The 144,179-nt window shown below is 38.9% G+C and overlaps 1 protein-coding gene across 1 annotated transcript; it reads right to left on the reverse strand.

The window, feature by feature from the left end:
- Positions 1-8,602: 8,602 nt before the first annotated feature.
- Positions 8,603-112,925, reverse strand: LOC150085844 (Na(+)/citrate cotransporter-like). The gene is made up of 13 exons (XM_090373521.1): positions 112,801-112,925; positions 67,383-67,532; positions 54,533-54,648; positions 51,380-51,528; positions 42,680-42,788; positions 35,433-35,564; positions 26,683-26,802; positions 19,418-19,498; positions 17,263-17,370; positions 14,535-14,715; positions 11,216-11,377; positions 10,378-10,515; positions 8,603-8,951 (listed from the first exon to the last, which is right to left on the reverse strand). The coding sequence occupies exons 1-13, from the start codon at positions 112,909-112,911 to the stop codon at positions 8,811-8,813; spliced, it is 1,698 nt and encodes a 565-aa protein (XP_090229647.1). The 5' UTR covers positions 112,912-112,925; the 3' UTR covers positions 8,603-8,810.
- Positions 112,926-144,179: the final 31,254 nt, after the last annotated feature.

Below are 144,179 nucleotides of genomic sequence, written 5' to 3' on the forward strand. Positions count from 1 at the left end.
CTGGTGGGGTGTTCGGGAGCCGCCGTAGTTAAAGTGAATCTGGACTGGCGTCATAATGGTCAAACAACGATCCGACGGCAAAACTGCAAAGGTCAGCGAAAGGTTGATGTTAGAGGTGAGCGCTGGGTCCGACGACTCGCACAGGCGAAGCGCTGTTGAACAGTTGACTACCCAATACAACATGGGCCAGCCCAGAACAATATCTGGCACAACCATGCATTGCACGCTCGCGCGTATGGGCTATACCAGCAGACGACTCCTACGGCATCCTCTCCTAACCAAGGTTCATCGGCGTTAAAGACTCGCCTGGTGCAAGGAGTATGCAAGTTGGACGTTAGAAGACTGGAAGGTGTGCTGGTCGGATGAGTCACGTTATTTACTTCACAACAACATGAGGCGCTTGATCCATTATGCATGGTATCAAAAGTGCAGGCCGGTGGAGGCGGTTGTATGGTATGAGGCATGTTTCACTGGCAGGAACGTGAACCCCTGGTGTATATGGAACAACTTATCAGTGGTCTCCGCTTTCGTCAACTGCTTGCTGATTGTGTACACCCCGCTATGTTACACTTAATCCCGAATGGCGAAGATGTCTTTCAAGATGACAATGCGCCGAGCCATCGGGCACTTGATGTGCAGGAATGGGTTGAGAAACACAGTTCTGACTTCCAGCATATCGATTGGTCTCCAAACTTCCCCCTCCCCCCTCTCCCCCCCGATATCAATCCCATAGGGTACTTGTGGGACACTATGGAAAGGCGTATCAAGCGTCTGGATATACCAATCACCTCCTTACTGGAACAAACTTTCATCTGTCGTTGTAGAAGTTGATAGCTTAATAGATTCAAGGCAGAACTTGACAAACATTTGGAGCGATGGGATGGGTGAAATAAGAGTTTTTTTTTTTTTTTTTGGGCTGGTGCTATATAAGCTTGCTTTCTTGCAGTGCCCTTGCTAATTCTAGCCGCATTACACACAGCTTGGTTGGCCATACCTCCCGAATGCTTCCGACATCTTGTTGAATCAATGCCACGTCGGATAGATGCTGTACTGAAGGTAAAAGGAGGACCTACGAGGTATTAGGTAGGTGGTCATAATTCAGTGTATACTATCATGTACAATACTGTCTAATGCTAGGAGTATAGTAAATAAATTTGATCAATTTGAAGGGCTAGACAAGACATTGAAGGCTGATATTGTTGGGATATCAGAGACGTTGTGTCACACAGATACAGTATAAGGAGCGCAGAATTGGAATTTACGGACTATGTGTACAGAAAGGTTAGGAAGGGAGGAGGGGTTATTCTGTTAATTAAGAAACACAGAAAATTTTAGGCCATCCAGTTTACATGGATAGACAGTGCAACGTTAATAATTTTGTTGTGACATAAGCATGGGAAATGAAAAATGAGAGTACGAGTATGTTATAGGCCTAATGACTCTGATGATTACAATGAACGACTGTCAGAGAAATAGCATGGGCCAGTAAATCAGAATGTCTTATAATGGGAATTTTAGCTTCAGAGATATGTACTGGAACTTGTGGGTTGTCACTCCCACAATAACAAGATTTTTTTGGATTTATTGGACGATTTTTTCTACACCAGCATGTTTGTGAGGCAACCAGAAAGTAATACTCTGAATTTGATTAACACCCGTGATTATTCATGCATTAAGTATCCGCAGATAAATGAACCACAGGTGGTAGTGACCCCTCCTTTTACCCCTCACTACCATGATGGGTCGAGGGAGGGGTCTTGGCTTTCGTAAAGTTGACTAGGCTGGTCTCAATTTTAAAGTACTATACAGTGGGACAAACTGATGACATTACCAACAGCAAATTCTAAATGGGAAGCAATCAAGGAATTAATCGTGGAATCTACTTGGTTTTTCATACCAACTGAGAAATGCTGTTCAGGGTTTAGGCACAAATGGATGTCGGATAAACTAATGACACTCGTGACAGAGAAGTGAATGCATGGGTTGCATATAAATTATCAGGCGACACAGAAGCCCATGGTATATATAAGCTAATCGGTAAAAAAAAAGTCACAAAGGAAGTTAGGCAGAGCGAAGGCCGATTACGAGAAATATTTGGCAAAGGATGCAAAAAAAAAAGCAGAAAAAATTTATTTACTTACGTAAACTCTAGAAGGAAGGGGATGAATCAGATTGGTTCACTTGATATCGGTGGGTCGACTGTTGATGATCCTGCTCAGGTAGCTGACAAACTGAATGAGTATTTTGCATCTACAGTCACGCATGAGGAGTTATTTAAGAAAGGAACCTGGGATATCAATTTATATTAAGGTATGCTTCAAATGAACTAAGCAAACCCTTAGCCATAATCATGAGACCATCCTTAGATTTAGGGAAGATCCGCACGGACTGGAGAAGTCCAAATGCATCCTCAATTCACGAAGGGGGATCAAAGGGCGACACTAGTAATTACAGATCTGTTAGTTTAACTTCTATTCCGGGGAAAGTAATGGAGTCACTAGTTAAAGATGAAATGTAAGATAATCTAGACAAGACTGCAGCTATAGTTTAGACACAGCGCGGGTTTGTTAAGGGGAATTCTCGCCTGATCAATTTGATTGTATACTACGATGGTGTCACAAAGGAATTGGATGCAAAAACTAATTTTGCATCTTGGATTTCAGAAAGCTTTTGATACTGTTGCGCATAGAAGGCTGCTGTAAAAATTGGAGCAGTATGGCATTAAGGGAAATTTGCTGCTACCGATAAAGGGATGGTTGAGCGGGAGACACAAAGAGTAGTAATCAATGTACACTGCTCGTTGTGGACTAATGTTATTAGTGGTATCCTCCAGGATTCGGTATTGGAACCATTGTTGTTTTCAATATTTATCAAAGATATTGATGAAGGTATAACAGGCTTAATGTTCAAGTTTGCAGATGTTACCAAGATTGCTAGTGTTGTCAATGACAGTAACAATGGTATGTTGCTGCAACAGATTCTAGAAATGTTGGGCAGATGGGCTGAGAGGTGGCAACTGAAGTTTAACATTGACAAATGCAAAGCACTGTATATGGGTAGCAATAACCCCAGTGTAACGTACCAACACTGTGATTCTACACTGAGGGTAGTGGAAAATGAAAAAGATCTGGACGTAATTGTGCCATCAGATATAAGTTTTCAGAACAGTGCAGAGAGGTTGCTAGAACAGTTCATGAGATCTTGGCACTGATATACAGGAACTTTGCTAGCAGATATAAGAGGTGATTATCCACTTTTATAAAGCAATGGTCAGGCCATACTTTGAGCACTGCATACAGGTCTGGAGACCTCATTTTAGGAAGGATATAGACCTGCTGGAACGAGTACAGGAAAGGCATCAAGAATTTTTCAGGGTAAAAAAGGGGTGCTCTTACCAAGAAAGGCTTAAGTTCTGCATATTACAGCATCTGGAGTCTATGCACCTGCAATGTTATCCGATTGAGATGTATAATTTTTTAAATGGTTTGAGTAAACTCAATGCTGATGAGATTCTGCCTCTTGCTCAGATTACTCATTTAATGGGGCATAAATTGAAATTGAAGAAAGACAATTGTGGGATAAATGTGCGAAAATTTGCCTTTAGCCAGCGAGTGGTTTATTGCTGGAACAAACTTCCATCTGTCGTTGTGGAAGTTGAAAGCTTAAATAAATTCAAGGAAACACTGGACAAACCCGATTGAGAGGTGAATGTGTAGTGGAGTGTTTTTTTTTTTTTTTTTTTTTTTTTTTTGCTGCATACGCTTGCTTTCTTGCATGATATGCCACTACTAATGCTACCAAATCCGTTTTTGCACCAGTACTGGCCTTATCTCAACAAGTGACTGATGAGTTGCTGTCGGCGTGCAATGCGACGCTGAAGGGCATCCCACACATGTTCAATCAGATTTAAGTTGGGTGATCGTGCTGGTCACGGCCACATTGTGCATGAAAAGAAAATCTGGCCAAACCACACCCTTAAAAAGTCGCACATGGGGTTCGAGGATCTGTTCTTGGTAACTCTGCACAATTACAGTACCTCCATGAAAATCCACATGAGAACACGCTTCCAAGTGTCCCTTTCTCTGATGTTGAAGGGATGGCACCGGATTCCTTGTTGTTCCCAATTGAAATAACATGTAGAATCTCTTTGTAGGCTAAAAAGGGACTCATCAGAGAACAGAACTGCACCCCATTTATCAGAGCTCCAAGTCACACGTTCATGGTACCAGTATGAGGTATATTTAGGGTCTAGCGGCTCCTGGGATTTCTCCCATCTCCGCGAATGTTCTATGTATCGGTGACAGTACCCTGTCAAAGCCAGAGATTTAGAAGTGTGTGGGTCATGAGTAGTGTTATATGTTGTGCCCATTGTTTATCCGGCTTATTGGCCGCCAGGCCCCTAATGGGACCAGACGTTGTCCATACCTCGCCACGTGGAGGCTAGCCGGGTGTTACCATTGAGTCAATTGTACTCTGGCTGGTCCTGCCACTTACTTTCCTGGGATTTTAGTGGCTAGGACCTAAAATAAAATTGGAACGACCGCGGTTGATTTTAAATCACTTACATTAAAGCACTAATATGGGGTTGACGCTGAAAGCCTGTTTCTGAAGTGCCTAAAAGGTTGGGCGAAATTTTTTGGTGTATTTAAATTTGGACGTGTAGGGCTATACGCTGTGCAAGAAAAAGTGCTGGGAGGGGAGAATGAAGGCTGGTGGGTGAAATAGGAAGAAGAGGGTCGATAGGGTAGGTGACCCCCAATTTTTCAGTGAGGCATGCCCATGCCCCACCAGAGGGAAGAAATGGTGTGGCAGGGAAGAGAGGGGCATCAAGCCGTCACCTCCCACCCCTGCCGGGTGTGGGAGTAAAAGAATTGCACTGCACAAGAGAGTGCAGAGCATAGAGCCAATATGGCTCCGTTGAGGCAGCAACTTGGAGTTCTCTATCTTCGTTGGTCTTCTCTGTCATTGGTAGCCATATTTTTCCTCAGCTATGAACACTGGTCAGGTCCATTGTTGGTCTGTTAGCTATGGCTGTGGTTCTCTTCATCATGGGAAGTTCCGCAGCTCCATGGGGTTATTCTTGCGATCGCTGGTTTTAGATGATTAGTAGTAAGCAGGTTCCTGGGCGAGGTTCTCCTTGAGTCCTCTCCACGCATGTTCTGTGTTTTTTTTTTTTTTTTTTATCTTCTTCTGTAGATGGCTATCAATGTTTTACGCCTACCAAATAGTTTTTGGGCATATTCCTTTAGCTCCCTGTATTCCTCAAGTGAGTCCAATAGATGTGATTCCAAGTTCTTGGGGAGGTAGTGTATTGCAGTGATCAGTCTGCACCTGAGGTCCTCATAATGGGTGCAATCATACATAATGTGCTCCCAGCACTCAAGCTCCCCACAGGCACATCTCGGATCCACCTCAATCCCCAGCGCTGCCAGCTTGGCTGTAAAGGCCCCGTGACCAGCCAATAAATAGGTGGTGTATAAGCCAGGTTGAAACCAAGTTGGGGGACTGGGGTACATCCTGTCGATGTTCGGAATGAATTTCCTGGCGATATTTCCCTTATTTGAGTTGGCCCAGCGCTCCTGCCAAACTTGCATCAGGTGTTTCGACGAGCCAGTTTCGACGAGCTCCGTAGTGGTTTGGGGTTAATGGAATTTATTTTACTTTTATACTTTGTTGCGGCCTACAGGATTTCCCCTATACGCCAAAAGGGTTAATGGGATACAGACCACTGGATTGTTTGACTAGAATCCACTTGAATTGGACCTTCTTAATATTGTTCATTTGGAAATGTTTTCGCCTGTAGCCGCAGCATCTTCAAGAGACAATTGATGACAGAACATAGTAGTGTTCCGTCTTGCTGTTAGAACCAGATAGTGGACTGTTCTGGTTCACGTAGCCCTCGGCCAGCTGTTCTTGTAATGGTTCACGACTCCCGAAACTGCTTCCGTAGTGGCATAGTATTTAGGTTCAAGCGCCATCGGTGGTTTCCCACATCTACGTGGTATGTACTCTGATGGAATGCATAACTACTGCAAAAGCCAGAAAAAGTGTCGTGTCTGGTTTATGTAGTATTGTGTTTTATTCTGTTATGTCTTTGGCTGCATGGCCTTACATTGCCGTCACCACCGCTGGGAAATAAGCCAGGCTGCCCATCATACGCTGGCTGGTCTGTACCAGGGTCACCTGAGCTTCTTAACAGAGACCAAAAATTAAAAAATAAATAAATAAAAAAATATAAAATGAAAAAAAAAATAAATAAATAAACAACAAGTCGTCCAACGGCCAGCCATTTCAAAGAATAATCTAAACGACGATTACTTGCATTCCTGATTATGCAGATATGGCTATCCCACTGAGAAAGCCAAAAAACGGGAGCGTGATGTGGTCGCAACCCATGTTTTTATAGGCATGAATAATTTACATAATGTGCGACTCTATAAAGTGGTAGGATCGATTTCTATTGAATACTCGAAATTTGCATGGCAGGATGCTTATATCAAATATTCTTATTTGTTATTATTATATCTTATTATATCAAATATCTTATTGTGAAACATTTTATTCTGTTAATTTTGTCGAGCAGTGTGCAAGAATAACGACTGGGAGCAAACCATTTTTTAACATCCTTTTTCATTGTAAATGTGGCATTGGTTATACTGTATAAAGCCGTACAGTTCCTGTATGGTCACTGTCCCATCCTATCAGTTCCAGTAACGAATCTTTATGCTTTATCTGAACTTCAGTATTTGTTGCGTCATTTACAAAATATCTTGTATATTATGCACTGAGATTATTACATTTCAATAAACAATTTATGAAAACTCATACGTCGTAAAAGAATATTTCATTTGACTTTGTTTCAAACCATATATCTTGTCCCCCCCCCTCACTTCAGAATTAATTTAAGAGGAACAGTTTGGGTGAATGATGACGACAGTTGGAAATGTCGCATTGATTGGTTTCAAAAATGCTACCACTTGTAGGGAACCAGAACGATACCAATTATGTTATTTAATAGGATGTATGAAGATGAGTTTTAATATTAATATTTTTGCTCTCCCATACTTTTCTGAAAAACCTTGTTTCGTCAGCAAGTCAAGAGATAAACGATTCCTCCAAGATAAAAAGTAGATGAAAGGTATCAGGGAATGTGACACTCGACCACGATGGCAGATTACTGCTAGTCTTTGAAAAAGCATAGTAAGAGAAAATTAGAAAAGAAAAAAAAAAAGAGAAAATCTAGCATAGTAAGAGAAAATTACCCATCTATCACCCATCTTAAATTTGAAGAGATTTCTTTGAATTTAGTCGAAGAAATCTCTTGAATCTGCATAACCGTTAATCTTTGATATATTTTCTTCACCGAGTTTTATTCTGCGAAAAAATATATCAAAAAATTTTTGTGCGATTTTATTACAAAAAAAAAAAAAAGCACAAAAATTTTATTTGGAAAAAATAAATACAATTATGAAGTTTTCTTTTTCTAAATTTTTGGAAAATTCTTATTTAATACAAACCAAAGTCGATGTCAGCTTTATAATCAGAATTGAAGAGGTCACAAAAAATAGAAATCCCATTGTACTAGTTTCAGTTTTCAGCCAGTGCTATTAGCATTCACTTTCAGCTTATACCGAAAACAGCCACTACACAAAACATGAATATTTAATAGCCCCCTGTATTTATTCATGATTCTGAAAATACATTATGTACAAATGGTATTTTTGGTGATGTTAACAATAACATGCCGCGGACTCATTTCATAACAATCTTCTAAATAATATCGATGTAAATATACCATAGTTTACCCATAAGTTTAACTACATACGTAGTGTAATGGAATCATTTAGATTTTATCTCATAGTGTGGCTACCTTCACAACGAGATACCAGGTATTGCACTACTTCAAATAAATAGTAGAGAAGACTACTGTTATTTATTCTCAGTGGGCACCACCATCCAGACGCGTTTCAGAGCTTGTTAATTAACTTCGCAACCGTGAGGGCATGTCTGCATTATCAGGGTACCTGCCCGCCCACTGATGAGTGAGCCAACAAGCTCCGAAACGCGTCTGGGTGGTTGTGGTGAACACTGAGAATAAAACACAGTAATAGTCTCCTCTACTAGAGAAGCGTTATTTATTCGAAGTAGTGCAATACCTGGTATCTCGTTGTGAAGTAGCCACAATATGAGACAAAATCAAACGATGTCGTTACACTACTTATGTAGTTAAACTTATGGGAAAGTATGGTGTATTTACACCGATATTATATAGTTAATTTCTATCCATAACATTATGCCTTGTGCATTTAGTCTTCAACATAACAATCTTCGTATAAACATAAATGCCTTTAATTACAGTTAGATAAACCACATCGTTCTAAAATTCACATTAAAAACAACCATGAAACGGTAAAAAATTTTAATCAAGTGGACCTCAACGTTTATGCTTGAAAGGACTCAAATTCCTGTGACACCTTGTTAGGCACAAAATGCCTTTCAATTTTTTCACGAGATAAAGAAACGGAACGGATAAAATACATTTTGAAAGGCACTTTTTTTACGTTGTTTGTAAAAGGCAAATACGATGAGGACATATCGCGGCATTCTTCATGCAGCACTAGATGAACTGTAGTTCTATTTTTGGTTCTCTAATTAATTTAAGTTCCAGTATATAAAATTCGTTATCCTGTCACGCCTTAAACCATCCAAAAGTGTGCTAAAGTCACCATGCTCCATTACTGGCTTACACATTGCCGCTTCACTTATAGAAGCAATGAGTTTCTTTTTGAACAATATTCAAACAAACGAAACTATGTGGTCACATTTCGCACTACAGTTATGTTGGCCCATTCTGGAAAAGTTTTGAAATCGAATACCACATTTCCCAGAGTGTTTATTAAAAGGATCTCCATTCCACAACAGAGGACGTTCATAAAGATTCCTGGCAGTACCTATAAATAAAAGAAAATGAATAAAACTTCAAATAAAATGAATAAAACTTCAAAGAAACATAATTCAAGTAAAAGACAATTACTGCAACAACAACTTTAGACTATTCTGAACCATAAAGGATACTTCTCTCTCTCCAGTCACAAAGGTATTTGAGGGGAGGGAGAGAAGTAATTGAAAGGATGGGTTCATTCATGGTAGGATTTATCGAGACAGTGGCGCAGTTGCTCCAGGGACCAGCAAGATTTATTTTAGAGCATCTAAAAATATGTGCATCAGGGCCCCAGAGTACCTAAATGACGCATTCCCGTCATTATTACCTCCCGACCATCCTCTGAGTTAGATAATAAGAGTATTTTGCTTGAAAGAGAAAGGCTATGTGGTTATTCGATGTACGATTAAGATGAAGGAACGCTATTTACAACGCCTTAATATTAACCTTTTTTTTTTTTTGTAAACGTTTAAGAAGGGAATATAAAACTAACCGCTATACTATTAGTACTAACAATACACAAGGCAGCATTTCAAGATTCTTCTAAATCTCAATTATTTTCCTATTTAGAACTGATGACGAGATTCAGCAGAATCTTGAAATTTTGGCAAATGTGGTGTAAGTACTAATAATGTTGCTTTATAACCGTTTACAATAAAATTATAGCAGGAGGTAAAATAACTTTGGTTCATCATAATTCATCCGTAACGGCATTAAAGTAGCTCCTTTCGTTAAATAAATTTTCTTATAGAGAGGATACGAAAACATTGTATTTAGCAATCATGTAGACCTGAATCACAATTAACTCCAACGTGCGTACACATGTACTTTCGCGTTTGACCACTCAGCTGCTGCCACTATTGGAGTATACGTGTGTGTGTGTGTGAGAGAGAGAGAGAGAGATCATAAAACATGTCCATTATTAAGCAGTACATCTTTATTGTTCTTCGAAATCACTTCTGTCGTTTGGCAGAATAGCTGCATATCGTAGATTGATTTGGCCCATCATGGCCTACGTTGCCAAATGCACCATAAAAAAAATAAAAACCAACAGCATATACCTCAATAATTTGCATTCTTAGCCAGTCCGGACACAATACTTTGGGCACCACTGGCAGAGTATCAAACGATCTGATTTTTAGACCACACTAGTGACAGGCTAGAATGCGAATCATAAACAAAGAAAGAAACTGAACCTCTTATGGCGAGTAAGGCGGGGTACTGGTTTTTATTACCTGAAAAGAGGATCACCGAGAGATCCTCTTTTCAGGTAATAAAAGGCTGAGGAAAAATTGCTCAGTAATCAAAATTACGAGTATTAAGTGTTCCTATTATCGCATTACCTTTTTAAAAAATTAGAAGATCAAGCTTTAATAACAAAATTGGATCTGATAGCCTCTACACACGCATGCGCAAATATTGTGTAAAGCACTTACCATGTTCATTGTAGACATTGATGAAGCATCGAAGACTATAGCATTTGGAGGAGTGGCGACAGGAAGCATAAAGGCAAAAGAACAGGCTATGGTCACTGGAAGCATGAGGTATAATGGATTTACCTGAAGAACCACCGCCTAAAGTATAAGATATTATTATAACAAGCAATGCATTTGTTTTAAGGGTTTAAAATAAGATAAATATGAAAAATTAAAAAGTTTTATATAAAATACCACTCCCCAGAGACCAAAGACGTTTACTTAATCCGACATTGTTCAGTAATAACGTTATTACTAAAATTAATGTAATTAATCATCTTACGAAAGTAAACTTTGAAACAGTTTCTGATGTTTACTTTATTTGAAATTAATATTAATTTTTCGGCTAAATACAATAGGTAAACGAACATTTTTGTACCAGAATTTGTAACCTGTAATACGTTTATATTCGTCTGTAAACCTCTCCAGATTATTGTGTGAGGTATTGCCTATTATTTGTTGTTTAATAGCAATGAAAAAGTTCAAGGGTGTACTGACACATAACGGCATTGGAAATTATTTATTCACCATAATAAACTAAAAACGTTCTCACAATATTATAATGATGTTGCTTTGACAATATTATAAAAAAAAATAAAACACAACACAACACGAAATAGGAACAATGGCCTAAATTAATCAGGGACATTATATGGGGGAGTTAACCGAGGACCGAGAATAGAATTAAAGTAAACTGAACTGAACCAAAATTTGTTTCCTTCTCTTGGACGCGCACGTACATAATTCTGATAATGACACCCTAAGAATAAAACAGACGGTGAAAAAAACTTCAACCTACCAACTGACCCACAACTGGTAAAACAATGTTTGCTGTGGCCACGTTGCTGGTGAATTCCGTGAGAACTGCCGTCATGAGACACAAAATGGCCCCCACCATTACTGGAGAGCTGATGTTAAGTCCTGCTAATCGATCACTCGCCCATAGTGTCAGCCCGGATGCCTAGAAAAATATTGAAGAATTCATAATTTGTAAAATCGAACTAATGGCAATTGTGTGATTGAGAATGTTTATTAGTACACTAATGAAATACAGTTAAATTGTTACCATTTAAATTTGCTTGCATAACACAGAAGTAGAAAGCTGAGACTTCAGTGTAGTTAGTTTAGGAACTGTTTAGAAATTAATGTAAGACTACACAGATTAAGTAAAAAATTGCACAGTGCAAATTTATTTTTTAGGACTGTATTTAATCGACTTTGCAAAGATTGAAACAATTAAATACAGGCCCACAGTTTCTACTTTATATAGTATTATTTATTCAGGGAATATTATTTACTGATTTTCAAGTCAGCCAAATCAATCGATTTTCATATCAGTCAAAGAATCACCATAAAAAAAAAATAAAGTATTTTATAAAATTCCAGTGCGCAAATTAATTTGTCTAAACCTTTGACTAATATTTTGTTGTTGTTGTTGCAACTAAACAGCTTTTAAACAGCCTGAACAGCTTTATGGCTGTTCGAGAATAAGAAAAGGATCACAAGAGTAATTTCCAGTTGACTTGCAGGCTGTTCAACTAAGATCTTTAGGGTGGTAAAGAACTACTTCACACACTGTACAGTGACTGTTAAGTCGTTGACTGGTTCCATTGTACGAGAGGTGACCAGGGATTGCCCACAAGGATTGGTTTTTTTTTGGACCACTAATATGGAACCTAGTTTTGGAGGACTGGTTGCATAGGGACTTCGAGCATAGAGAGGTTGTGGCCTGTGCAGATGACATTGTGCTGCTTATTGAAGGAAATTCACAGAAGGAACTAGAAACCAGGTCACAGCGGGTTTTGCTTGAACTTAATAACTGGTGTAGGTTGCATAAACTGACTGTATCAAGAACCAAAAAACGGACACTTGTCTTCAAGGGCTATTTTTCGGGTATAAAACCCCAGTTGTGAGAATGAATGGGTCGAGCTTAAAATCGGCAAGGCAATTAAAATATCTGTCAGGGCGAGGAAATTTATTGGGATGATTACTCGAATCACTAGGGTTGATTGGGAATAAAAGATAAAAGGTAAAGATAAATAAAACTTGCTATATGAATGTGTATTTATCCACATGGTAAACGTATAGTGCACCAATTTTGGTTTGAGCGTGCAAGTGGAAAAGTATTTATTGGAAAGCTCAGTTCCATTCAAAGAGTAATGCTCCTTAGGATGTACATGACATGCAGAATTGTGTCGACCCCAGCTTTTCAGGTTGTGAATGGAAAATTGCCTATCGATCATTGTATTGTGCATCTGCGTACTCCGTCTTTTCTGAATATAGAGGTGGACATCTTGGCAGATCCCAAGAAGAAAAAGGCGAGAATCCGGAACGCTCTGGAAAACGTCTGGCAGGAGAGTTGGCATGTTTGTGATAAGTCGGATTACTCAATTTTTTCTCAGATATAAGAAATGCAGCCTCGATAAAGTTTAAAGTGGTTTGCATCAAACTTACAAGCTATGTTCTTATTGACTGGTCATGGTTCGATTAATGCAAAGTTGCACGATTTAAGACACACTGAAAGATCTAGTGACATTGTGGCGAAAGGGAATCATGGGAACATTATGTACAATTGTGAGGAGTACAGCGATCTACGAATTAAATTAGTATCTCGGATGAGTAATCTCAATCTTATGGCAGAAGGAGGTAATACGATTCTACTTGATAAACAGGAGAACTTCTTGGCTTTTCAGGTCTTTGCAATTGCTATATTTGTAAGGCGGAGAGCTCTTCTGCATCTGGAAGCATTGTATTGGTAATGCTGTATGGTGTAGTGCCGGATTACCTAAAGTTCTGTGGAATCGTTCTGAAAGGCTTTACTTTGGTGGAGGCATGAGTCTGCTTTATCCACTGCAACTCCAGCTCCTTGTGCTGCCATTTCTGTCCTCTGCAGCTTCTTGTGCTGCTGACTTTCCAACAGACTGAACAGATGTAGCTCTTTGCGATGAAGTTTAGACTGTCTGATATTTATATTTATTTTTAATGTAATTTTATTATTCTCAATTTTTTCATATTTATCTGTTTTGGTCGTGGCTGTTTTTCCCTTCCTGTACTTGGGCAAACAGGAGAGGCAGTATATTAGAGTACTGCTAAATTATGTAAAACTGATAACGAGGTTGCCATAGGTTGGCTGGAACCGCTTTAATTAATAAATAAAAAATATATTTCCAATCAAATATCATATACGCAGTATATCCCAAGACATAAACGCTTAATTTTCAATTGAATTTTCAGCCTTTTATTATTATTTACTTATTTGTCAAAATAGAGTGAAATAAACGCATCAACCACCTGGTAATAGTATGGTATTACAGAAGATAATAACAATAATCATTAAACATTGCACAGAACGAAAATAAGAGGACGTAACGCAGCAAAAGAAACTGTAAATTAATGACTTAGCACGCAGCGTAAATCAGAATGCAGGCCGGTAACATAGATACAGTACAGTTAAAAAAAAAAAAAAAGTTGCCGAGAGAAGGGGTAGGATATGCTTACTGCTTGGTAATTTTGCTGAATGAACAATTGCTCTAACCATGAAGAATTATCCGTACTGGAATGCGACCAAAACGCAAAAAAATAGTAGAATGCACGTACATATATAGCTTGGAATACACGTACGCACATAGTTCAGAACGTAACTAAGGCCACAAGGAAATTTCTTTTATTACGGAGATCATCAACAGTATATACGAAATTTTCGACAAACAAAAAAATTACTGCATTCCACCATTTGACAGATGATAAACATTGCTGAATGCGTTTCATTTTTATTATTCATATTTTATTAGTTTTATATATTTTTATTTAATAATTAAACTGTAATGAAATTCAGTATAAATATCAATAAACAAATTGAATGGAAAAAGGAATTTTAATACTCCCTTAATTTAAATCTTTCGATTTCCAGTCAATTGAAGACTTTCTACACTATTCCGATCCCCTTCTACTACATATCATTTAACCATAAAGTAAAGGTTTCTTTATGAGAATCAAAATTTTGAAATAATTTATCCAAATAAGCTTTTTGTTTTTCATGTGTAGTTACTATTTAAATAATAATAATCACGTTCAATAAAGAAATTAGGGAAAGATTCGAAAAATACTTTATTGACTACCTTAGATCCTTCAGCCAAAGAAAATCCTCCTCCAAGAAGGAGAATAATACCCCAGGGCAGCTTACGTTGTGCCGTTTTCCAGTCTAGAAGAGGTGGACTTCTACCAATTCTCCATGGTTCTGCTGGTATCATAAATAACAGTATGGGTATTCCAATTGCAGCTGTGGCATCCTTGATCTTTCTATAATCAAATACAAAAGGAAACGTCACTGAAATACGTATAGATTATAGTAAAATATTTATCTTTTATACTTCTCAGAACAGTCACGAATAACAAGTGGTCCATTAACTATGCCTTGATATATCGGCTGTCATAAAAAGTTACAATGAAGTTAAACTCCACTTGCTTCTCAATGGGTGCACCGGATATAAAAGGCAGCAAAACAGAAATAGAGTTTAATGACATCGATAGTAACAACAAGATTTACGTTTCTAATCAAGTTATGAATTACAATGCGTTTTTTTTTTTTTTTTTTGTACAGAATTTCAGTATTATTACCCTTCTAACTGATAATGCATATGGAAATACCGTTCCTGTTCGTCATACTCATTGTCACGTACGCGTTAACTGCCCTCGACCAGCGCCACGTAGATATAAAAAGGCTTAACTGGTTTGTGACTTCAACAGCTGTAGGCCATACGACGAAGAGATTTTGGTTTATTTAATTTTATAAATACGATATCGAAGAAAAAATATTCGATATTGTTAAAATTATTTTTGAATCATTTATTAAGTGTGTTACGCTATGGCGATGAAAATACGTCGATAATGGCGGTAAAAATGTTAATACATTAATGTTTATAAATGAACATGCTTAGAAATACTTCGACAATGGTTTTTTTTTTTTTTTTTTTTTAATTATTCTTTCTATGACGAATTATTTGCTATTTCAGTTCGAGGTATAAAATCTTTTCCCAGTTAGCAAAATGATAGCAAGATCGAAAAGAGGTCTAGTTTTAAAAGAAACAAAAAAATTTTCTTGAACGTTAATTATTACAGACATAGATGCATTATTATATACGTGATTTATGAAGCTAAAAATAATCCTTTACCACTTGCTTTTTAATCTGATGACACACACAAGGAAGATAAATTTGATACAACAGGTGAGTACTAATTTGCCAGTAATCACTCTTGAGTTCCATGTAAAGATGTTTAATTTGAGTTGGATTGACATCCAATCGATTGCGTAGTAGTTTCTTTACTTGTAAAATTTAAACATCCACTAGATGTTTATAAATAAATATAATCTTTATTTTATCCTCCCCTACAGACTTTTTGGGAGGGTTATCTAAGGAACAACTGTGTGTTGTTGTAAACCTAGGACAATAGACAAGCTAATAAAAATTGGTACTATTTTGAGCATTAGTCACACTAAGCTTTAATTATAATATTAAAATACATCATGCATCCAACTGGGTTTGTTGTTTGGTCGTTATAAAGTGTCAGAGTACTCGTAGGCAATTGTGCACGCACACACACACACACACACACACACACAGTAATTTTGGTGAATGCGTTACATATGGAAATCAAGAATGGTACTGCGTGGTCATTAGATAAACTAGATAAACATAGCGCGTGACCACGCTTAAACGTGGCTTGTTTTACCACAGAAAAACAAGCTTCTGTTACTTATTACCATGTAACCTGCATCTCCATCTCCCATTTCTGAATAAATATCGTTAGGATATTTAACGATATTTATTTGCTGACGATATTTATTTGCTGAATAAATATCGTTAGGAGGAAAATTATTTTAATGTATAGAAAGAGAGAGAGATATTGACTCAGCATCAAGTCCGAGTACGGAAAAGGCCTGAACTCGAATTCCGTTACGATAGAAGTTCCTCCAACAGGAGGAACCTCTATCAACTTTTCTCACAAACTGTTCGAATTAGTCGGTCTCCAGTTGCACAACAATATCTCCGGAACCCAGATTTTTGCGTCTAGCAAACCCAAAAAGAATATTTTGAATACTGTGTTATTTGATACCCATTCTTCTCGTCAGCAACAAAATGTGTTGATGCTTGTAAAATGGGTGAGAAAAAGCTCGGCAGCACTTCAATTCTTTATTGAAATACTGTTCGGTTAAAAAATAATCGATTGGTTTTGAAGAATCTGAAGGGTCGTGTAGCTACAACCCACGTTAACACAAAGGATCCAGAAATTTTATTTGGGAAAAGAGGGGGCTCGTATATAACACACCAATAGATTATACAAGCATCAACACAATGTTCTTGGGGGCTTTATGTAAGTTTTTGAGAAAAAGTTTACAGTTTACTAGTACAAACATTAATTCTGTGTATTATGCCGATTGCAAATATTTACTGTACGTCATAATTTTATTATATTATTTATGGCCGTAACTGACCAACTCGGCAACGAGGTGAAAAAACAGCCCATAAAATTCCTACCATTTCGTCGTCGAGTTAGTCAGTCACGGAGTTTAAGCTGACAGCGCCTTGGCATTTTTCCTAGTTTCAACAATATCATGAAGTATATAATTTTAAGTGAAGATACCACTCCTTACGAATATGCGCATTCCCTGTTGATTCATTGTATTAAGCAACGTTCTCATAATTAAACATGGAATGAGTGAAAACATAAGTGAGGGTAAAAATAGAATTTTCAGTCTCCTATTTCTCCATTCATTATACTTAAATTTTAAAATAAGTTTGCATTTGAGAAGAAAATATAAAAATAACAACAAAAAAAACAACTTACATATCCTTCGAGAAGTAAGCACCCCAGCCAGTAATAAATTGGGGCTCACGGAACAGCCACAAACAGACCAGAATGATGAACAGAAGAAGTGTGCAGGTTTCGTGGAATCTGTGGGAAGATTATGAAGGAATTAGAAAACAAGGATGGGTTATGTTATGTTATGTTATTAAGTGGGCTCCTCTTACAAGCACTCGGCTTATAAAAATATAGGCTGTATTTGATGCTGTGAATGTCCCTTCTCTTTTGTAACTTTTAAAATCATACTATAACATCAAGGGAGACATGCTATGCTTTCTATCTGCTCTCCTTAGCAAGAGGCAGTTGCAACTTGACACTGGAGGAAGATGCTATTGGAGGGCTGTTACCGCTGGAGTACCACAGGACGGGGAGGTATCTGCTCTGAATTGTTGTTCACAGCAATTATTGCCCCACTGGTGTGGAATAACCAAAAAAATCGTCTCCTGCGCAGATGACCTTAAGATTCTTACCCCAATCGGACCCAGTCCTAACTTATCACGACTACCACATTAATAATAGTCTTTTTGAAATCACATCCTTTCTACAGCACTTTGGTCTGCCGATCAATCCCGGGAAGACCAAGATAATGATATTCTCTCTGAAGACCAATCCTTCTATGATTACTCCCACTTTTGGAAACACCCAAATCCCTGTTGCTACCTCACATTCTGACTTAGGTGTAATCATTGACCATACACTCCGTTTAAATACGCAGCTAGATAAACTCGCCTCACGGCTGTCTTCGTTGGATAATAAAACAAAATCTGTTGCACATTAATGATCCCAAAATAATCAGGAAATACATGAGAACGGTTATCTACCCACCTGTACGCATCTGAAGTCTGGGTCTCAGCCACCCAAACGACAAAAAAGCCTCTCATCGCATCTGAATATTGGCTACTCAAATGGGCCAATTGAAAAATCAATCTGCTGCCACAAACTAGAACAACAGCATTAGTAAATACAATGGGGATTCCCCGTCTCTCCGAGCTTATTAATTCCCGCAGGTTGGTCATCACAGTGAAAATGGTTGCGGGGCTTATCTCCGAACCATACATTTGGGATACATGCTGGAGAATCCCTATCTCTGCCTTACGGACTGCTTCTAGACTAGACGCCCGGAATTCGAGACTCTTCCTGACAGATCTATTCCTTCCTTTTCAGATGCTCTCCAAGGTATACAAACTTTATGCTGATCTCAACAAATTCGCATGTGATAAGAAATATAGAAAGAAGGTGCTTTCCATACAATGATATCAGTTGGACTAAGTTTTTTTTTTTTCACTTCACTTTGTATGTCTTGGCATCGTTAACCTCTGGCCTGCGTGCCGTGACGGTCGGTTGCAACATTAAATTCTCTGTAACCATCTTTTTCTTTTCTTAAGTTGCAATAAAGATTTGCCTGCATCATTTGGAAATGTTAAAGAATTCTAACAATACAGTACTCTGCAACCGCATATACTGTGGGACGAAAACAGGTACTACGACTGGCACAGCACTCTTCAGCAAAATGATACAGTTCTTGTGCTTATAAACCTTTACTGTACCGCAAAGTACAGTGCCAAATGAGTTCCGTGTGTTCCTTGAGCGTGGTTAATCAAGTCGAGAAATCGCGGTGTTTAGCACACGTTGCTGCTTCAACCTTCACAATTTTACCATTCTGTGGTTGAGCGTTCTGGCGAGTATGAGAAATCGGCATATTGTATACACGTAAATAAAATAAGTATGTTATTATACAATATACGTTTTAGCCGGAAACTACGATTTAGTGTCTGTGTGTACCGAAATGGCAAAGTCGAAGCAGGTGAAAACTTATAAAATGCAAACTGTTTCAAAAGTAATAAGGGTGGAATAGCTTGCACATGCAATGTTTTTATAACTTGGGGGAAAATATCCGAAATCGTAAATATATAATATTTAACATAAAAGTGAACGTGATTAGATGTTTCGCAACTTGCTGTTGCACAAGGTTTTTCACAAGGTTTGCAAGTATCCGAACCGATCGTGTTATTAGGAACAGTTGACGATGCCGATATCGTAATAAGCCGCAAACAGATGTAAAAGCATTTGAAATCCTATCATGGGCTATAACTAAAAAAAGAAAAAAAAAGAGAGAAAAGAAAATATCCCTACTCACGATATGCTTCCCAGTTCTTCATATTTCTTCGTGATTATATCCCGGAAAGTTTTTCGGAAATTCTTGTCCACGGATACAGATCTAAAATAATAAAAAAAAAAAAACTATTATATGAAATGTAGTTATTAATTGCTGCTGAACTGGAATGAGCGTATGGTTAAGAACTTCCATTTTACCACCATTTAGTGTTATGTAATTATACAAAATTAAAAACCTTAATTCAACGAATATTTTCTTCTTCCAACTAAAATCTTATTATAAAATAAACATAAGTAATGAAATTCAGGTTTTGACTATTTTAAATGTTTTTTCAAGCAATGAAGCTTCCACTCATAGACATCTCTCACAGATGAAAAAACGAACACTCTAGAACGGGTGTAGGACAAAACCCCTGGAACAAATAATAATACAATATTTTTAAACCATAATATTTATTCTTATTATTTGTAGTTTATGAACACTTCTCTGAGATGTAAAATATTACATTCATTATAATTATTATTATGATATAATAATTATAATGGAAAGCAAGATTCCAACTCTTGCATAGGTTGTCGGTGCGATCTTCCTCATCAATGGTTGCCTGATGGACATTCCATAAACTGTGGTAGAAACAGGGGAGGAATCATTCTCATGCGTACTGGAGGAAGCATTCCGCCAGGAAGAGCTGGTGGCTGGATGCGACGACAAGTGCTGAACATATAGGTGCTATTGAAATAGTCCATTAGGCCTTCCAGTCCTTCAACATCAGGTGTATTCTCCATCAGATAATTCATCCCATTGGCCGCTTCGTCTATAGGTAGAAAAGCCAGTCTATCCAACATTCCACAAAAATGTTTCACTCGATCATCACTCCTGTATGCAGCAGTCATCGGTCCTAAACTTTCCACCTTTCTCTATGTACTTTGGGTCAGATGGTAAAAACAGCCACGAGATGACACATGTGGTCCCAGGACTGTAGAAATAGCATTGATCATTTCACGTCCAAAATCGGTCATCACAGTGGTGGGATCTGGATTGAATCCCAGATGATCACATTTATCCAACCTTGCCGGAGAAGTCCTACATAGGTTGATTGAGACTTTGCAGACAGAAAGGTGTATACACATGTTACAACAGATAGCCCAAGAGGAGCTCGGATGATGTTTAATTGCTGGAACAGTCTTGGAGCTGTTGCAAAAGTCCTATCCATAAACCATGTGGTACTACGGGCCAAAATGTTCAAGTACCTAGTTGGTTGCAAACATTATAATTCTCTCTCTCTCTCTCTCTCTCTCTCTCTCTCTATCGAATAAGCTCGTAATAAATGAGAAAAACGTCATAAATGAAGAAATTCCGGTATTCTGGAGCCACTGATATACTCCAATTATGGTAGGGATGTTGGATTCTTTGGCAATGCTCCTTTCTGTGGACGTCGAATAGTTTCAAGGGGTCAATAGTCCAATGGCACAACGGACTTCAAATGGTTGTTGATATATGGCGTCTGCAACAATATGCGCAGGTCTGAGCCTATTAAAGCAACCAAAGTAATCAATCCTGTTACTTTTATTGCTTTAACCTTTGTTAGGATCTGGGTGCATTCTTCTGAGAACATACCCAACGTATTCGTGTACTGTGTGAGCTGTTCTTGGTGTATAAGAAGCCTTCTGCACACAGTTTAGAACCTCCTTTATTGTTCTTGATGATCTCCATAGTGGTTGAAGATGGGCCGATTTTTCGGGTCACTCAGAGAGTAATGACAAAGCTCACAACATTAAATCTCGAAATCAGGAATTTATTCCTTAAAATATTAACGATTAAGATTCAAGATTAATTGCACATGAAATACTATATACCTAACCTAAATATGTATAGTAGACACAGTACATATAAAATTTAAATTAAAAGTCTGAAAACAGAAAAAAAAAAATATATATTTTTTTAATAACTAAGTACTGAAAAAAAAAAATGGAACAACCATGAAGGCTGGCTATGGGCCGCAAGAATCCTTACCTTTAATTATGTATTTTTCAAAATAGGATATGTAATTTTTGTTGATTAACATTTATAGTTTTTCACACTTAAATTAAATGCGAAAATCCACGACTATTATTAATATCACTAACTTGCTAATTACGTGATTGTAATAATATTGTTAATTACTGAAGGAGATATATAAAATATCTGAAACAAGCAAGGCAGAAAAATGGAATATTAAAAAGAACGAATAGTTTCGAAAGTGAGTGTGAAACTATACATATCTTGGGGCATGCATATTTTAAGTTTGGGGAGATGGGGCGTGACACTTAGAGCTGCCCAACTGTGGGGAGATGCTTGAGATGTACGTACTGCTTTTCGACTTTTCCGTATCGTTTCCATGCCCCCATAAGAAATGTTTTCGGGATTTTTTTTAAATAACCGAGACTATCTCCCCTCCCCTTTTCATTCATATAAGGAAATTTCTCGACTGCTTTTATCTTTTCGTTTGCGTTCTGTAAACTCGTGTTAAGTTAGATAAGAGAAAAAACAAAACAAAGAAAACGAACCTCACAATATGAAGAACAATTCTTAGTAATAGACGTAATAAAGAAATAATTAGAAGCATGAACCTGTTAAGGCTTACAGGAAAAGCTTCTGTGCTAGGAGTTTACTGGCATAAACCACTGGAACTTTATCCATCAAAAAATAAAAATCATTAAGCGAGCATGTCTGGAATCAATGATGATAATTCTTTACAAGAAATATGTCGTAAGGCATATTTCAGCGTCCTTGAAACTCTACCAAACAAAAGTCGTTTTGTAGCTGATGAAATTCTGATTACCCAGAAGAGATTTAGTGAGGTATGACATTTAACCATTTTTCAGGGTTGCTACGTTTGTTTATTAAATTGATAAAAATTAATTCCACTTTTCACAATGTGTGGCGTACGATAACTTAATCATACTCTAGTGCAGCGATTTCTGACCTTGTTAGGAAGAGCCCCATTTTCATATTTCACCAATATTCATGACCCAATAAGATTCTTACTAGCGTCATAGAAATATGAATATCCTAGAATATTTACCAAAAATACTGGTTTTTATTGCTTTTGTTAACCCTTATTACGAATGTGTAGGTGTCCCAAGTTTGGGTAGGGAAACACTACTCGAAAACGAGGGATCCTTGGCGAGTCCCTAGTTTCGATTCATTTTCGGGTAGGAAGTGCTTAGTAAATTGTCAGGTGACGCACTGCAGATTCAGGTCTCAGGGAAAACTTGATAAACGCAGACTGCTCTGGTTCGAAAGGATGTAGTTATTGGGTTACTACTGTAAGGGAAACGGATTGTATGCTTTTTTTTTTTTTTTTTTTTTTGTAATATAGATAGGTGAACTAGAACTACGCTATGCATGCCTGGAGCGAAAACTGATGACGTAAAAATGCCGGTTTTCAAAAGGGTCTGAACAGAACATGTGGCAACTAATAACATTAATCTCAACGAACCCAGGTAGATAAACATAGGGGATATACAGAAAAAAAAAAAAAATAAAAAAATCCACGAAACCCTTATGGGTTAATTCAAGACCTTAGGGACTGCAAGGATTTTGGGAGATATCAGCATAGAGCGTTTCCCTGTTAACCTGGGAAAGATAACTTTCCCAGGTTAACAGGGTTAAACCTATGTGAAAATAACGATTAATGAAGATACTTAAGAGATACACTAATATCAAATTTAAATAAAATTCATAATTTATATAAATCCTCATAAATATGAAATCCCATATTTTTTCGGGGAAATTTGAAAATACCGAAAACTTCTTTAAGGCTTACTCTAACAAAACGTTTTTGTTAGATTGGTGAACAACACAAAAATACTTATATTGAAAAATGTTTATAGCATTGTTAGAAGTGCTGCTAGTAACCCTTGATTAGGAAAACTAATGTTGCCATAACAGGGCTAACAGAAATTTTATCACTCTGAAATAAAGGATGGCGAGGATAACTTTGGCATACTTGTCAAAAAAAAAAAAAAACAGCTGTTACAGTCTAACTGTTCCTCCCCAGAAGACAAAGAGGAAGAATACAACTGAATTTCGAAATTAATTTAAAGTCGTCATCACGTAGTTGTAGTACGGTTTTAGGAGCATCAGCAACTAAGGCCATATTGCTCCGTATATATTTTCTGTATCGCCATCATGGAAGCCAAGAATATACACATGTCATTATGCAAATTTAGCACAAGGAAGACGCGATATGGATGAATAAGGAGCTGGATAGTTTAATAAAGAAGAAAATAGAATGGGGCAGTTATAGAACTCTGAAGCAATTTACAAGTTAGTGCATTTGCATCATTTCTGTACATAGCCAACTACATAAGTAATTATGACTTGTCATCATTAAGTATATCTCATATTGCGAATACCGTCACAACGAGTTGCCATGATATTTCACTACCTCGAATATGTAACGCTTCACCATAGGAGAAGACTATGTTACTTATTCTCAGCGGATGCCATCACCAATACGGCACCGTTTCGGAGCTTATTGGCTGCTCATCAGTGGGTGGGCAGGTACCCTGGTGTTGCATTGATGATAACCCGGTTGCGAAGTATAAATCCACAATATGAGAGATGCCTGATGGAGTAATTTAGATTACGGTAGTTTAGGGCTAAAGCCTCAGGCTACGTAAATAGTTTAACTAATGTAGAAGTTAGTGCATTTGCATCATTTCTGTACATAGCCAACTACATAAGTAATTATGAATTGGCATCATTAATATCTCATATTATGAATACCTTCACAACGAGTTGCCATGATATTTCCAGAGGAAATATCATGGCAACCTCATCAGTACCCTGGTGCCGCCTCCGTAGCCAGGTGGGAAGGAGCAGCAGTGCGTAGCACACGCTTCTTGATCAGACCGGGGTTCGTGCCCGTTACCACCAAATACGGAGGATGCGGAAAGGTCAGGGAATAACCACCGCATATTCACGGAGCAATATGGCCTTAGTTGCTAATGCTCCTAAAAACCAAACAACCAAACATCATCAGTACCACCTGCCCACCCACTGATGAGGAGCCAATAAGCTCCGAAACGGTACCGTATGGGTGATGGTATCCGCTGAGAATAAGTAACAATAGTCTTCTCCTATGGTGAAGCGTTACATATTTGAGGTAGTGAAATATCACGGCAACTCGTTGTGAAGGTATTCACAATATGAGATATACTTAATGATGCCAATTCATAATTACTTATGTAGTTGGGTATGTATCGAAATGATGCAAATGCACTAAGTTGTACATTAGTTAAACTATTTACGTAACCTGAGAACTCTGAAGCATAACTTATAATCTGGTATGCAATAGTATCAAAGAAAAGTTTTTGGTGGAAACTGCTGAGTATAGAAAATAACTGGACGCGAGCAATGAAAGGGAACAAGGAGTTGCCCAGACTGAATACACTGACTGGCTGCTTTATTCAGTTCACCTACCTGATAGCAAGTAGCTTCTCCCCACCTTAGCCCCTCTCAGAACAACCTAGATTCGTCGCAGTCAACTCAACGAGGTGTCGAAAGCGTGCTACAAGAAGCAGCATTCACGTTCCCTCAATTGCTTCCCACAGTTATTGAAAATTTGATAGTTGCAGTTCCATTCCGAAAAGCTAGATCCACCTCATCTCACATACGTTCATTGGAATGAGATCTGGTGACTGGCGAGTTTACTACGGTAGTTTAAATTCATTCTCATATTCCTGAAACCAATTCAGTACAATTCTAGCGTTGTGACACGGTGTATTATCCTGTTGGTAGATAGATAGATAACACACTACAACCATCAAGGGATGCGCCTAGTTGGAAACTATTTCCAGATTACCTGTTGTGGCCAAATGTTGGGCCACTGGTATCAAGGGCCCAATATGCACCATGAAAACATTCCTTACATCATTACACTGCACCATCAACTTGCAATATCGACACCTGGCAGGATGGATCCATGGACTCATGTTGTTTTCGCCATATCCTTTCTTCTAATCAGCGTAAAACAGCAGGAAGTGGATCTGTTAGACCGGTAACGTTTTTTCAATCTTCCATTGTCTAGCGTTGGTGTTCCTGAGTCAAATATAACTGTACCTTCTCGTTTTTTGCTGACCGGAGTGAAATCTCGCTTCCGACCATAGGATCGCCGTATGGTGCAAGGAAGCCTGAGGCTCATGCTGCAGCAGCCAAAAAAATTAGCAGAAAGCTTTTAATTAGCAGAAAGCTCTACGGCTAACCGATTTTAAGCCACAAATAACATATGCAATAGAAAAAAGCTTAATCTGGCCAAGAACGACAGCAATGAAATCTTACAAGCAAACTGAATCTCTATTTGTTACAATTTCAGAATAAATCCTTAAAATAAATAAATAAATAAAAATCACAGGTTAACCAAACTTGGAAGATCTAAAATACAAGACGGCAGATTATGACCCGTAATATGTCAATCTTCGTTACATTACGGGTCATAATTTTACCCCTAATGCACCACAAGTTATGGATTCAACTAAATTTATGAATATGCATTAACGTACACTGTGCTAATTGAAAGTAATACTATTTATTATGTGAAAACTAACTTGAGCTTTGTTTCTTATAAGTTCATTTTATACGATTTCTTACTCTGTATTGTTTAAAACTCCTATGTAGAACTACAAGTATAACGACTGCTTGATTGTGTATTCCGCAATACAATAAATATATATACAAACAAACAAATAAACACACTGTCCTACCAAGATATCAGAAATCAAACTTTGTAAGATCTCCACGTGCACGAATTCCAAAAAAAAAAAAAAAAGTCAAAATTATTTCCTGCATCTAGCTCATAAGTGACAAGGTCAAAATAGCTAACCAGCTTTGTTAAATGATTTGCAGACAGTATACACGGAACACTATGGCCTTAGTTGCTGATGCTTCTAAAACCCTACTACAACAACCTACCGATGAAGTCAGACTAAACGGTCTGAAGTTACCCACTTCACGCTTAGAACCAGTCTAATGCATTTGTGATACATTGCACTTCTCAATCCAAAAGATTTGATAAGATAAGTGCCGATGTATCACAAATTGGCACTACTCAATCCGAGTCCAGTGATGTCCTCATACAATTGACCTTAATGATTTTATGCACTATTTCGCCTCCTTCAAAATTACTGGCATATACCAGTAATTCTGAAGACGGAGAACAAATATGATATGAAATTTTTCCTTTATAGTCTAAGAACGTGTAGTAGAACTGATAGACAGGTGTAGTGAGGAAAAATACTTACGCCCTCCTGAGATAGACAAGGAATAAGAACATCCAGGCCAGTATTACGCACACGAACATCACCGGGGTATTGTACATCATCCACTTGTCGAATGAAAGGACAGTATTTTTTGGAAACATCCTGTACATAAAAAAAAAACAGATAATAGAAACACTTTCAATATAAAGTAAAATTTAAGTAAAATCAGAGCTATTGGCCACAAATTACAAATAATAAACCAAGAGCTACAATAAATAATAAATCGACAAAATTAATAGAATGATTTTCATGAATACTTTATAGTGAACAATGTTGGCAAAGGTGAATATTTGATATAATAGGCATCCTGGCATGCAAATTCCGAGTATCTAATAGAAATCAATCATGCCAATAAAAACACAGGTTGCAACTACATCACTTCTTTCCCTTTTTTGTTTTGGCTTGCTCAGTGTGATAGCCACACCTCTAATACTCCGGATGGCAAGTCATCATCGTTTAGATGATTCTTTGAGATGGCAGGCCATTGCCGACTTGAAGCCGGGCACTCGCAGGCAGAGGTGGCACGTTGGCTTAATGTGTCACGCAGTATCATCTCAGCACTATGGAAACAGTTTCAGGATCCATGAACCATTACAAGATGAGCTGGCCAAGGTCGCCAGAGGGCAGCGTCAACCAGAACAGACCGCTATTTGACTCTAACAGCAAGACGGACCCTACAATATCTTGTCATTAACTGTCTCTTGAGGTTGCTGCGGCCACAGGTGAAAACATTTCCAACCGAACTGCGGTAAGAAGGCTCAATTCAAGTGGACTGTAGGCAAGGAGGTCAGTGGTTTGTATCCCACTAATCCCATTGGGATAACAAGTTTTCTTATTATTCCCATAAGTCTTTACCTGTTTGTGGTCCCTGGTACGCCTCTACATGACATGGGATGGGAGTCAGGGGGCAGCGGACCAGGTGTTCACTGCCCTCTGGCTGCGAAGTTGCCAGGCGCCGGCACTCAACATAACACACACACAATCTTTACACACCAACACTTATTCACACTTGCCGGCTTTGGCATGTTTGCTTTTCAGACGCTACTGTGGAACATAGGGGAAACCCTGGAGTACTGTGGGATACTGTGGCACATAGGGGAAACCCTCATAAAACAAGAATACCTTAAATCCCACAAATCCCAAACTACCGCAATGCTCATCGAAACTAGTGTCATGACAAATGGCGTACAGTTCTGTTCTCTGATGAGTTCCGTTTTACCCTACGTTATTTCATCTGGAGACAAAGAGAAATGGGGTACCATCCCTCCAACATCAGAGAAAGGGACACTTCGGTGGAAGCGATGTTCTCGTGTGGGGGGGGGGAGAATAACGATCAATGGCTGCAACCCTCTTCTTTTCAGGCTAAACAACGCCATTGCACATAGAGCTCAAGTGGTGGAGGAACATCTTGAAACTGAAGGTCTCCGACGACTGTCGTGGCCAGCACGGTCATCAGACTTAAATCCGAATCCTATCGAACTTGTGTGCTCTTAGGCGTTGCATTGCATGCCTACAGCCAACTCCTCGTTCACTGGGTGAACTACTTTCTTAGCTCACCAAGAGTTTATAAAATGTCTGTAAGATGTATACTACATCTTATAGACACTTTTATATCGAATATGTTTTACCGCTATCAGACCTTTTCAGCCCTTAGAGTGCATCATACTCTGCACTGATGTCATGTGACCATATTTTCGATATATTGACTTCTGTAATGTCACCTTTTTGGTAATCGTTACAGAACCCCAAAGTTTCTCGCTCTCTCCTCATTTCCTCGTTATTCTATGGTACATCACCATACCAAGCTGCACGAATTGCACCAAGTTTTCTACGTGTTCTGTTAATTTTGTCGAGCTGTGTATAAGTCTCAAATTACAAATAATACAGAACCTTGCATCTTGTCATTCGTTGATTTACTTATTCGCGAAAAGTTTCTGAGACCCTGATTTATGGATGTCAGACGAATTCTTGGGCAGGATGATGAGGCTATCGATGACGGGAGCATAGAGTTTACCCGAAACGAGCTTAGAGATGGTAGTTATGTTGCGAGTGGTGATAATCTGCTTCCAAGGGGTCAATTCCATGCTAGGAACCAATAATCACACATCACATACACAAACAATACCGATATTATTGAAAGCGAGTACTGTATAATATAAAAATTACATTTTTAAATAACGTCTTATGTTCGATATCAAACGAAACAAACATACACATTGAGAATGAAGTTACGCTCTACTTCTAGCAATTTTCAAGTCGATTTGCGCAAGCCCTCTTGGAGTGACGATAATGTGGGTAAGACGGCGATAGACTCGTTGATAGAAATGCAGAAAAGACACGGATGATATTATTATTATTTAGACTATTTGAGCGTGGCGTCGTGTTCGACAGAATCGTTTGAACATGCTCGTGGCCGGCCCTGATTCCGAACAATCTACGATAAGTTAATGGTTGCTCCACTTATTCAACACCAGGCGGTCTAAATATTGTTCAGTTCCCTAGTCATTCTGAGTATTTATAGGATAGAAGGGAAAATACTAGTATCACTAGGAAGAAAAAAAGTTGAAAATATGTTCTTGAAACATGTGATTTCATAAAAGAGGTTTTCTATGCATGGGTATGGCACTTCCATCATTTCTACTACCCAGGTAGTATGAATGCATCGTTTTTTCATATCTCATATTGTGAACACCTTCACAACGAGTTGCATAGGTATTGCACTACTTCGAATAAGTAACACTTCTCTGGTAGAGAAGACTACTGTTACTTATTCTCAGACGGGCACCACCACCACCCAGGCGGCACCGTTTCGCTACCAGAGAAGTGTTACTTATTCGTAGTGCGATACCTAAGCAACTCGTTGTGAAGGTGTTCACAATATGTGATATGAAAAAACGATGCATTCATACTACCTGGGTAGTAGAAATGATGGAAGTGCCATACCCATGCATAAACAACCTCTTTCATATTCTTAGACATTCAGTCAAGAAATAGTTTTCCATTTAGAAAAAAAAAAATTTCTAAATAATACAGTATATAAAAATTATTATTCGAAATTTTTCGATAGAAATTATTCGAATTAAAAAGAAATACATTAAAGGACAAATTTTGCATGAGAATTATATGCCACCTTAAGATTGGGAGAAACGTTAAAAACACAATTCATTTACTTTAAAAATGTCTTTAAGCTGCTGCGCTTTTTGCGAAGGATGTTAGAATACAATCAGTTATTTTTATTATTTGCATCCTTCCGTTTTGTTCGTTACTAGGTGGCGCCACTTCTTTCAAGAAATTGAACAAAGATGCAACTGCTGCCGGTTTCTAATCATGAAGCTCCATTTTTTTTTTTTTTTTTTTGAAGAATTTATTTTGGATGAACAGAACTGTATCATTTGCAAATAGATAGGTCTATTTTTAAAAAAATAATTCCTATAATCGCACCTACTTTCTGAAAATCAGGTCGGAAGCATTTCCTGTGTTTGGTTGAATTTATTCATTGTCCATGAGAACACTACATTGCAAAGGTCTTGCAGCTGTTTCTACTTGGCACTGGAAACTAATTACGATATACAGATCAGTATCATATTTATTTAGCAATTTGTATTTTATCTATCCGTACTCCGACCGTATTTGTAATTTCGTTTAATGGAAACTGTCATTTTCTTTATAAACGACCCGTAATAAAATAATAATAAAACGAGATCTGTTTTATAAAATATAAATTTGAAAACCAGACTATAATATAGAATTCTGTGTGACAGACGCTTTTGAAAAATTAAACTTTAGCCATAAAGAATGCCAGAATAATTTATTCTTAAGCTTTAGTACAATTTGTTTGTTCTTTACGCCATTAATTAGCAATGAAATGGCAAACTGTGTAAAGAATTTCCGTTCTCTTTCTTTCTTTCCTATATAGAGGCGCACTCACCTTTATATTTGTAAGACTAAACTTTGGTCTTATTCTCAAATAGATAAGAGGTAGAGCATGATAGCTGAAACAGATCAAATTCTACGTTGCGTCGGCAGTATTAGAATCTATAAATGGTACTTGTATAAACGGTGCCTTTTTCTGCGAAAATATTTTATTCTTTAAATTAAATTTCAGCAGCACCACCCATGCAAGCATTCCTCTCAGGCTTAAGATTACTTCCTATAATAATATTAATATTATTATTATAGGAAGTAATCGTAAGCCTGAGAGGAATCAGTCATTGTCCTTTTTGGAGCTAATACAGAGTATTCAAGACTATCTCTAGAGATCAAAACGATTTTTCTGAAAATACAACTATCGCACAGCAAAAGTCTTCGTAAAACATTATAACATTTGAACAGTTTAAGTTCAGTTGCCTCAGTAGCATTTGAAGATATTCAATGCAGCAAATGGAGGATTTAAATTTTTAAAAAATGTACCGGTTTACTGGCTTTTTCCAGTAAAGTTAAGAAAACATCATGGGAAAGGGTATAATTCGGTGATCCATTTCCCAATCAAACTTTTTCCGTGCGCATAACTTACTGTACAATGGTATTTTCAGATGGCAGTTTCCTTCTATGATTCATTAGTATCGTTCTGCAAATACTGGCAAGGATATATTTGTGACTATTTTCGAATAGAAGGGGCGTGACTTTCGTAAGAAACGAATTATCTTTACGTTGAAATGAAATCGGGTGTGAAACCTCATGATTCACTAGGTTTTACCGTTTCCATTTTTATACGTAAGCACATAATGAGCACCAGTACGTATAGTAATACCAAAAATAGTTAAAGGATATGTGGTATTTTCATATATCTACTGTAGGCCGAAGATACAAGAGGGCGATGTCCATAAATGTGAGAAACAAATTTTATTCATTCCATCTTTACAAATTGTGAAATTTGTAAAACAGAAAAAAAGGAGAAATTTTAAAAGTTCGTTTAATTTCAATGTCAGAGTATGACTATCGAATATTGCATAGAAAACTAACTAAAAATTAAAGATCGAATAAAATTAATATAAACAGTAAATTTAATTTAATATAAATCCAGAACAAACATCAATATAGAGGGTTAAAATTAACATTAAGCATTTCATTAGAAATAGGCAGTTAAAATCCCAAAAGAAGAGACTCATAATGGAAACCGATGAATTTGTAAACTGAATGAATTGTGACTTTTAACCAGTTTTAAGTAACTCGACTAACCTTCACCGGTGAGGTAAGCGTTTCCAGAACCAGTTATGCGCAATAATTATTAGGGAACTCAAATAATATAGGCCTATAGCTTTGAAATAGGCATTAAAAAGTTTCACTGATACATTCATTGAGCTATTGAGATCTTAGCTTAAGTTGTAGATTTATTCTTATCGGATAATTCCAAGTTTCCTTGGCTCATGTAAATCCTTCCTCAAGATTTAATAACGTTCAAGGTGTTATTAAGATTTCACCTTGGTAATACAGTTAATTTAGTCAATGTGAATGATTGTAACCATACTAAAAGAAACCTCCACACTCTTTCTAACTGTAGCCGGGTGACTGACCAACCAGATTTAAGGAAATCTGTATTATCACATTACTAATAATCTACTTGAATTTTAAGGTAGCGGTATGCAAACTGTAGTTGGCGAAAAAAAAATGTGATAACGCAGTTGTAAATAAAATGTCAAGGATGGGGAAAGAAAATATGGAGCAACGCATCGTAAAAACTTTGAGAACAGAATGGCTCAAGTATTTGAACCTTCAATGTTCATATTAAATGAAAAGTTTCATGTTATCTACATATGTTAACATCTAGGTAAGATGAATAACAAAGCTTTTCTTATTTTTCTATTCAATTTTGTTATTTAGAAATGACTACATTATATTATACTTAATCATATTTAACATAGATTATAAATATAATATAAGTACAAATCAGTACTAACCAAACATTCACGCTCAAATAAAAATAACATCACGCTCGGTCGCGACAAATATCCTAGTTCATTTTTTTTTTTTTTTTTGGGTCACGATAAATATGCTTATTAATTTTGGGTCGTGGCATTGCTTCAGGATATTGCGTCCTTCTGGTTTATAGTGTCTTTCTGTAATTTGAATGAAAATGCTTTAGTTTTTTTTTTACATACAAGGAGTGTGGCAATAGTGTTCTCGGGATGGTGCAATAAAAAGAACACAAAGTGAAGAAACTCAAAAATTAATTTATTTTTATTGAAAGTAATCACCACCTGATTGAATGCACTTATTACCCCGTTCTAGAAGTTTTTGAAAAGAGTCAGCGAAGGCGTTCAAAGAGATGACGTTAGTTCAGCGGTTACGTTTATCGTTACGTCCTCAATATCCTGAAAATTTTCTTTGACGGCAGTTTTCACCTTGGGAATGAGGAAAAAATCCGCTGGAGCTAGATCAGGAGAGTAGGATGGACAGTTGATCTCTAAAATGCCATGTTTCGTCAGAAATGTCTTCACAAGTGTGGAATAGGCGGGGAAATTGTAGCACAAGGTCCAGCTGCATTTCTCTCGAAATTGCGGCCTCACCTGGAAAATGCGCTTCAATAGGCTTTGAAACCTGATTATCTAGAACACAACACTGATTATCTCTCCTTCAGGTACAAATTCCTTGTGAATCACACCTTTTTGTCAAAAAACATAATCAGCATCGCCTTGACCCTGGACATCTGTAAACGAAAAACTTTTTGGGCCTCGCTAACGATTTTGAAGCGCATTGCATGCTCTGATGCTTCGTCTCTGGGTCATTTTGAAACACCAAACACTCATATCCAGTGACAATACTGTCGAGGAAATCAGGACCGTCTTGACAAGTCTGGATGAAGGCTTCGCATGATGACACTCTTCGTTGCTTTTGCTAATCCGTGAGGCTGTGTGGCACAAATTTTGCAGAGCGCTTCCTTTTCTCTAAATCTCCATGCAGAATTTGATGAATCGTCTTATTCAAGTCCAACTCATCAGCCATCATTCTGATGTCAAATAACGATTTCTTGCCACAATTTCCCGAACTTTTGTAATTCTGGCATCCTCACATCCGTCTTTGAACTGCTTATACCATTAAAAACACATTAGTACGAACTTATGTTTCGTCACCATAAACAGGTTTTAACATTTCGTACGTTTCTGTTGCAGATTTTCCAAGTTTAAAGCAAAATTTGACAGTTAATCTCTGTACCACCACCTGTTGGAAGAACTTTAAACTACAACATACTTCTTCCGTTTATTTTCAAACTCATCCAACATGACCTCAACAGCACCAGTCCGGAAAGTTTACTGCCACACCTCCTAGATGATAGCTAACTGACTGCCTAATCAGCTATCGTCACCGTATTCAAATGGATAATTTTCCGCAACGTTCACCATTAAAGTGTTCCACCCATTTTTACATCTTTTCCCGTGCAAAGTTAGAAAATCAACGCACAATAAAAGCGAAAATATCATTTACATCAGTAGCGGCCATTGGGTAATTTGAACTGGTAGTGCCAAAATAAAAATTATATTTTTAATTTTATTATTTTTAAGTCATTGCTTTTCCACGATATTCAAATCAATTAAAGATCATCCTTATCATTTAATTTCACGTTTATCGGTGTACCACAGCGAAGAAAACATTATTTTTCTTTTCTATTTTTTTAAAATAAATTACTTTTCTTATTCATTGCGAATAAACACTAACAAAGCCCACGAGACTAGTATCTAGTGACAATCTTTCCGTGGCAAAATTTAGCCATTTAGCCATCCTTCGGCAGTTAGAAGATCATCGATGCATATCTACATCTGCCTGCGTGAGTTGTTTGCTGTTAGTAATAATGAGAGCCAGTAGAACAACGCATTATTTCTTCTGTGTTGATTTACAGATACGACTACATTATATGATACTCAATTTATAATATCGATTATAAATACTGTACAATATAAGTACAAATCAGTACTAAACAAAAGAAATATAAATTAAAAACAAAAAGGTATTTACTTTTATTTTTTGTACTGTTATTGCGGTAGTGCCCATGGCTCAATGACAGTTTATAGCCACCTGTCACTGATAAATGACAATAAAAATTCCGATACTAAAACCCAAATTTTTATAAAATAAAAATAAGTATAGTAACATAAAACGTTGCATAACAACTACCATTTTATATGATATAATTTTCCGTGGATTTGATTGGCCATATATATATATATATACACACACACACACATATATATACACTGTATGTGTGGGGCAATTTGCATATTGTGCGGCTGAAAAAACAAAAAAACCTCTACTCCTTCGACTGAGATTGGCTAACTATCGTCTCAGTCAAAGTTTAAGAACTCCAAGCTCTGACGGGATTTACACCCAGACTTAAATGATCTGTCGGTCCTCCAAAGGTGTGACGAATCTACCATACTGTTATGGAGGACTGTATCCTTTGAAATTGAAAGATAAATAACACTCCCGTCACTTTAAATTTACTCGAGAGTATGTCCCACAGAACAGTTTATTTTCCTCTCTTCTCCATTTTCTTTATCTTAAAACGAAACTGAAATTGCAGAGAAGAAAGACTATCAAAACTAGATTACAAATATGAGACAAATCAGTTAATCAATTTTAATCACATTGCCAAGTTCGGCAATGTGATTAAAAATTTCTTCATGGTGAAGAAATTGAATTAAAAAGTTTTAAAATGAAATGTTACATTTAAAATGTTGCTAATGATTAACTCCATTTTTTTATTTATATTTAAAAATGTTGCTTATGTGCATACTCACTCATCCATGATGCCCTTCAAGACCAGATTAGGACCCGTTCCTGTTATAGTTCCAGTCCCACCTATATTAGTAGAATAAGCAACACTAAGAAACATCGACTTTCTTAGTAGGACTTTTTTGCTATTGTTCTTCCTGTAAATAGAGATAAGAGTAAAGTTTAGTTTGATGTATTAGTAAATCATCTAGTCTATGGTTACACATAGCTCCATTAATCAAACAACCAGTTTTCTTCGTCACCATAACTATACTGGCTCCCAAAATTAAAAAAAAAAAAAATGTTCTTGTTTATACTCCGGCACGAGTATAGTCAGTGGAGTTTACAATAAATCAATCAATCAATACAAATGTTAATGGTATTTAGCAGCCACTGGTTTTTGAACCCAGGTCCTCTCAAGGAACGCGTGCTATGCATTCTCACTCTTGACCACTCGGCTACGTCAGGCCTTAAGCTACAAATATAAAATCTGAGCCCTCAAAAATATATGTAGTCGACATATATTCGTTTGTGTAATTCCACAAAACACTTTGTGGAAAAGTATTATAATGAGGTTCAGTTATATTAAGTTCGAAAATAAATGACTATTTTTATGAATCACTGTCATGACTGTCCAAAAGTGAGAGGATTGGTTCTGCACAATTAAGATCCTATTAAATACTGATAAGATGTCAGACTGCGCTCTTGTGGATATCAAACGTACTATATACTGATACAAATAGAAACACGATGCTCAGTTGCAATATATTTAGTGTCTCCTGTAGCTGTGGCTTTTTAACACGTCGGCTTCACTTTCGGATTGTCTCATTGGCGAGCAACGTGCAGCGATTTGAATTTTGTGGTAAGTGAAACTCTCCACAAACGAGGTTAGTTCTGTACGGGCAGATCTGTTGTTCACTAAGAGTGAATGCAGGTTTTCAACTGAATGAAGCCGCTAGGAATACGATGTACAGGTCGGCGAGATCGGAGTAGTTTGTTTATTCCATTTTTCGCTTAGTTTTCTGATTTCAGGTTACCAATTTTAAATAAAAGTCTAATTAAAAAAAAAAAAAAAAAGGGTCAGGTTATGTTATGCCACTATTCGGGAGGAAAAACGAGAATTAAATGTCTTTGTTATTATTATTTTTTTTATAATCGTGTTGAAAGTTATATCCTCCTATTTAAGGAATCACAAGTGTCTGCATTTATTTTCTCCTAGTTTTTAATTGTTTGTGGGAAAAGTATTTAATCTCATTCACGAATCTTATGTACTATTATTAATATTAAAGAAAAACCCTTGTTGATAAGGTCAGATATTCTTAACAAGTTATACTGATGCATAAGTATCGGAAGATTAATAAAATTGTATTTGTATTATTACATCACTTTATTCAGATAAACCTTTCAAATGAAATATGCGATGGAATACTTTTCGTTCTTTATGAACAGGTATGCACTTGGCTTTACAAGCAACCGAATATGTCCTTCGTCGGTGGCATCAGGAAGATGGCAGAGAGATGAAGGGTGTGTTTGTAAAGCAAGGAGATTACATTGCATTCCATTTGTAGTTTATTTAAAACAAACTGTTTTCGTAATTATTGTTTGGTTTCTGTAACGTATGGATTTATTACATTAATAAATTGTAATTATCTGCTGTAGTTTTAGCCAGGAGTTGAAATGGCACAAAATTTTACAAAACAGAACGCTCGTCAATAAAATTAATGACAAACAGGAATGGCGTTTCGATGCATTCCGAGCCAAGTGGCAACAAATACAAAAATACAAGTACTGCTAATATAAAAATCAAATTCAAACACCAAGACAGTAAATCGAGGACGTGCTATTAATAACAGTGATTAACTGATATCGTTCAGGACTAGATGCGCTGCTGAGAAACTCTATTCCACACCAACTCGCTTTTGCTTTAATGTCACGGAATACACTGTATTTCGCTCCACCATTTCATGCCTGACTGAAGCCACCTTTCTCTTGATGTTCCCAGGTCGACATCACTTTTGTTTCTGTTTAAGAGACGTTGTTTGTTCTGGTTAAAGCAGCTTCCGCAAAACTCGCTCTAATAATTAAACGTTTTTTTTTTTTTTTTTTTTTCCCCAAGTTTGCTTCGTATTCTTCTGTAACCACACTGATTTGTGGCTGTGGGATACGTGGCAGCCTACTCTGCCTACAGCCGCTTGGCACGATCCACAAATTTTCCTTTCTATTCATTTTATCCGAAAGCAGCACTCAATAAGGGCTATTTAAATGAATAACCTCGCTGATTTCGAAAGGACCTAACGATCATCACCCAGCACTGCTCAGAATTCATATAGCATATTTAGGAACGTACAAGCACTATAAGCAGTGTATAGTGGCTGTTCACACACACGTCAGATGTAAAGTATAAATGAGACATTAAGTGCTGCAATTCACGTATTTTTTATTTAATTTCAGACGATCTTCTCACCAGGGCCGGATTTAAACTTGTTATGATCCTGAGCTATAACATGTATGAGGCCCTTCTCTCCCTGCGGTTCACCTGTGACAATATTAAAAAAAAAAGATTTAAGATGGAGCGAGGTCCCTTGTAATGTAAGCTTGATTAGCTTATATGTAAATTCGGCCCTGCGTCTCACCCTGAACAGCAAGGAGCTATTGGGATATACATAAATTACAGGCCAATGAGTTACAATAATGAATTTATGTATAAATATAATAAAATAAGACATTTGGTATGAAGTTACAAAAATTGAAAATAAATAATAATAAAAGCATATTAAGAACTAATTATTATTATAAACATTTATTATCAGAGGAAGAAGCCGTATTGAATAGTTTACATTGACAAATGTAAAGTACTGCATATGGGAAGCAGTAATCCCAGAGTAAGATATTAACTGTGTGGTACTACACTGACATTGATAGAGAATGGAAAGGACCTGGGGGTAATTGTGCAGGTAGATATGAAGTTTTCTGATCAGTGCAGACGGTCTGCAAGAGTAGCTCATGGTGTCTTGTCAATGATATACAGGAATTTTTCTAGCAGGGATAAGGAGATTATCCCCTTGTATAAGGCAATGATCAGGCCACACTTTGAGTACTGTATAAGGTCTGGAGGCCTCATATTAAGAAGGATATAGGGCTGCTGGAAGGAGTACAGAGAAGGACAACAAGATTAGTGAATGGAATAAAGTGTTGCTCTTACGAAGAAAGGCTTAAGTTTTGCAAATTACAGCGTCTGGAGACTAGGCACTTGCGAAGCGATCTGATTGAGGTGTATAATACCTTGAATGGTTTGAGCATGCTCATTGCCGATGGAATTCTTCCTCTTGTTCAGATAATCGCCTGAGAGGGCATAAATTCAAACTGAGGAAAGACAGTTGTAGGAGTTTGTTTGTTATTTGGTTTTTAGGAGCATTAGCAACTAAGGCCATATTGCTCCGGGAGATGCGGTGGTCATTCCCTGACCTTTCCGCATCCTCCGTATTTGGCAGTTGTGCGGAATGTGCGGAAGTTTGCCTTTAGCTGGTGGGTGGTTGATTGCTGGAACAAACTTCCATCTGTCTTTGTAGAAGTTGATAGCTTAAATAGATTCAAGGCAGAACTTGACAAACGTTTGGAGCGAGTGGATGGGTGAAATGAGGTTTTTTTTTTTTTTTTTTTATGTGCTTTTACTAATGCTAATTCACTGTGAAATCCATCGCAGGAAGTGACCATGGCAAATCCCCACGAAATATTAATTAGGCTCTGATGGCTACGGAAATTGGGGTTCTTTCCTTGTGGCAATTAGGTCGGTTTCTGGAGATTCCTTTTGTGTTAGAAATGAATTATCAAGAAGGAATCAACCAAGATTTGTTTTTCCATAACATATTTCACTTAAGCTATTTATAGGTTGTTTCAAAAATTTATGGTGTTAGAGGGAAATGTGTAAGATGCATGTTAGGTTTTGAAGTACACTTCAAAATCTAACCTGTTCCTACTTCTGTAAATGGTCGTATTGTGATTTCTTCTTTTCCTACTGCATGCGATGATGTCAACGTCGGGGGAATTCCAAATGCGTATAAACAGTTGTCAAATAGTTATAAATATTCCGTGTAATGATGAGTTGTTTTCATGGTGCCATGGTTAGTTTGGAGAATAGTACCATCTTGGACATCGTGAAGGAGTTCCTTGTGGTTCAACCCTAACAGGTACCAGTATTCTTAACCAAGATGGCGATTCAGATGCGAGGGCGGGACAGATGACCAAATCACCGATGCATGCATGATGGCCGGACGATAACATCTCTGAACGTACTGAACGACCAGACTCCGATTACAAAGGCCGCCCATCTCTTGCCTAATGGCTCACATGGCAAAATATTTATTTCTGTAGTATTTGAAGTGAGAGAGGAAAGTCTGGTCCACACGTACACTCGCGATGAGAAATCAATTTCGCATCGACTGATGAAGAGAGGAATACCTATTATACTTATTTAATTTTTTTATGAAAGTGACTCGTGCTGAAGTGTATTTATTTCTAAACTAATAGAATCAGGTAGTTTTCAAGGAGTGCGAGTTTCTGTGTTACTTCTTCGCGATTAACTGGGTGGAGTCTGGATCTCGTGAAGTAATGAAGTTTCAAATCATCGGCGTAGTGTCATCAGTTCATATGACATCCATATATGTCTAAACCTTGATCAATATTTCTTAGTTGGTATAAAAAGCTTAGTAGCCTTTACGACTACTTTCCATCTTGCTCTTTGCATTTGTTAACATCAGTTGGTCCCACTAAAAAGGATTTAAAATTTGTCCAAAACCACTGTCGTCACACTGCTTAAGCAAAATCTCTTTCCTTTACCCTTGACAGAAAATTCCACATCAATATACAGATATAATCTGTTATTGTGAGAGTGACCTATCCCAAGTTTCATTCAGTATCTGGAAAGTTTAAATCCTTCATGATTTAATTTCCCTTCTATTTGTACGTATAGTTGTTCATTACGTTCATAACGATTTGGCCTAAACAGACTCACTCTCATTTTTGTTGTCCAAGCTGTCACAAACTGACTGAACATTATACTGGCAACCTATGTCAATTGGGTATGCTATCTTAAATTCTATGCGCTTCTTAACCGTCCTGTCCCTGTTTGTCCTTTCTGTACATGTTGTATTCACAGTAATCAAATTCTGCATCTCCTATTTTAAAGTGGCACGATGTTTCTGATATCACTGCAATCTCTGCATTTGACGACTTAACCAATATTTAACATCCGTCAAACTTATTTATTATGTTCCTAGTATTAGCGTACAAAGGGTACTAGGAAAGTTTTGCAATACAGCTTTGTTTATTTAATTTTTTTAAAGTAATTTCCTCTACATTCAATACACCTCTCCATCCTCCGAAAACAATCTTTAAACCAGTTCTGCCAAGTTTCACTAGGGAGTAAAGCACACTCGTTGTCCCAAGCCCGTAGAAGGTCCTCATCACTGGAAAACCGCGGCCCTTTTAGCTTCATTTTCACATGCGGGAACAGTGCAAAGTCGCAGGGAGCAAGGTCTGGCTGGACTGTAAGGGAGGGTGCTCGAGAAGTTTCAGTCCTGTCGTGGTCAAATATTCGGTGCAGGCTTTGGCGCGGTGAGCTGCAGCATTATCGTGATGGAGGTACCAGGTGTCCATTCTTGACTTTGGCCGCTGGTTCTTCATAGATCCAATGACTTTAGGCAGGCATTGTTCAGTATACCACTTAGCTGTGACTGTCTTCTGCGTGTCCAAAACGACACGTTCCACAATTCCACTCGATTTGAAAAATACAGCTATCATTTTCTTCTTTACAGATCGGGATTTTCTGACAATTACGGGTGTGTCGTCATCATCAAAGACCCAAACTTTGTTTTGAGCCTTGGTCGGCAGATCGTAATAGTACAGCCAAGTCTCGTCACCTGTCACGATGTTGTTCACATACCGAGATTGTCCCTTATCAAACTTTAACATCTCCCGGCACCAAGTCACACGTCGTGTCATCTGCTCTTCAGTCAGTTGATGCGGCACCCAGAGAGAACAAAGTTTCTTCACGTGCAAATGATCTTGCAGAATCGAACGAATTGCTGGTGCATTTAGGCCCAAAGTATCCTCTATCTGTTGGTATGTACTCGCCTGTTTTCGTCAAGCATTTTCCTCACAGCAGTAACGTTTTCCTCCGTAACTGACGTTCGTGGCCTTCCCGGCCTCTCAGAATCCTCCAGAGTGAAATTTACCCCTTGGAATTCTCTATACCACCTGAATATCGTTGTACGATGTGGACAATCATCATTTAGTGCAAGAGTCATTTCTTCTAAGCTCTGGTCTATGGTTAAACCACGCATGAAATTATACCGCAAAACTGTCCTTATCTCATTTGGTGACCACGATGCCATCGCAAGCACTTTACACTCTCACTGCTAATGAATAACTGAGCCCATCGACTTGGCGCGGCGGCTACTATGCACGTATGAACATGTCTCAACATGCAGCAACAAGCAGCTTCCTGTGATTCATTGTTGCGTCATATTGCAAAACTTTCCTAGTACCCTTTGTATAATGCACATATGTATATGTATGCCTATTTTTGCTATTAGTAATCTGAACACAATTTATATATTTGCTTGTCCAATGAGGATTCCCAACAGGCTTTGTAATTCCCGACACTTTGCTTCCTTCTATTGGAACATGCAGCAATCATGTCCCAATAGAAGCGTTGCAAAAATCCATTTCGGCTGTGCTCACGGCTGCCATTAAACTATTAGTCTGTGTATCCCCCCCAGACTCATTTTTGCGCCATAAAAAAACAAAAAACAGCCATCCCCCAGACTAGCAGTTTTCCGACCTACCCAATTTTATATACTGCCTCGATACCATAAGCAAATATTCTTGTACCCCTTCTATTAAAGTATCCTCATCCCTACACGCTGAATAAAATTTTACCCATGGGACTTTGACAATCTCGCCAGGGCCTGACTTGATTGACACGCTGTCATCACGTATGATTGAGATTCCTCTCTATTCTGGTACATAAACGTAAGCTCTGAAATAGTTTATTTTAAATTTTTTAAGAGAAACTTCCTTTGCAAGAAGTTACTTTATGTCAGCATTTTTTTTTAATATCGTGATTGACAAATGCTTCAAGTATTCATATTTTAATGGTTTACTGAAATTATTAAACTCTAGATTTCAGATACTACGCTAGATAACAATATTGAACATAAATTATCAGAAAAATATTATTAATCTGGCTTTAAGCACCCTCCCTTGGATTTACCTTTTTACTGAGACCTCATCCGCGAACACATCCGATCTGCCTGACTTATCCGAATGAGTATCATTCATCTGACAATCTTCGACTGGTGTTGGAGTTGAGATTATAGAAACTTGAGGAAAAAGAAATAAATGTTAATAATGTATATCTAAACATTTACAAAAGTTTTCAGCTGATATATTAAAAATTTAGTATTCGACATAACTAATTACTGTGGGAAAAGGGAATACAGAGAGAGAGAGAGAGAGAGAGAGAGAGAGAGCGCGCAAGTGATGAAAACAGATTTCCAGTATTTGGATGATAAGAGAAGTCGTGATGAAAAAAAAAAAAAATGGAAATTTGTTTTCATCACGACTACTATTTCGTTGAGGGCATTGTTTTATAATATAAACACCGAAGAAAGATTTATCTAACAAGACTTTAATACTTTTGTATGTAACCTGTGAGCCTGCAAATTTTAGCGCTCGAGATAGAATGACTTTGCACCAATTCTTCACCATCCTTGACTGGAAAAAGAACTTGTCGCAGATGATTCCGGTTCAGAATGACAAGGTGGCATTTATGACACCCTAGTGTGTTACGACAGCAAGTTAGCAAGAAGATATATAACCATTGCTAAAGATATAGGCTTAGAAAAATACAAGTGTGTGTGTTTAAATTGAAGAAGTGGTAAAGAGAATAAATATATAAAGAATAAATATAGAGAATAAATATATAAAGGATTATAGCTATAGGTTACTACATTAATAGTATAAACCCCAGCAACAATAATACTGTATAGACTATGAGTATGGGGTAAAGTATAGTCTAAGGAACCAACTGTCGAAACCATAGTAAAAATGCAGTAAGCACCTGTAAAGAAAATGTTATGAATTATGCTTGGTGAATACATAGCATAATTCATTCTTAGTGTTGCAATTACGATGATTTTGGTGTTTTTTTGCAGAAGTCGCCAAGGGAAATGCAACAACAAAGCAATGCCTCTATTTCGAATACGAGATATACTCAGTACACGGCAAATTGGCCCACTGATTTGATCTAATTTATTTTCATTTCATTCTTGCTTCGAAATTTGTTTACTTAGGTATTATTTACTTATACATTTCCTTTTTACTCCGCCTCTGTAGGATCAGCCACAAGATATTCGTCAGATATTATATAACAGTATATATTTGTATACTGTTGCGCATGGAAGACTATTGTACAAATTGGAGCAGAATAGTATATTAAGGGTAAGTTGCCACAATGGATAAAAGGATGGTTGAGTGGGAGAAGACAGAGTGGTAATTAATGGGTGCTGCTCCTCGTGGACTAATGTTATTAGTGGAGTCCCACAGGGTTCGGTGTTGGGTCCTCTGTTTTGTATATTTATCAATGATATTGATGAAGGTATATCAGGCTTAGTGTCGAAGTTTGCAGATGATACAACGGTTGGCAGGGTTGTTAATGATAGTAATGGCAGTGTGCTACTGCAACAGGTTCTAGATAATTTGGGCAGATGGGCTAAGAAGTGGCAACTGAAGTTTAACCTTGACAAATGCAAAGTACTGCATATGGGTAGAAGTAACCCCAGAGAAACGTACCAACTGTGTGGTACTACACTTAAGGTGGTAGAAAATGAAAAAGACCTGGGAGTAATTGTGCAGGCAGATATGAAGTTTTCTGAGCAATGCAGACAGGCTTCCAGGGCAGGTCATGGGGTTTTGTCAATGATATATAGGAATTTTGCTAGCAGGGAAAAGGAGGTGATTATCCCTCTGTATAAGGCAATGGTCAGGCCACGCCTTGAGTACTGCGTACAGGTCTGGAGGCCTCATTTTAGGAAGGATGTACGGTAGATTTGCTTGAGCGTGTACAGAGAAGGGCAACAATATTGGTGAGGGGAATGAAGGGATTCTCTTACCAAGAGAAGCAAATTCTGCAAATTGCAGTGGCTGGAGACTAGGCACCTGCGAGGTGATCTGATTGAGGTGTATAAGGCCCTGAATGGGTTGAGCACGCTAAATTCTGATGGGATCCTTCCACTTGTTCAGATTACGAATCTAAGGGGGCATAAATTCAAATTAAGAAAAGACAAATGTAGAATAGATGTGCGGAAATTTGCTTTTAGCCAGCGGGTGGTTAATTTCTGGAAGAAACTTCCATCTGTCGTTGTGGAAGTTGATAGGTTAAATAAATTTAAGGAGGAACTGGACAGGCATTTGGAGGGAATGGTGTGATTTTTTTTTTTATTTTTTTTTTTTGGCTGATGCTGCATAAGCCCACACACTTGCTTTCTTGCATCACATGCCACTACTACTCTTTCTTCGCTTTATTTGTTAAATTCTTAAACTCTGTAACTTGCCGTGTACATCTCGTTTTCGAAACAGGTGCTTTGCATTGTTGTTGCATTTCCCTTGGTTTTGGTGGCTGGCTACTGAAGAAAACGTCAAAATTATCGCAATTGCAACACTAAGTACTATTCACATAACATAATTCATTATTTTATTTACAGGCACTTACCTGCATTTTTACTATGGTTTCGACAGACGGTTCCTTAGATTATACTTTGCCCCATACTCATAGTATATATATTTGTATTTTTCAGTATTCGAACATCTCTCTGACCAGAGTTACGGGGCACATCTGCCTCACTGACAAGGGCAACAAGAACCTGTGCGGTGCTCATGAGAATCGTGAACGCGCGACTGCCACGTAATTTATTCTAGAAATGTAGTGTCTGTTATAGATTACTATACGCTTTGACTTACGTTGTTGTTGTGCTTTACAAACTCGTGGCTCAGTAAACATTTTATTATGATATTGTTTTCTTTAAATATACTATATGCCATATTTTAGACACCGAGAAATAATTTGACAATTTAATTGCTTAAGTCAGTTTCATTTGCACGTTAATATAGCAATGGCCCACCTTGCTCTTTAATATGAAATGTTATCGATATAATGTCTTGCGTTTAAAACCGAATGTTACTGATGTTTTAGTCCCAGTGTCGATGATTTTTTGTTTTTTTTTTCTGTTGAGCAATAAATATGACCGGCATCTAACAAAACTTTTAAAAATGTCCTGCTTACGAAATGCGTGCGACGTAAAGTAAAATGGCACTACCGGAAAAGAAAAAAAAAAAAAACGGGTTTATTTTGCATCCCGTTTAATTTTTTTTCTGGACAACGAGACGCTGCACTAAAAGCGAAGTCTGGTCACCCTACCTTAGTGAGACCCTGAGAAATAGAGCCCGCACCTCATTCCACAGCTAAGTTTTCTGTAGTGTATTTCCGGTCCAATTCTACCATGCCTCTAACATTAGTGAAGGTAGTTCCGACGTAGCGTATGCGAAAAAAAAGAGCACCTGTAAGAATGCTAAGATTGTTTGTTTAGGGATTTATTAGGCACATCGGCAACTATGGCCATGGTGCGCCAAGGAATGCTAATGCCCAAGAATGGGGGAGGGGGAGAGTTCAGCAAGGTGCTTTCGGAGTTCCGAAAAAGGTTAATTGCACGATTAACCTTTAGATTAACAAATTGATTACTTCAAAACTACCAGTCGTAGAAAATCTGCGATCCTAAGTATGATGATCCACTTTGGACAGCGAAAATGCTGCAGCATTAAGCTCTGAATCAACGAAGTACAGTATTCACAGATCAGTCCCATGTTTTGGTACAATATTTTTCATCAGATGAAAAAAAAAAAAAAATACGCGTATTAGATCGCTGTTCCAAATCTGTTTTCTTCTATCACGCCTAGCTTATACGATGACACAGATTACATGAATATGATGAGACCCTATTCCTCTCGCAAGCCTACAAGAATATAATTATTATTTATACATTCGTATTTATGCAATTGTTTGAATATATCCATATCCTTGTTATTTCATAATTTATTATTTGATTATAAACTGTTTGATATAAGATCCGGTAAATTACTGAAATACGCCGACTAGACATTCAACAGGCAAAAGTGGCAAAGTGGATGTTACCCATGCAATCCTCTCCGGAGATCGACTAACTCTGCCACGGTAAGAGAGAAATTCCTTTCTTTCAGATAATGTTTGTAAGTATTCTGCATTGGTAGAAATCTTTTCGACTTTGATTAGATAGTATCATTTCGGAATATGAGGTAGGGGACGATTATATTCACAGTTGAGTGAGATCATGGCACTTTCCATTTCCTATAATTAAAGTGATAATGACAGATGGTGGTACCATGCCTCGTAAAGGTACTTTATAGAAGTGTACAGTAAGAGCTGTGTGTGTGTGTGGGGGGGGGGGGTCAAAAAGGAATTCTTTCTCAATAATAATCCTGGGGGTGGGTTTATTATTGGGAAAGAATATCTGGCGTGCATCTATCCTTCCACTGCCGCACTTCTTCCTCGGTATAAAAATATTTGCGATGTTTTGAAATGCTGCATTAAATGAAAACCTAAATAATGCAAAGGAAAAGAACAAAACAAAACTTATTTTTCTAGACATTCTCCCTACTTACCTAAAATCTTCTGCTATCTACCTGCTTACTGCTGAAGAGGTTTTGTGATCTTTATCGGAACGAGAATTACTCGGCTTCGATGAATTTGTAATTTAATTTTTTTCCCGCTTAAGAACGCTTTTAATGTTCCCAACAAATAATAATCATAAGGTTCTAGTGTGGGCTATATGTGGAGTGTGGTTAGAAAGCACTTCCTAGTTCAGATCTCTCAGGATGTTCGTTGTCGCAGGAACAATGAACGTTATGAAGAGGTATGCGAGACAGGCTTGGCAGAAAAAAAAAAAATAAATAAAAAAAAAGGAGCCTTTGGACTTGACTTCTACATTTTGGTAATATTGCAAGCTTTACCATATCTTCAATATCTAGTCTACCTTTCACTTTGTAAGAAAATCAATGAAGATAATACCTTTCCATCTTCGAAAACACCAAGAAGTTCGCTTATTATATTTGTATGAGTTTCATTGAAGGTTTTGCACCACTTATACACTCTGATAAACATTTCTCATCGTGCTGAGTTTCTAAGTCAGATAAAAAAAAAAAAAAAAAGTCGCCCGGTTTTTCGCTCGACAAAAAATGCTCCACTATAGAACTTTCATATTTACTGGATGTCCAAAAAGTCTGGAACCATCGTGGCAGATTCTGGTCCATTTCCTTCACCATGAATCGTTGATGAGGCTTCCATCCTGCAGTGGATTGATAATGGCTGCTAAGAAGGACTATCTCCACCATTTCAACCAGTGTTAATGCCATTTTTTATCTGTAAAGAAAAACATTTTTACCATTTGTTATCCAGACTTTTCGGACACCCTGTATTTTAGAGTGACACTGATCCAACTAGTCTTGCTGCAGCTAGTAATGGCAACCACTCTATCCGATCATGTCTCCATAATTGCTTCACATCCTTTCATTTCTTAGTGATTGTTACTGATTATCAGTTTATTAGCTGGTAGAAAAAAAATTACCGTTCAAATTTGAACCACTCTCCTGTAATTAGAATATGTAAACAAAATGAAAAGATATAAAGGGTTGTTCAAAATGAAACGCTTCTGGTATACTTTGTTCACCAGAAGAACTTTGTACTTCTGGTGTACTCTGGCTTCTATTGTTGGGATATGGACATGTTGGAATCTTATGTATGGAGGCTCCTGAACGCTAGTTCAACTCTAGCCGTGGTACACTGTGATGATACGTAGCTCTGCATCAAAGTATTGGATATTGGAGAGTAGGAAGGCTGCTAGTTCGACTTTCCCAATTATTCGACTCCGGGTAAAGTTATCCAGATGTTGTCTACTGGCCATTTCGTTGTCTGTAGCACTGTATGAAACCAATCGAACATTTGTAACAATTGTGCTCACCATTCGGTAATTTGCACATAACTGCTGCTTTTATCTGTTTATGTGAGCCCTCTCATCCCGATTCAAATTTTTTGCATGTGCACTAGCTTTCTACTGAACGGCCACAGTTATGCTTTATGTAACCTTGAGAAATAGTGTTGGTCCTTAAGTTTTGCACACCAGCATATGAAATATTTAAAATTCTGTCCCTTATAAAATCTTTTACAGTTTATTTGAATACAGAATTGCTAACAATGGAATTATGCTGTGCTTAGAGTTTTTTCTTTCTATTGAAGATTTTTTCTTTTGCTTCTTCAAATTTATATCAAAGGTTTTCATAAATATATGGAACATGTTCCAAATGACAGTACAAACGCTAGTTCACGATTGTGTATTTTTTTGTAAGAGGTGTTACCACGACAGGAGTCGAGTTCGGTACACACGTGCTCGTTCATTTGCTGTATCTGTCATACGAGGTTCATATGAACCGAATCTTCAGCTCTCCGTTGCTGTTTGGCGTAGGAAGCGCACAAACGACATCCTTTTTGAAGTCCTATAACGAAAAGCCTAAGGAACTTAAATCAAGTGAACTTCACCTCCACATTACTGTGCTAGCACAAGCACTCCATTTGCAGGGAATTCGTACATATCGTCTGAATTGGGGCAACTTGCCCACTGCGGTCGGCTCATTGCAGAAAAACTAAGAACACCATTTTACTACTCATAACTACAACCACAACCTTGCAACAGGTCTAGCACTGCCGTGCTCATACTGCATCGGTTCGCTCACACCATCACTTCTTATGCGCAAGTTGTTTAACTTGTCCGTTCGTTCACATGAAGCCACAGCTTTGTTGGAGAAAATTTTATTTAGGAAGTTACGATCCCAATCCATGCACCCAAGAATTTCACAGCAAATTTGACGCCTCTTCTTTATTGCGTGATAACAATAAATAAATTATGCTCACGCAAGTCTCAATTTCAGCGATGTCTCTCTTCGTATATTCTTCCAAACTTTTAATCGAGGCACTACAGTTCACGATTTGGGGGGATGCATCGACTTCCTCTGACTGCCCGCAAGTGAGCGTCTGCGCGGTGTAGCACAGTGGTATCGCCACCGTCCCTCCACACCGGTTGGAAAAGGTCCGGATTCGAATCCTGTTGATGACGAGAGGAATTTTTATAGGTTTATTTCACTTCATGGCTGAGTTAGTTGGTCTCAGCCGTAGATAGCAACGTTTCCCCCCAGAAAAACTGGGGGTTTTTTGTCCAGAAAAGCAGGCAAATCGACCAGAGAACACGCGCAATTTAGAGACATTATACAAATGGGTAGTTGAAAGTAACTTTCCAGATGATCCTAATAAATAGTTTTTTTTTTTTTTTTTTACTCGCAAAGGAGCCACACAATAGTTTTTACTCGCAAAGGAGTTCTGTCAGTCATGCATGGCTGTCATCACCCTAAATAAATACTAGGCAGTAGAGAAAAATGTTTAGTTATTAACCAACCAAATTTATAATCATCTTGTAAAAAATTTTCTATACAAAAATGTTTCCCTTGCCAGTAGTTCTCTCCTTAGACCCTTATATTTGCTCTGTATAAGGCATGCATACGGGAGGCCATGTTGTTCCTATTCACTTCGTGGATTATTAGGACAATGTTACAAATACTAATTATAGCTGTACTGAATACTCTTTCAACTCTGCATCTAATTATTCCATTCTGAAAATAATGCAGTTACAAGAATGCTAAAGTATAAGAGAGCGAGAATGAAGTATTCGGGTACTGCTGTATCAGCAAAGTCAATGCAACTATGTAATCAGTTTCGCAAGTGATTGCAGCTCTGTAATAATTGAAGGTCAACTGAAGAAACTGTTCTCAATGGAGGACATGGTTTCCCCAAGTTCATGCCTCCTCAGCGTCAGGATGCTCTCTGGAAGGGCTTCAACTATAATACGAAAACTTATTGTATAGGATTGGGTGAACATATGCTACTTAGACCATGAGATATCAGCGTGTTTGCCTGTGAACGTTATTTTGGCCTATTTCCAGGATGAAAAATTTCAGGAAAAAAAGCCTCAAGGTAAGCTTTCGCTTGAAACCGCTTGTTCATTTTCATTTTAAACGGCTTCAACAAGTTCTACACTTCATCAACAAACCTGTGGCGACCGAGAAATCCTCTGAGCGATGGAGACCGAATGTTACTTGTCCAGACATGCTGAGATGTCTAGCAATAGATGATGTCTGCCGACGTCGTCGTTTTAAATGGTACAACAGTTTCGCTGTTTGTTACCTATATGTTATATTCTTTGATTTGCGTCGTAGATTGAAGTTTAGTAAAGGTTGCATGTTGATGTTAGTGTGTAACAGCACAGTTCCATTGGAGAACAATAATACTAATTTTATAGCATCACTGATGTCTTTTTTTTTTTTTTTTTTTTTTTGTTCCTTGAATGGATCACATAAGGACACTGAAAAACTGTCATATTAGGGCCACTCAAGACCGAATATACAAGTCCGTGTATATTATGTCCATAAATTGGATGTTTTTCTGGACAAAAAAAAAGGATGGGGGGGAACCACGCTGTCCACACCTGAGGCGGATTAACTCAGCCACAGAGTGAAAAAAAAAAAAAAAAAAAACATGAAGGCTTCTCTCATCACTGACGAGATTCGAACCCCGGATTTATTTTTCCACCTGGTGTATGGGGGACGGAGACTATAACCACTAACAGTTTTAGTTATACATGTGGATATTAATGATAAAATTTTTATTATTAAAATACGATTTGATTGTTGTGTTACTGGGTTTTTCGCCTTTCACAACTATGAAATTGGGCGGTCATGTTAAAAATACAAGAAATTGGGCAAAAGAATCCTTCCTTACCAGATTTCAGTGGTAAATCATCTTCTTCTTGTCGAGCTTCTAGTTCTGTCAGCACGGCATCCACTATGGGCACCATCAGGGCGGCTGTTGCTGTATTGCTGATCCACATTGACAAAAACATGGCAGTCATCATGATTCCTAACATCATCCTAAAATATCAAATTTAAATAAATTGATCGTTGTTTTATTTACAGAATGCCAAATGAATTTAGTTAATGACTTAATTATATTCAGCTATTCTACTATTATTGAATGCTTTATGTAATCTACCGTGTCTCTGCTCAGAAATGCGGCCAATAAATTAACGAAGGTTGGCTACTAAATGGTTAGACTGTTCATATGAACCTATTGTCATTCCTTATAAGATTCAGGTAAAATCAAAGAAGGCAGTAAGAAACCAAATGTGAATTCTAATAATAAAAATGCGAAGAAAGAAGTCTATTGAAATCCAAGCCATATGGATTTCAGTAGGAAGTACCCCTGAGACTGTTGTTATTAAGCTCATCTGGTCACATACTTGATATTCAGAATTTTTTTTTTCAAACCAGGAGTTTTTCCATCTAGCATTCCCATACATGTCGGTAGATAATTTGCAGTAAAGAGAGAACAATCACAGAGAAATATCCATTCTCTGAAGAATGGACTTCCGTTTTAAATCAGAATTCCGATATTCATTTTCCACACACTCTAATCTTTGCAATCATCGCAAACAAATTATTAATAAACGCACAACTCACTTTTGATTTTAACTTAAAACAGAAAACTTATCTTATGTCCAAATAAGGGCTAAAAGTTTTACTCCTTTGATGGAGACAAATCAAAATATCAAATCATTATATTAGGGTCACCCGCAATTCATTACATAAACCCGTATTTTGTGTCTGTAAATTGCGTGTGTTCTCTAGTCGATTTGTCTTTGATGGAGACAGTGGCGAAACTTTTGTCCTCACTTAATTCCACCTCTATTACATCGCGAGTTCCATTTCAGTACCATCTAGAGACGAAGTAGGACGCCAGTAAGCTGAATAACTTCTGCACTGATGATTTTAGTACATCCCTTCATATCATACCGAATATCAGAGGCCGAATGAAATCTGGGAAATTTTCCAGTAAACGGGACACCAAATCCCAGAATGAGGTCCTGTGTTGTAATATATATATATATAGGTATAAAGAAAGTGTGTAGAAGCTTTTGTGTTTATACTATTGTAAATTTTAATATATCTATCTATCGTGTTATTATTCTTATTCGCACAACTGACCTTAAATACACGATATACACACATTCGTTTAGGGTCCTAACTATAGCGGAATTTGCAACCCCGAACCCCAGTTAAATACATGGTGCACAACCCCAGTTTCTAACGCTAGGAACCTCTAGTAAACCTATACATAAATATACAGATAATATTTAAAATAATTAAATGCACATGGCATAATACTTTAAGAGTTTAGTATCTATATAATATCGGTGTTTAGATACACCATAGACACTCTTAAAAAAACTACAAAGTAGTTGTTGTGGGCATCATTTGCTCTTTCTCATATTGTGCTCTGCCTTCACGACGAGTTGCCATGATACTGCACTACCTCAAATAAGTAACGCTTCACTAATAGAGAAGACTATTGTTACTTATTCTCAGTGAGTACCACCACCCAGACATGTTTCAAGGCTATTGGCCTGTCATCAGTGCCTGCAATACTAGGGTACCTGCCCACCCACTGATGACAGGCCAATAGCCTTGAAACATGTCTGGGTGGTGGTACTCACTGAGAATAAGTAACAATAGTCTTCTCTATTAGTGAAGCGTTACTTATTTGAGGTGGTGCAGTATCATGGCAACTCGTCGTGAAGGCAGAGCACAATATGAGAAAGAGCAAATGATGCCCACAACAACTACTTTGTAGTTTTTTTAAGAGTGTCTATGGTGTATCTAAACACCGATATTATATAAATATACAGGCACGCCGCCATGTTGTCCATTTTCAGTCGTACAAGGTAAAAGTAAGTTCCCCTCTTGCCTGTTCCTACATTTCGATATCATTACTTCAGTTTTTCAATTCTTTTTGCTTTCTTCTGTAAGGTCATCCATGATCTAATAATTATATTTATTGGCACAATTTATCAGGTCTTATTCTTACCGCAAAATTTCAAATTTCGTTCTTAACACGTGTCTATAGCACACGTGTACCATAGCATACAGAGAATGTCGGAAACAGAAGCAAGACCATTGCCGTCTTTCTCATAACTTCGGTGGATGACCTCTGACGAAGACACTGAAATTGTGAAAAACACTGCAATGTAGTCTTATTTTGCCAACTATTTGTCCCTTTTTCATATCGTACTTGGTCACTTCATTCTACCATATATCGCTACATTTCTTATCCATTTCTTCGAGTTCACTTCTCGTGTATACCGTAGATTCAATAGTATTAAACACAAAAGCTTCTTCACACTTTCTTCATGCCAATATATATATATAAATTATGGCTGCAGGGTATGTTTGCTTATGTAGTGTCCCTGATCCATAATTAATGTTACCTTCCTTTTCACTACAATTACTCTCCACCCTCTACTCTTACTTATTTTCTTAATACTATTTTAATATATATGAGTTTAGTTGGGATATCCAGAGCTGTTTTATTTGCCAAATCCATCACTATCTAACACCCTATTCAATGCCTTTTAGTTTTCTTGCAGGTATTGAGGGCATTACTCAGCTGTGCAAGTAATTCATTTTTTGCGTCACCGTGTTTTCAATGGTCTCTTTCAGGAGAATGGAAATTCGCTAACATCCATCCTATTAATACAAGTCTTTGATAACTAATTATCATCCTATTTCTCAAAAACCTTAGTTTTTGAGAAATAAAAACTTTAACTCTTGCATTATGTTGAAACCTTCCATTTAATTACGCTCAAGTATCAAATCACATGTTTTCTTTATAACAGGCATAAGTTCTTGCAATACTGACACACACACACACACCGTTCGCATACTTTCGAATACATTCCTTACTACTTTCAACGGTGTCACAGCTTGGTTGGTTGGTTGTTTAGGGTTTTATGGCGCATGATGTCATAGCAGTTTGCAAGATTACCGACTATTAAATGTACATCTACTTAAGTTTTTATGATACTAATATCATACTTACCAGATGGGAGTTGGTCCAACGTGTAATAAGACCTTTAGGGCAATTCTCTTATGCAAGTTGCAGTGTTCAATACCAACAGCCATAAGAAGACCTCCTATAAACATCATGTTTGTAGCCTGGAGAGAGAGAAAAGTAGTGCATGTGAGAGAATGAAGTTCTTTCTTATTCAAGTATCACTGAAATACATACTTCGAGATGTGTGTTTAGTTATACCTTTAATTAAAAATTATCGCTGATTAAATTGGAATGAACAAAACATGAAAAAGTAAACATCAGTGTTTTTTCATCGTGATTGCATTTCTCTTCCTTCTTTTAAATTTTCTTCCGGGATGACCATGCGGTCAGGAGTTCACAAGATGGGGAGAATACAAGAAACAAAACGGTATTTATCAGTCATGGGCTTGAACCCGGTCACTCAAGGCACGTGTACCTATGCACCCTCGCGCCTGACAACTCGACTACGGCGGAATCGAGTTTAAAAGAAGGAAGGAAAAATGAAATAAAGTATTACAAATATTTATAAATAGAGAACTTCAATTAATTTACTAATAAATCAGTGAGTTAATGAAGCCATATAGTACGTCACATTGGAGTAAACAGTACACAAAAATGATTCAGGGAAAATATGGTGCAGAATTTGGCTAAGTAGGTCACAGCTGTTTATCTTGCGTCACAGTAGAGGTAAGAAATCAGTTTCAAGTTTTAGCCCTTGTGAAATACAAGTGATTCTGACTTTTCTCATCTTCGTAATAATATCCAAGGTTATTAGAAAATTTAAACGCAGCTGTCATTATCATCGAATATTCTTAGGTATTCCTCAAGACCGTTTCCGCTTCTCGATCGCGCACAACATGCTGCTAACTATAGATTTTTAATTTTGACTCCAAAAAAAGCTACCCGTCATAATTTCTTCCTTCCAAAATGAAGTACTTTTTCTAAGCATCCTGCTTTCACTGTTATTTCTAATGCCCTTCTTCAGCTAGCTATCCCATTAATTCTTTTGTTTCTTATCTCATTCGCGCATCTCTGATGTTACGCTTGTTGGGTTCGTCTGTGTTTGCGTGTTCAGTTTTCTTCACGCTTCCCTATTATGCCATTTAACAGAAAATATATTTACGTTTGAGAGAGTTTGTAGTTGTAGTGTTTGTTCTTTACGATAAAGCAACTAAGGTTGTGAGGCACAGTGTATTGTCTCTGTAAACAGCGTTTTCTGTGGTCGATGTGCTTATGTATTACCGTGCAATCTCCGACCGAAATCGACTAACTCGACCATGTGACAAAAAGTATTTTCGAATCCATCAAGACCCAGCCCTTTTCCAGTTAATTCGAACCCAGCCCTTTTCCAGTTAAGTGCAAAACAACATATCAATCTCGGCGTTATTTTTCTGAAAAACGATATATAAATGAAATCTGTCATTATCAAATACTCTGCTATTCTTGTATTGACTCTCCCAGCTGTTATCAGATTCTGTTTCCCGTCTTTTCTTTGGTTTTGTCAACGATACTCTTCATCATGGCATCGAATTTCTACAGAACCATAACAACACGGGCAGAAAAACAGCCACGGCCCATTGGGAAGTGATCTTTCTTTTTTTTTAATGTGGGCATAAACTTGCAAGAAAATTGGCTAATATTTCTTAAAGGCATATCAGGGAACTGCAGAAATCGGTCCAGGACATCTCAATGGAATGTCGTGACTGCCATGGCCGACACGTGTATGGTATGAACGAACGAAATCAAAAAAAAAAAAAAAGTCTTGTTGCCGGTATATTGACAAGTCATGTCGTTGGCGTGAATTGATCTAAAGTGTACATGCGCTTATTTTCCTTGTCTTGCTGAAAATGTTGGCTCGTCAAATACGTTTTAATTGAATAACACTTTTGTTATAAAGACTTTTATACACGTCTTTCTAACAAGCGGAAAAAAAAAAAAAAAAAAAAAAACACCACTTCTTACCAATATACAGACAAACTACAGTTTGTTTGGATAAGTTCTGTTTCTGTTCAACGTACATTTGATTAAACTGATAGCTAGTCAACGTACAAAATATATTGTATTAATTCATGAGCAAATTAAATTTTATACAAAGTATCTTGGCAGGCCTGAAACCTAATTCTCTCCTCGGTTGCCTACTGTTTTTACCATTCGTAGACATCTTCAAAAATACAAATCTTTTCTTCGCTCGGTCCTTCAGCTCCCTTCCCTGCTGTATATGGAGGTATCCGCCGTATACCCACCACGTTATTCGCTTTTTATTTTTAAATCAAAAAACGTCTACTTCCGCCTTTTGATTAATTACCGTTGGTATGGGTGTTTTACATACGGTACCTTCTGTTTTTTTCTTTTACGACTATAGCACGGTTTGGACATTCTAGCAATTAGTAGAATCAGTACCGGCTTGTCGGTTCTGCCAGCCTGATGTATCTTATGGCGGTATTAAATGTATTCTCAGACCGATTTCCATATTGTGCTTTGAAAAAGACCACCAATACCTGGTGGATGGGGGGGGGAACATTCTCCCTCACCTTCCAGTTCCTGGCATGCCCTGGTGGAGACGGAAGGCAATAAAAATCATTCAGGTTTGGTTCACAAGCTCATAAGGAACACACTAGGGTCCACGGATATCAAATTTTATCCGTTCTGAGGGTTCCTCGGAGACGCTTTCCTGGAAAAGAGACAATGAACAAGATTCTAGATGGAATAATCTACCAAGACAATCCTGATCGTGACACCGAAGTACACAGAAACGACATCGCTGAGAATCAGGGCTACTCGCCCTCGGCCACAGAAGAACCCTTCTCGGAAGAGGAGGTTGCATTAGCCATAAATAAAATCAAATATGAAAAAGCTCCCGGACTGGATCTCATCGAGGGGGAGTCCGTCAAACACTTTTTGGTCTGTTGCACCCGATGTTCTAGTACAACTAATCAACACGTGTCTTAATGAAGGCTCCTTTCCTACACGTTGGAAACACTCCAACCTCAGGCTTTTACCCAAAGATCCAAATCGTCCGGGGGCGCTTCCGTAGCCAGCTGGGAAGGAGCGGCAGTGCGTAGCACACGCTTTTTGATTAGACCGGGGTTCGAGCCCGTCACCACCAAATACGGAGGATGCGGAAAGGTCAGGAAATGACCACCGCATATCCCGGAGCAATATGACCTTAGTTGCTAATGCTCCTAAAAAACCAAATAACAACAACCAAATCGTCCCACTGGTACAGCCAAAGCGTACCGTCCAATTGCTCTATTACCAATATTAGGAAAAGTATTTGGAGAGGTTACGTCTCACCCGTCTTCATTCTGTCTGTGAAACCAAAAGGACTTGCCGCCACACTCCAGTTTGACTTCAAGCAGGGGTGCTCAACTATTGATGCACTACTGAAAACCACTCAGCTAGCAGATAATTTTGATGCCCGTTACGTACTGGACTTTTTATACAGGGTGTCTCAAAAATATTGGTACAAACGTTTAGGGGAGGTAGGTAACATCTAAAGGAATGTGAATCGCATAGGAACCCATAATCGGAAACGTCACGGGAAAGTAGTAGCAGAGGCACAAGAAGCAGAAATGACACAAGACAGTAATTAGTGGCAAACATTTATTTGACATAATATTAACAATGGAGTACGAGATGGATGCATTTCATGATGTTACAACAGATGCTCGAAGGTTCCACCATGAGACGCAATGCATGCGTCACACCGACGCAGCATGGATTGGCGGACACGGTCGAACACACCTGGAGTTTCTTTGACAGTAGATTTGAGGGCCCCCCCCCACAGAAAGAAATCAAGGCTTGATAAATCAGGTGAGCGTGGGTGCCAGGCAACGGGTGTAACAAGACCAATCCATCGACGCCCAAAACGCCTGTTCAAATGGTCACGAACACACCTTCCATAATGGGCAGGCGCCCCGTCATGTTGAAACCAAATGTTGCGTCTCACATTTGCTGGAACATCGTCAAGTAACCCTGGTAGAACTTGTTCAAGAAAGATCCGATATTTAGCGAAGTTCATGCGGGATGGTAACAGGTATGGGCCGACTAAGCAGTCACCGACCATACCTGCCCACACATTTATTGAGAAGCGATGTTGTGCCGGGGGGCGCACACCGTGTGGGCCCTCTGCTAATCCATACACTAGGTGCATGTCTGCCAGCTCACAGTTCGTCCATCGATGCATTTACTTCTGTAAAGAGATAATGTGAAATTTCTGTTCTTCCCAAATATACCTACCGTATACAGTGTGGTATTTTTTTAAAGGAGAAATTATTTTATTTTAATGTGCAATATTTATTGTACTTTTCCATACACACTATAGTTTTCTGTCGGAAAACAAAAGCTATACTTGTACAGCACTACGCACCATGAATTGTAATATTTTTCGTCGTTTTTTTTATGATATGAACATTCGAAATCTGAAAAATTACAAGATCCTGCAGGGATTAGGGGACCCGAGGTTGCCAGATTTGGGAGGTTCGACCGTACCCGAATTACCAAAGGAAACCTATAATTAGCTAGATCTCAAAACGATTAAGACTGTTCAATCACTGATTAAGACTATCACTGTTCAATATTAGATCATAAAATTTATTCTGATGGACAGTTGGCTACTAAAATAAAATTTTTCTGTTTATACTCAGAGACACTGTAAACGTGCAGGCATATACGAACCCATAATCTCATCAATACTGCGTGTGCCAAGCGGCAAGTATTTCCTGAGCTTTCTGGGTATTATTCACCCCTTGTTTGTAATACTGTATTGAATTTTATTCTTATGAGTAACTAATCAGGTATAAGAAAAATCATAAACTGTTTTTTCCATTATTTGTACAATCCGAATAAAAATTTTTTTTTAGACTTGATAAAGAATCCTAAGCTGTTTCGAAACGTTATTATGATTAGCAGGATCACTGAGTTAATTAATTGATCTTTTTATGATAATTATTGCTTTGACTCAATAAATGAAGAATTTTGTCCAAATTTGCAAGGAGGGAAATTCAATTTCCACGTATGCCTTTCAAACAAGATCTGCGATGTATATTGTTGGTCCAGCAGTCAGGTTGCACTGAAATGCAGTGTTTCATAATTGAATAGAATAAAAGAATACGAAGTCAGTACTGCACAAGGAAAAAGTGGCACCTTAACGACAGCTTTGCACAGGGTTCCTAAAGTACTGAGCGCGAGAGTCTCTTTACCTTCATTCCATATTAAAATGAAACAAACTGTAAAGACTCAACGAAAAAGACAGTAATTGCTATAATCAGTTTCTAATTTTCCTGATGAAAAAGAAAACGTTTTTATTGGTTATAGATAAGAAAATTAAATTTCAAATGAGCAGTTTAAAGGTACAATGAACAGAGTCGAAAATACTCCTGGATTGGCTTCAAAAATGTTGACAACTTTAGGAAATAAGAAATATTCCAACTATGAAAGTTCTGTTGAAAATATGGTTAATACTTCTAAAATACGTGTTTGAAAATTAGGAATCAAGACAAACATGAAGGTTCGTTTCTTGCCTTCCCACAGACTTTTTTTTATATGGAAAACCTTGGTTCCATCAGCCATAACAGGGTGAGTGATTTCACCAAGATAAGGAGATTACGTTAAGGGGAATGTAAACATGGCAGATCATGGATGTTCTTTGAAAAGGGATACGTCTGGCATAATGCATAAAAGAACCAAACGTTCGTTTCAGAAGAAAAGATTAAAATTCATTTGAAGAAATCAAAATCTGGTGTATCTGCGGAAACGTTCACTTTTCCTACATATTAATTTGGTTTTTTCTCCCATTTTATTATAAAAAATTATGATAAATTAAATAAAATTTGTGAAATGAGGAAAACGTATTTTCCTTTTTCCTATTCATGGAATGCTTTTAAGTTATGAAAAAACGAAGAATGTCAATTTTGCAATCAGCAAAGTACACTTAGGGAAGGCAACGTTGTAGAATGACGTATAGAATATATACGTCATTCTAAAAGTTTCAGTTTTCAGGCACGTGAACAGACTACTCTTTCCTGTTTCACAAACGTTGCCCTGCATAAAAACAAACGCTTATCCAATTCACTACCTACAAGCTCTTTCAATGCCAATCTCCAAGTAAATTTCCCTTTTTCGCTCCCCGTGTTGTTTTCCTTCTGAACAGCTGTTAACTATTCAAATCTCAACTCTGCCCTACTGTGAAATACTCGTACATGTGGCACATATATTTCTAAGTTATAACCGTGCCCGAATAACACTGCTTTCAGCTTGGAGGATCATTGGTCTCTGCCCTAGCTATCAGTAGGACAAAATGACGGAACCGACTAATATGAAAGTAGTAATTTTTGTAATGGCTGTATGCAGTGGCGGACTGGGACTGGGTCTAAAAATATTGGTTGCCATGAGACAAAGGGGGCCCACCCACAACTATTATATTTTCAAGCTACTAAAAGGTCATTAACATTTTTAACATATTGTCTAATGTTATTGCAAGGGGGCCCACTTGCCATCGGGCAAGCTGACACCCTGACCAGGCCGCCACTGGCTGTATGACGTATTTTTGAACAAGCAGCGATTTTCTTTTGTTTCTTGCACTTTCAGGTAGTACTATGAAGGAAAGATGATAAAAGCTGATGTTTATTTAGATGTGATATAAAAAAAGGTACATGAAGAAAATGACACTGCCTGAATTCCAAAGAGGTCAAACTGTTGGTGCAGGGACATCGTTGACTAAAACTGCTATTTGTTCAATGTATCCAGGGCAAACCGTATAGAAAGTGATGTCTGCATTTACCAAGTATGGAAAAACAAAATGGATTGTAGCCCCAAAACATAAAAATACTGCTTCCAAAATAACTGCAGAATTTAATGTGAGTTTCAGCAATCCAGTTTACACCAAAAAAGTTCGGCGAGAACTTTATAAATCTGAAATTAAGAGCCGCTATTGCCAAGTCATTTGTTACTGGTAATAATTCTAGAAAGAGGATGTAGTCGTGTAAGGAGCACAAAAACTGGAAATTGCAAACATCTCATATCATCAGATGAATCATTATTCTCACTTATTCCAACGTTAGGAGCATTTACGTTTGGCGAATGCCAAAGGAGGAGTATAATTCCATCTTGTGCTAACCGTCAAACATGGCGGACTATCATCAATGGTTTGGGCAGCAATATCTTGCTATTGGTTTGTCCATCGGTATAGTGTACATAATGTTTGGAGAGAGGGCGCCACCGGTGGTTTCCACAACTGCGCCATAAGTACTCTTGTGAAGTATACATTACTCTGTAAAATCCAGACAAAAGTATTGTGTGTTGTATATGAGAAGTATTATGTTGTGTTCTGTTGTTGGTCTGGCTTTTGGCAGCAGAACCCCTAATGAGACCTGCCCGTACACACCGCTAGGAGGTAAGCCAGGCTGCCCATTATTTTCTGGCAGGTACTGCCACCTAATTGCCTGAGCATTCAGTGACAGGACCTATTAAAAAAAATAAAAAAAAAAAAAACACACCCACAGATAGAGAGTGAGGAATATTAAAGTCATGTGGCAGGGAAATAGTAAGAAATATAGAGGCGTAAATGAAGGAGTCCTCAATTATTCGGTGGAGTAAAACTCCACTAGGCGAGTGGGGGAAGGGAATGGGAGTCAAAAGATACCAGACAAGAGTCTGGTATTTATCGCCACTTGGCACACAAATCACGGTCAAGAGGCAAGGTCCTTTTCTGTGGTTTAGTCATATCCAAGTAACTGTCACAATTGAAGATGTGCAGGTCACAATTGGGAGACCAAGTCCCCTCAGTGGCTTAGTCATGTCTAGGTATTTGTCATGGTCGAGAGACAAGGTCTTTTCCTGTGGTTTAGTAACTTCCAATTAACTGTTTCAATTGAAGATGTGCAGGTCATGGTTGGGAGACCAAATTTCTTTGGTTTAGTCATATCCAGGTATTTGTCTTGGTTGAGCGACAAGGTTCTTATCTGTGGTTTAGTCACGCCCAAGTAACTGTTTTAGTTGAAGATGTGGAAGTCGCGGTGAAGGTCACGGTTGGCAAACCAAGTCCCATCAATAGTTTAGTCAGTCATGTCCAGTTATTTGTCACACGTGTTGGGACACAAAGGCCCCCTCAGTGGTTTAGTCATGTCCAGGTATTTGTCACAATTGGACGTTCTCAGTATGTATCTTATTTACGGGTTTTAATCACATCAAGGTATTTAAACTCATCCAGATGTTTCTCACAATTGGTAGGTATGTCCATCGATATAGCACTTTTTTCGATGGACGTCTTATTGGTGCTATCGCTATGCACTAGACAGTAAAGCATTTAAACTCATCCAGGTGTTTGTCACAATTGGTAGGCATGTCCATTGGTATAGAGCTTCCTCCGATGGACATCTTATTGGCCCATGGCTTGTACAATCACCAGACATTGAGCCACTGTGTGCATATTTGACGAGAGGGTGAGAAGCAGGTTTCCTCCACCTTTTTCACTCGAGGAGCTTGAAACGTTCCTCCACGAAGTGTGGTCCGATACTCCTCTTAAGAAACAATTCAAGATTTATTTGAATATATTCTATGTACAATACAAGTTGTTTTAAAAGCAAAGTTGGACCAAATACCATATTAGCGCATATCTTTAACTCCATTATTTTGTTCATTCTCTGAATGTCACTTATGCGAGGCCAATTCAGGCACAGGAAAATTAAGGGCATCGCCTTCATTGTCTGTTCTGATAAACACTTTCAAGTCATCTGCATAAATAATGAAGTCATCATGTGATGTAAAAAACTGTTTAATTGCGGTTGCAAACAAGAAGGCGGAGAGTAAATACACCTCTTTGCGGCAACCCTGAATTTATTAGGAAAAAATACTTATACTGTATATAAAACTAATGTTTGTTGATTGGAGGATCGCGATATTAATTCAGTATGTTCCCAATGGTTTTCGAGAATTGACACGAGGGGGTTTTTCAATATTTCAAATGTATACAAAAAAAAAAAAAAAAAAAAAACACCACACACCCAGTTATTTATTTATTTTTTATTAAATATCTTCGAATTCTGCACTATTTTTAAATGTGCGTTTATTTGAAGAACGTGCATATATTTTAGATGATGTGGCAAATAACGATAAGTTAACTTCAACATAATTGCTTTCGCACACAGTCTAAGGACAACTACCGATTGAAATCAGTTTATAATCCTTCCAGGTCTTGGCCTTTCTTTTTCTCTTTTTTTTTGAATAGTTATGCTTGATAATATTGTGTTGAAGGCATGAGGAAAGGAACTAACTATTGTCACCCATTCATTCTCTCTACTTCGTATTCTGAGAAACACTTATTTGAAACACTTATTTAGAAAAACTTCTAAAATGATGATATTCAGATTTTTTTTTATCGCTTGGTGGATTGAATATTATTAATTGATTAATTACTATCATTATTATTTACAGTAAAGGTGGGCCACGTTACAAAAAGAAAAAAGTTGAGAAACACTAGACTACAGTACTGAAATTTCGATAGTGCCAACTGAGGTACCACACTTATTAACGGTGACCCCTCTTTACTTTATAGGACTGAACGTTCTAACTTGACAATGAACCTTTTGTTAATTAATTTATTTATAGACGTTTCACCTACAGGGCACGCAGACCCTAGATAATGGTGAGAACGCAGAGAATCAATACAAAGAAGTCACTAGTAGAGAAGCGATTAATATATATATATACAAAATTTGGATTAACAAAACAGAATAAAGAGCAATTTCTTATACATATACAGTTTAAGTGTAAAATCAATATTGTGATTGTTCAATAATTGAAGGAAACTGAACAGATGACTACCAAGTAAATATTGAGTACGAGGAACTGGCAGTGAGAAATTAGTTTTATAACGAAAATTCAAACGGGATGTACTGAAAGGTATTTATTCAAGGAGAGATGGAGAATCGATAAGAGTTTATAACACTGTAAACAAAAAGAGACCCATTGAGTTATCGTCTGGAATGTAGAGGGACGATTCTGAAGCGACGACAAAGAGCTCCACAGTTTCGATTATGAAAGGCAAGGCGGTTTAGAAAGCACGCGAATTTAATTTTAATTCTCTCAAGTCAGTGAGAAAGATATTCCTGTTGTAAAGACCAAATAATATAACAATAATCAAAAATCGGAAGTAAAAGCTGCTTGTAGAGAAAAATTATAAAATTTTCACTCTTGAAAATTGAGGAACAACGCTTAATTAAGCCAAGAAGTTTAGAAGTCTGAGATATTACGTGATCGACATGGCAAGAGGGATGAAGGTCAGATCTGAATAGGACACCTAATTCCTTGAATGTATCAGTACTTGCAATTAGATAGTTTTCAATATAATAATCAGTAAAGACGGAGGGGCTACCTGCACGATTCGAGCGAAAGCGACATAATTTACATTTTAATGGATTTAGAAAAAAAGGTATTTTTATTCAACCAGAGTGAGAGAGAATCAAGACAAGTTACAAAAGCGGAAATGATGGTGGGCAAGATTGGAGAATGTTGTTAATTACACATGAGCTACTCTAAAAGTCAGTTCTAAAAATGAATGTTCTTTAAAAAATGCTATAAGAGAACTACTAGTATGGTTCTTTTACACTGAAAGACAGAATGCTTGGGATAGCTGGTTCCTGGGCAACGTGACGGAGTCATCCCTAATCAGTGGATTATTACCCATTAAGGCAATGAGGCACGTGCCCAGGGGCCCCAGAATTTGGGGCCCCCAAGCCCATTTTCCTATAGTGTTCTAAAATAGATGAACGTTTTCAGTAACATCATAAAAATCTTGATTAATTGAAGCGAAAATTTAAGCAAAAAATTCAAAAGTACAAAATTTAATTTATTTGCCACCTAACTTTTATTTATTTTTTATTCTTTTTTTGGGGGCCCAACTATCCTTAATCCGTCACTGCCCCTAGTGGACGAACCCACCAATTGGGAGGTATATAGTTACACTGTATCCGTACACGGTAATTCGATGTCAGTACGGATAAACGTCGCAAGTTAACATACTTTGAAAGAGGGATGATAATGGGTGCCTGACGCATGGGTCATTCTATCACGGAGGTGGTACAGAAATAGCACTTTCCCCTTTCGACAGTATCAAGAGTGTATCGGGAATACGCCATTTCCGGAATAACATCTCATCGTGGACAGCGCTGTGGGCGGAGAAAGGTCGTTGATGGACGTGGCCGTCGACATCTTGTCTTTCATTGTTTCAGCCAACCGGAGAGCGACAGTCGCACAAATCACTGCGGCTCCAACGAGGGATGTGCCAGAAACGTCTCCACCAAGACCATCAGGCGATCATTAGCCACAATAGGTTATGGGAGCCGCCGACCCACCAAAGTCCCATTGCTAACACCACTCCATGCCTCAACTGGGCCCCAAAGAACATCCAAACTCTTCCAGCAGGACGATGCGCCTCCCCCACAGAGCCGTGGTGACTAGAATACGGATCGAAGAGCATTCCGTAGATTATACCACTATGAAATGGCCTTTCCGCTCACCGGACATGAACCCTGTGGAACAGCTTTGGGATGCTGTGGAAAGGTCCGTTCGAGCTTTGGATTCTCTACCCAGGAATACGACGTAATTATGGACAGCGGTGCAGCAAGCATGGATGAAAATACCTGTGGAACGCTTTCGTGAACTAGTGGACTCATTGCCTCGCCGTGTGACTGCCCTTATCTGAGCGAAAGGTGGGCCTACCCGTTACTAGGTAGGTATCCCATGATTGCTGTCCACTCAGTGTATAAGTTACAAACATAAGTTAGAAAGATTTCATCCAAACTCTGATGTCATTTCACTCTTGTACCAAAGCCAATGTTAAAGGTAAAATCAATATCACAGATTTAGTAGCATAATTCAGTTTTTATCATCTTTGTTTTTAAGAGTGTTGTGAATGAGTACGACCGACTGATACAGTATTATTTACCTTCCATATTTCTTAAAATACACTGTCAGCTTATGGCTTTGTTGCGCGTCAGCCTTAATCAACCCGAGTTAGTTATTTTAATTTCTATAATTAAAAAATAAAATACGCAGTTTTAAGATTAAATGACATAACGTCAAATAACAGCAAGGCTAGACAAAGTCTTCATAAAATGAGAACTGTCACGTTATTTACAAGAGTTAATAACAGTTAATGGCTACTGTAGGCGTTATTGAAACCGGTGTAACAGAAAACCGACACTTTGTGTGAAGGTTGTCAATGGTTGTTTTCACTAGTACAGTATTATGAAAACATGTTGCATGCTTCACCTCGAAATTTATAAATCTGCCTTATAAATAAAATAAATTTTCTGGTTATACTCGGGACGACCACGCGGTCAGAGGAGTTTACAAGTTAGAGAGAACAAAAGAAACAGCACCGTATTTAGCTGTCACTTGAATCCCAGTCACTCAAAGCAGTTGTACCTACGTATCCTCGAGCCTGACCATGATAGAAGGCCTTTATTTAACAGCGCCTACAATTGCAGATGGAGCCACCCCAAATTGACAGTATGCTTTAGCTAGAAAAGGGGAGACGTCCTGTAAATTTGAGGTTTCGGGTGAAGGTGGGTATAAGAATCTGGCAAGGTCTGAGATTTCAGGTAGGTAATGTCTCTGAATCCAATGCAGTTTTTTTTTTTTAACCTAACTCTAAGACAGTGATTTTCTGAATATAAATTTCCAAAAAGTATCAAAAATTGTGGGTTTTTTTTTTTTTTTTGAATGTACATGTTTGCCATGTTTTCAGTATTTATCTAATTCTGAACAAACAATCACACAAAGTTAGCAAAAGCATGAAAAATTATGTAGCTTAAGATAAATAAGGCTAAATAAGACTAGTAAAGAGGAAACTTACGTTCATGTATGGTAATGAAGCGGCTGAAGTACTAAGAATACCCAGCAGTGGAAAGAGCACGATGGGAAGAAGTGCAGTTACTGCCAAAGGAATAGGCTCTAGCATCCAGTAGGCAGCCATAAGAAGAATGACGTAACCACATTTTGCCTCCTAGACAGAAAATTTATCGTTATTTCTAGCTATGACAATAATTTTGTCATAGTGTTTTTTTCAGAAATTAACTGCTATTCTTAAAATTAAGAAATAATTAAACATTATTAAAAAATATTGTACATTAGTTATACTTGCCAGGTGGCTCTGCAATCAGATGTTAAATATGTATAGTTATGCGCTCGCGTTAGATTAACGTTGTGTTGGAATGATGACGTTATTTGGTATTATTTGCTTATTTGTGAGTTATTTTTTTATTATGTATATCTGTGTCGCTTTAGTTTCTCTACAAGAGAATTGCTAACAGTGTTTTTGATAATATTTACTTTACAAAGTCTGATTACAGTCAAGCTTTACATTTAAGCAATTCGTACTGCAAAATTATCATGCGAACGTTAGGCAAAAATGCTAAATTTCATTATCTGCCCGTGAGCAGTGATTTTGCTTGTGTTTATTAAGTGAAAGCATTTATTTTAATTATAAATATACAGAATTGACTTCCAAGAAAAACCAGAAGTTTAGATTTTCGCCAGGAGATTTTCGTCTTCGTTATTTGAGGTGAAATGTTGGATAGTATGTCTGGCAGTATCAATTTGGATGTAAGCTTTTTGAAGTGGAAAATTTAACCCGAGGAATGACAGGTATTTATTCTATAGAATATTAATTTACTCATACTACAAGCAAGGTCCAATTAAAATGCATATTTGTACCTAATACAGTATCGTCATTGTGATAAAAAGAGAATTATATTATACATTCACCGAAATTAAGTACAGTAATCCTATAAATTATTTGAAAGTATTATTGTTATTAATTATTATTAAAGTAGACTGGTTGAAAATATAAATTATTACATACAGTCCAAGGAATATGGATTTATGCTTTATAGTGTATTATTATTTATATGTGCTAAAACAGAGGTATTTTATATCTTCACAGAAATTAAATACCATAAATTCTTGCAAATTATTTGAAAAGTATAATTAATGTCAATATTCAAAAAAAGCATATCTCAATACAATATTGATACGATATTGGTTTAATTTATTTGAATGAATCAAATGTAGAGGTTGCTTTTCCATATTCAATTTGGTATTGCAGAAGCGTAACTAGAATTTTGACACCTTGGCCAAATATCAGAAACGCGCCTTGGCTTTGTTTTCAAAATAATAAATAAAATAATAATAAATTAAATTATAATAACAAGAATTATAATTTGATATTTAAATTATAATTATTAAAATAATTATCATTTTTGTTTTGTCATATTTTTTAAATAAATTATAAATTCAGTTATTCTGATTTTAACTCTATTTGGCATTACGCTGAATCGGTGCCTGTGACGGGGCCACACTGCCCATATCCTAGTTACCCCTCCGAGGTACTGTATGCGAAATGTTTTAATATGGCTTGATAGAACGTATAAATCTAGTTCCGTACATGGATTCAAATTTGAAGGCGAATGATCCTTGAAGAGAAAAAAAATTCTTTTTGTAATAAGTATTGAGTTTGATGTTTAGTCCCCACCTTTTAATCATCTGTTCCTCCCATTGCGAGAATTTGGGATACTATATTTGCGCCAATAGAGTCATATTTACGTATCTTTCAAATTCCTTTGATTATTTTATTTTCAATTCAGATATTATATTTGATTACCTTACTTCGAAAGTTCTGAGGCATGTTTATTTTTTTTTAATGGCAGTTCTGCCAGTCTAAATATGACTGGAAAATGGTAATAACAGGAATAATAATAAAATTATATATATATATATATATATATATATATATATATATATTTTTTTTTTTAGAATCAAAAGAAAAAGTTAACTATCTTTAATTGGTTTAGATTCAAATTACTTAATTTCGGAATTTTTATATATCTTAGCAGATATTGATCATTACAGAAACAGAGAACTCCTTGTCGTTTTTTGCCTTCAGTCTGGGTGGTTGGCCCAGTTGAAGTCGTCTAGATTGTGGGTAGACAACGATAAGTTTTATGTGTGTGTGTGTGTGTGTGTGTATATATATATATATATATTTTTTTTTTTTTTTTTTTTAATATATATTTATATCCCTTGCGTTTCTTTAAATCCGTTTGCGTTTCTTTAGGTTGATATTGTCTGCTTGAATTAACTTCTATATTATTATACAAAATATTTCATACACATTATGGTCGTAATGCATAATTGCTCTAGCAACTACATTGGCCCATAAGTATTAGTTACAGCTTGATACAGTTTATTAACTTTCTTTCCATATTACTCATATATATATATATATATATATATATATATATATATATATATATATTTTTTTTTTTTTTTTAATATATATTTATATCCCTTGCGTTTCTTTAAATCCGTTTGCGTTTCTTTAGGTTGATATTGTCTGCTTGAATTAACTTCTATATTATTATACAAAATATTTCATACACATTATGGTCGTAATGCATAATTGCTCTAGCAACTACATTGGCCCATAAGTATTAGTTACAGCTTGATACAGTTTATTAACTTTCTTTCCATATTACTCATATATATATATATATATATATATTTTTTTTTTTTTTAATATATATTTATATCCCTTGCGTTTCTTTAAATCCGTTTGCGTTTCTTTAGGTTGATATTGTCTGCTTGAATTAACTTCTATATTATTATACAAAATATTTCATACACATTATGGTCGTAATGCATAATTGCTCTAGCAACTACATTGGCCCATAAGTATTAGTTACAGCTTGATACAGTTTATTAACTTTCTTTCCATATTACTCATATATATATATATATAAAATATGCTTTAAATTTGAAAAGTGCTGGTGTATCGTTTGATAAATACAAGTTGCCGATATAATTTCCGAACGAGATCCATATAAAAAAAAAATATGTAATGAGATGCAGTTATTTCGGAATTATACCGATTTATTTAAATTTCTGAAAAATACTTTGAGATTCATAATATGTACTGTACTGTACATCGTCATTTCAAAAAAGTGTTTGGACAACAGTAATGTTGAACTAAAATACTTTGCTCACTGTTAACTGATTATGAACTATTACGTTCACTTTTTTAAACTTTTCAGTGTTGTTAAAGCGAATTTGAATTCTTTTATCAGTTTGAAAGATGTATTAGACTCCTTTGCAAGTTTAAATTTATTTGCTTCATTTATAAAAGCAGTGTGTATATATATAGTGACACAGGAACCAGCGAAAAGTAGGGCTACCAGACGTCCCCAGAATTGACCGGACTTCACCTAAATTTGGTTTACTGACTCCTAAGCGTTACCTGAATATCAATTTTCAGTGTTTTATATTCTCAGGTAGCAAGCCGTAGCTTATCATACCTGAGAGGATATCTGTGACGAGACTCAAGAGATTTTTAGTTAGTCTCTTTCTGACATTTTGTAGTCTTATCAATTTTTAATAAGAAACTCTTGTATGAAATTAAAAAACACATAAATAGAACGGAAATTATAAACTATCAGTTTTAAGAGATGCGATTCCGAAAGTTTTTCTCTCCTCCATGGGTGACAATATTTTTTGTTGTTGTTGATTATTAGGCACATCAGCGACTTAGATCATATTATGCCATTGTGTATTTTACATGTACAGGCCAGTTTGGACGTGTAGGCGGAAAAACCGAAATAACTCACTGGAGGAAACCCTACTTCCACCGTCTGTGGTCAACTAACTACAACTTGAGGACTTTTAGAAATTTCAGCAGTCATTCTTGCCAATCGAACCTAGATATCTCTGAATGAGTGACGGAACTATTGTTAATGTCACTGACATATTTTGTTTCTAACATTACTGTTACTTTCTTCCTTTATTTCATGTATGGAACTCTGGTTGATTTTCAGTTGTTTAACGTTTCGTATAAAACCTTTGTAATTCAGATTTAAGGTTAATATTATTTAATAATATTATACGTCTGCTGTCAGAAGCGCATTTCTTCTTCCCCAGGTTTCAGGCCTTACCTACCAGGTAACCAAGCTTGAGAGTGCAGTAGCATACGCGTTTGAGTGGACAGTGTTTGTGTTTTTTTTTTTTTTTTTTTTAACTCGTGTAGCTACTAATTGCGAATAACGATTGTATTCATTGTCGACATGATTATTTAATCGTAATCTCATCTCCTAGTGGTCGTGCCCATCCTGCAAACAAACCGACAAATATACAAATATTTGTATGCAATTTACACACAACAACCACTTCTCGAAACTGGGAGATGCTATGGAAATCGTGTGACGAGCTCTCCTATCATATGTGTAGTATCGAAACTTGAAGAAATGCGCCTGTATTAGTAATACTGCTTATAATAGATTACAGCTAGTCATACCCCTCGTTTCGTAATTACCTCCTAGACAGCAAATTTAATTAATGTGTTCCAGAAAATCGTTGCTTAAAGCGAAATCACGGAAATTTTTTATTATTTAAAATAATGTAACATGCAGGAATGGAAATATGATTACAGAATGGGGGTTATGGTTCAAGTGAAAAAACCATCTGTATCCCTTATATCTCCCCCCCTTTCCCTCATACAAAAAAGAAATTTCCGTTTTTACTTGGTGCTGCCACTGAGACCAAGGAAATGTAAAATTTCATTGCAGCTAGTATTAGTATTAGTAATGGTCGCATGGTGCAAGAAAGCCTATGGCTTATGCTGCAATAGCAAAAAAAAAAAAAACCGAATAAACCAATGATAAAAAACAAATTGATAATTAATAAAAGAAAAGGAAATTAAACCTATCATCCTATACGTTTTCTTCACCCGAAGGTACTATCTAGATGACCTTTGAATTTCCCCAAACTGTCAGCCTCTACCACCCATTTAGGCAACTTATTCCAGTAATTTATAACTTGCTGGCTAAAATAAAACTTCCTGCAGTCCAATCTAAACATCTCCCCCCCATAACTTGAATTTATGTCCCTTAGTTCTAGCATCATTTATAATCTTGAAAATTTCGTCCTCATTCATTTTACTGATGCCTCTCAGAGCCTTAAACACCTCAATCAGGTTATCGTTTCTTGTTGGGGGAAAATAGTCCGCCATTTCTCCCTGCGCGTTGTGCTTATTTGTTACTTTGCGCAGTTTGTAGTCCATTCTAGTTTTAGCGAGGTTGTTGTGTATCGGTTACTTGGACGATGACGGAGAAAATTGATATGTCGCTGGATGATATTATTAAGATGAGTAAAGGACAGTTTCGTGTACCCAGAGGAGGAAGAGGTGCTCAAGGTGGTGTTAGGGGACGAGGTGCTATGAGTGGCGGAACAAGGGGTCGTTCACGTGGTGGAGGTTCTATTCGAAGCCGACTGTCGAGAGGACGCTCGAGGCCTGTACCTTATACGAGGCCTAGAGAACTCCCAGACAGATGGCAGCATGATCTCTTTGATGGTGGGGTTGGCCAAAGAGGAATAATCACAGGTGGTGTAACAAAACTTCAGGTTTCAAATTTGGATTTTGGGGTGTCAGATAATGATATTAAGGAATTGTTTGCTGAATTTGGTCCATTAAGGAAAGCTGCCATCAAATCTCTAAGGTGTCTAGTTTCCAAACTCTGCAACCCACATATTCGAAGTCTTTCTTCATAAGGACGCCCTTTTGCCGATCTCACCAGGCGAGTTACCCTTCTTTGCACCCTTTCAAGAAGCTCGATGTCTTTCTTTAGGTGCGGTCTTCATACTTGAACACAGTATTCCAAGTGGGGTCTAACAAAAGCTTTAATAATGGAATTATCACGTCCCTATCTCTACTTGCAAAAGTTCGATAGGACACCATGGGCCTTCCTTGCAACCTGTTTACAATGCTCAGAGAATTTCATGTCTGACCGTATCGTAACACCCAAGTCCCTTTCCTCCAGTACTGGGTTTAGTTGAACTCCACCAAGTGAATAAGTTATTTTGAGATTACTGTTTCCCAGGTGTAATACCTTACACTTTGTTGGATTAAAGCACAGCTGCCATTTTTCTGACCATTCCTGAAGTCTATCTAGGTCTCTCTGAAGAAACTCAGCTTGACAGTGATCATTAACTACTCTACCAATTTTAACATCATCTGCAAATTTAGACATCACGCCCTCTATTCCTTCATCGATGTCGTTTATGAAAATTAAAAACAACGGTGGTCCTAATACTGATCCTTAGGGAACCCCACTTCTTACATCAAACCAATCTGAGGAATAGCCATTTATCACAACCCTCTGCCTCCTGCCCTGAAGCCATCCTTCTATCCATCTAAGGATTTTCCCAGTGATTCCAACCTGTTCCAGCTTATAAAGCAGCCGTTCATGTGGGACTGAGTCAAAAGCTTTGCTGAAATCTAAATAAACAATGTGGAAATTATTCCCTAAATCCAGCTCATGAGTGACCCTTTCAAAATAGCGAACCAGATTTGTTAAACATGATTTTCCCTTTACAAAACCATGCTGTGAGTATCCTTGAGAATTTCATTTCTATCCAAATGATCCGGAATTCAACACTTGATGATTGCCTCCATGATTTTTCCTACCACTGAAGTCAGACTGACAGGTCGATAATTTCCCACTTCACTCTTAGAACAACCCTTATGTATGGGAGATACATTTTCACTTTTCCAATCCAACGGAATCTTCCCAGAATCTAGTGATGCTCGCATAATTAGTCTCAATGGTTGAATGCACTCATTTGCCGCCTCCCTTAAGATTATAGGGTATATTCCATCAACTCCAGGAGCCTTACTGGTCTGTAGGCTCGAAAGTTTTCATTAAATAATCTTGCGAAATTTCAATATCATTAATTACATATTTTTCAACTTCGCTCCCACAATTTCCCATTGCCACAAAAGGTTTTTCATTTGTAAATATCGATGCAAAATAACTGTTTAGTTCATCTGCAACGGCAGCTGGTGTATTTAATACTATCCCCTTTCCCTTACGTACAGGTCCGATCTGGTTTGTCCTGCTCTTCTTAGCATTTATATGTGTGAAGAATTCCTTATCCCCCCCCCTCTTTGCTCTGTTTGCTAGTGATTTCTCATAAACTGCCTTTACCTGTCGAACCTTTTCTGTGGCTCAATTACAGATCATCTTGTAGTTGTTATAGACTTCAGTACTTATTGCTCTGTAACCTTTCGATGCCACCTTTTTCTGCTCAAGTAATGTGGCAACTTCACTATTTATCCAACTTGGAATCCTCCTCGTGGAATATTTTTTTAATGGTAAATACACATTCAAGGTATCTGTGATTAATGTTTTAAAAGCATACCACAGTTCAATTGTATTCATTCTCTGTGCGATATCTACCCAGTTAATAGAGACCATGTAGCACCTTAAGGCGTCGTAATCTCCTTTTCTGAAATTAAAACCCATTCCTTTGCCTTTTGCTACTGCTACCTCTCTCTTCATCATCCATTGTAGAACTCCGTGATCACTTCCTGCTACTGTTATGTCATGTCATCTGATTCATGGGTGATGATGAGGTCTAGGATATCCTTTTCTCTAGTACTTTCCCTGATATGTTGATTCAAATAGCAGTCATCTAGTTGATTTAAAAATTTTGTTCCCCATGTCGAGTTTTTTCCCCCATTTTCTCCAATCAATTAGTGGCAAATTCAAATCACCCATAATAACACCTTGACGCTTACTTGCCCATTCCATTTGCATGTAGAGGCTTTCGTCATAATCTTCACAATCACCTGGTCTGTAGATTACTCCTACCCGCATTATACCTGTTTCCAACTATCTCACACCATACAGACTCTATACTAGCATGTGAAATGTCTGAATCCGGGAAAGCTATCGTCGCACTCAGGCTGCTTCTGATAAGAAGCATTACCCCACCACCCCTTCTATCTACTCTATCCTTCCTAAATACATTATACAAGCCGTACTGAAACTCATCATCCCCAATTTCCGGGTGGCACCACGTCTCTGTAAGCCCTATTAAATCCGCGTTACTTGTTTTAACCAGCAGTTCATATTCTCTCATTTTATTGACGACACTTCTAACATTACTATATAAACAATTAAGACTTACTGTTCTTGTATATTTAATAACCCTAACACAACCATTGGAAGTTTTTTAGGCTCTCTTCCCTGGCATTAGCTACCTGCTCACTTGAAACCTTTCTGCCCCCCAGAACATCTAGATAATATGTCCAGTTGAGGAAACATAACTCTTGAGGTATGCGCAAAAGTTACTTTGACCAAGATTATCAGATAAACGCGTGTCAGCATTACCCGTATCCGTTCTAACTAGCAGTTTCCCTGAACCTTTAAGGTATCCTCAATAATACTACCAAAAACTTTTGCACTACCTTTGTTTAAGCGTATTCCGTCTCTACAAAACAAATTCCTTCTACCTACAAGCGTGGGCCAAGCTGATAGAAATTTCCCCCAAAAAGCTTTGCAGAGTCCAAGTCTTGAGTTAATCCAGAAGGCTTTTAACATATAATCCCTCCTATTGTGTCTGGGTAGAATTGCAGACACAAACATTGTGGCCTAGCTGGCGACATTTCCTCAGCATCGTCCTGTATTTTTCGAACAATCGTCAGATCATGTACGTTTAATGTCATTAGTCCCCACATGAATAATAATATACTCTTTACCTCCTTAAAATCTGACAATCTGTTGGTGACATCATTAATAGTTGCTCCCGGCAGACATACCCTGCTTTTACTCCACCTATCCATGTTACAAAAAATATTCCCCGTTTCCCTGACAATAGAGTCTCCTAATAAAACAAAGTCCTTTTGAAACAGAGTAGTTTACATTTGGTTTTTCTGTTTTGAGGCCCGAATTGGGAGTGCATTACTTGGTAGATTGCTGGAGTCCGAGTCCCTGACGAGCTCCCAGATGCATTATTCTAGAGGGAAAACACCCGTTTTTTTCAGTGACTCAAATTGTTCCATCAGTGCACCAAATTGTAATTTAAGATAGGTGCACTCCTTACATCAGTCACAAAGACAAGAATCTCCAGGTGAGCTATGATTAGTCACCAGGTCGACCTTGGAAAACATTCCACAGGTTCCACAATGATTAAATCATGACTCACACATAAATCGCCATCGGCTATTTCCGTGTGAGTCACGATACCCTGTGACTGTTTAAGATTAGCTAAATATCAATGAAAATTAACTTTAAAAAATGATATCTATAATATTATAAAAATTAAACTGTTACAGGAAAACCTATAACAAAATAATCCAACAATATACTAAATAAATCAAATATTTAAAAGCAATAACAAACAGTAATCCAACCTACTAAACTGAAGAGCCCTCTGGTGTTCCAGCTCTGGCCCTCGTGTACCACAGTGGTTATAATAGTAATGGAGAAATGATGCAAGAAAGCAAGCGTATCAGCTTATGTAGCATCGGCCAAAAAAAAAAAAAAAAAAAAACACAACACATTTTTCACACATCCATTCCCTCTAAAATGTTTGTTCAGTTCCTCCTTGAATTTATTTACGCTATCAACTTCCACAACGACAGATTAAGTTTGTTCCGGCAAATAACCACCCGCTGGCTAAAGACAAATTTCCGCACATCAATTCTACAACTATTTATTCTCAATTTGAATTTATGACCCCTCAGGTTCGTTATCTAAGCAAGCGGAAGAATCCCATCTGAATTCAGCGTGCTCAACCCATTCAAGGCCTTATATACCTCAATCAGATCACCTAAGGCGGTATGTTTTTCTGGGGCTAATTCTACTCATATGCAGTACTTTGCATTTGTCAATGTTAAATTTCAGTTGCTACTTCTCAGCCCATCTGCCCAAATTTTCTAGATCCTGTTACAGTAGCACACTGCCATTACTGTCATTAGCAACCCTGCCAACCTTTGTATCATCTGCAAACTTTGACATTAAGCCTATTATACTTTCATCAGTATTATTGATAAATATACAAAACAGTGGGCCCAACACCGAACCCTGGGGGACTCCACTAATAACATTAGTTCACGAAGAGCAGCGTCCATTGCTTACCACTCTGTCTTCTCCCAATCAACCACCCTTTTATCCATTGTAGCAACTTACCCTTAATACCATACTGCTCCAGTTTTTACAGTAGTCTTCAATGCGCAACAGTGTCAAAAGCTTTCGTGAAATCCAAGGATATATCAAAATAATTTTTTGCATCCAGTTCCTTTGTAACCACGTCATAGTATCTAATCATTATTTGTCAGACAAGACTTTCCCATAACAAACCCATGCTGTGTCTGAATTATTATTGCAGTCTTGTCTAGATGATCCTGCAATGCATCTTTAACCAGGGACTCCATTATTTTCCCTGGAACAGAAGTTAAACTAACACTGGTCTGCAATTACTTGTGTCACCTTTAGGTCTCCCTTTGTGAATTGGGGACACAATTGCACATCTCCAGTCTATCCACCCCACACAGAGTAGAAAAGGTTTCAATCCCGCTCCAATCCGTCATTGACGCAAGGAACGTATTGGCCTTTTTCACATCGCGGCTGAGTTAGTCAGTATCAGTCGAGAGCTGCGTATATTCTTTTTCTGCCCCTCCTGGAAACTCAGGTTTTTCGTCCAGTAAACAGGCAAATCGATCACAGTATACACGCAATTTAGAGACACAATATACCGATGCCACATAGCTTTAGTTACTTTAGTGCTTAAAACACATAGGAGGTTCGACAGTTAATGAGCAATGCAAGTTTTGTGGAAAATTAGGGCTTCATCTCGCATACCTTTGTTACTTCAAGAGCAAAGCTAGTCCATAACTAGGCAAAACTTTTGGATCGACCTCATTTTTATAGACTTAAAACTTCATAAAATTTGACATCTGTAAGTGAAGGTTTATGATGCAATGAAATGTTGACATGTATAGTATCTTATGTAAGGCGGCTCCCAAACGCTAGTTCAACTCCACGGTGGTACACTGTGATGATACTGAAACTCTGCAGAAAGGCCAGAAATGTGCGTAATGCTATGTTTGTACTGTGCATATGTTGTTTAATTGTTTCTATCCACTTTACTACAAGTATCAGGACTCATTTCCCTGGAAGCAACAAGCACCGGGGCAGTGCGTCCTGATACCCGTCTACGCCACAAGGAGGCGGGCTACAACTGAGCGCAAACCTCGAGTGTCACGTACTGAATGTCCAGACCATTATTCAAAATATGAGCAAATAAAATAAAATAGTAAAGTAATAAAAATAAAAGGAATTAAAAATTTAAAACAAAAAAAAATTAAATTAAGAAAAATAAAATAAGGAACTGATAGCAAACTAAAAAAAAAAAAGATAAAAATAAATAAATAAAATAAAATTCCACACCGGTGCAAGGCTGGTGCCAACAATGAGAAACACAATAGAGGAAATAATGAGTAAAAGAAAGGAGGAAAAATAAAAAGTAAATACTTGATAGACGGACAAAAGGAAAAGACATGAATTAAAAGGAGAGAGAGAGAGAGAGAGAGAGAGAGAGAGAGAGAGAGAGAGAGAGCGCGACTCCACGCAAGATAACGTGTGTCAGCAAATGATCCTGCCTCAGGACCAGCCTGAGGCCAGCAGGGGACAGAAGACAGGAAAACAGTGATCGTTCAGCATTGTACAAGTAAGATTAGGAACTGTCCAAGTCGACGGTTGTGGTGAAGATGGTACTTGGCCTAAATGTGATGGTGAAGATGGTGGTGGTATTACGAAATGGCGACAATGGAGGCGATTGTCTGAGCTGGAGATAGAGCTAGAATATGAGTAGTTCCCGGAATTGAAGCAATACTGATGAGTTATGGTAAAGGGTTTATGTGCGAAATCTTGCAGAAGATTAAATTTTTCTTTGGAGTCCAAGAGAGATAGAGAGAGACGACTCATTGCTTGGAGAAAATAGTTGATACACAGCGGACAGCTGTCGATGATCCAAGTAATATTGCCTGACATAGCGGCATAGTATTTAGGGTAAGGCGCCACCAGTGATCACATGGCGTACATAGTGTTTGGGAAGGGGGCACCACCGGTGGTTTCCCAGAAATGCGCCTAAGTATTCTTGTGAAGTATATGTTACTCTGTAAAAGCCAGACAAAAGTATTGCGTATGGTATGTGAGAAGTATTATGTTATGGGACCCCACGTTGCCCGTGCACACCGCTAGGAGATAAGCGAGGCTGCCCATTATTCTCTAGCAGGTCCTGCCACCTAATTGCCTGAGCTTTCAGTGGCAGGGTCTGAAAAAAAAAAAGGATAAAAAGAGTATGGAGAAACTCCATTACGTGAGTTGGGGTAGGAGAGTGGAAGTGAAAGTGCACTGGGTAAGGGAACCCAGTGCAGATCGCCAAGAGGCCAATGGCGAATCAGCTCCTGGAGTAGGTAATGCCTAGTCCATTGGTGGTCAGTGCCACTGGTGATCACCCACATCTGCGCCTTCGGTACTCCTGTGTAGTATGTGCATAGCCACACGAACATTTATTTAGTTCTGCATACCACACAAGAGTATCGATGGCGCAGATGTGGATGACCACCCTAAGTACTATGTCCACATTACTTGGATCTTCGACAGCTGTCTGCTATGTGTAATATGGACAGTGAAAAGAACATGCTGCCAGTCTTCTGGGCTGCCACAGTTACAGAGGGGAGAATTATACGGGTTAAGCATAGCAAGTTTAGCGTGACGGGAACAAGGCCAGTCATAAGAAAAAGAATGTGTAGGTTTGGACTGAACAATTTTAGAACAGACTTTTGTAAGGCAAAGGACACAGCTGGAATAAACTTTTTTGTGACCATACCTTTAGAAGGAGAAGACCACCGATCTTGCCAGAGTTAAACTAGGTGGTTCCAGTAACGAGTTTTTTCCGTTTTAGGATTGCAGTGGATATTTACAGTTATGTCTAAAATGTCAACGGAAATGGCATGTCTAAGGTAATAGCAAAAACCTCAATAACCAATTTGGAGGTCCAGAGGCAGGCAACCAATTAAAAGTCTGTACTGCAACTGTCGAGACAGTGCGACAGGAAAAATTGATCATTAAGAGCATGTTATCACTTCAGCCAAGGATAAAGCTGACCTGCTAGCATCCCATTTTTCTTCCAGCTCATGTATTAATGATCTTGGTAAAACACCTCCCACCATTCCCAACATGCGCCATTCAATGTCTCCTGTGGTCTTCCATCAAAAGGATGTCAGAAGGATTTTGATGAATCTTGATGCTAAGAAAGCTCCAGGTCCCGATGGTATTTCTCCACTTGTTCTGAAAACCTGTGCTCCTGAACTTACTCCTATTCTTTGCCGCCTTTTTTCACTTTTTTATTCCAAAGGTGTTTTTCCTTCTGCTTGGAAATTTGCTCATATCCAGCCAGTTCCTAATACAAATCCCTCCCATCCAATTATCGTCCTATTGCAATTACTTCTACTCTTTCCAAAGTATTTCTCAATGGAGAAATAAATTAACCGCCAACTCTTAAACTACCTAGAAACCTTCCGTCTGATCAACGATCGCCAGTATGGATTCCGTCAGTGTCGATCCACTTGTGATATTCTGGCTTATGTTACCCATTTATGGACTAATTCAATGGAAAGGTTCGGTGAAACACAAGTAGTTGCTCTTGACATCTCAAAGGCTTTCGATCGTGTTTGGCATAAAGGTCTTCTAAACAAGCTTCCATCTTATGGTTTGCCAACTGTTTTTAGTAATTGGTTATCCAGTTTTCTCTCTGATCGCTCACTGAGGGTGATGGTAGATGGCTCTGTCTTCTAATTTCTCCACTAATGCTGGTGTTCCCCAAGATTCAATTCTTTCCCCCCACTCTTTTCCTCTTGTATATTAATGACCTTCTTCCATTGACTGGAAATCCTATCCATAGTTTTGCCGATGATAGCACATTGCATTCCACTTTCCATTTTGAGAAACCTTGCACTGCTCAATCAGCTTCAACTTCTCGAATATCTGCTACCAATTCCTTAAATGCCGATCTCCAGGTAATTCTCCAGTGGGGCAAAGACAACTTAGTTTATTTCAATCCTTCTAAAACTCAGTCTTGTCTTATATCTCGCAAAAAGGATTCTTCTGCTCCTATGCTTAGCTTTGGTGACACTCTGATTTCTAGGCAAAATGATATATCTTTTGGGATTACCCTGACTTCTAATCTCTCTTGGCACTAGCACATTACAAATATTTCTTCCTCTGCATCTAAAAAACTTGGTTTTCTCTTTCGCTCTCAGCGTTACTTTTCTTTCAAACAGCTGCTCACTCTATATAATTCGCAAATCCCCCTAAAACCTCTCTTAGGCTTCTTGATTCCATTCAGAAGAGGGCAGTTAGGTTAATTAATGATTCATCTCTAACAGAGTCTCTCCACTCGCTTTCTTATAGTCGTACTGTTTCTGGTGGATGCCTCTTCTACAGATACTTCCATGGGCACTGTTCTTCTGAATTGGCTTCTATAATTCCCGCTCTCTCTTTCAAAACAGTCCGAACACGTGCCGCCACCAGCCAACATCCATTTATTGTCCAACTTCAAACACACAGAACCAACTTTTCATCTTCCTCATTTATTCATTCAGCTGCCGTTTTCTGGAAAAACCTTCCTTCATACGTATTTCCTGAAAATTACAATCTACAGAAGTTCAAGTCCAATGTCAACAAATATCTTCTTTCGTCTTCTCAACCTCCAACCCAAGCAGGGTACTAAGTACTATAGGTTCTAATACCTCTCGTGTTTGGGGGTCACATAAAAAAAAAAGTTTTTTGGATATAGGAGGGTTTCTCTTGGATAGCAACCTTAGTACAGTATACCAAAACTAGGTGGCAGCGCCATAGGTACAAATCGGAGCAAACACCACTAAAAAAGACGAAAGATACGGTGGTTAATACTCCAGCCTTGATGCGACAGACGGACATGCATAGAAGTGTACTTGACTATTTTATCATGAAGGTGCAAGATATGCTTTTGGAAGTGTAACTTACGTTTAGAAAAATACGCGAAAAATTTGTTATTCAACCATCGAGAGAGAGAGAGAGCGATCAGAAAGTTTAATAGTCGGGCGCCTGAAAATGTAAGGTTGCCCTTAAGATAAAGAAGCTTAGTCTTGTTGAGAGAGAGATTGTAAGTTTATTGATAACGGACCAAGAGCACAGATCATTCATGAGGCTACTGGCAGTACTTTCCAAAGAAGAAAGAATTATCAAGGAAAGAAGCGTTAGATCATCGGTATATGCGATTTTAGAAGCATTGGGAGTTGAACGGGGAAGCCACTCATCTAGAACCAAATCCCAGACGAGTGGATCAAGCACTGAACCTTGTGGACGTCCTCGAGAGACAGATCGACTTAAGTTCCTGAGTACCAGAAATGACTTGGACAGAACAGTATAGAAAGTGTGTGTGTGTGCGTGCGGTGTGGTTGTTTATTGGCGCATTACGTAGAGAAAGTAGATGCAGGTTAAGTTGTAGAGTGCGGAACATTAGACAACCCTGAGGCGAGCAAAAAAAAAAAAAAAAGCTGTCCCATCAAGATGGAACGAAACAAAACCTTTGTTTCACCATACACTCCACAACTGATGCTAAACGTGTCAGTTGTGGAGTATATCGATGCTGTCGTTTAGTATCTCATCAATTTCGATCGCCCGAACCAGGAGAACATAATTCTCCCCCTCCCTATTTCCATCACTCATAGCAAGGCTGAGCTGCATTCTGGATCAGACTATCGAACATTTTTTTTAAACAAATGTACTTCATATTAATAAGAACTTTAATTATAACATGATTATAGTAATTTGTCATTCAAATGACCCTTTATCCTAGCTACCTACCGGGCTTCCGCCCATATGCAACTAGTTCTCGGCTGGACTTGCACCTCAAACCTTTTTCTAAGGTCAGTAAGTTATTAACTAAATAACAATACAACAAAACATTCAACACAAGCCAATTCAAAGTTCAAATAACAAAGTAGATAGAATGACCATTTACCCCCGCAGCGGAAACGGAGTCTCCGCTGCGAGGGTAAATGGTCTATCTAGCGAACATGTCTACGTGCAAACAAGTTTTTGATATACTTAACACATCTGTCAAATAAAGTACAATCATTACGAAGCTCCGCTACTGTGGGCTGTATAAGGGCGAACGTCCTTCCTTCCTTCCTTCCAACCTCACTCGGAAGTCTGAATATAGTGGGCAGATCAGCATAATGTAAAGGCCGATCTCCGGCTCTCCACAACAGCACAGTTCCGAGGTTGTGAAGCCCAAATGCTGCAGCCTCGACCTCAAGCCATGTCCAGTCAGGACAGAACATACAACCAGCCCAAACCGGAGCAAAGGCCGTCACCGGCTCACGGTATGAACGAAGGGAATAAAGGCATTATAAATGTCAAACCTTCTCGGATTGGTCCATTGGCATGGCCATATGGCCTCCAGTTCATCGGTGATCGTCCGCCTGTCTAACTGGGCACAATCGGACGCCGAAGGTCAGTCTAGGTGTCCCTCTCTTCAAGCAGTATCTTAGGTGGGCCTGAGCTATCTGCAGATCAGCTGGCAATTTTGTCAGCTAATGCACAGAACATTGGTAACAAATGTTCTACACGTTAGAGTTATACCAAGAAGAGCAGGCTTCTGTGCACAAAGGAGGATTTGACGAACATGAGTTTCAACACTCCCTCCCAAAGCTCCAGCCGCCATGTTAGTATTGGGACAAAGATGTTATCATAAAGGACGTGGAGGGCTCCAGGGCTCCTCCCTTAATGCCCCGATCCACGCGTGTGACACTGAAGCCTGGCATATGTTCGCTTCACCTTCTCAGCGACTCCTCAAGGTAAACCCCCCAAGTACAGGCCCTCGCAGTCCACTCGGAGAGAGAGGTCATAAATAGCAAGGTTCCTCCCCCAGAAAAAAAACTGCGGTTTTTCGTCCAGCAAAGCAGACAAATCAACCAGAGAACACACGCAATTTACAGACACAATACACATGAGCAGTTGAAGTGACTCTCTAGATGACTCTAATATAATAGTTTAGTATGGATAAGGACGTAATTATTCCACTGTATAAGGCCACATATTGGGTACTGCGTGCAGGTCTGGAGGCCTCATTTTCAGAAGGATGTAGAGTGCTTGGAACAGGTACAGAGAAGAGCAATGAGTTGGCGAGGGAACAAAGGGTGCTCTTGTCAAGGAAGGCTTTATTTCTGCAAATTGATGTACTTGGAGACTAGGCACCTGCGAAGTGATCTGGTTAAGGTGTTTAGTCTGCGTGGGTAGCACAGTGGTATCGTCACTGTCCTCCCCACACTGGGTGGAAAAGACCCAATTTCGAATCCCGTCGATGACGCGAGAAACTTTAATGGGCTTTTTTCACTCCGTGGCTGAGTTAGTCGGTCTCAGGCGTAGCTAGCAAGGTTTCTCACCCAAGAAACTGGGGGTTTTTCGTCCAGCAAAACAGGCATATCGACCATAGAACATATGAAATTTACAGACATAATGCACAATACCCAGCAGATGAATTTAAATATTCAGGTGGCCTAATATAAAAGTTTTTTTTTTTTTTTTTTTTTTTTGTTAAGGTGTTTAAGGCTTTGAATTATTGTTACTTGAGTAATATTAATTCATTTCCTTCAAGTAACCAATTATTGTTACTTGAGGGTTCAAGGACCTTACAGCCCACTCGGAGAGAGAGAGAGAGAGGTCGACGGAGTGACAAACTGGTGGCCGCGTCCACCAATTATTGTTATGATTATAGTAATATACAAATCATTTAATGTGTTATGAGCGTACCGCTGTATGTATTAAATACAGTAATTGATTGATTGGGTGGGTAAAAATAATAGAAAGATTGGCTGGAGCATTAAAACTTACGATTACTTTAAAGGGTATACAAATTGGACCCTTTTATAATACCCCCCTCCAAATATATATATATATTCAATTTCACTTATCCATCCCATCCAATAGTCTGTCTAGTTCTTCTTTGAATTTATTCAAACTATCCACTTCCACAGCAACGGACGGAAGCTTGTTCCAGCAATCAATTGGCTAGAGGCAAGCTTCCGCAGATCTATTCTGCAACCATCTTTCCCCAATTCGAATTTATGCCACTTTATATGCATAGTCTGAGCAAGAGAAAGCATCCTATCAGCATTGAATTTGCCGAAACCATTCAAAGCCTTAAGGCTTTGAATGGTTTCGGCAAATGATCTGGTCTATTTCTTTTTTTTTTATTTTATTTTATTTTTTTTTTATTAATAAAAAGATACACAACAGGTAACCATTAACAGTGTATCTGAGATCAGATCAATAAACATAATAACAATAATGTGAAATCCTACAGGACGATAAACATTGATATAGATTCAAACAATAAAAGCATATGTACAAAAGAGGATTGTATTAAGTTAAGTTACCGGTAAAACAAGTAATAATTAATCCGTTAGAGAATAGAAAAATAATATAACAAATAATAAGCTACAATAATTAGATGTGAGCTAGTCACTTTGCAGTTTAAGTGAAGAGGCAAACTTGTGGATGGAGTTCATCAGTGATTGGGAGTTGTCAAAGAAGTCAATGCGAGAGTCATTTGCTGATTCTGTTCAGTGGACTGAACTTCATTAAGTCCGTGTTGGCAGAGTCAAGACGAAACGGTGTAAGGTTCCTGACTTGTCTACAGGGAGCATTGAAGTTTATTTTACTCAGGATATCAGATGCTTCATAAATTCCAGTGATTACTTTGGCTAGGAGGGCGATGTCAGCAGTAACTCTTCTGGTGCACAGAGGCCTTAGATGAAAGTAATCACACAGCGATTCATAATACACTGAGTGATAGAATAGAGGATTGCGGTACGTAAGGTAACGGATAAAGTTTTTTTGGACTGCTTCAATTTTGTTAGTTAAAGTCTTTGTGTGAGGATTCCAGATGGGTGAACTGAATTCAAGGATTGGCAGAACAATAGTTTTATAAAGGATAACCGCATATCTGTAGTTTTTGAACTTGTATGTGTTCCGTTTGATGAATCCCAGTGTTTTGAATGCTTTGCTGGTGATTTTAAGGACATGGGCATCGAATTTAGCACTGCTGGAAAAGAGAATCCCTAAGTCGTTAACTTGGTCACACCTTTCGATGATCACAGAGTTAATACTATACTCCGTATTCATTAGTTGTGGAGATCTGCAAGATGAGAAAGAGATAACTTTGCACTTCGAGGGGTTAGCAGACAAGCCATTCAGAGATAGCCACAGAGAGAATTTATTGAGAGCACATTGAAGTTGTTGAGAATCGGTAGTCTCCTTCACTGCTGAGTAGGTCTTAAGATCATCTGCATAGAGAGCAACTTGAACATTGGAGGTGTAGATGAAAGAAGGAAGATCATTTACGAAAACAATGAAGAGAAGAGGACCTAAGGGAGAGCCTTGTGGTACTCCGCTTAGTGGTATAAAACAGTCTGAGTTCACTTGATCGATGATAACGCTCAAGGAACGATGCGTAATATAGCTGCGTAGCCATGAGAGCAAAGGGTCACGGATGCCATATAGCTTAAGTTTTTCCAGAAGTTGTTCGTGCGGGACTTTATCAAATGCCTTAGATATGTCTGTGTAGACTGCATCAACTTGTAGGTGGTTATCAAGAGCTTCAGAGGTGTATTGCCAGAAAGGAAGTAAATTTGTGACTACTGACTTGCCACTGCAGAAACCATGTTGATTCTGATCGATAAAAGGCTTGAAGAATTCGAAGAGATGTTTGTGCACTGCTGTGTCGAAGAGTTTAGCCAGGCTGTTTTGCAAGGTTATGGGTCTGTAATCGCATACGTCATTTTTATCACCTTTTTTGAAAATAGGAACTATATTGACCTGCTTAAAGTGCTTAGGATACTTCCCCAGCCTGAGAGACAGGTTGAAGATCCGCAGTATGAGGGGTTTCAATGTAGTGACAGTCCTTTTCCAAAATAGGCCTGGAATGTCATCTGGGCCTCTAGTATAGTCATTTTTCATGCTTTTTAATGCCGAGTTTAAATCTTCATCAGTGATAAAGAGATTAATGAGGATATCATCTTTAACAGGTGTGAAGTCAGGAAATGAGGCAGGTCTCAATGTATCATTTGTTTGAGTTCTAGAAAAGTGTTTGGCAAACTCTTGAGCAATACTGAATTCGTCAGATAAGAGAATTCCATCTGCGTTTCGGAGTTGTAACTTTCTACTGGTTATGTTCTTATGCTTCATGAAATTCCAGAATGGTTTGATATCTCTGTGAGTAAGCAGACTATCCTGAACTGACTCTGTATACATGTTGTAGGAGTTTAATATGAGAGTTTTCACTTCTTTGCGGAGTTGGCTGAATATTTCATAGTATTGACTGTCACCTGTTTGCTTATATTTGTTTCTGTAGAATTCTTTGGATTTAATTTTACGTATTAGTTCACTATTATACCAGTGCGGGTAGGTAGAGCGTGCGGTAAGATGGGATTGAGGAACAATGTCAGATATAACTGAATGGACACAGTTAATCAGGTTGTTGGTGAGCACATCGATGTCATCCATAGCGTCAGCGAGCTGCTTGTCTACGTTTCTTAGAGCTAGGTTGAGCAGAGGCCAGTCAGCCTTTCTGAAATTGAATCGAGGAGTACGGGAGCTGCATTTGAAGTTATGAGAAGTCACTGTGATGTCAAAAGTAATTGGTGAATGATCCGAGTGAAACATGGGGTTGTCGGTGTGAACATCTATATGAGTAGAGGAAAATATTAGGTCGAGGTAGGCATTTTCTCTGGTTGGAAAGTTGCAAATTTGTTCCAGACCATAGCTGTGAAGCATATTAAAGAGAGCCCTAGTCTGCAGTGATGGAGAAGAAGATTCTAAATTGGCCATTTGACAGTTAAAGTCACCCAAAACCATTGCTATGTCGGCAGATTGAATTAGTGGGAAGATTGATTCCAGCGAGCTTTCTAAGTACTGGAGGTCTATATTAGTTAAGGGAGGTGGAAAATAAAGCAATACTATTAAAACCTTTAACTTGCCAAGATGAAGAAGGCAGTATACTGATTCAATATTTGTGAAATTTGATGCAGTTTCACAGAGTATATGGTTAGAATGTATAATAGCTACTCCGCCTCCACGAGATCCTCTGTCCTTTCTATGGATTGTATATTGTCCATCTATAATCTCCTGATCATCAATATCAATGGAGAGCCAGGTTTCAGTGAGCAGGTAAATGTCGTAAATATGTGAGCCTTGGATTGCTCTGAAGTGGTTTAGGTTGCTAATTATACTCCTGCAATTCTGAAGGTAAACACTGAACAGTTGGGATCTGGGGATTCTATGACGAGAGGAGAGCGTAGTATGTGTAGATAGCAGGGTATCTGATTGCTATGCCGGTGGAGAGGAGATTTTGGACTCCCTTGATGGTCTGTCCGTGAAGCGTTTTACTAGAGCCCCTGATAAAAGGGATCTTAGATTCAACACTTTTTCTGTTTGTGATTTTTTCTGTTTTTTCTGTTCATGTTATTATAAAAGATGAGTAGGCGGGACATCGTGTCTTCAGAGAACGGACATCTACTCCGAAACCATATTCTTCTTTAATTAGGTTGATAAGATCTTCAGATTTAGTGGAGGGTCCAAGTCTAGAAAGAAAAATTCGGTCTTTTGTGGGAATAATTGTGATATTATACTTGTGTTTGAGTAACTGAGATTTTTCTGCAGTAGTTACATTCTGTGTTTGATGAGTTATGGCTGGAAGCTTGGAGAAAGTACCTTGAGATATAGATGCTTTAATATTTTCTGACGGTTTGTTCTGTTTTGATCTTTGGTGCGATATTTGAGACTGGCAATCAGAAACAGGTTTACTCACTGTGGCGGCAGATCTACAGACAGGTTTGCAGACCTCATTAGATGTGGCAGCAGTTATTTTTGCATATGTTGCCTTAACTGATGTTGAAGAGGATTCCGCTTGGTGACTCTGAGCTTGTAAAATAGAAGTACAGACAGAACTGTTCCGCAGAGGAGAGTAGGTGGGAGGAGTGGTTCTATTTACATCAGAAGAATCATCTAACAGAGTCTGTTTGGCAATAAATTGCTCAGTTGAATGACTTGAATCATGAATGTTAGCAGGCTTGGGCAAATTAATATTTGCAGCAGTAGAACTATTGAGGCCGGTGGAAGGTGAAGATCTGGTCTCAGTACTGAGGGCATCGTCAGTTAATGAAGAATTCGTATTCACTTTGAGCCCATTGGTGTCGAGAGTAGGTTCAGAATTCTTCCTAGCTTCCCTTAAGTGGCAAGACATAACTGATGTGAGATTTTTAATTTGGGCGTTAATGTCAGAAATTTCAGCCTGTTGATTAGCTAATATTGTTTTTATACCACAAATCTCCGTGTATAGCTCGCTGTTTCCTTCATTGAGTGTATTAGAATCCAGGAGAATTTCAGAGTTTGCAGTATGAGGTGCGCTGATTAGATGAGTTTGAATGAGGATTTTCTGCATAGTGTTAAAGAGTAGTTCCTGGAATTCAGTTGACTGCAGAATACCAAAGGTTGGATTCAGAGTTTCCGTAGGGAAGGAGTTAGCGCTGAGATCTTCTGACAGCACAGATATATGTGTTTGAGTTGATGCATCTGAGATTTGATGCGACAACAAAGAAGGATTAGAGGCTTCATCCATGTACGATTCAGAGTCGGTATTTCTAGTTATTGGCATGATATTTGTCTCAAATGTACTAGAGTACGGCATTTCAACTTTGTTAGCCGAAGAGGAGGAAAGTGACTCAGGTTCCGTGCTGTTTGGCGTTGCAACAGTTATAGGGCTTTTCTGAGAATTTCTGAGTCGACATCTATCACAACAGAATGATTTCCGCAGACTTTTATTTAATTTTTTCAGGTCAGAATGTGTACAGTCATTGCATATTAATTGTTTGCACTCAATACATTGGACAATGGGGTCAGAGCTGGTCCCACAGATGGTGCAGACGTTAGAATTTTGACAGGAGGTAGTATTTGTCATATTGAATTCAGTTACTGTAGTTTTACTAGATAATTTAATATCACCACAGTTGTGGTTTAGCAAGCAATAGGCACTGTGACCAGCCGGTCGCCTTAGTTGCCCTGCAGTGAAATCCACAGGGAGCAGGGGACTAAGTAGGGAGGGAAGAACAGAGCGGCTAGGCAAAACTCTAATGCCTGGTCAAGGTCAAGTGTCTGTTGGACACATGTATAAGTTGAACTACAAGATAATGGCTGAAAGCGCTTGTATGGAGTAGCGGAATGAACATGCAGAAATTCATTTATCAGAAAGTAATCCATTAATCAGAAAGTACTCCAAGGTACTTTCTGATCTGGTTAAGGTTTAAACACCTTAACCAGATCAGAAATAAACCCTTTCTTAACAAGAGCACCCTGTGTTTCCCTCGACAGTCTCATTGCTCTTTTCTTTACCTGTTCCCGGGGCTCTACATTCTTCTGAAAATGAGGCCTCCAGACCTGCATGCAGTACCCAAGATGTGGCCTTATACAGTGGAATAATCACCTCCTTATCTATGCTAAACTAAACTATTATATTAGGGTCATCTAGAGAGTCACTTCAACTACTCATGTGTATTGTGTCTGTAAATTTCGTGTATTCCTGGTTGATTTTTCTGCTTTGCTGGACGAAAACCCGCAGTTTTTCTAGGGGTGGGGGAGGAACCTTGCTATTTATTTCGAGACTGACCAACTCAGCCACGGAGTGAAAAAGAAAAGCCCATAAACGTTCTTCGCGTCATCAACGGGATTCGGACCCGGAACTTTTCCACTCGATGTGAGGAGGACGGTGACGATACCACTGCTTCACGCGCAGACCCCTCATCATTGCTAGCAAAATTCTTGTACAGATTATTAACAAAACCCCATCAGCTGTCCTGGCAGTCTGTCAGCACCCCTCAGAGAACTTCATATCAGAATGCACAATTATCCCCAAGTGGTTTACATTTTCCGCTATCCTGACTGTAGTATTGCACAGTTGACACGTTACTCTGGGATTACTCCTACCCACATGCAGTACTTTGCATTTGTCGATGTTAAACTTCAATTACCATTTCTCAGCACAGCCTAATTTTTCTAGATCTTGTTGCAGCAACAAATCTTCATTACTATCATTAACCACCCCGCCAACCTTTTTATCATCTGCAAACTTAACATTGAGTCTAATATACTATCATCAGTATCATTAATAAATTACAGAAATCAACAATGGGCCCAGCACCGAAATCCTGTGGGACTCCATTAATAATATTATTGCACGAAGAGCAGTGTCCATTGATAACCACTCTGTTTTCCCACTCAACCATCCCTTATCCGTAACAGCAACTTTCCCTTAATACCACACTGCTGACTTGTACAGCAGCCTTTTATGTTCAACATATCAAGGCTTTCCTGAAGTCCAAGTATACAATATAAAAATTATTTTTTGAATCATTTCCTTTGTGACTTCATCATAGTATCTAATCAGATTGGTCAGACAAGATTTCCCCTTTAGAGACCCATGCTCTGACTGAAATATAGCTTCACCCCTGTCTAGATAAAAATGAATTACTTCTTTTACCAGCGACTCCATTATTTTCCCTGGAACAGAAGTTAAGCTAACAGGTCTACATTTACTCATGTCACCCTTTGATCCTCTTTGTGAATTGGGGATACATTCTGCATCTCCAGTTCAGAATCCAGAGATGCTCTAATAATTATGACTAAGGATTTGCTTACCTCTTTTGCTACCTCCCTTAATATAATTGGATAGATCCATCCACCCCAGGTGCCTGTTTCTGTTTAACTTCTATAATTTCCCTTACACTTCTCTGCTACGTGTCTTAATAGTTCATCTGACCTCCATTTAGGTTTAAGGGACCTTGAACTGTATTTCTTAGTTGGTATGAAAAGCCCAGTAGCTTCTATAATTATTTCTTTGAATTCGTTCTGTTTAGAATTTGTTGTTGGTAACAACATTAATTGGTCTCACTGTGTAGAATTTAAACTATCTGAGACCACTTTAGTCTCCTTTACGAAAGCAAACCTCTTCCCTTTCAAGTACCTCTTCCCTTTACCTTGGATGGTAATTACATCTTTAAGTAAATTCTATATAAATACACTGTGATTACTGCCACCTAGTGTTTAATTTATGTGCAGATTCTTAACGCATGAAGAAATACTACTGAGATCAAGAGGATTGGTTTTTCTTTTTACCTTTCTAACGTGCTGCTGTAGAAAAGTCATCCAGTAAATCCACTAAAGTCTTGCTAGTCTGTGATTGATCATCCCACAGGTTTCTGAAAATATCTGTAAAGATAAGATTCTCCATTATAAGACATTATGATTTACCGGTGCACTATTTCTCTGTACAGTTGTTCGTTGTACTCATCACAGTCATTCGGCATGTAACACACTCCTGTCATTTCTGTTTTCCCAGTGCTTATGTCACACGAAACTGATTCAACGTTGCACTGGCCATCCATGTCAACTGGATGCACTGCCTTAGATTTTATGTGCTGCTTAACTAAGAGCATAACCCTTCTCTCCCTTCTATCCTGTCCTGTCTGTACCATGTCTTCAACTGAAGAAAAGTGGTACAGGAAGTACCTCTAAACAAACGAGAATAATCTAATTCTTTTAAGAAGTTGAAGGCGGATTATCCTCCACGCAGGTTTAAGTGCTCATTATTTCATCAATTTCCAGTTCTTGATATACACCTGCGCACCATGCCACAAAGAATATTTAAGAACATGCAATTTATGGACATAATTCATATGGAGAGATGAAGGTGCTAGGATGGCCCTAATACGATAGTTCCCTCCCCCCCCTTTTTTTACTTTTTAAAATGAGAGCAGAGTCGCTCTCATTTGATACCTTTCCGAGCTTAATTCCCAGCTAAGCTGCTGAAATGAAAACAAGTGCAGAGCCACTACTACAAGAGAATAGTGTATCGTATTTTCTGTTAAAAGTAATACATTTATTCATGCGAATATTACCAACTTCCATAAGAAAGATATTTATTTTCAGTACCATGTTTATTTATATTACAGGTTTATAGTAGACATATTTATAGATATTATATAGTACCGTGGATTAATAATGATTACCTGATTAAAAATTTCTCCTTTCATGTGCAGTACGGTATGCCTTGGGAAGAGTTTAGAATTTTATTGTTCTGGAATTCCCAAGGGTTCGGGTGTTGAGCCTATATATCAATCATATTGATAAAGGCATATCAGGTTTAATGTCCAAGTTTACATATGATAAAGGTTGGCAGAGTGGTTAATTTATTTCGAATGCATTCTTAGTCAGGATGCTTCGATTTGACTTGCTAATAGCATTGAGACAGACTAACTCAAGATACTGAGGAGTAAATCCACGACTACCGACAGCTGGTCTCGAACCCCTAACACTCCACTCAATACAGCCTTGCGCTCTTGGTAACAAGGCTACCGGGGCCCGAGAGTGGTTAATGACAGTATGCTACTGCAACTGGATCTAGAAAAGTTGGGCAGATTGGGCTGAGAAATGGTAACTGAAGTTTAACATTGACAAACGCAAAGTACTGCATATCGATAGAAGTAACCCCAGAGAAACGTATCAACTGTGTGGTACTACACTTAGTGAAAAAGGCCTGGGAGTAATTGTGCAGTCATATATGAAGTTTTCTGAGCAGTGCAGACAGCCTGCCAGAGTAGGTCATAGAATATTGTAAATGATATACAGGAATTTTGCTAGTAGGGAAAAGGAGGTGATTATTCCTTTGCATAAGGCAATGGTCAGGCCGCGCCTTGAGTACAAGTCTGGAGGCCTCATTTTAGGAAGGATGTAGAATTGCTTGAGCGTGTACAGAGAAAGGCAACAAGATTGGTGAGGGAGACAAAGGGGTTCTCTTACGAAGAAGGGCTTAAGTTCTGCAAATTGCAGCGGCAGGAGACTAGGCACCTTCGAGGTGATATGATTGAGGTGTTTAAGGCTTTGAATGGATTGAGCAAACAATGCTGATGAGATTCTTATTCAGATTACGCACATGAGGGGACACAAATTCAAATTGAAGAAGAACGGTTGCAGATGCATTTTCCATTGCTAATGCTATTTAACCCAGTATACCCGCGCAACAGTTGAGACTATTCTGTGCATTTTAGCATAGCATAGTTGTCTGTAGATAAGAATCCTTAACTGACAATGAAATGACTATGAGGAACGTCATGTAGTAGTGTCAAGATACTGCCCATAGATTTCTTTAGGCAGTAACTTGGTATGTACTTTAAGTTGTTTTAAGAGTGATTAAGCATTATAAAATGGAGTCTCCGTGATTGTCTGTTTGATTCAGAATGAAAATTGAAATGGTATGTGAACGTCTCGTAGATGCTGTGAGCAATCTATGATACAGATCCAAAGACAGGGTCAAGGATATCTTCCTTATTGCAAGCTAGTTTGGAGAATAATATTCAGTGTTGACAGATTTTCTGTAAAATGTCAACAAGTAATTTTTTTAAACGCTTGCAAAGATGACTTTCACATTTTGTCATGTGAAATTTGTTTCTCCCAGCATCCTCTGTTCTCTCGAGACGTTAACTGAAAATTGTTTACTCATTCACTTTCTTCCATTTTGCTGTATGCTCCTATTTTACGTATATTCTTTGCACAATTCCCGTTTGACGAATTACACCTCACTTTGCATGAAGCTGTAGCTAATTTGGCAATAAAATTTGACTGTCGATTTCTTTTATTTAATAAACAAAATTAGCTGATTTCTATGTTGACTATAATTCGGTATGAAAGTAAAGCGTTCTTTATTGTGGTATTACACAGGTCCCTGAATTACTTGACTTCACAGCATACTTTTACAATTATGTTTAGGTAATGAAAAGGCTGAAAACTGGACACAAACTAATAACGTCAATGTAATAACTGCCAGAAAATGCTCACTGAAATGAATTATATTTTCCCTGTTACAGGTGGGTCGATTACAGATTCGAGGGAATCTGTAATTGACCCGCCACAAGGACCTTTTAAAGAAATTTTTAGAATTGCGCAAAATTGTACCGTAAGTATTTTTTAAATAAAAGCGATTAGAATTGCACGTATGTTTTTCTACTATTTATTTCTGGAGAACTGTGTGTGTTGTTGAACTTTAAAATCAGAGCATCTGTTAGAGCAGGACAGCTCTTGGAGGAGTGCAATAGGTGTGAGGCATGCATCCTAGCCCAGTCAGTATATATAGAAATAGATAATGTCATCAGAGCCGTGGTTATGAGCCCCCAAGACTGGTGTTTGTACCCGGATCTCTTGCACCCTGCCCCTGCGTTAGAAAAAAAAATCTTTTAGCGTTTCCATAGGCTAATGGCCTTACAGGAAGTTTCTTCCCCCCTTTTATAGCAAGGTATATACCATTTATTCTTGGAGTCTTACATTCAATCAACAGCTTTTCTGATAGACTTCTCTGATTTAGCTATATCATCACTAATTTTACAGCATTCTGATCCCTTGTTAATGTTCACCCTTGGTTTGAACGGTTTTTCGCCTGTAATTGTCTTCCTAGTGTCTGTACTTATCTGTCTATTCGACCTTCTATGATTCTTAGACTTCGATTAAGTAAGGGGCTAATGATGAGCCGATATTAAAAATCGCCTGAAAATACAAGGCAATGTGTGTGCGTTAAATTCTGCATGAAAGCTGGAAAGATGGGATTGAAATTTAGCATGCAGATTAGCATGCTGGAGGGAACATAAATGAAAAATGTTGGGTGAAAAGTTCATTATGCTCATCCTTGTACACATCTGTTTGTCACCCCTTATAAATGAATAAAGAGCTGAACTGTTTTTCCCGGGAGTTCAATTAGCTGAATAAGAACGTGGTTATCAGTTCATGCAACTAATACTTTGAAACTACTTGAGTAGTGGGATGGTTATCCGGGAGGGAGGGAAGGCTCGCGTTTCCTTTTTGTTCAGATAAAAATCTACGTATAATTACATGTTTTCGAGCTTCTGCTTTAGCTTAGAGCTTCGTGATGTTTGTATCCGATCCTGTTTCTGTCATTTATTTGATAGGTGAAGTATTTAATGCGAAACGACAGAAATATTGACTATTCGTGAAATGACGAAAAAGTGAGACATTTCTGGGTTTTTAACAGATCTTGGAATGAAGCAGCGCACTTATCCACCGAGTATTCCGTAGGTGAGCGCATTAGATTCCACGCAAACAATTGTTTGGAAGAATTTAATATGGCTTCCTACACATTTTCTGCTTCACAAACTTAAAAAAAAAAAAAAACTTGACGATTCCGGGAATGATTTGAGAGGTTCTTGACACCGAAGGAGCCTTTTTTGAAAGAGATACGTCTCCCGTCCCTATAAGTATAGTATCTGAGACTTCATGGATTCATCCTCGACAGTTTAGGTCAGCGTCTAAAGAGGGAAGACCAACTCAGAAAGGCAACACCCATTGAGATATCATGTCAGTACATAACACCCATTACTTATAGTCAGTGGGCACACGTACCCATAACTTCTGTATTTATTGTTTTCAGTAAGATTTTCAGTGCAGATTAACGTTTTTGAAGTGTAATTTTGAATTCTGTGGTTTCAAGTAAAACCACAACCAATCAATTGGCACGGTGTTTTTTTATTTATTTATTATTTATTTTTTTTATTTGTTGAATATTACGATGACGCCCGTATATTTCACAGCTTTTATTGAACCAACAATCTCTTTCCTCGGACAAAATGACATCGGAACAAGCATAGCATTAATAGTGTCATATGAGATGAACCAGCCCAAAGATGTTCAATATGCTAAACAGGATATTGATCTATAACAGCAAGGTTGCAAGTGTGCGGCAGACCTATGTATACTGAAGAATACACATTTCCTTTGACATTTCACCAACAAAGCCTTAATGATAGCATTTTCCACTGTTCTTTTTGTAAAAGACGTCTTGGAAGACATTAAGAGGTTTTTTAACTTGTTTGATACTTAAAGTATTCTTTGGGCTCCATTCTATTTGCGGAATGTTGGTTTGGTGTTTGTACCAGGTAGTAACATTAAGGATCATAATAATGTAAAAGGAAAGTGCAATGACCTTTTTCGTGAGTCTAAACGTGTCACTAAAATAGACTTATCGGTCTTCATTCATGCATAGAGTTTTCCTAACTGCCATACTCTAGTGGTTATGTCCAGTATATATTAAATTTCTTAGTTGCTTTGGTGCTCTCAATGTTTTTTTTTTTTTTTTACCCCGAATTATAGATGTGCCAATATGAAAAATCCGCCGAGTATTTGGAAGTGAATTTTACAGAGTCAAACTGGCTTGACCAGTCATTTTACGATTAAAAAAAAAAAAAAAAAGAAAATATATAAAATGTTTTATTCCAGTATTGATTGTCAGTTTGGCGCTGGCCTTAGTCTGGTAACTATTATTATTTCGTAATAATTACTTGTATATTCAGGTTCAGCGTTAAGTAGCATTTCCTCCCAATTCTCAAACGAACTATTCGCAACCACCCATGCACGATAAAGATCTTTGTTGTTGCTGCTGTTTCGTCTACAAATATTGTCGACCACGCATTTGTCCATCTATAAATGCGTGTGTTCTATTGTCGGGCTGTCTGTTTTGCTGGATGAAACACCCCAGTTTCCGGAGAAGGAACTTTGCATCCCTTGCGAGAGACTGACTAAATCAATCACGGTGTGAAGAAAGGCCATCACATTCATTCCTGTGTCTTGACACGATTCAAACCTAGGCGTTTTCACATGGTGTGGAAAGAGAGCGATAGTAATTACTGCGAGCGTAACAATTTTGTATTAAAAAGTGCTTTGACACTTCCATAGGAAAGATACGCCCAGTTCAAAAAAGGGCACAACGCCATTCCTGTTGATAGTTAACGTTTTAAAATTAAGTTTAAAGCTGAAATTTAACCACCAGGTTAAGCTATCCGAGAAATTTTTTCCAAAATGTTAAGATGTCATTGCCGATTAGAAGTTCGAGTGCACAGGTAATTAACAGTGGTATCTGCAAGTTAGAATTGTGGGATTTGTTGCATAAACTTTGGAGAGAAAAAATATGTATAACGTTATTTTCGTACCAGTTGTTGTCCGTGCTTTCCTTTTCATCCAAAAAGGCATTGAGTTGGATTCAGATTCAAACCGTGGATCGGAACAAGCGAGTTGTTGGACTTGGTTTCCTCGAATCAGGATTTTACACTATTCGCATTGCGGAATGGATCATTATCGTGCTATCATATGAAGGGCCCATTTCCATAGAACTCCCAGATTGTGAGAATCACGGAATTATCCAGGGTAAAATATAGTTATATTTTACCCTGGATAGGGTAAAATATAGTTATATTTTACCTTCGATAATTCCGTATTGTTAAAATATAGATGCCGAGTTGACCGTTTTTGGCAATACAACCACCGGTCGGAGAACGATTCACAAGGAACAGGCCCACACCATAATCTAGTCTTCTCCGAATTTTATGGTGGATATAGTATGTTCCCCAGGCTTTTACCAACCAATTTGTCGGTATCATGGGATAACGAGTCTGTAAAGCGACTCGTTTTATGACTTTTTTTAGTGTTCCATATTTATCTGATCGTTTCGCACACATTCATCGAATTCGTTCTTCCATTTTCCCACTGCAGGGATGGGGTAAAATTTTCTAGATTTCAGCTTATTCCTATCGTGAGAAACGACAAGTTGCTGATATGGCATCTAAAGATTGACTTTTCAACAGAGAGAGAGAGAGAAAGAGAGCTGTTTAAAAATGAGACATGAATCCACAATGAAGACTCAGAGTCATTTAGAATTACACTATACATTAGGTATGACTACTTTATTAGGTATACCTACCTAATGGGGAGTACAGGTCTTTATTTAGTCCCACAGCCTGGATTCTTCCCTACTTGACGGATGTTGGCCATACTCTAAATAGACTAAGGCTAGCAGAACCAGAATATAGGCACTGAACTGATACCAAAAACGGACTGTCTACCTTGCAAACCTCATGACGGGTTTATCACCCGAGATTGATAGACAGAACTAAGCTGGACCACCACCCGATTTGGACACCAAACTCTACACTTTGCCCAAACAGTTTGAGTGGAAAAATGCTAACAGTAAAGGAAAGATGGGGATACTTGGACCGACGAACCACGACGAAGTTAAATCCTAGAACATGACTCTTACGGCTATGACCATCAGTAGCTCTGCTGCCAACACGCTATTTGGCGATCACTTTGATCCCTTTCCCCTTGGTGGGGGAGGGGAATGTGTTTTCTGTCTTCTACCCTCCCCGTACCCCTCTTCTCCTGGTGGGGTTGTCCCCACTGACCTTCTTGGGGTCATCTTCCCTATTGGCCCCATGTTTCTACCTGTTCCCCCAGCCTTCAGTCTCAGCCCCTACTTATACCCAACCTGCCATGCGTGTCTAACCGATTTAACTTTAATTTAATGTCTAACTCAACCTTTATCATAACTAAACTTAAACTTGGTCCTAACCTTGTTTGGCTGGTTGGTTTTTTTTTTTTTTTTTTAATAGGCCCTAGCCACTAAAATCTTCGGAAATTCGGTGACAGGGCCTGTGGAAAAGTGTAGGCAACAGGGGTCCCACTAGAGGCCGAACGGCTAAAAGGTCAGAGGAACAACACAATGACACTACCACACACATACTTTTTAAAAATCTCTGGTCTTCAGAGTTCTGTGTTACACAAACAGAGCACACAAGAAATGGGGGGAAACTCGGGGGCCGTTAGACACTAAACACCTCTCCACAACCCCAAGGCTGAGAGGACCCGTTACTACAACGAGCTCCTCAATATTTGGCAAACTTGATAGATACCTCAACACTGGGCATTGTCACAAGAAGATTCCTTCCTGATGTAACCTACCCGGCTTCTAATCTGTACAGTCTTGGTTTACCCCTTCACTAGAAACGTCGTACCTAATTACCGGAGACGGATCCATGAATGAAAAATTACACCATCTGGGTCTCCACCCAACAGATCTCTGCCATTGTGGAGCCAAAGAACTGGTGGTACATACTATTCAAGTGCATTATGTATGATGATCTCAGACACAACCTTGTCAGCTGTACGCAGATCTCTGCCGAGCATTTAGAGTTCTTACCCTCCCTGCACTGCAAACCTACTCAGCTGAAGTCTTGAAGCACAGACGAAGGATTAACAGGCCCCCAGTGGCCAACAACAACCCAGCAGTGGATTGAAACCGATCAACTATCTACAGTTTTTTTTTTTCACCGTCCTGCTGCACGTGCTGTGGAGCTTGTTTCTGCGCCCTGTGTGCGGGGTGGAAAACTTCCCCCCCTCTCTTCTTTTCGCGTTCATCACAGCGTAGCTGTCACATTATTATTTTTTTTCTCTTGTGAAGTAGGACCCAGAGGAATCTGGCTCACCTTTCGGCAACATCAGGCGGATCAGAGTCTCGAATTGAGACAGTACTTGCTCCATTGGGCCTGGCCCATCTTCCTGTGGTGTGGACGAGTACCGAGAATTATCTTTTCAGGTGACCGATGCTTCTGGGTAGCCAAGCGGCCAGAATATAACAGGACACACGCATAATAGACACAAACATACACTACTCACATATCTGGTCCTTTTACGGTGGTACTATTCTATTCTACACAGCGATACGTGCGGAGTTGAACTGACGTTCTAGCAGCCGCCCCTTACAAAAACACATGTCCACATGTCTCCACAGTTGCAAATTGGATGGTTGGGAATCTCTATTCCGAATTACTCGATACCCCCCATCCCACGGATGCACAGTTTGATCGTGGTGACCAGGGAGGCCACCACATTAGGCTAAATCCATTCTCATGATCTTGGAACCAGTTCTGTACAGTTCTGGCCTTGTGACATGGCACATTATGCTATGGAATAATAGATAATACACTGCAGCTTTGAAGGGATGCTCCTATTCGGAAACAATTTCCAGATAACTTGTAGTATCTCAATATTGCGCCTCTGGTATAAAGGGCTCAATATGCACCACGAAAACAAACACTCCATTACACTGCACCACCAGCTTGCGTGGTTGACACCTGTCAGGATGGGTCCCTGGGCTGGTTTTTTTTTTTTTTTTTGCCATATTTCGGTCGTCCGTCCCATCAACGTGAAACAGGAGGAATTGGGATTCATCAGACCAGACAACGTTTTTCCTATTGCGAACTGTATGTGTTGTTAACGGGAGCGGAACCTAGTTCGGTGGTAGACTGATGTCTCATCGATTGCAAATTAGGGCAAATTCTGCATTTTGAAATTGACACTTTGGTCACCACTGCTGTACTGGGATGACATTTGACTGATTGTAGCCTTTTTTGTTATCCTGTACAAGTCTTGTCAACCTCCGTTGGCCACTCTCATGAACGAGCTGGTTCCGATGACACGATCACCCTTGATGGGACATTATGTGGTTATTGAACCAATAACCACAATCCCTATCCAGTCGCCGAAAAAACAGTTTTACTTCATCAGGCATGTAGTTCCCGTGATTCTCCTGGCGCCATTTACTGTTCCACTTTCACAATCACTTAAATAATTCGTCTTGCATATTCTCGTACTGAATTTCACTTATACAACATCCCTATCTGCCGACCTGATTTATATCGCATGGTATGAACACCTGATGCTCTCACTGAATGAGCGCCTCATTTAAAGAAAGTAGGAGGAGTGCCTTTTAAAGTGGCTAAGGGAGCATGTAGCGCATATTGTTAATGCAGCTAATACAATACTGCGCAATAAATGGGCCGTGTAAATTTTTATGTGCATAGGAACGAATCTGCAGCTTGCATCCACGACATGTGCATTACTCCAGGACCATAGCCAGTCCCACTTTATAACTTATTTTCACAAAACTTAACCGAAACATTTTTAACGAATGCACCGACATTAAAATAAATTTGCAAGGAATAGTTTCCCAATAATGTTAGCTCTGCATTCCATAGTGTAACTAAAAATATTTTTCATCTGATAAATACGTGAATCAGACAATTTTATTTAAATTACCAATAAATAGTATCCGCAAAAGCAGCATCGCCGCTTTAAAATTTAATACTTCATTAATAACTGCACGGTCGAAATTACGTTATCTGAAAGCATCATTCTGCAATACAGTATTTGCCTTTTCGTTTGCGGACACGATGCATTTTTTGCATCATCCATCTATTGGAATGTGCCATAATTTCTATTCAGCAACTATATGGAATACACGCAGTTGTCTCCGAGGAAGAGAAATCTAACAACTGCTCTTAATAGGGATGGCCTTTCTAGTTCTAAAAAGATCGGCTACAATCAGTCTTCGTGTCAAGAATTCTTAAAAAGAAACATCGAAAAAAAAAAAAAAACTGAAGCGGATTGGGTCTTTTAAAGAAACGCCCAATGAAGACTTGAGTGGTCTGAAAGCTAATCTGGGCTGAAGAATATGATAATTGGATAACTGAGAAGTCAGATCCGTAATATTACATTCTAAGTTCAGTTTTAACCTCTGTATATTGGATTGAAACTCTTCTCTCTGAGTAGACCTTGATAGCCTCAATGGCAGTCACAGCTATCTGACCTAGTGTGAACTTTGCTAATGGTTCTATAGTGAAGTTTACATTCAGCCAGATGACTTACAGATGAATTAAAAACAAAGGAATGGACAAAATACTCTTTAAATAGTGCCGTGAATAATAACTACTAGGAAAACATTTTATAGGAAACTACCTTTTTTATTTCAGAGACCACTTTCGTGAAACAGAAAAATATTTTCCTGCATGACTTTGCCCCTGACCACATCGCAGGTAATCTAAGTACAGCATAACAATTATTTCATACAGTTCATAATATGTTAATAGTAGAGGAAGAATTTCATGCGAGATACTCATTAGCCCTACCCAGGAAATACTGCAGTTTAAAACCTCATGTAAACTGATGGCACTTTATTCGACAAAATTACTGCAAGGTAGCCATCAAGTAAGAAACCAATTTATTTGTCATGGTGTAATCAGAAACTTGATGTAACCAATTACATCAAATTTCTGATTAGACCATCTGCCAGACAGGTGAAAGTCGGTAATGTCAGCTCGAAGTAGGCCAACAAAATATTAATTGTGACGTAAGCCTTTGGGTCATTTTATAAATGACCCAAGGCTTACGTCCTAAATTGCTGTTGCTCCTGAAATCCTACAACAAGTAATGCCATTTAAGCTTGTGACATAAGCTTTGGGTCATTTACAGACAATATACACGGAGCAATATAGGTTTTAGGAGAATCGGCTTATGCCGATTCTCCTAAAACCCAGGAACTCCTCTAAAGCTCCTGGTTGCTAAGTTCTGCAGCAACATATTCAAAATATTTCCTCACACCGGTGCCCGCCTTCGTGGGTAGCACAGTTGGCAAGTTCGCCGTCCTCCCCACACCGGGTGGAAAAGACCTAAGTTCGAATCCCGTCGATGACAGGAGGAATTTAATGGTATTTTTCACAACGTGGCTGAGTTAGTCGGTCTCAGGCAAGAGTAGCATGGTTTTTCCTCCCGGAAACTTTGGTTTTTTGTCCAGCAAACAGAAAATCGACCTCAACACACACAATTCACAGACAGTATACACGCAGAAACATGTCCTTGGTCGCAGATGCTCTGAAAACCCTACAACAACCAACCACGGGTGCCCTTTAACAGATCTCACCCAGCAAGTTGCTCGTGTTTGGACCCTTTCAAATAAGTTCGACGCCTTTTTTTTTTTTTTAAATTGCAGTTTCCATAATTGGATACAGTGTTTCCAATTGCTGTTTAAAATTAACAATTGTCTTGTATAAGACAATTCCCTGTCATAATCCCTGCTGTATAGCAGGGATTATGACAGAGAATATTCTATTCTGATGGGTCTATTCTGATGTGAGACCCTGGCCGTTGGCCGTGATGGGACAATTGCAACTTTACTTAAATCTATATATGTACATTGTATTAATTTAGATGCAATAAAGATTTTCTCTCTCTATTATGACCTTATCTCTACGAGAAAATGCCCGATAAATATAATCGATAAGATACCATGGGTCTTCCTTGCTGTTAGTATACACTGTTCGGAGAACTTCACGTCCAACTGTATTGTAGCTTCCAACTTTCTTCGTCTACTGTTTAACTCAACCCTCCAAGGGGTAAAAGTTATTTTTAGGTTGATATTCCCAAGTGTATGATCCTGCATTTTGCTGCCTTAAAACTTACTGCCACTTCACTGACCATCTTTGAAGCCTAATCAAGTCATCCTGAAGAAGCACTGATTTTTGCTGCATTAGCCAAAATAAATAATAATAATAATAATAATAATAATAATAATAGCAATGAGTTTAATTGACGGTGCTCAATTGAGGTGAGTACAGTCAATTAAGCTCTTATTGCTATTATTATTATTAAGTCGATTACATAACGGTACATTAAGAAGCTCTATAAATCAGCTAAAGGCCAAAATAAATAAATAAAAAAAAATTAATAAAAATACAAATTACTATTCCCTGTTACAGCATTATAGACATTTATCAAGTCACATCAAGGCAACCAGGAACTCCTCTAAAGCTCCTGGTTGCTAAGTTCTGTAACCACATATCTGCTGGATCATTAGCTGATCACTAACCACTCTACTAATCTTCACATCATCTGCAAATTTCGATATCGCGCCTTTTAATCCCTATGTCGATGTCATTTATGAAAATCAGAAACTGTGGTCCCAGAACCGATCTTTGGGGGCATCACTTCTAAAACTTTACGCCCGATTATAATAAATAATCTTTGTGTACAGTACACAGATACTCGTACTGACCGTGATGTGTGTTCAAAGCGCTTCACCTCTTGCGTGATGATGTGTTAAGAGATTAGAAGTCAGGGTTGTCCCCAAAAGAGATATCATTTTGCCTAGAAATCAGAGTGTCACCAAAGCTAAGCATAGGAGCAGAAGAATCCTTTTTGCGAGATATAAGACAAGACTGAGTTTTAGAAGGATTGAAATAAACTAAGTTGTCTTTGCCCCACTGGAGAATTACCTGGAGATCGGCATTTAAGGAATTGGTAGCAGATATTCGAGAAGTTGAAGCTGATTGAGCAGTGCAAGGTTTCTCAAAATGGAAAGCAATGTGCTATCATCGGCAAAACTATGGATAGGATTTCCAGTCAATGGAAGAAGGTCATTAATATACAAGAGGAAAAGAGTGGGGGGAAAGAATTGAATCTTGGGGAACACCAGCATTAGTGGAGAAATTAGAAGACAGAGCCATCTACCATCACCCTCAGTGAGAGATCAGAGAGAAAACTGGATAACCAATTACAAAAAACAGTTGACAGACCATAAGACGGAAGCTTGTTTAGAAGACCTTTATGCCAAACACGATCAAAAGCCTTTGAGATATCAAGAGCAACTGCTTGTGTTTCACCAAACTTTTCCATAAATGGGTAACATAAGCCAGAATATCACCAGTGGATCGACACTGACGGAATCCATACTGGCGATCGTTGATCAGACGGAAGTTTCTAGGTAGTTTAAGAGTTAGTGGTTAATTGATTTCTCCATTACTTTAGAAGGAGTAGAAGTTATTGCAATAGGACGATATTTGATGGGAGGGATTTGTCACCCTTTTTTAGGAACTGGCTGGATATGAGCAAATTTCCAAGCAGAAGGAAAAACACCTTTGGAATAAGAAAGTGAAAAACGGTGGCAAAGAACAGGAGTAAGTTCAGGAGCACAGGTTTTGAGAACAAGTGGAGAAATACCATCGGGACCTCGAGTTTCTTAGAATCAAGATTCGTCAAAATCCTTCTGGCATCCTTTTGACGGAAAACCACAGGAGTCATTGAATGGAGCGTGTTGGGAATGGTGGGAGGTATTTTACCAAGATCATTAATATATGAGTTGGAAGAAAATGGGATGCTAGCAGGTCAGCTTTATCCTTGGCTGAAGTGACAACAGAACCATCTGGTTTGGACAGAGGTGGGAGCAGAGATGGGCAAAAGTTGCGGCCAATAGCTTTAGCAAGAGACCAGAATGCTCGGCTACCATTAGAGTAAGAAGCAAGTTTTCTACTCTTAGTCTGTTCGAACTCTAGTTTGGACTGATTAATACCTGCTTTACAATTGTTGCGAGCTTTGGTGTAGGCAGAAAATGAAACTGAAGAATTGGAAACAAGCCAATTACTATATGCAACGTTCTCTTGAACAACCTTAGCACATTTATTGGAAAACCACGGTTTAGATAAAGGACGAGATTTTAAAATGGATTGTGGAATAAAGGATTCCATTCCTACAAGAATAATTTCACTGACAGGATCTGAGCAAACGTTGACATTAGAAGTTTTGAAACAGTAATCCATCCAAGGGAAAAGAAGAAAATAAATCTCGCAGGTCATCCCATTTTGCATTCTTGTAATGCCAAACAACACGAGGTTGGGAATAGCCATGAGATAAAGGCTCTATTGGGAAAGGGATAATTACCAAGTTGTGATCTGAGGTGCCTAAAGGACCACTCACTTCGACCGTGTAGTTAGAAGGGTTGTTTGTGAGAAAAAGATCAGGCGTGTTGGCTGTATGGTTAGGATTATCCGGTATCTTGTAGGTAAATGAACAATCTGTGCAATGTCATTAGTAATTTCAAAAGCCTCAGCATCTCGACCAGCTGGGGGTCTTCTGACTATAGAATGGAAGCCAGCTGGAGTTGTGTACATTAAAATCACCAAGGAAAATTACCTCGCTGTTAGGAAAGTTGGACTGGAGAAAGTAAAGTTGCAAAGAGAGGAAATCAAAGAGCTCCAAGTGATTAGTGGAGTTGGGAGAACGGTAGAGACAACAGATGAATTTGAAACAATGAGGTAGAGAGATATTAAGCCAGAGAAGTTCGAAGAGAGAAGATTCCAAATTACCAAGTCTATGACAGGGAATATCGGAACGGACATATGCACAAATGGGCAACTGAGATGAGCAGTAGTTGAATCAACCGATAACAGATTCTGTCATAAAAAGTACATGGGGTTTGGCACACTGCAATTGGGAATGGACATCATTGAGATTAGAATTAAGACCACGTATATTTGTGAAATGAACTAGGAAGTGTTTGAGGTAAGCTTGCTCTTTAGAGTCAGAATTCATGGTGTATTCAATAGTAAGAAAAAGTGGGGGGGGGACATGCTGTGTGATGTAATGAAATTTTTGTATAGGGCGTACACATGGTAAAAATATACCTAGATCCTTGACATAACGTGGCCTCGGCAATGCCCCCGCATGCACACTACTCGGACTCCCTCCAGTCACTATCTGGCAGAGTAGAGGTAGCAAGATTATACACTAGCTGATCTGGAAGCCTCCTAAAGAGTTACCAATAGGTTCGGTCCGGTGTACTAACTTTAGAGGGTATAGCTCTAAAACACAGTTTTAGAGCTGTACCCTCGAAATGTAAGGAATATTTGATCTCACCATGATGTTCATCATAACCTCAAAAGTCATCAGTCATACTGCATGATGGAAGAGATGGGGGAAGGGTTGACCGGAACTTAGCTCTCGAGACTAAACATGGGTTCCACCACTTCAACCCTCCAATAAGCAAAGTGGTGATATTGCACCGGTTGATGAGAGTCATCTACCATCTAGTATTCCCTTGTAACACAGAGGGGCGGCATTCCCCCATGTGGTGTGGTGTGGGCGCCACACCTCGACCCCTGCTTACATTGGTTCACACCTGGGTGATCCATACCCACAGTGTGCTTGTGCATGGAGGTTATACCTAGGATTAATAACAGTCCACCATCGTGAAGGTGCAAGCAGAGGATTTGGCTGTCACAGACCGTCCGGACTTCACTGGTCGGATGAATCACGTTATTTACTCCACACCGTGGATGGTCGTGTAGGGATTTGGCGTCAACAACATGAGGCTCTTGATCCATCATGCATGGTATCAAAAGTGCAGGCCGGTGGGGGCGGTTGTATTGTGTGGAGAATGTTTCGCTGGTAGGAACGTGGACCCCTGGTGGATGTGAAACAACTTATCAGCGGTCTCCGCTATCGTCAACTGCTTGCTGACTGTGTACGCCCCGCTACGTTACACTTTTTTCTGAATGGCGATGGTGTCTTCCAAGATGAAATGCGCCGAGCCATCGGGCACTAGTTGTGCAGGACTGGTTTGAGGAACACAGTTCTGATTTCCAGCATATCGATTGGCCTCCGAATTTCCCCCTATAAAAATCCCATAGAACACTTGTGGACACTATGGTAAGGCATATCTGCCGTCTGGATACACCAATCACCTCCATACCTGCATTGCTTACCGCATTACACACAGCTTGATTGGCCATACCTCCCGAACGCTTCCTACATCTTGTTGGATCAATGCCATGTCGGATAGCTGCTGTACTGGGGGGCAAAAGGAGAACTTACGAAGTATTAGGTAGGTGGTCATAATTCAGTGATCACTCAGTGTGTGTATATACATATACGGAGGGTTAATTCAGCCTTTTGATAACGATTTTGACAGTCCTTTAAAACTACGAAATTCCGTGCCGCTGCCACCGGTTGTGTTCTCTTTGTTTTCCCTGCTCATGGACTATTGCACGGCATCGCAGTTTCCATTGAAGTAAAGCGCGCTGCAAAACTGCCAAGTCGATCTTGTCCCATCCCTGCTGGCAGACTTTCCACAAACCTTCAACTGTTCTGGAGCGGGTTCCGAGAGCTATTTTTAAAAATCCGAATGCGCAAAAATCCATGGGTGCGGCGTCAGGTGATTTAACAGTTATGTCTTCAAACGGGATCGAACGAATACCTGTCGCCGTTCCCATTCTCCACAAAAAAGGGTGGGTGTGGCTGGACGCCTTATGCTGGTGCACCCAGACCTTTTCAACGTCAGAACCGTACAATGTGGGTATATCACGTTCAAACAACGGCTGTAGAACTTCAGTCTGGTAATACACTGAGTTGACTTTCATTTTTAGCGACTCTACGCATCTCAGATTTGCCGTTAAGACAAAAACCGGCTACAACCATAAAACCTTGGCAAAAACTCTCCTTGCACTGACGCGCCCATGTTGGAAAGGCCTTGTCACCCTGTGGACGGTAATAAATTGCCGGAATTTTGTTGCAGTTGGAGAGTTTCCACCGAATTTCCACCTTTCAGCAGCCAGCTATTTTTCGTAGAGTTTTCAAGCATTGACTCGCCGCTCTGCAATGTGCCTTGCTCCTAGGTGGTGTACGCGAGTCTTGTGCTTCTTCTCCAGTTGCAAATTTTCGTTGATTATGCGACAGACGGTTGACTGCGAGGTTCCCACACGTGACGCTATAGCTCTTTGGATTTTCACCGACAACGAGCGACTGTATTTCCCGTACTACCTCCCTCGTTCGACTTGGAGCAGGTTGCAGTTTCTGCGGTGTTTTCCGCCCACTTGCAAGCAGCTTCGTGGAATTTTCCTTTGCCATTCAAAACCTTATGGGTACCAAACTTTGATACACTAAAATTTTTCGACTTGCACCTATCAGTAATTTTCGCATAACTGTACCCTTCTTCGGAAAGCGCGGTTATGTAACCTTCCCACCATGGGTCGAATTTCCGAGGCATGTCAACATTAAAACAACTTCTACAACTGATGCGCCTGCTCATAAGGTTTGGGACTGCGCATGCAGAAAAAAAAAAAATTACATTGCTGCCGTACGTCAGAAGCAAGATTGATGTCAAAATCGTTATCAAAAGGCTGAATCAACCCTCCGTGTGTGTGTGTGTGTGTGTGTGTATATATATATATATATACACACATTGTATTGTAATAAATATGGCATACCATATCCATTGTGAATTTGCAATATCCAGTTTATTTTTATCTTTTAACTATTTTTTCTGGTTTTAACTCTTTGGTAATATATATATATATATATATTTTTTTTTTTTTTATTATTTTTTCTTTATTTTTGATTTATTTATTATTTTTATGCTTTTATATATTTTATTTTTGACTAGTGCAACAAAACGCTTTGGCTTACTTGCCCTATATTGCTGATACTAATTAAAGATTTCGAAACACAAATTTCTTTACTGTTTCACATATTTCCTCACTGTATGTTATTAATACTAAGTATTTGCAACGCATAAAGTCACTCATTTGACGAGACATTCAATACTGGTTCATAATATAGTATTTCATAGTGCAGTAGTATGCATTTTAGTGTTTAAAGCAATGGATTGCGAAAATCATTATCGCACTAAATGATGACTTTTTGATAACTAATATCAAAAATTACTGGACAATCGTAAGATCCATATTAGAGGCAGCGTTCGAACCCTCAACCTTTATTTCTTAGGCAAATGTTACCCACTGGCCCAATCCGGCCGCACGGGTTAATATTGTGGCTCAACGTTAGCGACTATCGTTCTGTCGAGATCATAGGAATCGGAGAAATTGTATTATCTAATAAAAATGACGAATTACCCCTGGATACTTAGGCTGTGTACATAATAACCTATAAAAAAAAAAAAAAAAAAACACCCGGAATTTTTAAAATTATCAAACTTGAAAAAAATCAGTCCCCAAGGGAGTCGAATTTATGAAGTTCCGATGTTGTAGATTAGCCTACGTCTGTAAATATGGTGCAATACTATTGGTCAGTTTCGTTTTTTGTTTTATGGATGAAATACCCGGATTTTCCGGAAGGCACAAAATTTCACTCATTGCCTAAAACAATGCAGAATTCTTCGGAACAAAAAACCCTTAAATTATTACTGTTTAGACCGAACACAAACCCTTTTCACATTATTGGGGGAGGTAAATTATTCTGTAAATTTGTAGTTATCCATTTTGCGTTACATGTGTTGAGCGCCAAAGAAAGTGAGGATATGAAGAGTTAGTATATTGTGTCTGTAAACTGCGTGTGTTCTGTGGTGTATATGCCTCTTGTTGGACTTTAACCATGCAACCCAGACTGACTAACTCAGCCACTGGTGTGAGAGGTCAGAGATAGTAAATATTCCTAAGTTTCTCTTTGTTAGTACTTCCGTTATGTAAATTAGATGTTGTGAATATGTGTAAATGAATGTGTAATTTTAGATCGGTTGCATTAATTTTTAAAATTCTCTAACCTAATTTGTCAAAAATCTACTACAGGGCATGTTCAGTTACTGCAGATTACATAATTATCCGATCATGGCCGTCAATTCCTTAACTAGAAACAGTTTATCTAATTAATTTCGCGTAGTTGCTTAAATTAATTCCTCAGTTATATTAGATTAAGAAAACAGGCACAGAAGAGTTTCGCCTGTATCTTTTTTTAAATGTTCACGATACAAACTTTGCACGTAATGGTCAATATGAAAACGGCAACTAATAAAATTATTGCCAAAAAAATGTGATTGATTGAAATGCTAGCCAATGTACATAGCGGGAAAGCTACTCGGAGAGCACGTTTCCGTGAGTGAATTAATGAAACTGCCACAATATCTACATTATGTACTCAGTGAGGTTAATGCCTTATGGTCGTACTGTCCAAATATGCCCATTTATAAGATAACAAAGCGTTTCACTAGGAGAGATAACTAACAGCGGTTCAGGCAGCGTAACTACACAGTAGTTTAGCACTAGAAAAGTATTAACAAAATTTTCCAATGCAGCACTTAAATTCCTATGATGCTAATCAACTAGGAACTTCAGTGCTAAAATCTATTACAGAAGCAAAATAGTGAGAGGAAAACGAAGCTTATAAGCTCTGCCTTAAGAATTGTATATCTTATTATGATGTCAAGGTATTTAACTCTTCTTTAAATTTACATAAGCAGATTCGAAGTAGCAGTTCCAGTAGCTAATTTCTCTTTGGCCAAACGATTATTTTCTTATATTAAATCTACAGTTATTCATAATTTATCCTTAAGATGCTAAGTAATAATCGGCATCGAGACTAGTTTTAGTTAAAAGACAATTAAACACTACAATTAAAAGAAAATACAGGAGGTTCTCTGAAAACATCTCCAGTTTATGAACCAAGCCGATTTGTACGGATTTCCGTTCGGAAATTTCGTTATTTTTAAAACTGTTTTAGCGTGTCCATCCCTATGTGCTTCGCTTTGTGCGCACACGCACAGTGAGAGATTGAGATTAAAACCGATCTAGACAAATGACAGCAATTGGAAAATATAGCGGTTAGCTAAGATGAGCAACAAATAAATTGGTGTCTGTGTGTTACTTTGTTCTCCTTTGCTTTCAGTCATTGAATGCATCTCTCTCTCTCTCTCTCTCTCTCTCTCTCTCTCTCTCTCTCTCTCTCTCTCTCTCTCTCTCTCTCTCTATTCTTGGAGTATATATTCATCACGCTTTCTCTTTCAGTCTGTTCTCTAATTTTTTACAGTATTTATATTTCTGATTAACTTACCTGAGTACCGGAATGCAGAGGTAGCGGTAATAATACTATAGGTATGAGGAACGCTTCAATGTATTTCACCGTTCTTATTGTAAAATTTTGAAAAAACCACGGTCTTAACATGATACTCACGTGGATAGCAACCACACTACTAACGAAACAGCTAATGCTCCTTGGTTTCAGAAGTGCTTATAAGAGACGTGCTGTGTTACTGTAGGTGGCGCAGGTTTCTGGTTGCTGGTGAATGAACGGGTGTTTCCGTAAACGCGAATCGTGTGTTACGTTACTCACTCAGAGACACGTTGTGCAAGGACGGAGTTTCGGAAATCGCAGTTCGGGGGTGTTCAGGCATGCAACTTCCACAGCTGGAAGTAGGAAATTATTCATAGTTCTTCCGAATTAAAAAAAATAAAATAATAAAAAATTACAAAAGGATAAAATAGTTGAAAGGTGAAGGACGTACGGGGAAATATTGTCATTTTTGAAGACTTTCCTATTCTGCTTCAGGCATCTTAAACTTCTGTTAAGAGATATTAAACTTTCAGTATCACAATGCTTTCTTCCAATGAGCATTATGGTATTGAAAGAGTAGGCAGGCTTCACGCGTGAATTTTTCATAATTGCTAGTCATCGACAGTTTTAACTGATCTAATCTAATTTTAAACAGACTCTGTTTTATCTAATCGTTAAGTATCGCAGTATTCCAGATATTTTATAAAATATTACTATTCCCAAAGCCGTTACATTACCATTGCATATCAATAGGAATGAAATTTCATCAATTATAGGCTACACGTTTTTAACCCTTTACTGCACATAATTACAGTGCAGTAAAGTCCCATAGTGGTTCCCAACCTTTTTTGACTCATAAACCCCTTTCAATGTAATTTTTTTTTTTTATCGCGAACCCCTTTCAACACAATATTTTTAATGCGAACCACTAAGCCTATATTCTCACAAATCGTATAATATTTTTGAATTTTTTTTATAAAATATTTCCAGTACTACTTTTTTATAAGCGACATTTCATAATAATAAAAATTATTAAGTATTATTTATACTTTGTAAAGCAGTTATTAATGAGTCAAAACTAGATTTCGAAAACAGGCTAAGGGTAGAAAACTTGCTTCTTGTCCAAATGGTAGCCGAGCATTCTGGTTTCTTGCCAAAGCTATTTCCCGCAACTTTTGCCCATCTCTGCTACCACCTCTGTCAAAACCAGATGGTTCTGTTGCCGCATCAGCCAAAGATAAAGCTGACCTGCTAGCATCCTATTTTTCTTCGAACTCATATTTTGTTGATCTTGTTAAATCACCTCAAACCGTTCCCAGTATACGCCATTCAATGCCTTCTGTGGTTTTCCGTTAAAAGGATGTCAGAAGGATTTTGATGAATATGATGCTAAGAAGGCTCTAAATTCTGATGGTATTTCTACACTTGTTCTCAAAACCTGTGCCCCTGAACTTATTCCTGTTTTGTGTCGCCTTGTTTAACTTTCGTATTCCAAAGGTGTTTTTCCTTCTGCCTGGAAATTTGCTCATATTCAGCCAGTTCCTAAAAAGGGTCACAAATCCCTTCCATCTAATTATCGTCCCATTGCGATTACTTCTATTCTTTCTAAAGTAATGGAAAAATCAATTAACTGCCAACTCTTAAACAATCTGTAATCTTTTATCTGATCAACGATCACCAGTATGGATTCCGTTAGTGTCGTTCCACTGGTGATACTCTGGTTCATGTTGTCCATCTATGGACAAATTCAATGGAAACGTTTGGTGAAACTCAAGCCATTGCTCTTAACATTTAAAAGGCTTTTGGTCGTATTTGGCATTAAGGTCTTCTAAATAAGCTTCCATCCTATGGTTTACTAGCTGTTCTTTGTAATTGTGTATCCAGTTTTCTCTCTGACCTCTCACTACGGCTGATGGTAGATGGCTCTCTGTCTTCTAACTTCTTCACTAATGCTGGTGTTCCCCAAGGTTCAGTTCTTTCTATACACTTTTCTTCTTTTATATTAATGACCTTCCATTGACCGGAAATGCTATCCATACTTTTGGTGATGATAGCACATTGCTTTCCACCTTCCATTTTGAGAAACCTTGCCCTGCTCAAACAGCTTCAACTTCTCGAGTATCCACTGCCAAATCTTTAAATGTTGATCTCCATGTAATTCTCCAGCGGGCAAAGATAACTTAATTTCAATCCTAAAATTCAGTCCTGTCTTCTTATATCTCGCAAAAAGGATTCTTCTGCTACTATGCTTATCTTCGATGACGCTCCGATTTCTAGGCAAGATCTTGGGGATTACCCGGACTTCTAATCTCTCTTCTCATAAAGCACATTACAAATATTGCAAATACAAATTTTTGTTGACTATAGAAATCGCAAATCCGGACTACCGTGAAATATTGTTCCCACATCTGGGGCGGTGCCTACAAAACCTCTCTCAGGCTTCTATATTCCATTCAAAAGAGGGCAGTTAGGTTAATTAATGGCTCATCTGTAACAGTCTCTGCACTCTCTGTCTCATAGACGTTCCAATTCCTCATGTCTCCTGAAGCAACTAGAAAGAGCCCTCCTTCCAACTCTAATAACTCGCATACTTCCAGATGCCCCACCACAAATTCAATCTTCATTACCAAATAGGTCCACCATTACCAATATCCTTGCCACCATCCACAGCATCCTTACAGCATTTGAGAGAAAAGAACTCTCATCAGAAAAGAAAGCCATCAGCGTAAGCAATTTTGAGTACATAGTGATGCGTTCTCAAGAGCCATTGATCCAGGACCGCATTCCAGAGGAGAGGTTCCAACACCTGTCCCTGGGGGCATTCTCTGAAAACCTGAGAATTATAAGTAAGATGCTTAGCACTAACCTTGATTGAACGTTCACAAAAATAAGACCGTAAGACTTTGTAGATATAATCGTCGCAATTTGCAGACCTCAAGGACCTGAGGGCGCTCTCCCACACAACGAGTCGAAAGCACCCTCGAAGTCAACAAACACGGCCAGGACATATTTGGATGCAGATTCCAGTACTAACATACTCATTTGGTGTCATAGATTGGACTAACACCGAGCTAGAGGATATCATGCGAAATACGAGGACAATGATGACCAAGAGTCGCCAACACCACCCGAAGTCAGCAGTGGAGAGACTAACAATAGCTCGGAAAGAGGGAGGAAGGGGCTTGATAGAACAACTCGACTCCGTACCTCATAGCTGGCTAATAGAGACCCTGAAGATCTACAAGGTCAATCCGATAGTGACAAATTTCCTAGGAGCAACAATGGCCAAAGAGAGTACCACCATTAAGGTCGAGAACATCACAACCAGGCCAATCCCCATTAGAAGAGGAATCTTTCAGGGAGATGCTCTGAGCCCACTATGGTTCTGTATAGCACTCAATCCGTTATGTACCATGCTCAACAGCAGCAAGTATGGATATAACCTCAAAGAAGGAAGAAAGAACTTGTACACCCTCACCCACCTGATGTACATGGATGGCATCAAGCTCTACGCGGCAACCGAGAAGCAACTCCAGAAACTACTCCGGATTACCGAAGAATTCAGCAAGGATATCAGGATGGAATTTGGTCTAGAAAAATGCAAGACGCACACACTGCACCAGGGAAAATTAGTTGTTCGAAACTACCAGCTGCTGACTGGTAAAGAGATCGAAGCTATGACATAAGGTGAGACCTACAAATACATAGGGATGATGCAGGCTGAGCCGTTAGAACACAAGGATTATAAGAAGTGCCTTACCGAAAAATATCATCATAGACTAAGAAACCTGCTGAAAGCAAAATTGAACGGAGGGAATACAGTTAAAACCACAAACACCTATGCAGCTCCAATACTAATAGACACATTCGGGGTAATAGATTGAACTAACACCGAACTAGAAGATATCATGCGAAAGACAAAGACAATGATGACCAAGAGTCACCAACACCACCCGAAGTTAGCAGTGGAGAGAATAACAATACCTCGGAAAGAGGGAGGAAGGGGCTTGATAGACCTGATAGAACAACAGAAAACAGCGATAGTTAACCTGAAGGAATACTTCGAGAACAACAGAGCACCACTCCACCAGGCCATAACAAAGATAGATAAGTGGTATACCCCACTCGACCTAAGCGAGGAAACCCTTCCCGCCCAGACGGTACAAGAAACGAAGTTAGAAAAATGGGTAAAGAAGACACTTCATGGCACACATTACAACGACCTCCATCAAGATCACATCGATAACATTGCTTCCAATGCATGGCTCACAAGCGGGACGCTCTTCCTCGAGACTGAAGGATTCATGCAGGCCATCCAAGACCAGGTAATCAACACCATAAACTATATAAAATACATCGCAAAGGAGCCCCCGGAATGTCGACGATGCGACTTGGCCTCAGAAATGCTCCAACACATCACCGCAGAGTGCAAGGTGATCACCCAGACTGAATACACTCATAGACACGACAAAATAGCCAGGATAATACATCAGAAGCTAGCGAGGAAATACCAGTTGACCAAAGAAAGTGTACCATACTACAAGTACGAACCCCAGGCAGTACTATAGACCCGAACCCACAAGCTGTACTGGGACCGCACCATAATAACAGATAAGACCATCCTGCACAACAGACCGGACATAACCCTTGTGGACAAGGTGGAAAAGGCTACCTACCTGATTGACATAGCTGTGCCGATCACTAGCAATGTCCAGAAAACCCATGAGGAAAAAATTAGGAAGTACACGTATCTGAGACATGAGATCAAGGAGATGTGGCATATGCAAGAAGTATCAACCATCCCAATCATCGTGTCAACCACTGGTATGATACCAAAGACTCTACATAGCAGCCTAGAAGCAATAGGTCTCCCAGAGAACACCTACAAGGAAATCCAGAAAGTCGCAGTCCTGAGCACCTGTAGGACAGTCAGAGGTTTCCTCGACCGACAGTAGCACCAGACATTACAACCACCCTGTGCACTTGGTAGCAGTACCCGTCAAGGAGTGGAATCCCCAAATCAGGGAGAAATAATATAAGAGAAACAACAATAATAATAATAATAATCTTTGGGATGCTGTGGAAAGGTCTGCTCCAGATTTGGATCCTCCTCCCAGGAATGCGATGGAATTATGGCCAGCAGTGCAGCAAGCATGGTTGGAAATACCTGTGGAACGCTTTTGTGAACTAGTGGACTCAAGAACCCCGCCCTGCGACTGCCCTTATCCGGCTAAAGGTGGGCCTATCTGTTACTAGGTGGGTATCCCACGATTTCTGTCCATTCAGTGTATTATATTTTCCTTATGAGTTTTTAAAATTTATGAAAAGGAAAGAAAAAGATTAATTTCAAGAAAGGTAAGTTAAGCTTAACTACTGTTTTTTTTTTTTTTTTTCCAAGAAAGGTTGACTAAAAAGTCATTTTTAGTTTTAAATATGGGACAAAAACTACTCTTGCACATAACTTACCTCATTAGCATCTTGCATAGTAGAAATTTGTGAGAAGACTTTTAGGCCTACTGGGATAAGGTAAAAAAAATCAAGTAGGAAATTAAAAAAAAAAAGAAAAACTGAAGTTTCCTCTACCAATACTACTGACTTGCATTACAGTTGATATCTTTTGTGGGGAAGGCGAACCACACAAAAAGAGTAGGTTAACAAGTTGGCCAAAATAAACAGATCCACAAAAAAATATCATTCTCTTCTCAAAAGAGCACTGACAATTATTATTTTCTGTGGCTAATATAAGAGCAACAGTAATAATAATAATCTTTGGGATGCTGTGAAAAGGTCCGCTCGAGAAGTACTCAAGGGATTAAATAGGACAAGCCTAGGTTGAATAATCCAACTATTTTGATTTATGACATTGCTAAAAAAATGATTAAAGAGGAATTCATCAGAGGCATTTGCACCAATGAGCCAAAACATTGCTGTTTCTTGTATTCAATCTATCATATTCAATCTTGTATTCAATCTACGAACTCCTCTGACTGTTTGGTCGTACCGGAGTATAAACAGAAAATTTATTATTTATTTATTATGATCAGCGAGTCGTTATGCAAATCGAAGCTACTGAGGATGAACTACGGCGCATGCGCAGGTCAGGACACGGTATAAAAAACACCTGATACTGACTTTCGTTAATCAGTTTTACTCTTGTTCTTCAGATGGGAAAGGCAACAGACTCAAGAGAGTTTTACAAAGGCCAAATTGTAATGGCCAGACCACTGGGTCAGAGCATATCCGAAACGGCACGGCTGGTGGGATGCTCACGGTCATCCGTGGTTAATACCTCGAAAGTGGTCCGAGGAGGGAAACCCACAAACCACCGCCGAGGCGTTGGACGACTACGGCTAATCGATGCTTGAGGTGAGCGAAAGCTTTCCTGGATGGTACGTGACAACAGAAGGGCGACTGTGGCGCAAATCGCCGGTAATTGGAATGCTGGTGATGGGAGTAATGTGTCACAACACGCAGTACATCAAACCCCTGCTGAAAATGGGACTGCATAGCCACAGGCCGCGCCGAGTGCCCATTCTAACCACGGTTCACCGGCGACAGCGCCTACAATAGGCACGGGAGCATCGAAACTGGACCTTGAGTGATTGGAAGAAGGTCGTCTGGTCTGATGAATCACATTTCCTGTTGCACCAAGTGGATGGCCGGGTATGTGTGCGTCGTTTACCTGGAGAAGTGATGGTGCCTGGATGCACTGTGGGACGAAAACAAGCCGATGTCGGCGGTGCCATACCGTGGGTCCAGTCATCCATGTGCCGAGCACTCTAAAGTCTACCACCTACCTAAACATCATTGCTGACCAGTTATACCCTTTCGTGGCAAGGGTCTTCCCCTCTGGCGGTGCCGTCTTTCAGCAGGATGATGCCCTATGCCACCCCTCCCGGATTGTTCGAGACTGGTTCGCTGAACATGAGGAAAACTTCCAGGTAATGCCCTGGCCTCCAAATTCTCCAGGCATCAATCCCATCGAGCATCTGTGGTTTGTGTTCGAACAGCAACTCTGATCGGCGGCGTCTCAACCACGGATCTTACAGGAGTTAAAGGATCTGCTGGTTACGTGTTGGTACCAGATACCACAAGATAGATTTAGAAATCTTGTAGCGTCCATGCCTCGCCGGGTACCAGCTGTTTTGGCTGCACGTGGAGGACCAACATCATATTAGGTAGGTGGTAATAATATTTTGGCTCATCGGTGTATAATACAGCATCTACCTGAAAAACTAAGCACTGTACATCAAAATTGCTAAAACCAGAAAGATCAGTGCCAGCTGATATTTCAATGCCATGAGACTTCACTGACTGTGTTGTTAATTGTATGTATCCTAATACAGTTTTTTTTTTTTTTTTTTTCGCAGCTTAAACCTACGGGCTCACATCTGGTGAATATGGACTTGGCACACCCAGGGTCCCGGGCTGGATATCATCATTCCTCTCTTTCTTGGTGATTCCCGTCTACTTCTGACTATTGGTTCTCTCTCTCTCTCTCTCTCTCTCTCTCTCTCTCTCTCTCTACGGGTAATTCTTTTTTTTTTTTTTTTTTTTTTTTTAAGGCTTGTGCAGCAAAGGTCTCAAACGGTCTCAGGCTTCCTTGCACCATATGGCTAATAATAATAGTAATAACTAGGCTTAGTCGGCTCTGGCTAGAGATGCAGTTATTACTTCTGGAAACGGGTCTTTCATCCAGCTGAAAGATCGACCAAAGAATACATGAAATTTACAAACACAATATATTAATATTCTCTTAGATTTAGTTATCTCGGCACAAATTCGATACAATCCAACTGACATTCAGTCGAGCAACTATCAGGCGCTGTTGTTTGGTATTTGATATTCCGCATGAAAAACCTCTCGTGACAGCTAAAATTTGGCTAAAATACTGCTGCAGTGTTACAAATACCGAAGTGAACTGTCAACCAATGGAATGAAATGTTGTGGTCTGATGAATACTGTTTCACACTTTTCATGGTGCTCTGCTGGAGGCAAACAAGATGCATACTCATCCTGGATTTTTGTACTTAGAAGTTCAAAAATTAAGTTAAGCTTTTATACGGTGAATTGTTGTCAGATATATGAAGAGTATACAATATAAAATCATATAGTACTGCGTATGTTTTTAAGCCGACCGCGCTAGCCTGGTGGGTAAAGTGCCTGCCTAGCACCCTAAAGGTCGCGGGTTCGATTCCCGCCTCGGGCTTGAATCAAAGTACTGCAAAAAATTTTTGAGGTGCATTAGGGCCACAGAAGCCTATGCGTCACAACTACAAAAAAAAAAAATATATATATATTTTTTTTAAATATCCTTGAATTGACTTGAATTACTATGCCTTTACAGCATTGATCTTGTCTTCTTGGTCCTATAGTGGGAAAGGTATCATGAGTTTATACAGCAATGGAAAAAAATCGCAACAGCTAAGTTGTTGTTGTAGTAGCGTTTTTGGAGAATCAGCGACTAAAGCCATGTTGTTCCGTGTATACTGTCTAAAAATTGCTTGTATTCTGTTGTCGATTTTTTTGTTTGCTGGACGGAAAACCCGAGTTTTCGCAACACCTAAGGAAACTAAAAATGTTTACTCAGCTGTCTTTACAAACGTGACAGTTCCAATTTAATGCAAGTAATGTGTGCTTAATGAAATTTCTTTGGGAAACTCTTGAATTTTAACTACGCAACATGAGTAGATACTGCTCGGAAAATGTTTTTATTTGGAAATATCATAAAAAATGCAACATCATAAATTCATATATTCAAAATGATATTAATGAAACGTCGGCTTTCAAATAAATAAACGTAAGGCATCGAATTATAATCCTGTAGTGAAATTACATTTTCAAATGTCTATCAGGGTGATATGGTAAAAAGCTCCCACCAAGGAGTTTCTGTTTTATCATAAAATTCATGTGCTGATCTCCCCTGTGGTGCTGAGAAATCCGTGCATCTATTTTATCATTTTCCTGTGTATGTAAAGCAGCCTCTTAATGTGTTAATCGTGTCAGAATTATCCTTTTCCTGAAACACTTCCTAATTCTCCAACATCTTTCTTCAGTTGTTGCAGGTGCATTATGAAGCAAGAATGTCTAGCTTACTACCACCACCACCATGAGCGATATTACCTTGTTATCTTATACCGAGTAGTATACAGCTTTTCTGTTGGCTTCTTTAGTTTTATGCAAGTCACTGTCGGTTTTTAATATATTCTATCTAAGTTTGTAATAATTCATTTCTAGAGAAAACTTTAAATCTTTTAGGAAATGCTCTGGAGTTTCATCCTCCTGTTTTGTGTTCCATGTACTTTTTATTACAGCTACATATACAGGGTGTCTCAAAAATACTGGTACAAACGTTCAGGGGAGGTAGGTAACATCTAAAGGAATGTGAATCGCATAGGAACCCATAACCGGAAACGTCACGGGAAAGTAGTAGCAGAGGCACAAGAAGCAGAAATGACACAAGACAGTAATTAGTGGCAAACATTTATTTGACATAATATCATCAGAGGCGGATTTAACGGCGGGCGCACCGGGCGCGCGCCCTGGGCCCCGACTTCTGAAGGGCCCACGCAAAACCCCAACAAATTAGTTGAACATATTAGTTCAACTAATAGTTAAATTAATATGTTCAACTATTAGTTCAAAACGTTGTGATTATTATTATGCTATTATTAATATTATTATACATATATTATATTCAAATTTTATTGGAAATAAAACATTAATAGCACATACTATTTTTTACTTATTTAAAAAAATGGTTAACATGTATTTTTATTTCCCCTGTCTCTCTCTTTTTTTTAAGGGGCCAATATTTTCTTCTGCGCCCGGGGCCTCAACCGACCTTAATCCGCTCCTGCATAATATTAACAATGGAATACGAGATGGATGCATTTCATGATGTTACAACAGATGCTCGAAGGTTCCACCATGAGACGCGATGCATGCGTGACACCGACGCAGCATGGATTGGCTTACACGGTCGAACACACCTGGAATTTCTTTGACAGTAGCAGCAGCGTAGACGAGTCTCGCCACGAGATCCATTTCCGTCTCCACAGGCGATTCATACACAATAGATTTGAGGGCCCCCCCCCACAGAAAGAAATCAAGGCTCGATAAATCAAGTGACCGTGGGGGCCAGGCAACTGGTGTAACAAGGCCAATCCATCGACGCCCAAAACGCCTGTTCAAATGGTCACGAACACACATTCCATAATGGGCAGGCGCCCCGTCATGTTGAAACCAAATGTTGCGTCTCACATTTGCTGGAACATCGTCAAGTAACCCTGGTAGAACTTGTTCAAGAAAGATCCGATATTTAGCGGGGTTCATGCGGGATGGTAACAGGCATGGGCCGACTAAGCAGTCACCAACCATACCTGCCCACACATTTATTGAGAAGCGATGTTGTGCCGCTGCGCCAATCAAAGCTTCCAGTAAACCTATATAACTCAATCAAAAGCTACCTTTCCAACAGGTCAATCCCTGTCAATGCTCCATATATGAAAATCACCAGACAGGTCTACAGAGTATGTCCACAGGGCTCGGTTCTGGGCCCATTCTTGTGGAATCTTGTCCTTGATGAATTCCTTGGCATGGACCTGGGAGAGGTCACCTCTCAAGCCTATGCAGATGATCTTATTATCACCGTTACCGGCGATTATAGGGCACGACTGGAGACTTTGGCGAATAATGCACTACAGAAGCTACAGGACTGGGCTTAACACCATAACCTCACCATCTCTGCCACCAAAACAGATTCTAGTCTTCTCAAAGAAGTCTCAATGAAGCCAGACCGCCACAGATAAAAATCGACAACAGGACCATAAAATTCTCCACTCAACTCCACCCAACTCAACTCAACTTGACAGCAAACTAAATTTTCAGCCACATCTTAAATACCTAAGAAGAAAGATACGCAATTACACCGCCCTTCTCACCAGGGTCTCCAGACGGAACTGGGGACTCAATAGGCACACTCTGTCCTTTTTCTATAAAGTGATTCTTACCCCGATTATAACGTACGCAGCAGGCATCTGGTACCCGAAAGCAATCACTGTTAGTGGTAGTAGAATCCTCGACTCTCTGCAAAGAAACATCCTGCTCGCTATAACCCGTGCCTGCTGCACTGTCAGTACCCATGCTCTGCAAATCCTGGCAGGCGCCATGCCACTGTACCTGGAGGTGGTCCGCTGTGGATTACTCTTCCACCTCTCCAAAGCAAATTCCAAGACCATCCTCGACTTCACAACAGACCCCGTAAACGACAGAACAGCAGAAAAGAAGCGTCTCCTCACGCATCTGCAGCAGGCGTGGCAAGCGAGATGCACTACTTCCAACAAAGGCGAAATCACTAGAAAGTTCTTCCTTTACATTAACAGGGTGTTCCCCATGCTTCCCCCCCCCCTGTTTTCACTTGGCCTTTATGCTACATACTTGTTAACTGGCCATGGATCATTAAAAGGCAAACTGACGGCCCTGGGAATCATCGATGATCCCACTTGCACCTGTGGTGGGACTGAGAGTTGGTCGCACCTTATGTATGACTGCCCCCTGTATGAGGATCTCCGCTGCACCTTCATCACTTCCTTGACCTACATACCCAAAGACCAAGAAACACACCTGCTTGATAGTAGGGAGGAACATACAGCTTTTACGCGTTTCGCACACCAGCTCTTCAGCCGAAGGAAATCCTTATGTACAGTTCCTGTACCGGCACCACAACGGTCCCAAGGAAGACAACAGATGATCTGAGACCATGATGGACTTTCATCCAGACTAGACAGTCATGAACTTGACCACCACACTATCAAACGGACAACTATCCGACGATTGGAGTTTGAAAGCTACAATTGGATTGAATTAAACCCCTGGATTGGACACCACCCGATGTCAATGACAGAGGCGCCAAATGGCGATCCTATCTGTTCTCCCTTGTACAGTCACTTTCGACCCCATTCCTTCCCCTTTCTTTGCCTTCGCCTGATTGACTGAGTGTCCATTGATTGGTTGGGGATGCCTTTGCTATATCCTTTTACGCTTACTTTCATTCCCCCTCTTCTTCTGTACACCCTGTACTACCTCACTCTATCTAATCGCTTTTTTTTAATTAATTAATTTATTTATTTATTTTATTTTATTTTATTCTTTTTTTTTTTTTTTTTTAACTTGGTCTCCGCTCAGGAAGCTGAGGCGACCCTGACGGAGACTAGCCAGAGAATTATGGGCAGCCTGGCTACCTCCTAGTGATGTGTGCGGGCAACGTGGGGTTCTGCAGGGGTATCACCAGGGGTTCTGCGGCCAAATGCCAGGACACACAACAGAACCCAACACAAAACTACACATTCAACACACAACACTTTTCTGGCATCTACAGTAGTACTGTATTTCTTCACAGTGTACATATGGCGCAGATGTGGGAAACCACAGGTGGTGCCTGACCCTAATACTATGCACACTTTTTGCCACATGGGGGCGCACACCGTGTGGGTTGTCGCGAACCCACACATGAGCATTGTGCTGATTGAATAAGCCTTCCAGAGCCTCATCCGTGAATAAAACATAGGCTGGAAAATTCAAGTCTTGAACACTTTCTTGGAGAAAGCACTGCGCAAAAGCCACACGTGAAGGATGATCGTGGGGGAGCAGTAACTGAACCCTTTGGAGATGAAAAGGGTGTAAGGATCGTCGTGCCAGACACGCCGTACACTGCAACGAGACACTCCTGAGGCAGACGCAACGGCACGTGTGCTGGTAGTAGGATTATTCTGGACGGCATTCAACACACTTTCTTCCATGGCGGGAGTCCGCGTCGAACGTGGTCTGCCCGCACTACTCCTGTTACCTCTAAATGACCCATAATCGCACAAATTTTGATGCACACGCGCAAACAAATGGTGGTCCGATACATGTCTGTCTGGGAAGCGTTCTCCATAAATTCGTTGAGCGGCTAATCCATACGCTAGGCGCATGTCTACCAGCGAACAGTTCGTATATCGATGCATGCTTTTCGTGCGGCGACTACTGCTTTTGAACTGATGAACAGCGCCGTCTACCGACTTACGGTGACGTTTCCGGTTATGGGTTCCTATGCGATTCATATTCCTTTAGATGTTACCTACCTCCTCTAAACGTTTGTACCAATATTTTTGAGACTACATGTACATAGGAAAAATTCAGTTTGTGGTAAAATCACATTATCAAATATCTATCAGGTTGATTTCATAAAGTGAAAGATTCATGTACACTTTGTATTTGTAGTAAATAATAAAGTAAATGGCAAATTATGTCACTTGGTGTCATCTGTTCTTGGAACAATAACTTTCATAACTTTACCATTTATGAAATTATCAAGCAATCTTGTTTCAGTTAATATTGATTTTAACTCAGGTGCAAGATCTGTTCTTGGAAGAATAACTTTCTCATGATTATTACTGTCAATTAAAATTTTTCCATTTACGAAATTGTCAAGCAGTCCTGTTTCAGTTAATATTGTGTCATCATACAGTCCTCGACGAATTTCGATTCTTTGTGAACACGACTAAAAATTCTATTTCCGAATTTTAACTCGGGTGCAAGCATTTCAGATGGCGTTTATGCATTTAAAAATTCCATAGGAAATTTGATAACTTTCCATACTCACCAGTATTAATTGAATTCGCACTTTTCAAAGAGTTTTTGAAATCACCAAGAATATGTTTAAATTATAATTATATTGCTTCATAGCTTCCGTTTCATTAGTTAACATCAGAGCGCACTTCCATAACAGAATGTGTTTTGCCGTTGTTAATAGGAGTTCGAATACATCACTTGTGAGTTCATTTAAGGATGAAAATATAGAGGCTTATATAACGATGTGTCACGAAGTTAACTGATAAACCAAGATTTCACTTGGATTAATAGTCTTCGCTGCTAGCACCGTGTCTACAAAACCATCTCGGGAGAACCTTTGCGAGTTTTTTTCACACTGTACCTGAGTAAGTAGGTCGATCTCGGCGATTTTTTCATTTTGAAACACGGGTCAACCGATTAAAATATTCGTAATTTACAGACTCTATAAGCTGACGGCTCATGGATTTAATTGCTTCTGTACTTATTCCAAATGGCCACCGAACTGTGTTAAAAGAAACAAATTTATAAAATAGTTCTAAAACATTAGGATACATAAAAACAATTCACCAGTGGTTTAGAAATGTATTGCTTAAAAAACAAAACAAAAAAGATGAAAACGTATATGGTTATTATGGAAAACTATATATCTTATCAGAGGACTAATTAAGAAAATCAATTATAAGTTGAGTGCTAATAAATGCTGAGTGAGATCTGGAATTTATTACTGGGATTTTGAAATCGATTTTCATTGATTGAGAATTAATTATTTTAAAATTTACTTCCATGAAGAGGTGATCTTTTTAGGCGTTTTTAGAATTGCAGGCCAATTACTGATTGTCTAGAGGGCTTTTGAGTATACAGTAATTAACAAGTTAGTTCATGTAAGCAGTGCGTTACATTTCAGGCGCGTTCGATTTTTTTTTTTCATTTTCTGTGATTAATAGAAATGAAAAGTAAATGTGGTTATATTCATTTCAATTGATTATTATTACTATGATTATAACTTTATTAGAACACTTGATAAAACTCTATAGGTTTGCGTTTTCTGAGAAAACTTTTCTCTAAACTTAGCCATTTAGTTTAATTACAACGGTATAATATTTATTACTCTCTTCCTGTATTACTTTTTTTCGTTAATACTACTAACGAAACAACCAGTTTCGTTAGTAGTATTAACGATTTTACAATGGAGCAATGAACGAATATCAAATTTTGCTTTAAACTGGGAAAATCTGCAACAGAAAAGTATGAAATGTTAAAAACTGTCTGTGGTGATGAAACGTTAAATATTAAGTGATACCAGTGTGTTTGAATGGTATAAGCGGACGTTCGCAATGACCCAAGAAATGGCCGCCTCTCGAAATGAGGACAGAGTTCCTAAAGTGTTAGAAATTGTGCCAAGATATCGTCGTTTGACCATCAAAATGATAGCTGATGAGTTGAATATGAATAAGGAGACGATTTGTCAAATTCTGCATGAAGATTTAGGGAAAAGGAAGGTCTGGGCAAAATATGTGCCGCACATTCTCGCGAAAAACCAGAAGCAACGAATAATGTCATCATGCGAAGACTTCATCCAGACTTGGCAAGACAATTCTAATTTCCCCGACTGTATCGTCACTGCAAGGCAGTGACGATAATTCATTGCAAGGCAGTTCTTTGTACGACAGTTCTGTGCATGACATTTTGTTGTATGCGACATTTCGGTGTATGAAATTTCGTTGTATATTACAGTTTGTTGAAAGACATTTGGTGGCTACGACAGTTCAGTGAGTACGAAAATTTGGTATATCACACACAGATTATTATTATTATTATTATTATTATTATTATTATCTGTTTATTTCCATAAGGAAACCACCCCGGGACGGCAAAGTGCCAGGAGGGTGCTAAGTATATATCAGGGTACGAGATACTACGTGCAGTGGGTTACATATACTGAACACGTAGTCTCGTCCCGAAATATTATATACACATTTTATGTTTAATATATACAGTATTCACACATTAATGATTCTGTACATACATTATACAACTCATATATTTACAATTCACTAACAATTCCATCTATAACTTACATATTAACATAACTGTTACAGAAGGTATATTTTTACAGTCAACAAATTATTATTGTTCTTAACGCAGAAAGTTTCACTTTTATTCACAATTCTTTGGTACTTTGCAGCCGATTCATATTTCGGTAAGTCTGTACGAATCTTGGAAGGTCTCTTTCCGGTATGTTGCATCCTCATACAGTTTTTCGGCATCTATGTGCAGTGAGTTAAATATTTTCGCTGCATTTGATGGGAAGAATCTTTGCAAGCTACTAAGATTGTTCAGGACTGAACGCAGTGGATTATTTACTTCTCCGCAACGTCTAGCAGTGGCACGCGGTTTAACTAGAATATTATCCAGGACTGGAGCATCTACTCTGCCTGTGAGCATTTGTGCGAGAGTGTGTATGTTCCTGTTAATTGTCCGCTGCATCCAGGGTGTGATGTTAAGGTTTGAGTAGAGAATGGCCCTTGAGATAGTAAAAGGGTGGCCAACAACTCTGTTAAGCCATCGCAAGAACCAGTACTCGATCCCAAGGACGGACTTATAATGTGAATCTGTAGCTGAAGACCAGATTTGCGAGGCATACATTGCAGTTGGCAGGACACACATTAAAATGTACTTGGTCGCTAGCTGAGGATCCCTAATTCCTACCAGTTCCTGTCTAGTAGCCCATAAAGCGGCGAATATTTTTGTCTTCATATGGGCGAAGTGAGTCTGTCATCCCACTTAAGACCTAGGTCCAGGTGAGAGTGCACTTCTTCAACACTAGACCCGTTCACAGAGATCGAGATGTCATTTTTATTCTGCTTGTGAGTTATGGTTATTTGGGCAGACTTCTGTGCATTAATACGGAGCCCGATGCAATCCAGGTAGCTCTCAAATTCTCGGATTGTGCTATTTGCCATCTGACAAATACCTTCTGCTGATTCATGGTCTTTGGAAGTGATGAAGAATTTTACATCGTCAGCATATGTTATAAAATTGTAGTGCCGTGCAAGAAACGGCTCCAGGGCGGCCGCGAAGAGAGTAGCCGAAAGAACTCCCCCTTGTGGCACTCCTTGCGAGATGGTAAAGCAAGATTGTAGCTTTTGGTGCTTAACAATAAGTTTTCTATGTTCTAGCAGGCTGGTTATTATGGTTAACAAATTTCCTCTTACATTAAAATAATTCTTTAAAATCGCAATGAGCGCTGGAATTGAGACGTTGTCGTAGGCTGCGGAGATATCCAAAAAAATAATATCAATTTGCTTTTTCTCATTTAGTGCTTTCTGCACGCGAAAAAGGGTTTCCAGTAAGTTTGTTATTGTTGATCTACCCGAAATAACTGAGTGCAAATGTGGTGGTCTATGGCTGAAGCAGTGTTGATTGATGGTGGGAAGCAGTGCTTTTTCGAATACCTTCTGTAGGGTGCAACTAACAGAAATTGGTCTGTAATCCTTAGCCAATTTTGGGTGTTTAATCTTTGGTATTGGGGTTACAATGTAATTTTTCCAGGCTTGCGGGAAAGCTCCTGAACTAATGATTTCCTGATAGATGTGCAGTAATAGATCTATTATAAATGGGCTACTTATCTTAAGGATGAACATTGGAAATTTGTCTGGTCCAACAGTGGCCTTATTGGGCAGATCGTTGATTGCTTTCATTACGCTCTCTTTGGTGATTTGTATTTCACTCAAAGGAGGTCTTGTTGGTTCCTCTATTGCCGAATAGTTTCGCTTGTTTAAATCTTTCAAATTCAAAAATTTTGTTACCATTATCAGTGTTCTCAATTTGATTCAGTCCATGCAGGTTACTAAAAGTGTTATTAGCCCATTCCTTGAAAATGCATTCGGTCATATTCTCTGTGCTATTTCTATTGCTAGTAATTCTTTTTGCTCTTTTTAGTTTATTATGAACAACACTGCAGTGTACCTGTCGTTTTGCTTTGATGAAATGTGCTCTTTCTTTCTTATAACGAATGTGATCGGCAGGATGACCCGTTCTTTGCCATTTTCTATACAGTTTTTGCTTCCTGAGGAAACTTGCTTTCAGTTGTGGGTTAAACCATTCTTTTGTTCTCTCAGATATTTTGATTTCTTTTGCTGCTCCTTCCAATGCTGTTTGGTATAGCTTTTTAGTGATCATTTCTAAAGCTTCGTCTACTGGCTTTTCTTGCAGGTCATTCCAGTTGTAACTAGTCAGGTGACTGAGAATGACCTCTGCATTAATATACTTCACGCAGAAAAGATACTTACTTTGCTTTTCCCAGTTCGTGTGTTACCCTGCATGTATTTGTGTGTCTTCAGTGCTGCTTCTATTTCAATGGGATTGTGGTCCGACTTAATTTTATGCAGTTTTGCGCTAGCTTTATGTCTAAGGAACTATGATACAACAGGTCAAGTTGCTGCATTCCCCTTGTCACTGGTGTCGGAAGCTGCGTTAAGTGCAATGTACCCAATGTCGCATCCAGCTCTTTCTTGGCCTCCCTGTGTTTCGGAAGAGGCAAATTAAAATCTCCCGCTATTATTGTGTCGACTGATGGCTTTAGATTTGCAGCAAGCTAAGCATAGAGTTCGTTTCTTGTCTCCTTTGTGTGCTCAGGTGGGAGGTATATGATGCATAACTGTATTTTCACGTGCTCTTTTGAAAAGGTAACGCAAATTCCTTCAAAATTATTTGAATTGGTTTTTCGTTCTCTTATAGGCTGGTATTTATTTTGATAGCAAATTATAACTCCCCCTCCTCGCCTATCTGTTCTTCCGGTTCCCACACATTTGCAGTTTGCTGCCGCAGTTAGCCGATCTAACTGTTTTCCATTTCCCAACCAGGTTTCGATTAGGCAAATGAAATCCAGGTCCTCGTACATCATCATCGTTTGTAGGGTGTGGAGCTTATTTGAGATGCTCCTCACGTTTTGTACAAACAGGTGGATGTGATGTTCTGCATCCCCAGCTGGGGGTAGTTTTTTTGATTGCTATTGAGCCCGATTCCTTGCATCATTTTTAACCAGTGGTCTGGCCCATCTGTCTCTGTAGGGCTTGACTAAGGTACCTACTGGCCAGGCGCTTACGTCTTGTAGGCGAGTTGCTTTGTCTGATGGACAAGAGATTATAAAGGAGGAGTAAGCTGGGTGTCGTGTTTTCACTTGCTTTACTTCCACAGTTATGCCACAGTTATGCCTCACACATGGCTTTAATGTTTCTGGGCTGTGTTGTGGGTCCCAGCCTTGATACAAAAATTTGCTCTCTGGTTGCAACGGAAGTGACGTTGTACATTTCAGAAAACCGTTTGTTTGTTTCAGGTGTGTTACAGGAAGACACGTTAATACTTTCTCTGTGAACTGGATTACGTCGTCGGCTGTCCTCGGCGAGAGTAGACATGAAATTTTGGGATGGGCGGGTTTTTCTACCCTCAAAAGTGTTATGCTTTTTAGGTAGCATAATGATGTGTGCATAAGTGAGTGGGTTTGCAGGAACATGATTTGAGGGGGAAGCTGTAACTCTGGCGTTCGTACTCTTGGAATACATGCATGCCCCCATCATTTCAGTTGATTCCTGTTGTCCTAATATTTCTGAGACTTCTTTATTTTGGTTTCGACTTTTCCTAGTGGAATGTGTGGAGTCATTTCCTTGTGCTGCCCCTAAAGTTTCACTGGATTTGGTGCTATTGCTTGCGAGGTCCTGCTGCAAACAGACAGTTCCCGGCTGGGCTTGAAATTCACATATTATTTGGCTGTCTTGTAGTTTTGCGATTCGTTCTGATATGTTTTCCCCCGAATTCAATTCTTTTCTTGTCTTCTGTTTGTGATTTTCAATGCTTTCTGTCCTCCTGTACAATCCATGCATATCACTTCTACTTTTCTTTGGGTAGCTCTGCCTCGCATAGCAAGTTTCGTCGGTTACGGGGGCCGCTGAGCCACCTTGTGCAACGAGGACGGATTCAAAGCATCCTAGCTTTTCCTCCAGTCGTTTAAGGGTGTGCAATATTTTACTGTTTTGTTCTTTGAGAAGAAAATTCTCTTCCTGCAGTTCCTGTAGCATTTTATGTACAGGGATGAAATTGCTCGCGAGGTTTTCAGCGTATTCCACAGCCTGCATCGAAAAGGGGCTGATGCAGTCTGCAAGGATATCCTTTAATTCCGTACGCGAGACATATTCTTTACGGTTCTCTTCCTGCCTTTCATTCGGGCTATGATTGCTCCTCTGTCTAGCGAAACCCCCTTCAGAGTGCTCGCAGTCTTCCGGGCAAATATCGCATCCCAAGGTTTCAAAAATTGTCCTTCAGGATAGCACAAGATGCCATTTCCAAGGTCAGTCTGCGAGAGGATTTCTCTTGTTGCTTGTTCAAGGTCATTAATCTGTTCTGTGCAAGAATCTTCACAAATGACTTCATTAGGTAATTCTTCATTATTTTTCCCTGTTTGTTGCCTACAAGCGTTACATTCAAACTTGCGTTTTCTAGTTTTGTTTAATCTCTTAATATCTACAGAAGTACAATCAGGCTTATTGCAATAGTTTTTGTGACAATTAACGCATTTAATTATGAAGTCATCATTGGTCAGACATATGCAGCAAGTAAGCGGCACGGCTGATGCACTGAAATCTGTCATTCTGAAATGCAAATGGGAGCCGAAATTTCAGTAATTTCGAGGCAGGTAGTCTTTAGTACAACAAGATAGGGCACTTCTATCGTTTGATGACTAGCCGACGAAGTATGCAGGTGGGGGGGGGGATAATCCCTAACTTTGTCACCGCTTAACCTTGTTCAGAGCTTAAGTGCCGTATTGCCTTAAGCGGAATATTGCTATGTTCGGCTGCACTGAATCGCTATAAACCAACCGTTCCTTTCAACTATTACGCGAAGTATGAATGCTTAAAATCAAGATTAGACATATTACCTGTTCAGGATTCCATTAGTAGACACTATATCCAGATTCCACTTCTCATAAGCTCTCTGTCAATATGCAGTTCATTTATGATCCTTTCAGGTAAATTTAGGTCAAAACTCAATGAAGTAAAAGGTTTAGGAAACAAGAGATTTTTGGACGACTTTGAAAGGAGGAATGCAAAAATTTTAGAAAAAAAAGAAAATGATATTTTTTATCCATGTATTTTGATCGGATTCACGCCGTTCCTTTTCATAGGCAGGTTGGAAAGTGAGTACGCTGTTGTTGTTAGAGATTTATTAAGCGCATCGGCAACTATGGCCATAGTGCGCCAGTGAGTACACGTCTATTTCACTATGAATTGTCCATATTGTAACACCTTTAATTGAGATAAGATTATGTATTATTATTATTTTTAGCATATCTACTCAGTTGAATCCTATACTCTTTCCCGGAGCATGAATTGGTTGAGGGTTGGGAAACTAGAAGAAAATTACGGGCGTAGAAACAAAGTGAAAGGAACAGAAATGAAGATTATCACTGTGAAAGTTGTTAAAGTCATACGCTGTTTTGGTAATATGGACTGGTTGAGGGTTACGAAGTCAGAAGAAACTCATTTTCACAGAAACCACAGGAAAGGAAAGTTAATGAAGGTAGGTGGTTCGTGTTTCTTTTACGGAAAACTTCGAACCCTGCTGTATTCTAACAGCATGGATTTGTGAAGGTTGGGAAGCTGCAAGAAATTTATTGACTGGCACAGAAAAAAAAAAAAAAAGGTTATCAGGCTGCCATTTTAAATTAATTAGGTTATTTTTTTTTTTAAGGCTTACGGTACCTGTGCAGTTCTAATAGGTTGGGAATTCAGATGAAAGAACTTATTAACAGCGAAACTACAAAAACCAAAGGTGGATAGTACGCTCCATCAAAAACAAAATATCAAGAAAAATTCACAATTTACAGCACGAAATGTTAAGTTTGCATTTTCTTGTCTTGCTTTGCCATACACCGGATTCTTCCAAAAAAATTCATTGAATTGTCGTAGACACAAATTGTCATGTGCTGAATTGTTGCATACACTGAACTGTCATGCACGGAACTTTCGTACAACGAATTGTCTTGCAAGGAATTGACATAATCCCATTGGAGGTGAGCGTTGAGGGTTTTAGTGGGACCCAGAGATAAAGGGTCAGAACATGCAGTGGATTTCAATATATCAACACCAAGACCAGAACGTTTCGTTTACATAAGTCCAGAATCGAGATGCTGATCATGTTTATCGACAAACACGGTGATTCACAAGGAATTTGCATCTGTAGGGGAAAGAGAGTTAATGCTGCATACAAGTGATTCAAAGACTATTGAAGCGCATTTCCTGGATGAGCTGCAATTTCGAGAGAAATGCAGCTGGTTTTTGTTGCACGATAATTCCCCCCACCCATTCCGCACTGGTTGTGAAGACATTTCTGACGAAACATGGCATTATACTGATCAACCATCCACCCTACTCTTCCGATCTAGCACCAGCGGACTTCTTCCTCTGTCGCAGGGTGAAAACTGCCCTTAAAGGGAAGAGATTTCAGGATACCAAGAACAACATAACCGCCGAACTGAATCTTTTCCGACGTCTTCGCTGACTCTTTTCAAAACCTTTTAGAATGGTGTAAAAAATGCATTCAATCAGGTGGTGATTACTTTGAATAAAAATAAATTAATTTTTGAGCTCCTTCACTTTGTGCTGCGCCTCCGTAGCCAGGTGGGAAGGAGCAGCAGTGCGTAGCACACGCTTCTTGATTAGACCGGGGTTCGAGCCCGTCACCACCAAATACGGAGGATGCGGAAAGGTCAGGGAATGACCACCGCATATCCCGGAGCAATATGGCCTTAGTTGCTAATGCTCCAAAAATAACAATAACCTTCACTTTGTGTTCTTTTTATTGCTGCACTCAGCAAACTTTATTGCCAGACCGCGTTTCCTCACTCTTCATAATGGAAATAACGTTCAACGTCGCATATCAACACACGCGAAGCCTGCACGGACCGTCTAAAGAAAATAAGACTGCAATAAAACTACATTTCTTTTATGAATTTATTTTTTCCACACAAATTGTATGGGAAGCGCATTGCGCATTTCTGAATGGGGAAAAAAGAAGTATAGTAATAATTGTCGGGTTTATTTGATTTTAATGAAATTTGGATTGACTCGACAATATTTTTAAAAGGCAAAAACACAAAATTTCAGAAAATTCGTCCACTGGGAGTTCCTCTGTGGCATGCGGACGGATGGACAGACGGACATGGTGAATACAGTAGGCGTTTAGTATATATATCGCATAGTAAGTACACTGAGTGGACAGAAATTCTGGGATACCTACCTAGTAACGGGTAGGCCACCTTTTGCCCCGAAGATAAGGGCAGTCACACGGCGAGGAATTGAGTCCACTAGTTCACGAAAGCGTTCGACAGGTATTTATTATTATTATCTGTTTATTTCTCTTTCGAGACACCCATAGACAGCACGTGGCTAGAGGGTGTGGTTACATTATAGTATTTACAAGCATGTTTACACTTATTTACAAAATTTGGAGATGATAAAACACAGAATATGTGGTTAATGAATTAATTGTTAAGTTGGTTTAATTAATTGCAAATGGTTGTTAAATGCTAAATATTATTATATAAATTATTAAATTAGTCTTCTTATTATATTTATACTTGCCGATACACATTACCAAAGATTTCTGTCCTATACATTTTGTCTGTACATAGTTTCTCTGCATCTATATTTAAATTATTAAAATAATTCACAGTATTTGCTGGAAAAATCTCCCAGAGAGTCCAATTGAGTCAGTTAGCACTTGAGACTTGGTTCTTCCCTGTTTATTCTCGGTCGTATCATCCGGGGGCGAGTGATCACGTTTCCCACTTTCGGCGAATTTCATCATGATTGCTGCACCGCTGTCCATAATTCCGTCTCATTCCTGGGTGGAGGATCACAGCTCGAACGGACCTTTCCACAGCATCCCCAAAGATGCTCTACAGGGTCATGTCTGGTGAACGGGAAGGCCATTCCATAGTGGTAAAATCTGCGGAATGCTCTTTGAACCATGCACGATGACCATGAAGGGATGCAGATGGTCTGCAAGGATGGACACGTAACCCAGACCGTTAAGAGATGCGTCTAGACGTACCAGAGATCCCAACGTGTGCCAGTTGAACACGCCCCGGACCATTACCGACCGTCCACCTGCCTGAACAGTTCCTTGTTGACATTACGGGTGCATAGCTTCTTTCGGTTTCCACCAGATACGCACCCTCCCATTTGCTTAAAATAACTAGAAACGGGACTCATCGGACCAGAAAACCCGCCTCCAATCATCCAAGCTCCAGTGTCGATATTCTTTCGCCCAGTTGAGGCGTAGAGTCCTGGGTTGTGGTGTTAGCAATGGGACTCTGGTGGGTCGACGGCTCCCATTACCTATTGCGGCTAATGATCGCCTGATGGTCTTGGTGGGGACGTTTCTGGCACCTCCCTCGTTGAAGTCGGTGGTAATTTATGCGACTGTCACCCTCCGGTTGGCTGACGTGGATGAACGTGGCCGTGGACAGACGTCGACGGCCACGTTCATCCACGTCAGCCAACCGGAGAGCGACATCCATTATCTTTCTCCTCCCACAGCGCTGTCCACGATGAGATGTTATTCCGGAAATGGCGTATTCCCGATACAGAAATTGCACTATGCCGACGGGGATAGTGCAATTTCTGTATCACTTCCGCGATAGAGTGTTGAACACGCCCCGGACCATTACCGACCGTCCACCTGCCTGAACAGTTCCTTGTTGACATTACGGGTGCATAGCTTCTTTCGGTTTCCGCCAGATACGCACCCTCCCATTTACTCAAAATAACTAGAAACGACTTTGAAAGAGGGATGATAGTGGGTGCCCAACGCCCATGCGTTGGGCACCCACTATCATCCCTCTTTCAAAGTCGTTACTCACGACGTTCATCCATGCTGACATCGAATTTCCGCTTACGTGAATGCAGTGATGCCGCGTACCTTTATACCTGCCAAGCGGTGGGATCGTCGACTAGAGAGAGGGGGGTGACATGGCGCGTTGCCCAGGAACCAGGTATTCTATGAATTCTGTTCTTTCAGTGTACTTGTAAATAAATGTGCTTTTACTTAGAAAATTACTAGATACAGGTCCTTGGGGTCTGACAGTATCGAGGGTGCTTAGATGAAGTCATTTACTTGGTTTTAATGGAGTTTTCGCATGAAAACGGACAATTTGTTTGCTTAGATTCTAGAACTTGCTTGGTTTAATTACGATATGAAATTCAGTGCATCATTATGTTCTGAATTATCATAGAAATATGTTTTTTCTCAAAAATGACTTCATTGAGATTGGGTTCTTGAGTGCTGCATTCAGTTTTGAAGGTTTAAGGATGACCTAATTTGCTTTACAAGTCTAGTTTTGCTTTGCTGCTGGTGGGGCAGGTTAAGCAGTTATTTTCAAGTAACAAGTTTGTTGGTGATAAGGTGGCTTGTGGCTGCTCCGGCCAAGGTGTTCTTGGCCTGGAGCAACCACACGTTGTAAAAATTTTGTATATAATTGCTTACTTCTCCACATAATTGGAGCTTGTTTAAGAGATTGTATAATATTGCAATAACTGCGGTAAATGATTCAGTTGTTTGCTGATCTGGTTGGCTGAATAATTCTCTATTATTGGGACATTGTAAAATTGATGTAAATGATTATCTTGGATTTTATGTTCTCTAATTCTGGAATATATTGTTAATTTACTGTAAATAGTTATTGTTTGGGGTTAAATATTTAACTGTAAATTTGTGGGTTGTTGTACTCTTTAAGTCTTGGAGTATGTCGAAGGTGTTGGCGGTTACTGATTTAAAGCTTGTTAATTGTTTAGTTGTAGACTGATGAGCTTCCAGAGCTGTATTAGTTTAGTTGTTACGCTATAATATATGCAACTGGATAGAGAAATTTCTGTCCACTAGTCCTTCCCTTGTTTTTGATCTTCTCTCTTCATCTTACAGGGAATGCCTCTTTCTTTATCCCCTTCTTTTTATGTCTTTCCTTCCCTCCCTATTTCCCATAATTCTCGAGATATCTTCCTGCGCCTATTTTATTGGGGTTTACAGAATTTTCTGAAATTTCTCCTACGTGTCACCACCTGGATTGTAGTCCCTGGCTCGCCTCCTCGTGGCCACGTTTGGGACTCAGGGGGCAGAGAACCAGGTGTCCCCTAGCTGCGAAGTCGCCAGGTCACTCAACACTCAAAATAACAACACACATACATACACTTGCCGCCCTTGGCTCTATGCCTTTTCCTTCCCATAATCTCATTCGCTGCCGGAGCTTGGTTCCACAGAATGGTAAACGTCAAAATGAAGGAAAAACTCAACTCGATCCAAAGGGCAATGCTTTTAGCAACACATGGCATCTGCCGAACGGCCTCCACTGCGGCAATCAGGTTATTTCAGGGACTCTCCCGTTAGACCTGTATGTAATATTTAGAGGATTATGCGTCAGACTCAAAAAAGGAATACCTACCTCCATCATGGATATAGACCTATTGCTGAATGTTGATAATAAAAGGGAAAAAGCTCAATGCTTTAACGAGCTGATAAGTCTGGAAAACAAGGGGGAACTATTGAACTGCTGGCACTGTAACCAGAAATTTCCTACCGGATGTCTCTGTGATGTCAAAGAAGGTTAGGTCATAGTTTACGATTAGTCCGGAAACAGCATATCTTATTACTGGGCATGGGTCCCTTAACGAGAAACTTCATCAGCTAGGCTTGTTAAATACACCTCTGTTTCTGTGGAGCAAAAGAAAATTGGCAACGTCTTCTCCACGAATGTGTCTGCTATGAAGACATTAGGAATGAGCTGTGAAACGAAGTCCCATCCTTCAGCGTAAATCAAGTTGACCAATTTGTTCTGACTAACCCCACATCACCTGTCTGCATGCGGGCTTTTGCGTCTGCTGTCTTTGACAGAAGGAAAGATATGCTTACAACTAATGCAGCAACCCCATAACCCCAAGCACCTTACAAAGATCAACCTGTATACCTTGAGTTATATTATTATTTTTTCTTCTCTTTTTTCCCCTTTCCCTTTTTTTCCCTTTTATTTTTTCCCTTCTCTCTTCTTTTTCTTTTTTCCCTGTTTTCTGGTTTTTTTCTGTTTTTTTCTTCTTTCCCCTTTATCTTTTCTTCTTTTCTTTTTGTTTCTTTCTTTCCTTTTTTTTTTCTCTCAAGAGCTGCACCACGGGTGTTTTTTTGTTGTTGTTGTTGTCCCTCTGGAATGGGCCCCCAGAGGATCCTGGCCCACCTGCTGGCAACACCAAGTGGGCCAGAATCTCTTTTAAGACGGGTTTGCTTTACTGGGACTGGCTCACCTTCCCGTGGTGTGGACGGGTACTCAGAATCATCTGTCCAGGTGACTGATGCTTTTGGATAGCCAAGCGGCCAGAACAGAACAACAGAACACACACAAACCTGCACCAACACATTTCTGACCCTTTACAGTTGATTCTGTTCTTCACAGAGACACAAGGCGGAGTTGAACAGCTGTTCCAGGCGCTGTCCTTTACATATACACATGTCCACACGTTTTCAGATGCTACAGCGGCATATAGGAGAAACCCCTGGAGACCGCAATTAAAGAAACACACCTTGACTCCAGTCTCTAACCTTTATCAACTATAGCTACATTTAAAATTCAGAAATATCTGGGAAGCCTCCTTGTGGAAATTGCCAATGTAAATTCACTCTAAAGAATATTTTATTTAAATTTACACATGAGGGAATATTCTTGAATTCACAAAGTTCGCACAATAATTTCGCAATTTTTCAGAATTGCTAAATCAGTTGCGTCTCTGAATTTTCTTAAACTTAAACCTCCCTTCAACTATAACAGAACTTTTCCCTTTCCAAATAGAAGAAAATATAAAAGAAAGGCATGAGTACTTGGGCCTTTTTGTATTGAAGAGTAATCGGAACACTACGTTCTTCTTTCTTCCTCTAGAGTGCCTTTTGGCTTTCTCTGAATAAATGTTTCATAGGCGGCAAATTTTTTTTTTTTTTTTATATTTTCCCAAGTATAGTTTTTCATTTTCTCTTTATGTACGAAGCACGGTCTTTGCCTGCACTCCAGGAAGCAAGCTTATAAAGCATCAGTAAAAATTAAAAAGTATAATAAATAAATAAATAAAATAATAGTAAACCAAAAGATAAACCACATCACTCTTCCATCCCTCTCTAATTATTTATCGAATTCCTCTTTAAATTTATTCAAACTACTCACTTCCACCACACACATCCAGATGGAGTTTGGTCCATCTGGGCATGTGTGGTCATAGTCAACTACCCTCTTGCTGGAAGCAAGCTTATAAAGCATCAGTAAAGTTTAAAAAGTATAATAAATAAATAAAATAATAGTAAACCAAAAGATAAACCACATCACTCTTCCATCCCTCTCTAATTATTTATCTAATTCCTCTTTAAATTTATTCAAACTACTCACTTCCACCACACACATCCAGATGGAGGTTTGTTCCATCTGGGCATGTGTGGTCATAGTCAACTACCCTCTTGCTGGAAGCAAGTTTCCGCACGTCTATCCTGCAACCATCCCTCCTCAATTTCAATTTATGCCCCAAGATAGCATTAGTAATGGCCGCATGGTGCAAGAAAGCCTATGGCTTATGCTGCACCAGCCAAAAAAAAAAAAAAAAAAAAAAACCCGAATAAAACAATGATAACAAAAATAAAGAAATAAATAATAATAATTAATAAAAGAAAAGAAAATTAAACCTATCATCCTATGCGCTTCCCTCACCTGAAGGTACTATTCAGATGACCTTTGAATTTACCCAAACTGTCAGCCTCTACCACCCATGTAGGCCACTTATTCCAGTAATTTATAACTCGCTGGCTAAAATAAAACTTCCTGCAGTCCAATCTAAACATTTCTCCCCCCCCCCGTAACTTGAATTTATGTCCCCTAGTTCTAGCATCATTTATAATCTTGAAAATGTCGTCCTCATTCATTTTACTGATGCCTCTCGGAGCCTTAAACACCTCAATCAAATCTCCTCTAAAGTGTCTAGTTTCCAAACTCTGCAACCCACATATTCGAAGTCTTCATAAGGACGCCCTTTTGCCGATCTCACCAGGCGAGTTACCCGTCTTTGCACCCTTTCAAGAAGCTCGGTGTCTTTCTTTAGGTGTGGTCTCCATACTTGAACACAGTATTCCAAGTGTGGTCTAACAAAAACTTTATATAATGGGATTATCACGTCCCTATTCTCTACTTGCAAAAGTTGGATAGATCATCGATAGGACACTATGGGCGTTCCTTGCAACCTGTTTACAATGCTCTTAGAATTTCATGTCTGAATGTATCGTAACACCCAAGTCCATTTCCTCCAGTACTGGGTTTAGTTGAACTCCACCAAGTGAATAAGTTATTGTGTGATTACTGTTTCCCAAGTTTAATACCTTACATTTTGTTGGATTAAAGCATATCTGCCATTTTTCTGACTATTCCTGAAGTATGTCTAGGTCTCTCTGAAGGAGCTCAGCTTGACAGTGATCATTAACTACTCTACCAATTTTAACATCAACTGCAAATATAGACATCACGCCCTCTATCCCTTCATCGATGTCGTTTATGAAAATTAAAAACAACAGTGGTCCTAATACTGATCCTTAGGAAACCCCACTTCTTACATCAAACCAATCTGAGGAATAGCCATTTATCACAACCCTCTGCCTCCTACCCTGAAGCCATCCTGCTATCCATCTAAGGATTTTCCCAGTGATTCCAACCTGTTACGGCTTATAAAGCAACCGCTCATGTGGGACTGAGTCAAAAGCTTTGCTGAAATCTAAATAAACAGTGTCGAAATTATTCCCTAAATCCAACTCGTGAGTGACCCTTTCAAAATAGAGAACCAGATTTGTTAAACATGATTTTCCCTTTACAAAACCGTGCTGAGTATCCTTGAGAATTTCAGTTCTATCCAAATGATCCTGAATTACACCTTTGATCATTGCCTCCATGATTTTTCCCTACCACTGAAGTCAGACTGACAGGTCGATAATTTCCCACTTCACTCTTAGAGCCACCCTTATGTATGGGAGATACAGTGGCACTTTTCCAATTAAAGGGAATCTCCCCAGAGTCTAGTGATGCTCGCATAATTAGCCTCAATGGAATTGAGGCTAATTATGCGAAATTATCTTGTGAAATTTCAATATCATTAATTACATATTTTTCAACTTCGCTCCCACAATTTCCCATTGCCACAAAAGATTTTTCATTTGTAATTATCAGTGCAAAATAACTGTTGAGTTCATCTGCAACTCAGCTGGTGTATTTAATACTATCCCCTTTCCCTTACGTAAAGGTCCGATCTGGTTTGTCCTGCTCTTCTTGGCATTTATATATGTGAAGAATTCCTTATCCCACCTCTTTGCTCTGTTTGTTAGTGATTTCTCATAAACTGCCTTTGCCTGTCGAACCTTTTCTGTGGCTCTATTACAGATCATCTTGTAGCTGTTATAGGCTTCAGTACTTTTTATTGCTCTGTAACCTTTCCATGCCACCTTTTTCTGCTCAAGTAATGTGGCAACTTCACTATTCATCCAACTTGGAACCCTCCTCGTGGAGTATTTTTTAATGGTAAATACGCATTCAAGGCATCTGTGATTAATGTTTTAAAAGCGTACCACAGTTCAATTGTATTCATTCTCTGTGCGATATCTACCCAATTAATAGAGGCCATGTAGTACCTTAAGGCATCGTAATTTCCTTTTCTGAAATTAAAACCCATTCCTTTGCCTTTTACTGCTGCTACCTCTCTCATCATTATCCACCGTAGAACTCCGTGATCACTTCCTGCTACTGGTTCCTCTACTGTCAGCCCTGTTATGTCATCTGATTCATGGGTGATGATGAGGTCTAGGATATTCTTTTCTCTAGTACTTTCCTTGATATGTTGATACAAATAACAGTCATCTAAGTGATTTAAAAATTTTGTTCCCCATGTCGAGTTTCCTTCCCCAATCAATTAGAAGCAAATTTAAATCACCCGTAATAAGATATTGACGCATACTTGCCCATTCCATTTGCATGTAGAGGCTTTCGTCATAATCTTCACAATCACCTGGTCTGTAGATTACTCCTACTCGCATTATACCTTTGTTTCCAACTATCTCACACCATACAGATTCTATACTAGCATGTAAAACATCTGAATCCGGGAAAGCTATCGTCGCACTTAGGCTGCTTCTGATAAGAAGCATAACCCCACCACACCTTCTATCTACCGTATCCTTCCTAAATATATTATACAAGCCGTACTGAAACTCATCATCCCCAATTTCCAGGTGGCACCACGTCTCCGTAAGCCCTATTATGTCCGCGTTACTTGTTTTAACCAGCAGTTCGAATTGGCTCATTTTATTGACGACATTACTAATAAACAATTAAGACTTACTGTTCTTGTATATTTAACTACCCTAACACAACCCTTGAAGTTTTTTAGGCTCTCTTACCTGGCATTAGCTACCCGCTCACCTGAAACGTTTCCAGACTGCAGTTTGCAGAACTGAAGTCTTTTGTGGGATGACTACCCTTTTGTTCCCCTCACTAATTTCTCATTACTCTGCGCTGCATCCGTTTCAACAGAGATCCACATCCTTCCTAAAATGAGTCTTCCAGACATGTATGCAGTACTCAAGATTACTATTCTTTTGAGATTCAACAGAGATCCACATCCTTCCTAAAATGAGGCTTCTAGACATGTAGG

The sequence above is a fragment of the Mastigoproctus giganteus genome, chromosome 5 (assembly GCF_048544385.1).
Source record: "Mastigoproctus giganteus isolate SK-2022 chromosome 5, ASM4854438v1, whole genome shotgun sequence".
NCBI classification, from domain to species: Eukaryota; Metazoa; Arthropoda; class Arachnida; order Uropygi; family Thelyphonidae; genus Mastigoproctus; species Mastigoproctus giganteus.

Bases quoted from the DNA above. Each gene is read 5' to 3' on its own strand.
- LOC150085844 (XM_090373521.1), bottom strand. From the start codon at position 112,911: ATGTTAAGACCGTGGTTTTTTCAAAATTTTACAATAAGAACGGTGAAA. The intron at 10,516-11,215 runs GTAGGTTGAAGT...CTTATACTTTAG, and splicing joins TACCAGTTGTGGGTCAGTTG to GCGGTGGTTCTTCAGGTAAA. The intron at 8,952-10,377 runs GTAAGTGCTTTA...TTTTATTTATAG, and splicing joins CAATGTCTACAATGAACATG to GTACTGCCAGGAATCTTTAT.